Source organism: Engraulis encrasicolus, chromosome 3 (genome assembly GCF_034702125.1).
Source record: "Engraulis encrasicolus isolate BLACKSEA-1 chromosome 3, IST_EnEncr_1.0, whole genome shotgun sequence".
Taxonomy (NCBI): Eukaryota; Metazoa; Chordata; class Actinopteri; order Clupeiformes; family Engraulidae; genus Engraulis; species Engraulis encrasicolus.
The window spans coordinates 41,682,329-41,807,425 of NC_085859.1; the positions used below are offsets into that span (position 1 = coordinate 41,682,329).

General features: G+C 43.4%; 7 protein-coding genes and 1 long non-coding RNA gene across 9 annotated transcripts; 6 read left to right on the top strand and 2 right to left on the bottom strand.

The window, feature by feature from the left end:
- Positions 1–7,404: 7,404 nt before the first annotated feature.
- rchy1 (ring finger and CHY zinc finger domain containing 1) lies at positions 7,405–20,207 on the bottom strand. The gene is made up of 9 exons (XM_063194498.1): positions 20,111–20,207; positions 19,482–19,601; positions 19,208–19,323; positions 11,369–11,447; positions 11,220–11,264; positions 10,880–10,938; positions 10,751–10,780; positions 9,223–9,343; positions 7,405–8,330 (listed from the first exon to the last, which is right to left on the bottom strand). Exons 1-9 carry the CDS (start codon positions 20,162–20,164, stop codon positions 8,106–8,108), a joined length of 849 nt encoding a protein of 282 aa, XP_063050568.1. The 5' UTR covers positions 20,165–20,207; the 3' UTR covers positions 7,405–8,105.
- A 2,687-nt stretch (positions 20,208–22,894) lies between these two features.
- Positions 22,895–26,981, top strand: LOC134445415 (potassium voltage-gated channel subfamily V member 2-like). Its single transcript, XM_063194499.1, has 3 exons — positions 22,895–23,554; positions 24,240–25,092; positions 26,260–26,981. The coding sequence occupies exons 1-3, from the start codon at positions 23,112–23,114 to the stop codon at positions 26,533–26,535; spliced, it is 1,572 nt and encodes a 523-aa protein (XP_063050569.1). The 5' UTR covers positions 22,895–23,111; the 3' UTR covers positions 26,536–26,981.
- A 749-nt stretch (positions 26,982–27,730) lies between these two features.
- LOC134446148 (uncharacterized) lies at positions 27,731–35,176 on the top strand. Its single transcript, XR_010034383.1, has 4 exons — positions 27,731–27,883; positions 28,252–28,306; positions 28,925–29,023; positions 34,839–35,176. It is a non-coding gene; the product is annotated as an uncharacterized LOC134446148 (long non-coding RNA).
- A 347-nt stretch (positions 35,177–35,523) lies between these two features.
- Positions 35,524–42,521, bottom strand: idua (alpha-L-iduronidase). Its single transcript, XM_063195443.1, has 14 exons — positions 42,324–42,521; positions 41,744–41,884; positions 41,507–41,589; positions 40,919–41,026; positions 40,723–40,818; positions 39,937–40,139; positions 39,065–39,244; positions 38,287–38,503; positions 37,723–37,935; positions 37,362–37,483; positions 36,804–36,929; positions 36,320–36,396; positions 36,107–36,207; positions 35,524–35,813 (listed from the first exon to the last, which is right to left on the bottom strand). Exons 1-14 carry the CDS (start codon positions 42,473–42,475, stop codon positions 35,689–35,691), a joined length of 1,944 nt encoding a protein of 647 aa, XP_063051513.1. The 5' UTR covers positions 42,476–42,521; the 3' UTR covers positions 35,524–35,688.
- A 217-nt stretch (positions 42,522–42,738) lies between these two features.
- On the top strand, positions 42,739–52,172 carry chmp7 (charged multivesicular body protein 7). Its single transcript, XM_063194500.1, has 10 exons — positions 42,739–43,576; positions 43,881–44,052; positions 45,054–45,239; positions 45,799–45,932; positions 46,767–46,815; positions 47,762–47,881; positions 49,049–49,147; positions 50,261–50,318; positions 51,099–51,332; positions 51,865–52,172. The coding sequence occupies exons 1-10, from the start codon at positions 43,296–43,298 to the stop codon at positions 51,918–51,920; spliced, it is 1,389 nt and encodes a 462-aa protein (XP_063050570.1). The 5' UTR covers positions 42,739–43,295; the 3' UTR covers positions 51,921–52,172.
- A 719-nt stretch (positions 52,173–52,891) lies between these two features.
- On the top strand, positions 52,892–76,039 carry entpd4 (ectonucleoside triphosphate diphosphohydrolase 4). Of its 2 annotated transcripts, none has more exons than XM_063195445.1 (13): positions 52,892–53,007; positions 57,596–57,724; positions 58,080–58,277; positions 58,994–59,199; positions 60,510–60,660; positions 62,051–62,154; positions 62,336–62,395; positions 62,853–63,007; positions 64,882–65,048; positions 68,265–68,589; positions 68,855–68,940; positions 71,957–72,118; positions 72,588–76,039. In XM_063195445.1, the coding sequence occupies exons 2-13, from the start codon at positions 57,717–57,719 to the stop codon at positions 72,829–72,831; spliced, it is 1,866 nt and encodes a 621-aa protein (XP_063051515.1). In that variant the 5' UTR covers positions 52,892–53,007; positions 57,596–57,716; the 3' UTR covers positions 72,832–76,039. The 2 variants fall into 2 exon arrangements, with proteins under 2 accessions (XP_063051515.1, XP_063051516.1); XM_063195446.1 differs by having other exon boundaries at positions 62,853–62,983.
- Positions 76,040–91,152: 15,113 nt separating this feature from the next.
- slc25a37 (solute carrier family 25 member 37) lies at positions 91,153–114,355 on the top strand. The gene is made up of 5 exons (XM_063195447.1): positions 91,153–91,432; positions 107,987–108,215; positions 109,779–109,835; positions 111,022–111,161; positions 112,824–114,355. The coding sequence occupies exons 1-5, from the start codon at positions 91,241–91,243 to the stop codon at positions 113,280–113,282; spliced, it is 1,077 nt and encodes a 358-aa protein (XP_063051517.1). The 5' UTR covers positions 91,153–91,240; the 3' UTR covers positions 113,283–114,355.
- LOC134445417 (zinc finger BED domain-containing protein 4-like) lies at positions 97,952–100,937 on the top strand. Its single transcript, XM_063194501.1, has 2 exons — positions 97,952–99,648; positions 99,782–100,937. Exons 1-2 carry the CDS (start codon positions 98,059–98,061, stop codon positions 100,052–100,054), a joined length of 1,863 nt encoding a protein of 620 aa, XP_063050571.1. The 5' UTR covers positions 97,952–98,058; the 3' UTR covers positions 100,055–100,937.
- Positions 114,356–125,097: the final 10,742 nt, after the last annotated feature.

Genomic DNA, 125,097 nt, shown 5'->3' on the forward strand with positions numbered 1-125,097 from the left:
ACAATGTGACTAAAACTATGAGAATTATGTGTCTCAAGTTTTAAAGCATGATGGAAGTGTTGCTACACGGATTTCATACATGTATACCACAAAGTCTTTGGAGGTCTTATCAAAGGTGCTAATGCAATGAAATAAACCTCTGTTTCAAATGTGATGATGGGTCTTTTGTTTTGATTTCATAAGTACAAAGCGGATCCCAAAAAAAATATGTCGAGGACAAAAAAATTAGTTCTTGTCAATAAAACAATGCCATCGGTCAAAGTGATTAACTGTTCGGTATCCACCTTTGTCTTGTCTTAAGTCTTACTTCAAAAACATTGGGGATTTGTTGCAAGGGTGAAATTTTAGATGAGCCCATATTTTCCTCATAACAATAATTCTGCTTGACTTTGACAACTGATAAATTGTCTTTGCACAATGCTCAATCTTATTAACAGATTGAAAGTTTTGAAAATGGCAGCATTTTCTTTTTATTCACAAAATACCAAGTGTCCCAACTTTTTTGGAATCCGCTTTGTAGATGGGAAGTAAACAAAACTATTTTCATTATATGTGACACAGAGTACTCTTCACAGTGTTTGTAACAAAAAAGGTAGTTGTAAATGTAGAAAATAAATGTTTGTTTTATGACCTCTGTATTGCCTCATCGTGTCACTACACACCTTAACCACAGGAGTCAACAACATCCTGGTAACAGCCCCATAAAAGACAGGCTGACAAATCTCAGTGGTTCCCATGATGTATGACAGAACACTGTACTGGTTAACATTCTCCAATGATGGACACAGGTGCGCACATTATTTTGTGCTTCGTTATATTATTTGTCCCAGCTCCGAATGCAGAACCTCTTCGATATGTGAGTAAAGAGTGAATTTCCCATTTAATGTCAAGAAAATACTGGATCAGACTGGAACTTTACAAAAAAAATATATATATATATATATATAGGGTAATATATAAACTGTCTACCAAATACATTTGGTTGAGACCAAAAGATGAGTATGAGATAATGGTTCAGAATTTCAGCTTTTATTTTCTAATATCTAAATCTAGATGTGTGAAATACTTTTGCATATATCACACCTCAGCATTTTGAAATGAGGGAAATTATTGGAACAGAATATCTTTGTGATGCTATTGGGTCTAAGACGTCTTTGTCATTCAATGTTACGGACACCTTCTGCCGACTGTAACTGCAAAAAAACATGATTTTTAAATTGTTTCAAGTGAAAAGATGACAGCCGAGGCTTTCATGAATTCCCTGTAACAATACATTTATAAAAAGAGTCATGTTTTTTACTGTTACAGTCAGCACAAGGCATCCATTACACTGAATGACAATGCCATGTTGCATGTCTTTGACCCTATTGTAGGCTTTTACTGTAGATTATTTCAGTTCTTGTTTGTTTCAGTGGGGTTTCTCCCTTAGTTCTCTTCTTCAGGAGGAGACATGCATACTCTAGGTTAAAGTCAAGTGATTGATTTGGCCAGTTAAAACTTCAGCATCTCCACCCTGATTACATTTTTCCTACATTTTGTTGGCAGCGTGTTCTGCCCCATTGTCCTGCGTCAGGATAAAAATCCTCCCAATTAGTTTATATGCATTTGTCCATAAATCAGTAAGCAAAATTGGTCTGTACACTTCAGTCAGCCATCATCAATATTCATAAGCAGTTATTTTGCTTTTTCCCCCTTACGTTAGCCTTTGTCATACGTAATTTAAGCAAGAAATCAAAGCTTACATTCAAAAAAGCTGACAACAAAAACAAGAAAAATTGCCTCAGTTCCAAGACTTTTGGAGGGGACTGTATATCAAATATATATAAATTATCATTATTTTTAAATTATAATTGTTTTATAAATAATTGTTGTACCTACTTTCAGCACGTTTTACACCGCTTGCCCCTCTAACCCTAGTTTTGAGGGAAAAAAAGGGATGGGTTGAATATTAATGAGCTACTGTACAACATGATTTTTGTGTGATAATGTGATCCTGAATGGCCATGGCACATGGTTTGTTTGCTTATTCTGTGTGTTATTCCACAGCAAGATATATTTTTTTGCCATCCACTTCCATCTCTTTCATGCTCATAAAAACACTGTAATTTTTATGATTTAATTGTTTAACAGAGCCTGTTTCACAAATTAAAATGTAATAGGGAGTTTTCCTAAATCTCATGTTAAATGTTTCCATGATTTAAAAAAAGCATGAATTTTAATTCTGGCATATAGTGCAGCTACATATGTGTTTGTGAGTTTCCACTTTCCAGACAAATTCGCAAACGTTTCAGAAACTTGCTATAAGCAATTAAAATGTGGGATGTTCATTTGTTCTTCTCAAACATATTATTTACAATTTTAAAAAAATGTCTGACTCTTCCCTCAGGACCCACGTCCCACATCCACCAAAACCTCTACCTGTTTGAACAGGAGAAAAATTCCACATCTGCCATTCACAATGTGTATGGATGGAGCCAACCCAGATGAGAATCTACAAGTCATATCTGTTCCTCAGCAATCACTCATTTCCACATTGCTCAAGGTCAAGTTGGATATACAACGCTCAACTTTTAACAACAAACCATTTCCTCCATCTTCAAAAAATAAAATTGGTGGTGTTGGTCCCACATCTTCCCTGAGGAGAATCAAACTGATGGTAATACCCATTACATCTGTAGACCAAGTGATGAGGCTGTTGAAAAGAAAACGAACCGACACCTCTATTGTGATGACTTTGACTGCTTCACCAACTGAAGAAGCAACTTCCACAAGATCAGTTTATACCACACAAGGTTATCCAACTGACAATCCCCAGGGAACTATTTCCACAACTCCAAGCAGTGATGAACTTGGTTCTACAACTGATGAAGACTCTCTTTCGACAACCATTCAAGAGGTTACCTCCCAAACTCAGACCATTTCAGATTCTACCTCTCCAATCTCTCCTGACAAAGATCAAGCTTTCACTTCAACGACAATCTCATCCTCCGAGGGACCGGGTTTGACAACTGCAACTGATAAAACTATTTCTACAACTTCTTCTACACATGGCACTCAACAACCAACGTCTTCAATCATAACTGAACACACCCAAACCCCTACCCCTGCAACTGTAATTTCTACCACTACACCGAGTGAAGAATCTGTCACCAAAACTTCAACTGACACTACTGAAGAATCTACAACTGAAGATCCAACTGAGACCACACAGAGTCAGGAAACTGTCACTAGAACATCAACTGACACTACTGAGGAATCTCTATTAACAACTACATCCAAAAGCTCCACAGACCCCACTGAAGATCCTCTATCTCTATCTACAACTGAAAGCAGCAACACTGAAAAGCCCATCTCCACAGGTGCGCCAACTCCTGATGATAAAACAAACACGGCCGCAACTGAACCCAGTCCGGAATCTACAACTGACGGGACCACTTCACAATCTGCACCTGCTTCAGTTACTGATCCTAACAAGTCCATTTCTACAATCAAGACCGAGACTGCACCCAGTGAAGACACGGTCACTACTTCTTCAACTGACACCACTGAAGAATCTACATTTACAACTGTATCCAAAAGCTTGACAGAACCCACTGATCAAGGAAATATTTTGACAACTCAAAGCAGTCAAGCACCTGGTACAAATCCTACAACTGATGCAACGGATGCAGACTCTTTATCGACCACCAGACAAGAGGTTACCTCCGTAACTCAGACCATTCCAGATTCTACCTCTCCAATCTCCCTTGACGACAAAGATCAAGTTTTTATTTCTACGACAACCTCACCCTCCGATGCGCCTGCTTTGACAACTGCAATTGATAACACCATGTCTACAATTTCTCAACAACCAACATCTTCGATCTCAACTGAGCGCACCCAAACCCCGACCCCTGCAACTGTAACAAAGTCAATGGAGGATTCTACATCTGCAATTCAAACAACAAGAGCTGAAAACCCCACCTCTACAGTTAATGATGTCACATCAATTTCTACAACTGAGACCACACCTACTCAAGAATCTGTCACTAAAACTTCAACTGACACTACTGAAGAATCTACAGCTACATCCAAAAGCTCAACAGACCCCACTGTCAGTCCTCTATCTACATCTGAAAGCAGTAACTCTGAAAAGCCCATCTCCACAGGTGCGCCAATTCCTGATGATAAAACAAACACAGCAGCAACTGAACCCAGCCCGGAATCAACAACTGAAGATGGGAACGCTTTACAATCTGCACCTGCTTCAGTTACTGATCCTAACAAGTCCATTTCTACAACCAAGACCGAGACTGCACCCAGTGAAGACGCAGTCACTACTTCTCCAACTGACACCACTGAGCAATCTACATTTACAACTGTATCCAAAAGCTTGACAGACCCCACCGATCAAACGGGAAGCACTGATGAGGAAACACATGCAACAGCAACTGAAATCAATAAACAGTCAACAACCCAAAATGGGGGAATTTCACCATCTGCTGCTACAACTTCACCTACAAGTCAAACCAATAGTAACACTAAAGAACCTGCAGTCTCCGTCTCACCCGGAACTACTGAAAATGCCACTTCTGAAACGGTAACTTCTACACCCACTCCAATCGCAGAGGGGACTGGCCAGTCTATCACCACAAGACCAGATGAAACCACCCTGTCTTCCAAGATCTCAGTGACACTGACTGTTAAGAAAGAGAGAGGGGATGTCCCTCCCTAGCAGTGGCCTAATAGACAGTCACAGCAAAGAGAGCAGAGTAAGATGATTCAAGCCTGCGCATTTCCTGAATCCATGTGATGTCGCATGAATGCCCCCTGAATATGGTAGTGTCCCAAGACGAAATATTGGTGATGCAGGCTTAATTCTTGAGCAGCGTCCTTTGTGTTTAAAGGTAGGCATCCATTTTATGCTGATATGAATTTTTGGGGCTACGATAGACATTGTGTTAGTATCAGTGGCGGCTGGTAGTCTGTCAAACAGGGGAGGCTGTTCAATTACAATATGTCCAGAACGCAAAAAAAAAAGGGGGGGGGGGACAATTTTGACACACATCTTATATTGGTCCTGAGCCACATATGGCCTCACACACTAAAGGACTCTTGTTGAAACAAATTTGTTAATCATTAATCATTATCCCCCTTGTAGCCTATTCATAGGGAAATGTTTTTTTTTATTATTATTATTATTATTATTATTATTATTATTATTATTAGGCCTACCTCCGCCACATAATTGATGTGATTGATTTTGCCTATGTCTTTGTTCATTACTGGGTGCACGACTTAAGAGGTCGCAAAATCTTTAATTATTTACCAGACATTGCCAACACAGTAGGAAACAAGGACTCGCCTATCACGGGACAGTTAACCAGTTGATCAGACACCACGAAAGCTCAAAAGAAACGGTTGTTCTTCCCTACCTTTTTCACCAAGTCAATATTAGGCAGTGCTCTGCTCTGCTCCTTGATATTCATTTTCTCCTCATAAGGACGACTGGAATTCGCCAGAATTTAATCCACAATGCTTGGCATTTTGCATAGCTCTCTTAGCTTTCTTGCAAGCTAGCCCTAACAAAAAGTAGGCAAGTTAACCTCAACTTTTGAATTGGGAGATTGAAAAGGATAAGGACTAATAATGCCACTATTAAGACTTTATTCGCAACACTAGGTTTACAAGAATATGTACACAAAACTGGAGTACACCGCAATGAATAGCTTCCCCGCTGGTTACACGACGAAACTTCTCAGTCAAATTAATAACATATCCGCATTTCGAAATGAAATCAACTACTGTAGCCTACTGACACGGGGTTCACCCAATCACAAGCCGGAGCTTCAGTCTCCGGTACCTCCCCCCTCCTCTCTCTTCTCCATTCACTCCCAGTGAGGCTCAGTCTCAAAATCAAAAAAATTTCACGGCAATAGCCAATGACCGTTTAGCATTTTGCCATTGGAAAAGCGTACAATTCCACATGCCATTGAAGTCCATTGAGACTCGACTCGCTTGCGTTGTCATGAGCGAAAAAAAACTCGTGCGAGTCTCGGGATCCTATTACAGATTGGTTTCATCTCTAAGTTGAGCACATGCATTTTCTATGAAGCTGGGTCTGAAATAGCAATGTTATTAAGTCGTGTAAAGCATTAGTTTACATACTATTCTCCGTGATTTTGGACAGGAGGCTGCGCCTCCCTTGTACTCAAAGAGGAATCGCCTCTGGTTAGTATGCAGTTAACAGTTCTGGCTTTTTAATTGAGACCATTTTACTTCACTTTCATTAACTGCATTTAAGTGTATATACTTTCCTTACTGTGTGACTCGTTGGCAGAAAAAAAAACCCGCACACAGTTCATTACATTACTTCATAAAATCTTTATTTTAAATCTTTTTTACATGTGTTATATCAACTACCTGTTAATAAAACTCAGTACAAGATGCAGTCGGAGCCTTCTTTTATAATGGTTTGATCATTTTGTGGTCTCAGGAAGACAAGTCATGTACCCATTTCCTATTAAACTGGTCCTCCTAATAAAGATGTTTTATTTTCCTCACTGACAATTACCGTTACCGTAAATTGAAACACTTGGTGCCCATTCTCCATACTATGGACAGTTAAGAACTGTCCAGTGTCCACAAGAAGACGTTTGTTATTATGCGATATTACATGCCTTGTTTCTAGATTCTGCAACTGGAACACACCACACTTCACTGTGATTAGGGGTGTCACTGTGATTCCTTTTTGCATTGAAAACATGACCATCATCTCAACCCCCTTCACCATGAAATATAGACTACGTTGTTAATGCGTCTTTGATGGTTAATAATTTGTAGTGACAAGACAGTTTTAGGCGTTTCCTTCAGAGAAGAGAAGAGCCTTACCAGTGATAAAAAAAGAAAATCTTAGGATCTCGTGATTTCTAGCTGGTTTCACAACAGAATTAGTGTCAGCACTACTGCTTGTGACTGCATTAAATAAATCAGAGATCACTATGTCTAACTCACGCCGGTGAAAGCAAATAATTTGCCTGCTGCCTGTTGTGACATATGCTGTTTTCTAACATTATTGACAGTCACAATATAATATAATGTTACTTCTTTGTCAGATCTGTCAAAAAGCTGGGGTGTGGGTGCACATGCTTGAAGAAGTATCCTGAGATTGCGATAATGGCAATATCAATACACAGTCAGGGATGAGCAACCTAGATTCAGAAGTCATAATCCAGTTCCATATATTTCAAATCACCCGGTTTTAACTGTCTACAAGGGGCATTTTGAACAACAAAAACCAGGCTATTGAAAGCATGTGGCACTGTATTATAGCCTGGTCCTGACCACCCCATAATACTACCATGTAATTTTGTATTCATGGTCTGGACTCCAGACTCTGGAGGTTGTTTGATCTGATGTGATTGCAAGAAGCGGGAAGTTTGCACTCAGTTCTATTTTGAAATGATTGGACAACTCTCACCCAATCGCCGACAGTTACTCAACAACATAGCGCAGGCTTATTAGTCGTTTTCTGGGGAGGGTTGGCCAGCAAAATCTTACCGCTAAACACTGCTCCACAAAAAACAGGGGCCAGACAAGTAGTGGAGCCAATCCTTTGGCGGAAGTACGTAGGATGGCGCGTAAGGCTACTGTATTATAGCTTTTGAATCCAGGTTGTCCATCACTGCTTACCGTATGCCTGTATCGCCTTAAGCTTACAGATAATGGACAAAAAAAGTTTGGAAAGAAATAAGTTTGTATCCTAGTGGTCACAGTCTAGCATTGGAGGAACTGGATGTGGATGATGCAAAGGTGCAAAGGTTTTTTTTTTTTTGCAGGGTGGTTGGGGAAGATGGCTCTTCACTATTCATGAGGAAACTTGTCCGTGTTTGGTTCACCATGAGACATCACACACTTCTACATTATTTCAGTGGGGCATAAACAGCTTGAAGCTGCATTTCATTATGTTCAAGCATACTCATTACCAGGGCTATGGAGATCTGTGGAGAATATCAAAGAGTCTTCCCTAACCACCCTGCAGAAAAAAAAAAAATCTCCAGGGAGTGGTGCGGGGTGGTGAGCAACCTGGTTCAGGGGGGAGGGGTCGAGGTTCAAAGGTCAACTGGTCATGGGTCAGGGTCCTCTTCCTCTTCCTGTTCCTCCTCTTCCTCTTCCTGCTGGTTCTGGTCCTGCTGCTGTTGCTGCTGTGGAGGTTCCTGTGGTTCTGGTGGCTGTGGCGGCTGGATCAACCCGCCATCCTGCGCGGTGTTGTAGGACCCGCAGCCGCTGCACTTCAGGCCCAGCACGTGGAAGGGCACCGTGCAATGAGCTTGGCAGTCGTTACAAATGATCTAGACGGATGGGCAGAGAGGGGAGAGGAGGCAAAGAAGTTAAAGGAGAATTCCTGCCAACAACACGGTATTTGTTTGTTCAGCCTTTTCCAAGATCCTTGCCATTCTGATGGGGGCATGGGTACTTTTTTTCCCAACATACTCCAAATATCATCCCAAAAGTGAAGCAAAATCAGCAGACACCTCAAAACACTGCAAACACTTTTGGGGTGATATTTGGAGAATGTTAAGGTGTGTGTGTGTGTGTGTGTGTGTGTGTGTGTTTTCGTTAAGTAAAAAAAAACACATGCCACCAAGAATGCTCAGGATCTCCAAATTAAATGCCACAGCATCAGGTTCTGACATGCCAAGGACAGCATGACCAATACAACTGCATGTCTAAAGTGCATCCTTCATTTACCCATTGATGCAGGATGCTGCATACGCTGCATTGATCTAGGCGCCTGGAGCTGCAGAGACGCAGCATGCAGACTCATGAGATTTGAATTAAAACTGTAGGTAGGTTGAACTGAGTGAACACATTCTAATGCAAGTCTTTACTTTTAAATGCAATTCATTTCATGTTTTTGAGTGTTTCGGAGGCTGAGATATTTAGGTTTTTATTGAATAGGCTTAGAGCACCTTTTCGTAAAAAAGGCTTAGGTATTTAGCAGGCGTTTTTTTGCAGGTGACTTAGGCTAAAATGGTTAAGTCAGTCAGACTTGCCCCACCCTGTTTGAACCCGGCCTACTGCTTATCAAATGTGTGCTCGGATGGTGTGAAAGAGGACACTGTCACATGTGTAGTGAAACCCCTTTAACAGTGATGATCTGCAGTGTGTGTGTGTGCGTGTGCGTGTGTGTGTGTGGTCAATGCAAATAAACATCATAAAATGAAATGAAAAAAGAAATACCTTGACGGTAGCATCCTGATATTCAGTAGGCATTGGTGACTGCGCTATTTCCTTGTCCCTCTCTTCCCAGTAGGCCTGCATGTCGCAAGCGGAGTGCATGCAGAGTGGGCATCGGTAGGAGCTGCAGGTAAAGCAACAGCAATGTCACAACCAAACACTCTAGAACAGAGAGCACTGTAGAATCTCCGGTCAGAACCATAGCAGCCCGAAGTTTCCTCCGAAGACAGGAACATGTCTATGATACCGGCTAACACCCCACCAACTTCAATCAATCAAATATACACTCACCGGCCACTACATTAGGAACACCTGTTACAACTGTTCATTGAGGCAAATTTCTGATCAGCCAATCACATGGTGGCAACTCGATGCATTTGTGCATGTAGACATGGCCGAGATGATCTGATAGAGTTCAAACCGAGCATTATAATGTGGAAGAAAGGTTATTTACATGACTTTTAACATGGCATGGCTGTGGGTGCCGAAGGGCCTGATTTGAGAATGTCAGAAATGGCTGATCTACTGAGATATTCACGCACAACCATATCTAGGGTTTACAAAGAATGGTACGAAAAACAAAACAAAAATGCAGTGAGCAGCGATTCTGTGGGCAAAAATGGCTTGTTGATGGCAGAGGTCAGAGGAGAATAGCCATACTGGTTTGAGTTGATACAAAGGCAACATTAAGTAAAAAAAAACACTCATTACAACCGAGGTATGCATAAGAGAATCCCTGATTACACAGCACATCAAATCTTGAGGCAAATGGGCTATAGCTGCAGAAAACCACATTTGGTGCCACTCCTGTCAGCTAAGAACACGAAAATGAGGCAACAATTTACACAGGCTCACCATAAATGGCACTAGAAGATCGGAAAAATGTTGCCTGGTCTGATGAGTCTTGATATCTACTACAACACGCAGGTAGAATGGTCCGAATTTGGCGTCAAGAGCATGAAAACATGGGTCAACCCTGCTTTACATCAACATTTCAGGCTGGGGATATAATGGCATAAGGACATTTTCTTAGCACAATTTGGGCCAATTAGTACCAATTTATCTTTGTTGGAATGCCACAGCCTACCCGAGTTTTGTTGTAGGCAGTTCTGAAGGCAAAAGAGGGTACAACCCAGCATTAGAGAGGTGTTCCTAATGGAGTGGCCGGTGAGTGTATATAAATAGCACAATATCACAACTCTAAACTACTGACTCAAAGTGCTTTCAATTACACATTCCCACATCAGCTCTGGAGGCTGCCAAGAAGGCACCAACTGTGCAGGGTTCATGTGAGAAAATGCTCGCACAGGCATGCATACGCGCGCGCACACACGCACGCACACACACACACAAAATAATAACAGTCCCACATTAGATACTAGACCTAGTGCTGGAAGACTAAGTTGGTGCTATTTTGACTGACACATGTTCAGGAGGATAAACTGGTAGGTAACAGAAGAAATGATTGTCATTGACCATATACACAGATGTAAAAAGCCAGAATTCCATATATGTAAAATGTATACTTTACCCTGTTTTGCACATCTCCATGAAGCAAGTCCTGCAAAGGGAAAACAAACCAGATTATTCTTCAAAAGTACAGTTTATGAATATTTAAATGTCAACAAATAATGTTAAAGACAATTGAAGTGCAACATACTTATGTAATAAATGACCACAAGGAAGGACATCTGCCCCTATCCTAGATGTATGAATATCCTGAAAGACAAGTAATGTAGTACAAAACACAACTTTAACCCGAAGAATAATATAAATGTACATCATTTGTAGAAGAATACACAATTTGAATAAACTAAAATAACCACAGCAGGAAAAAAAGATAGAAATGAACAAAAACACGTCAAGACATGACGAAAACTTTGACATTGAGCATTTCACATATTTTGTCTAAATCAGAGCTAGTTGTCTGAAGTAAAACACCAAAAAAAATCCAAGACTAATAATGATATTCTGAAGGCCAAAAAAGGGTGTTGACATACCTCCATGCAAACTGGACAATTCTGTCTCGACACATTCTCCACACACTGAAATCAAAAGAGTGCATATATCACTTAACACAATTTGTCCATTGAAAAACAGTGTTAGATACAAAATCATCAAACGTCTTAATGAAGGCATAAAAAAGTACCTTATGATTCCCTTGAAGATTACACGCTAAACACAAATTGCACTTTTCACAGTGAAAGTATTTCTCCCTTGGACCGATCCTAAGAAAGAAAGAAAGAAAGAAAGAAACAAACAAACAAACAAGCAAATGTCATGAGAAAATGACATTTCAACACTCAAAACTTTGCTGTCTGACAGACAGCAAAAATGATGATGCTCACCGACTTCACATGTAGGCCACATAGGAGAATGTTCATTATTCTGGTCAAACTGACGGTTCAAGAACAAACCAGTAGCTGGTAGATTCACAAAATACATACTTAAAGGGTAATTTAAAGACACCGTGTTCAATGATAATCAATGATATGAATTGATGTTCGCCACATATGTAAATTGTAGCACTGCACAAAATCTTGTGTCATGCCGAGTCACACCCACACTCATACTTCCAGTCTGACATCAGAAAAAAATGGCCACAGCACTCTAGCGCAGATACACCAAAATCTTACAGTTGACAGCAAATAACCCCATTGTGTCCCCATTTACATTGTTAAATTACTTTTCTTGTAGGCCTATTCCAGAAGCCACACATCATACTGGAGTGTCATCAACACGGCATGGCAGGTGTTTTGTATTCCCTGACAGGGGGGGCAAAGGGGACAGGGATTGAGGGGGCCAAGAATTGGGTCCTCATTACATTGTATCTATTGGCCTGGGGGCTCTTTCAGATTACTTTGTCCTGGGCCCAGTGAAAGCTGTCAGCGGCCCTAACCCCAGGTGATGGGTTAATGAGTCCCTCGTATGTCAGAGAAGCAACTGCTGCAACTTCTGCCATTGTGTTGTTCACTTTAGATACATTGTTGATGGCACAATGCATTGTGGACAGTTGTTTGAGGTTTACCACTGACCTACCTAGATATACCGGTAGTGAGGTTTACTCCAGATAGGCTACATTGCTGCTAGTGGCTGCTACATTTTATACGTGCGGTCAGGGTAGGCAGGGTAGGCAGTGCCTACCCTGGGATAAATGTCTTAAAAATAAAAACTAACACGTGTTTAAAAAAATATTCTTCAGAGTTCACATAGGCCTACACAACAATAACATTGATTCAGCATAAATTATGAGCTGTTTAAAGTACAGTATACACAGGACAACGATCAAAAACCTAAGTAATCGCACGAAGCAAAGCGCTCAGGCTTGGGCAGGTTGCCGTGGCAACGCGCAGTCCCGGCTGGTAGCAGAGACAGGCTGAAAGCAGAGCTTTCGAATGCCAGCCAGGCAGCCCGGTAAGGCTCGCTTTTCCTCTGCCTACCCTGCCTTCAATGCTGTCAATGTAAAAGTTTGCGCATGCGTATTAAGTTGTCACATAGCTTGTCAATGGGACTAAAAGCAGAGCCTTTACTCTGTGGCGGGAGTATGTGAGCCAATCACAGCGCCCAAAATGAAAAATTGTTACAATTCAGGTAGTAGCCAATTTCTGCCCTACAGGCAGCTATGATAGCAACAACTAGCAAGGCAAGGCTTGTTCAAATCTCTAGCCGTATCGGAAAGAAAACATGGCAGTCTTTGGCTTTTTGTCTTTATTATTTTAAAAAATGCCGAGAAGTAGCAAGAAAGACGGTTCAAGTGACAGACAGCTGAGCCGTTTGCAATCGCTGCATTGTGGAAATATTCAACATCAGATGGGTAGCAGCTTCAAGTAGTTTGCACTGGGACAAAATGTCTTCATCATGTCAACCACCCCGGGCTTTTAATGGAACTAGCTTGCATGAAAAACACAGCCTACTTGTGATTCTGCTTTAAGGTAAGATTCATCTAATTATTATGCTGCGGGTAGCCTTTTAACATGAACATGCTCAAGTTTTTTCGTGGTGCCTTTTGTTGTCACCGTTTGTCAGGGTGTTGACATTGAAGATTGGTTGTGCGGTGGTGGACATGAATAGACCGTGTGTGTGTTATTATGGACGCGAGATTGTTTTTTGAGCGTACGACATGACTCCATTTCCCTAATTTATTATGATGATGACTACGCAATGCGTGAGTTGTGTGGAGCCTGTTAGCAAGTGCAGCTGCGTTCTTTTGAAGTGCGCGGTGTGCGAGTCGAGATCAACGTGGAACAGGACGATTGACTGGGGATGGTTTCTCGGAGTGCTTCCGCACTCACAAATTGACTTTATTTGAAACACCTTGCACAACCGTAGCTGAAGTGTTTGAGAATACTATCACGCACAAGAATGAGTCTCAGAAGTGGTTTCGTTGGTTTACTCGATACTGTCTGAATGCACGGGTCATGTTTGCAAGCAACCCGCCCCCTTGCCTACTTTCCTTCTTGTCTGTGAGTGTTTGATTATCAGCACAAAACGCGGCAGTGAGGCAGGAGCTGTTACCTAGGTTGGTTTATTGCTAAATGTAAATCGTTTCCCCCTCACATGCTATGGTGTGATTCACAGTTGGTGAACTAGACATTTTATCTTCAAAAGTAGGCTACACTGTGCCACCCTCCATCCATGTGAAACGCCCTGGCATTTGCAACAGAATAAACAGAAGAGCAACAAAATCAACTGCTAAAGCCAAAACTTAAAGCTTTCCCCCCAAAATGTTGTAGCTTTCTAAATTATTATTGTAAAATGTAGGCCTACAGGTCCTTAAAGGTGTACAAAGTATGGGTCCTGGAGCTAATTTGGCAATTTGGCAAAACAAATAAGTGTAGCTGGCCTTTTCAAGAAATTGAAATTATTTTTTCACTTATTGTTTCAGATTTAGGTCTACTGACAATGTCCAAATGTCTAAATAGTGTAGCCTATTTACTTATTTAGTTATTAGAGCTGTGGTGGTTAAGCACTGATGGCATCTTATAGCCTACTTTATATTTACAGTATTTAGAGAAACATAGGCCTACTAATTTGTTGCACATTAACCCTTTCGCGACGATGATAAAGATTCTATTTTGTGGTGCTGCATGAAGACCTTCCATAAAATTCAGTGTTTCTAAGTTGTGTTACATACACCAAATGTGTTCTATATACCATTGTAATCAGGAGAACCAGAGCTACAAAATGATATAAATTTCAGCATATAGTTTTCATTCATTAATGAAATATCTTGACAAAGATCAGTAGGTACTTGTACAAAAATCCGTTAAAAAAAGGAAAATTCCAGACATAAATCCTTTTTTGACATATTTCTGTACTAGATAGACAAAAATATAGAGTGTATCAAATGTTCAGAATTTTGTGTGCTACATAAAGGTATAAAGTTTATGTGGCTAGGACATACTGTTAAAAAGATATGATACATTTAGTTATGGGTGCAAAAAAACAGTTATATCAATTTAGAATGCTGCGAGAATTCTTTTACTGACATTCACATTACCAGAAGAGAGAACTAGCTATGCACTAGAAGTGAATACAAAAATACAACAAAATCTGGTGCAATAAACCATTTCTTTATTGTTTCCTGTTTGTAAAAAATGTATTTGATAGAGTATTTGGATTGAAACAGGACAATGGATGTATTGAACAATTGGATGAATACAGATGACCCCCCCCACCACCACCCCCCACCCCCTTTTTTGTTGTTGTTGTTAATAACAATGGAAAAACAATGCATAGATTCCTTCATAGAAATATTTACATTTATAAATAGATGAATACATTCATAGATAAATAACACTGAAATAAATAAATAAAATAATAATAGTGACAATCTGCTCATCCCGAACAGAACACATTTTCAAGAAACACACTGTCTCACAATTCCTTGTGATAGTCTTGGCTGTGCCAAAGTGCAAAACAGTTTTTCTCTGCTGTACAGTGCAGATACACTTTACATTGAGGCGCATCACAGAAAGAATATACTTTGTATTCCTTCTTGGTCCTCGCATAGCACACTTTACAATTACGCTTGGTAGTGCTAAATTTTGGTAGGTGCACAGTGTGAAAAGCTCCTTGCTCCCTCTTTGGAGGCTTGAACACTGGAGGATCGGCATATTCCTCCAACCCTGCCAACTGTCTGACTAACTCCTCCCTGTACTCCCCCAGCGAATACTGCCTAGGCCGTTTTAACAAAACATTATCTGGCTGTTGTGACCTGTGCAACTGAAACAAAATGAAGCTGTTAACAACAGCCATGTCCACCATATGAAAAAAAAGAGTTTTCCACCATTTCATGCACTTCCTCAAGACATTGTTATTGGTCATGAGCTGGTCAGATCTGTCCACACCATTCATGAACTGATTGTATTGTTGTATTACCCTGGGTTGTTGCACCTGCAGTGTGCGCCACCTCTCACCATTTCTCTCTCTTCTCTGCACAATAACAAAATCATTGGCATTACTGATGGTGGAGAGCACAGTCACCGGCCTACTGTCCATCCACTGCAGGGCAAGACACACACCATCCCTTTCCCATCTCATGCCCCCCCGTTCTTGGCTTTTGGCCCATTCCTTTCCCTTTTTCATCGAGTCAGGGAAGTTCCTCCTGTTCTCACTTGCCGTCCCCGTGGCTGGTGTTAATGAGGTATATAAGTCCTTGATTAACTTGACTGACGAATAGAAATTATCAAAATAAAAGTGGTAACCCTGGTGTAGGAGTGGTGCGGCCAGCTCCATCACCGTGTCATAGGCCAAACCATTTTCAGACACTTTATGCCCAGCTCTTTTCCCAATATACACATTAAAATCAAATGAATACCCGTTGGCACTGTCTGCCAAAACCCACAATTTGATTCCCCACTTTACTGGTTTGTTTGGCATAAATTGTCGAATTCCAGAGCGATGCTTAGACTTTACCATACGTTCATCAACAGCAACCTGCTGAAATGGCTGATAAAGACTCATGCACCGGTCTTTGATGTGGGCCATGAAGGTGGAGATTTTGGACAGCTTCTCTGAGTCACTTTCAGCACTGGGGTCTACGATATGGAGCATAGCCATCAAGGCCTTGTATCGGTCGCGTGTCATAAAAGAACGTCCCCACAGACCATGATACAGGCTCTTTTTGCTCCAGTAACGACTGGTAGGGCTGACGTCTACTAGTCCCATGTACAATAAAAGTCCTGCCAGCTTGTAGAGCTCCTCTGCTGTGGTATCTACCCACTCGCCATGCTTGTTGGCATATGTTGGCTTATGCAGCACAGCACTCCAACCATATGCATTGGTATGCTGTGCAATCTGTGTCATGACCTCCACTGTGAAAAACAACTTAAAAAAATCAAGAGCACAGCTCATTGCACCCCTGAGGAGTGTTGCAGGCAGGTGTAAGCCTGGTGGTCTTAGTGGTGTGAATGGTGGTAGCTGGTTTGGTGTGTCTGGTGTGTTGTAAGAGTTGGTACCAAACACAGGCTGCAGTGACCCAACTCCTCCTCTGACCCTGGAAGCTGATGCCCGTGCTCTGCCTCCTCCTCCTCCTCCTCTGCCTCCTCCTCTGCCTCCTCGTCCTCCTCCTCCTCCTCTGCCTCCTCCTCTGCCTCCTCGTCCTCTGCCCCCTTCTGCTCTGCTTCTGCCTCCTCTGCCTTCCCCTCCTCCGCCTCCGCCTCCTCCTCCTCCTCCTCCTCTTCTGCCTCGGCCTCCTCCACTTGGTCCGCCAGCTCGTCCTCTACCCGTATCGCTCCTTGGCAGTTGACCTGAGTTCGGTGATGCAGGCTCTAGGTCATCTGCTGGTTCCGGATGAAAGCTAGAAGGGAAGCAGAGAACAACACTGGTGATCATACAATCATAAAATGTTGGCTCACTCAGACAGCACATAATACTTTTGAGCACATTGTGTTGGCTCCATATATGACATGCAATAAAACAGATTTTCAGTATAAAACTTGCACAATGATTCACATAGGACTACAGGCCTAAGTTACATAAACATTGTTAATTCATGGAGTGTGCATTTAGATGCTTCCAGTAAAATGGCCTTTTTTCCTCCTCATGAATTTAGATTGGTAGCCTATAGTCATGCATATGCAAAAAATATTGTCATAGCTTGGACCTCTTGAACAGAAGAGCACAAAATGTGCTGATACATCTTATGAGCTAAATAGGGGCTTCAGAGACACTACTTCCTTTATATATAAAATTCATGAAAATATATTTTTTCCTGAGGAAAGTAAGTGAGCGTGACGGGAGTATGCTACCGTCTCAAAATCTTGACGCGTCTGACAGACTGAGGTAATACCTACGGGGTGACAGATTGAATGAATGAATCGCTACAGTAGACCAGCTCATTATTTTCTCCTCTGATAGAAATTAAAGCTCGATCAAAACCTATGCCCTTTTCAAACACCATTTCATATTAGCAGAGGCAATGGGCCACAAACTGTAACAAACAACAACGAGATACCTTCAAACTTCACCGGCAAAAGTTGGCTATCTTATTTGTGGAAAACAAAATAGACTACAAAATAGGCTATCGTCATAGCTTGGACCTCTTGAACAGAAAAGCACAAAATGTGCTGATACATCTAATGAGCTAAATAGGGGCTTCAGAGATACTAACGCTACTTCCTTTACATATAAAACTCATGGAAAATATAAATTTTCCAGAGGAAAATAAGTGAGCGTCGGGAGGACCATCTCAGAATATTGACGCGTCTGACAGACTGAGGTAATACCTACGGGCTGACAGATTGAATGAATGAATCGCTACAGTAGAGTACAGTACAGCTCATTATTTTCTCCTCTGATAGAAATGAATACTCGATCAAAACCTATGCCCTTTTCAAACATCATTTCATATTAGCAGAGGCAATGGGCCACATACTGTAACAAACAACAACGAGATAGCTTCAAACTTCACCGGCAAAAGTTGGCTAGCTTACTAGCTAAAGTTGTCGTCACGTACCTTGTTTCTGAATCGCTTCCTCGCAACTCCTCGTCCAAGGCAAACTCCTCATCACTTGAAAGACCACCGGTTTCGCTGTCAATATCGCTCTCGTTGTTATTTTCTGTCATCATAGCCACCACTTCATCCCGGCTGTAGCGGACGCGCTTGCGAGGTGGAGCAGCCATCATAACAAGTGAACGTCAATATCCAGCTGTGAGCGTCAGCTGGATGTTCGAGTTGCCGCTCAGCTGTTGAAGGCGGTACCTTTAACATGACAGATAAACCTAGCTACCAATCACAACTAAGCATTTCCAAGTCTTTATTTTTTGATTGGTTGGGTTGTAGTAATGTCAGTACAACATTTTTTTTTTATCGGCAGATGTTTATTTTATTACCATAACAACCACAACGCCATCGTTCCCCAGTGCACGATATTTCTATGCGCCGTCTCCAAAGGGTTAAAGACCATATCAGCATGTTTATGTGAATAGGCCTATTTGCCTATTCAAACCATACCTTGTGGCATAAGGCCCCCCTCTCTCTCTCACACACACACACACACACACACACACACACACACACACACACACACACACACACACACACGTTACATTTCAGATCTGCATGAAAGGGGACTATTTGTTCAAAGTTTTTAGTCTTTTGTAAAAGTTTTTAGCTGATAGTTACTCTCCAGATTTGGTTAAAATGCAGGAAATTGCATCTAAGAAATACATTTTTTTCTGGGGGAGGACCGAACCCACCGTTAATATATATATATATATAAATAGATATATATTCTATATTTACTGCCTACCCTACCATACCCTTCACTGCACGTCACTGATTTATACTATCTTTTTTAGACAAAATGCGCTGGCAACAATGAAGCTGAAGTAAACCCCAACATATATCTTCCAGAGATGGTTATGAGCATTTACATTCACCAAAGATATTGGCATTGCTTTTACTGCAGGAATGCCATCCACATCCACACTTAAACACTGATCAACATCCCAGCAGCCATACCACAGGAAACTGCACGCTCACCTGCATATGCCACACGGTTGGCAATGGTACTGCTTTTTGTCCTTGTCAAACAAGTGACAAATGCCGCAGTAATATTCCCCAAATTCCACGTTACACTCCTTGCAAGCGTGCTGTGCCTGAAAACGAAATGGTAAGCAGCATTTAGGTCTCGCGGTAGTAATTTTGTCAACAAACTAGTTCTGCAAGCCACCTGTTGACACAATTCGCTATACACCGACATGTGCATAATAATGGTGTAATAACTGTGTTTAGATTAGGTAACAGCTAACGGTACCTCCTGCACCGCATTGCATGGGATGCACTGGACCTCCTTGACTTGGAACCTGTCCATTTCATGGTCTTCCTCTGCATCGTGGCACAACCTGCAGACGTAGAACTTCCCACAGCATGGTGCCTGTACAACATCAAGTGTTTATATTAAGCGATCACACAGTTATCGTAGACTTATATGTGAGGTAACACCAACTTATTCAGAATTCAGGGAAATAAACAAATGGGACAGTTAAAAGTTTGCTAGTTAGCACAACCAGCTAACGTTAGCTCGACGCACTGCCTGACAGATGTTAGGAACAAATCTCAATGACAGTTTAGGAGCACATTGATTTTGCCGTCTCTTGGCAAATGAGAATGCTGAGGCAAGCGTGTCAAACATGTCTTACTATTTTGGCGGGGCGTTACATTTAATTTAGAATGCAGGGAACCATTCTTTTCAGCTTTCAACTAACTGCTAGCTTGCCATATCACACAGCTACGATAGCCACATTTACGTTAGCTTTGTGGTTTGGTCAATATACATCATGTCAGCCAAACAGCAAGGAATAATATCAAGACATTACATGGAGGAGACGCACAATACTCTGGTGAAAACTAAACATCAGTATTTCAACGGAATTCAATGCTCACTTTCAGCCGGCAGTTGCGTACGTAGTGTTCACATCCCACTTCGGTGGCAGCCATGTTTTGTTTTGACCCGATTTGCCTCAACTTTACCGAGGTCAAAGTTGACAGGCACTGGGCAGACATCCCCAAAAAGTCAAAAACGTGGGCCAACTATGAAACCAAACCTACTGGGTCTTGTCATATACTTGAAATGTGTTTTATCGGATGTTATTCTTCATTCTTATCTTGTTGTATTTTAACATAATGTAATTTGTTTTTCATAGACCGCTATGCCAATGGCCATTCTGCAGGTAGGCTACATCCAATGATGCGCATGCCTACTCATTCTCAGGTAATTGTATGACCCATTCACAATCTGCTAGGAGGACTATAATTTTTTGATGGCATAGGGCTAGCTATCTGGTTCTGTAATAATGTTTTGGAGTTTGATGATTTTGTCTGTTTTTCACCACCACCACCACCCATGCAAAAAAATGTATTACATTACATTACATATTACAATGATACATACAATGTAGGCCTACATGTGAAAGTGAAAGCCCATTGGGAAACTCCAACTTCCATTGTCATTGTGACACAGCACTCCACAGCACACTGCACACTGCACACAACGAAATTGCATTTATGCCTCACCTGTGCAAGGGGGCAGCCCTCAGTGGCGGCCCATGGGGAGCAGTGCGGTGGGACGGTACCATGCTCTAACAGTATCTCACGCCTTTCGTAAAGTCTTCACGAAAAAAATAGAGTAATTTTCGTGGTGCTTTCACGTTATTGCCCGCCTTTCGTAAAGTCTTCACGAAAATAATAGATTAATTTTCACGCTGCCTATTCACTTGAATTGCCCGACTGTTGCCTAGCGACCCACTAGTTTGATGCCCTTTCGGTAGCCTACCGTCACATGGTAATCAAACATTTCAAACAAGCAATTTAGGGTTAGGTTTAGGGTCAAGGTTAGGGTTAAGGTTAGGGTTAGGGTTAGGTTTAGGGTTAAGTAGGGTTAAGGTTAGGGTTAGGTTTAGGTTTAGGTTTAGGGGACATAAGGCGTAAGTACCGAAAGGGCGTCGAATTAGTGAGTCCCGAGTGTATCAGCAGTGTTCTGTCAGCACCCCCTCCCCGCCCCTGCAGACGTTTGGATAACCATAGCAGCAGTGGGGCAATTCAAGTGAATAGGCAGCGTGAAAATTAATCTATTATTTTCGTGAAGACTTTACGAAAGGCGGGCAATAACGTGAATGCACCACGAAAATTACTCAATTTTTTTCGTGAAGACTTTACGAAAGGCGTGAGATAGGGCTCCATGCTCAGGGTACCTCAGTCATGGAGGAGGATGGGGGAGAGCACTGGTTGATTACTCCCCCCACCAACCTGGCGGGTCGGGAGTCGAGCCGGCAACCTCTGGGATGCAAGTCTGACGCCCTAACCGCTCACCCATGACTGCCCCTACACATACATTACAAATGTAATGCAAAATTTCTTTTAAACTGTTTAAAATAAATGTTTGTGCTAGAGTTTTATATTGACATGACCATCATGCAGGTTCATGTAAGGTTTTTGTTTACATGAACCAAAGGTTTTACATAATATCATGTTGCACACTGTAATTTCATTAGCTAAGTGGTTTGCATTTAAAACAGTCCCATGCTTAAAACCTGAGCAGGAATCGATGACAAGACCACGTCTAGGCCTTAAACCATATGCCCCGACATGACCCAGACCTCTGTCAACACAGTTCCTCAACAGAGGGACTGGGCATCTGCTACACACAGATTAGGAAGTTGCCCATTCTCCACTTGTTGTTGCCCTAAAATGATAACGATCTCTAATCTGATCCATTGAAGTAGCTAATCTGTTAAGAATGTCTAAGCTACTCACGCAACGATGCTGTACAGTCACAAAGAAGTGAAATGCTTTAAAAAGAAAAAAATACTGTTTATTCAGAGGTCTGCATCGCCTGTTAGAAACAACTTGAGCTCATCTTGTAATGTGTGCATGATATGCAATGGCATTTCCTTAAAGACAAAATTAGGAAGTTTGTGGACTTTGCATTCAAATCTGATGATATCCCACCCTGGCCTGCACACATACTGTAAAGCCTCCCAAAGACCTCAGGCAAGTTTTTACCAATGCCCATTAGAATGTGTAGATACATTATGCAATAGCAGTCCTCCAGATAGAAATACAATCTTGTCAATACTTTAACCCAATTCCGGTCTTATTATGTGAAAGGATTGAATAAAACATCATTCATTTTAGTTAACACCTTACTCTTGTGGTTAGTTGTGAAGTCATATGATCAGTGGCGCATTAAGAGCCAATTTTACGTGGGAGAGGCTTGCGTCTTTAATTGAATTACCCTCTTTAATTTCCCTACTTACCTCTTTATTTTAGGTCACCTAGTTGAGGTAAGGTAAGGTTTTGTTTAATATCAGAATGACCATGACATCTTATTCTTAAAAGGACTTTCAAAGATTTATTTGAAAGATGTATCAATAAAATGGTCATATTTGAACAGTTGTTGCTGAGCAAGTTTTGGTGTTCAGTCCAGCCACATACAACTGAAGCATGTGAAAAAGTACCTACCATACCAGGGATAGGTAGCAAACAAAGTCATGGTTTATCAAACCCAGAAACAAGCCCTGAAGCCCCATGCTCAATCAGTAACATCACCAATGTATCTTTGAACTTGTCTTGCACTAATGACAGTCTGACAGTTTGACTGACTGCAGCAAGTCATGGCTGGGTCGTCACAGCGACAGCATGGGCTTAAGGGAGGATAATGGTATTTAACATGCTCTCAACGTGCACACCACGCCGCTCAGACATGCCCTGCTGGACAGCACAGGCAGGCAGGCCTGCTTGCAGTCACATCGTCACCGCTTAAATCAGGGCGGCATTAAGAGAGGGAAGTTCAAGCCGCCTGATTTAGATGTACACCCACGACCAGGGGCAGGGGCAGTGACAGAGCTCATTCTGCCGGAAGCAAGCAAGCAAGCAGCAGGTCAGCATGTTGCCGAGGAGCAGAAGGCCCAGCCTGTTCCCGAACTACAAAGTAAGCGACTTGGGAAATACAGACGCAGCACCTCTGTATAGTCCGATTCCATTTGTGAAGGACACCTCGATCAAGCAGTGGGGGTCCCTGAACGACCTGCATTATGACATCTATGATCTTTATGCCGGTGAGAACGAGGAAGATGAGGTGTTCCTACCACCCCACATGTCTTCCTCGCCTGTCCGGAACTACATGCTCAACATCAACGTCGGTGGAAAGACCTTTCGAATCGCCCAGGGGGTCGTCGCCAAGTACCCCATGACCAGACTCGGCAAGCTGGCAACCTACACGGATCACGACAAGAAGCTGCGCCTGTGCGACGACTACGTGGTCAAAAGCAACGAGTTTTTCTTTGACCGCGACCCGGACGTGTTCAACTGCATCGCCAGCTTCTACAGGTATGTAGAGGAGTGTGTGTATAGAGGACAGGAGCGTTAAATATACCCCTGCAGCCCCCGCGAGGCAGAGGGGCCCATACAAGGCGGGGGGCCCACATGGGCCCTTGACTTGAAGAAACGGGCCCCCTCCACATGATATTAGGCCCTCTTTTTTCATTCGGGGGCCCATTCTTTGTAGTTTGCAGGGGGGCCTGAAGTACTTTCGTTACGCCAGTGGTAGAGGAGTGTATATTGGGAGTGTATATGAATAGATGTGAGTATATGTATTGTATGTGAATGTCTGAGGATGTTTGTGTATCTATGTGTGAAAATGGTGTCTATATGTTTAGCAAATGAGATGTGTAGGCCTACTACAAGATCTACAGTTCACACAAGGAAGAGGGCGACACTGCTTCTTCACTGTTCACCACTTTTTAATTTTTTTCTTTGATGCTACTACAAGATTTAACCTGATGGAACTGAACAGTCTGATCTGAAACCAAATATCCCTATGGGACTGTGATGGAGTGACCATCACTAGGGTTGTGGGTGTGTTCTGACTGTCACACTGACCGGCTCTTTGGTGCAGCGGTCAGAGCCCCGGTTTAGCACCCCAGAAGGTCCGGGTTCGAGTCCCGGCTGGGCAACTCTACTCCCCTTCGCTACAGGGACAATAAAGAATCTAATGTAATCTTATCTTCTACAGGACAGGGGTGCTCTGGATCAAGGACGAGCTGTGTCCGCGCAACTTCCTGGAGGAGATCAACTACTGGGGTGTGCGCGTCAAGAACTCCCACCGCTGCTGCCGCATCATGCTGGAGGAGAGGCAGGACGAGATCGACGAGCAGCTCAAGATCCAGAGCGAGCTGCTGGGCGAGCAGGAGGTGGAGGAGAACGAGGAGGTGTTCAAGGGGATGTGCTTGGGGTCCGTGCGGAGAAAGCTCTGGAACCTCATGGAGAACCCGTTCTCCTCGGTGCCTGCCAAGCTCATCTCGGTGACCTCCAGCATGTTTGTGATGCTGTCGCTGGTTGCCATGACGCTGAGTTCCGTGAAGGAGATGCAGTACCGGGCGCCGACGGGCGTGCTGAGCGGGATGACGCACTGGGAAATCGTGGAGGACGTCTGCCTCGCCGTCTTCACCGCGGAGTACCTCCTGCGTCTGGTGTCCACGCCGGACCTGGGACACTTCTCCAGAAATATGCTAAACACCGTGGACTTGATCGCCATTTTGCCGCACTATTTGCAAATGGTGCTGGAGTGCTTCGACAGCCAGCAGGACAACAAGGCTGTGAGTGACATGAGGACGGTGGGCAAGCTGGGCCAGGCGCTTCGCATCATGCGACTGATGCGCATCTTCAGGATACTCAAGCTGGCCCGGCACTCCACAGGGCTGCGGGCCTTCGGCTTCACCCTGAAGCAGTGCTACCAGCAGGTGGGCTGCCTGCTGCTCTTCATCGCCATGGGCATCTTCACCTTCTCGGCCATGGTGTACACGGTGGAGCGAGAGGTCCCGCGGACCAACTTCACCAGCATACCCCACGCGTGGTGGTGGGCTGCTGTAAGTATGAATGCACAGGCCAAAGGGCGCCAACTCCAAAAAAATTGTAGAACGTTGTTATGATGACTGAAGTGTGTGCACAGGTAGATTGAAGCACAAATCAACTTTTCACTGTTATTGTTTTTTTTTGCCCCTCCACCTCAATCTCTGGGGGGGTCTAAAAGGTCCATGCCCCCCCTACTTCATTTGGCGCCTATGTGGACAGCACATATTGCCTGAATCAGACATGTTCACTTGTCCATTACTGTGCTCTGTGTGGGGTACCTGAATCGAAAATGTTTGCTTGTCCACAAAGCAGTGGGCCTTCTTTAGTGCACTCTGTAATGAACAATTTAACTTGTCAGACATAACACTGGCCAGACACAAAAGCTGTCAGTATAGACCTTGGGTGCATTTCTTGACAGTGTCATTGCTAACTGGTTTGCAACCATGCTTTTGAGAAACGGGGTCCTGGTCATGTCATGGTGGGGTCCACATTCACTATGCAACTATGTTTGGATCTTAACAACAACAACCGTATTGTATTGCCACAGTCCAAAGGGTATTGGTCATTTAGGATTTTGATGGACAGGACAGGCTTCCCTTAGTTTCCCTGATCTAAAATAGGTCAAAATAGCAAATGATGCTTTCCCACTGATAAAAAAGTGCAGCCAAAAAAGATACAGAAGGTTGTGTGTAATTAAAAAGATAAAGTGCAACCAAAAAGACATAGAGGGTTTTCCGACAGTGTCTGTTAGTTATGTTACCCAACCAGGAAAATAATGCGCTGTGTGCCATCATCACAAGGTGTGATGCAAAAAGGAAATGTGATGTGCATTTGGAAAAGAGATTTGTTGTGATTGTGGTGTGTTGATGTGTAGTAGATAAAAAAATACATTTACATATATCTTAAACTCGTATTATTGCCAGGTGCCAAAATTCAAGTATTTGAGTCAAATCTCATCATGTAAGCGATCTGGATGATAACGCATTATAACTGGTGTGCCTCGCTGCAAATATGACAGTTGTTGAATCTAAAACCTCATCTGTAATGTGAACGCATCCCCTGTCCTGTCACCATGTGGTGGTACTGGTAGAACTTCCCCTCTGTGATTATCCCTTCTTGTAATTGGATCTAATGAATGTGTGCCAATGCCACCATTAACCAATTACGCGTCTGTGTTCCAGGTCAGCATTTCAACGGTGGGATATGGAGACGTGTACCCAGAGACCATATTTGGACGCATCTTTGCCTTTGGCTGCATTTCTTTGGGGATAATACTGAACGGCATGCCTATTTCTATGCTCTTCAACAAGTTTTCAGACTACTATTCGAAACTGAAGGCCCATGAATACACAGTTACCGTGAAGAATAGAGGCAAACTAAGGTTTGCCAAGAGGGCGAAAAGGAGATTGGCTCAAATCTGCAACAGGGACAACTATTACAACATAACCAACATGTAAGAGACGGCCTTAAAGAGAAGCATGAAATGACTTTGGTTATTCCCCACTTAACTGCCCTATAGTGAAAGCCCAACTGGGAAACTCCAACTCTGTGTACTCCACAGCACACAACAAAATTGCATTTATGCATCACCCGTGTAAGGGGCGCCCGAAAGGGAGCAGTGCGGCGGGACGGTACCATGCTCAGGGTACCTCAGTCATGGAGGAAAAATGGGGGAGTGCACTGGTTAATTACTCCCCCACCAACCTGGCAGGTCAGGAGTCGAACTGGCAACCTTTGGGCTACAAGTCTGACGCCCTAACCACTTACCCATGACTGCCCTATTATTTTCAGATACACTGTGAAGAAGGAATGGAACTCCACACCGACCTGTCTGTGTGATTTAATTAATAGGCCTACCAGCGGAAAGAACCTGATAATCTGCTTTGAGAAGTTACTCTGTACAAACAAGGGTCATTCCACGCCAAATCAACAATAGCCCCCGCACTTAGGTCTCAAAAAATTCTGAAAATATTACCAAGTGTACCCGTGGTACTTAAGAGAAACACTGTAAATGTATTTATTACTACTACTTTATTACTTTATTACTACTACGTTTATTCTGAAAATATTACCAAGTGGTAATTGAGCTACGGGCTTGTGAACTTTGACAAAAAAAAAGAGTGTGAACAAAATGGGCATCCCCCTCCCCCAGTAAAATTGGCTGTAACACGGAGAGAATACATCTCTCATTCAAATAAACTTACAGTGTTTCTCTTAAGTACCACGGGTACACTTGGTAATATTTTCAGAATTTTTTGAGACCTAAGTGCGCGGGCTCTTGTTGATTTGGCGTGGAATGACCCACAAGAGGTTGATGGTTTTATTTGCTATTTTGCTAAATGTTTGCATTTTGTATATGTATTTTCTTCCTCTTTCTTTTTTAAAATTACATTCTGCTCTTGAATTTGTTTATGTATTTGTGAATTTGTTAATTTATATGTAGGTACATATTGCCTTTTTTAAGTAATTTCAAAAACTTATACACACTCATCTTGCCTATGTCACAAATGTATAACTACATTCTGACTAATAAAAGATATTTAACTGTGAGGCTGTCCTCAACCAACATGTTTTATCACCTGCTCTGCCCTCAATCTGAGCCAGTGTACCTTCATCTTCAGTCAATTAGGTGGCGCTAGCCATTTCTATGTAACGGCTTCATGAGCACCACAAAAGAAGCTTGCTCTGATTGAATGCAAAGCGAGCCACCGCATTTTGCTTGGGCTGCCAGCTTGACCTCTATCCAGCGTTGTCTCGTTTCACGGCACAATGGTCCCTCCTGTGGCAGTTTCCCCGCTGATCAAGGTTTGTAAATTAGACATTATTGAGGATTATTTTTGTCTTTTGAAACTGGTGTCGTTTTAAGGCGGTGTGCTTGCTTGCTGCCTTAGTATTAGCCAGCCGTGTGGACAAGCTAGCTGCATGTAGTCCACCTTCCATGCAAGTGACATTCTCACAATCAATCTACAACTGTCCATAAATTTGACATGTCAGGCATTACAGTATTGTTCCGCATATGATAACTTATTACAAAAGTATTGTACGCTGGTTTCTTTCAAATGGTTTGGCAGCACGTATGTTGGCTTAAGCTATCAAAATAACTGTAGATAAGGGACTCTCTATTTGTTTTGATTATGTTATGCATTTCCTTATCATTGTGTTCTGCTTTACAGACAGCCCGTTGGTCTGCACTGATCGCAGGAATCGTCTATGGAAAGAAGCGATATGGTGAGTCCTTTTTGAAGCAGCACTGTTTGGAAGGGACGTTGTGTTCTGATCAGGCAGACGAGTTAGCACAGCTGACTAGCTGCTGCTAGCCTAGTGGTGGCAGTGACTTTTGAGACCTTGGCTCTAAAGGACTGTTTTATATAAGAGTTAATTCCCACGCCGTATATTTGAATATACCGACTTTGTGAAAGGGGATGTTGTAGAATGGAAAAACGTCAGCAGTTTATATAACCTACAAACTGTTGTCAGTGCTGTCAATAAAGACAATTTTATTATTTATGACAGTTATTTCTGCAGAAGGGGGTAAATTGTAAATGTTGGGCCCTTTTCAGCGTTTACAATTTAACCCCTTCTGCAGGAATAACTATCCTTGATGCCGGGACTCATTAATTGGAATTAAAAATGTGAACTGAAAGTTCTCAAAGTTCCCATAAGAGGGGCACATTTCTGATGTCAGTATACGCAAGTTAACATTTTGATTTGTGTTTACTGTTTTAACTTAAAGAGTGACTTGATTTTGATGAGAGAGAGAATGACCATTTTGATAATCTGACACTTATTGACTATATACTGTCTTAAGGACAATTTAAAGCCATTTGCTGTTGTGTGGTCTCACAGATCACCTAAAGCCAATCGCTGCAGAAGAGAGACGAATTGAAGAGGAGGAGAAGAAGATCAGAGAGGAGAAGGAGCGCATTGCCAAGGAGCTAGCAGAAGGTACAATACTCAAGTCTGGTCAACTCGATTAGAAATGCATTGTACAGGCCCTGCTGTGGTCAACCAGTTGGGCACTCGTCTGCCATGCGGCCGACGCGGGTTCGATTCCCAACCCGGGTCATTTGCCGACCCCTCCCCATCTCGCTCCCCATTCGTTTCCTGTTGACCTCTCAAGCTGTCCTGTCAAATAAAGACGTAAAAGACCCAAAAAAAATCTTGAAAAAAAAGAAAAGAAATGCATTGCAGTGTATTCTAAATGAATCTGCATGCTCTGCATCTGAAACTCTTCGACAGACTTGGTATGACAGCTGGGCTCTGATCAAATCATCCTTTTCTGCATTTTAATCCCTGGCTACGCTCATGAACCTGTACCAGAGTGAAACAGTAACTTCTCAATTCATTATTGCTGCCTTCCATCTGCTGAACAGTGCTAAGCTACATTACACTTCAGATTTTTAGGATGACTTAATGGGAGAACTACTTGGTATTTTGTTCAAATTCTGGATAGTGATAGAAAACCATTTGAAATGATTAAGTGTTAATTTATGACTTATTTATTTCTATTGGTTATATGTTTCACTCGACCCCTTACGTTTTACTTTTCTATTGACTAGGCTGGATACTGGCAAAAACATAGAGGTAGAACATTAGACTATAGTCCTGGACCAGCCCTGTAGACCCGTTCGCAATTTTGAGTTGAGGGCGTTTCTCACTGGATTTGAGTTAGTGGGTTCCTAGACATTAAAAATCACGGAGGTGCTCGTCCACCATAGTGCCAGATTTTTCACAATATGGCCGCCAAATATGGCCACAATTGCCAATGACAAATATCTGTCTTTTTTACTTTTAAACTGTTTATACACATGTCATACATCAGTTCTGACCATTTTTTGGAGAGGAATTCAATTCTGACAATTACATGAGGATGATGTGTGATTTTGACCTTAAAAGGTCATTGCCAAGGTCAAATTTGCTATTCTGAAGAACGTTAATAGACTTCCATTGTAAAAATGAGAGACAAATGATCAATTATGGCATGAGGAGTTATTTGCTGATAGTACTATGATTATTTGTATCAGTATAAAGTATCAATGTCTTTTTCCTATTCTGAAGAGCCATGTGCTTGTCCATTAGGTCATTATTAAGAATAAGGAACTGCCACTATAAATGTAAATCTAACATTTCTAACATTTAATATTTCTTAACACTTTAGGGACCATCATAGCATAAACAATTAATGAATAAATGTGATGATAAAGACCTAGGCTTAAATTAAGCCCAAAACACAATAAATTTACTAAGGTGGAACATTGTAACATTGTAGTGATTTAGTTATTTTAACTTGAAAAATCATGTTATCATTATGATCATCATATCTTATGATAATGGTTTCAGCCATTTTAATGGCAGGAGTATGCCAGGTGTGTGCTCCTGCCACCCATGTTGCTTAGGTTCATGCCTTATTTTGGGGTCCTTGGTTCTTGTAAGTATGTTGCAGACTCTATGAACTAGAAATGCCCCTCTCTGAACGTGCCCTCTTATAGCACTACTGATGGGAGGAGGAACATTGATTCCAGCACCACTGCTGTACATTTCTACTCTGTGATCATCAAATATTACAGCTGTTGTGGTTGATCTGGCCCCAGCCCAGACATGCACCAGTACTTCTCAGCCAATGTTGCATCTTGCTCGGTCAATATTTTGGCCTCTCCAAAGTTAGCCAAGTACTGGACTGGATCAGAAACCATGACTGCATGTTTAGTCCCAACCTCATGCAACCCCCCTACCCATGCATCTTCTCATGGTTCTTTGATCACAGTCAGTGATGCTCCAAGATGAGAGACTAATTGATGGAGGGGAAGCATTCTCCTCATCTAACCAGTGCCATACTGCTGGTAAATCTCCTGCATACCAAGTTCTTGGAAATATGGGCTGTAGTGGAGAAGCAATGCAAATGTATCTGTATCATTTGAGTCTATAACAACTTTTCTGCCCTGCGTCACACGAACAGCACACTCAACATGCACCAGCAACCTGTCCTAAGCCTCATCAACGCAGTTCAAGAGCTCTGGAATCTCTTCACCATCAGCTGACTTTGCTGGTAGCACCTCATCATCAACAGGGCTGACAATGACAGTAGTATTGCCTCTGGTTTGATAATAAATCATGTCTGGAACTAACAATTGGAGATTTCACTTGTTCTCCACAGAGGCCCAGAACTTATCAAGTTGGTGAGGAATGGGTGTTTGTCCGTTCATGCCAATGATGTCAACGGCTGTTGTTGAGTTGGTACGCCCCATGTGTTCTCCTTCCTTCAATGACATCTCAATGTAGGAGTCACAAGATGGATGAGCTCTGGATGTCAGCAGAGGGATATTGCTGAGTTGATGATGGCATTGATGACAGGGCCTAAATTCTGCCATAGGCATCTGACGGATCTTTGACATGAAGTCTACCCGAACATGAGGGAAATATGTAGACTCAGAGCTTCATTGGGTGAGATTAAGGTGAGGCTCAATTTCACTGACAAGCTTTGACTTGTTAACAACCAACGGAAGGTCACCATCTAACAGGGGTGATGCTGAAAGGACATCATGAGATCTGCTGAATACTCATGCCCTGTTCCTCAGTTATGTCCATTCTCCTATGTTCCTCAGCTATGTCTTTAGATGAGACCAACTTCTGCTCCTTTACGATAATTGCTGGTGTCTTCTATGGTTGATCTTTGTACTGCAGAAGATTCCTTTTTGAAACAGTTCCACTTATCTAATGTTCGTGAGAACTATCCTATCCTGCCTGTATAAGCTGAAGACAAGCTTGCAAGCAAGCTTTGGAGACGGTTGCGCAGGCTAGGTGCGACAACCTGGTTGCTGAGCAGATTATGCAGTGGAGCGGGCGCATTAACGGTCACTGAGTATGGATTCTGCGGAAGTCTAGCAACAATGACACATTTCAGTTGAATATAAGGTGCGGAGTGGTGCTCAGTGCATGTTGGAGGTGGCATTCTGTCCGCTTCAAAGTGGTGTTGTTGGTGAGAAAGTTGAGGACATCAGTGATCATTCTAATCTGATGGAAAGAGCTCAAACTTTGCTGCAACATTAACATTGCGTGTGTCCTCCATGACCCTTGCATACTCTCGGAATGCTGCTCAACCTTTATGTGACCTCCCACAGCACAGTACTAGCCATGGCGATATTGCACAAGTCACTGACCTACAGAAAAGCAACGGTACAGCTCAGAATGTGTTAATAGAACCTTGATTTGTTCAAGATACCATGATCCATAACATAGGTAATTAATGCAGTTACGTACTGCAAAGATTGCAGGACATTATGGTAGCCACATATTGATTTATTTTCCTTCTCTTTCAGAGACAACAGCATTTTTAATGATGGCCTCCAAATCCAGCCAAACTCCAAAGAATTGGTAGAGCTCTGACTTGTCTTGATTCAAGCTCTCCACTTGCTCAATCAAGGCCTCAAACTCATATTCTGGGCAACTGAAGCCAGTGAAGTGTGCAATGCCTGTACCTGTGCAAGCACTGGATAGTCTGCTTTGTCCTTGTGAGGCCGGAATACATCCCACTGGAGAGACATGCATCAATGCATCATCCAGGCCAGAACCTTGAGGCAATTTTCCCTGATATCTGAGAATAACACGCGTCCAATAGAAAGGGCCAATACAGTGGAAGAGATCCTTGAAGTGCTCTGTCTCATGCAGGTTTCATCACACCAAATTGCCATTGATGCCTGGTTCATCTGTCTGCGAACACTGGAAGTTGGATAGGCAGTGTCTGACAGTCGCACACTCAGAAATGGGTCTTGGTATTATAGGAAGGAAGCCAGCACGCATCATTGGCACAACAGCAGATGAGACAAGTGTGTGTACAGCAGCCTGCATCAAAAGGTCTCCTCCTGACACACCAGAGCGAATCAGGCTGATCAAGCATTCATGCTTTCCTGATAAACCTTTTGCAGTTGCAACATGCAGTAATGTTGCTTGCTTGTTTTCAGGATGCAGCAGCATCTCTGGTGGTAGGGCAGGTCGAACCACTGGCTTTGCATGATCAGGTACCTCTTGGCATGGTAAATTCCTCTGCAGTATATCACCAGCTTGGCTTAATTCTGTGCCCGACACTGGAGACTCTTGAAGGTGTCTGTTCACCGAAGCATCTTGAAACAGTAATAAGGCTGCATAGTGTGAACTCTTGGTACCAGAAAGTGATGATTTGTCAGCATAATCAGAGTTGGATACCTGCCAATGTGTAATCCTCCCTTGTAGAAGTGCTAGGTATGGTTTTCTGTCGGTTTTTCGAGCATTCCATAACATAGCTAGCAAGAAGGCTGGTCAGATCTGATTGTCTGGTAGCTTGAACATGAACCAATCCTGTGAAAAGTTGTGAGAAGATTCTTGATGTGAAGGCTTTTGCTGTGGGAAGGATCATATGCAATGGTGTTCGCCTTTTTCCGCTTTGAATGTTTGAAAGCGTTTCAAAGAGGCAGTGAAGTTGTGTACTCTTGGGATGTCTGATACACTTCTCCTCTTCTAGTGGGGGCTCCTCTCTGTGTTGACTGTTGCAGTGCATGTAATGTCCTGTCCTCTGACTGTGTGGAAATGTTAGATTTACATTTATAGTGGCTGTTCCTTATTCTTAATAATGACCTAATTGGCAAGCACAGGGCCGAGTTCTTCAGAATAGGGAAAAGACCTGGAACATGACCTTGACCTTGACCTTGACCTTGACCTTTTAAGAACTATACTGACTCTATCCTGACACAAAATAATCATAAATTAATGAAATCAATGAAAGTCTATTGACATTCTTCAGAATTGCAAATTTGACCTTGGCAATGACCTTTTAAGGTCACAATCACACATTCTCCTCATGTAATTGTCAGAAATGATTTCCTCTCCAAAAAATGGTCAGAATTGATGTATGGCATGTGTATAAACAGTTTAAAAGTAAAAAACACACGTTTTTGTCATAGGCGATGGCGGCCATTTTTGGCGTCCATATTGTGAAAAATCTGGCACTATGGTGGACGAGCACCTCCGTGATTTTTAATGTCTAGGAACCCACTAACTCAAATCCAGTGAGAAACGCCCTCAACTCAAAATTGCGAACGGGTCTACAGAGCTGGTCCTGGACTACTAGAGGTGACCCTGCCCCCCTTTTCACGGCAATCGGTGGCAGACATTTTTTGGAGGTAGACCTGAAAAATGGAAATGAATTGAGGAGGCTCAACTCGGTCAAAAACTGGCTTAATAATGTGAAAATGTCCATCAACACTCTATACAAGGACAATAGTTAAAGTCTAAAGCTGAAGCTGAAATCTACATAATTAATATAATTAGATTTTTAAATGTTTTTTATCGACTCATGATTTAAGTAGATATTTTGCCTGACATTTCAAATCTGGTCTTTGATTAATGTGTTACTTCATATTCACAGTTTTAGTCTATTTTTGACAGGGGTGGGCGCGTTCTCCATTGACTTGCATTGACTGAAGGTGTCTACACTACCTATAGAAGATGGGAAGTGCCATGTGCTGTTTCCCAGTGCTGTCGCAAATTGCTGTGTCACCTCTTGTTTAATGTTCTACCTCTATGGGCAAAAACCTGTAGCTAATGTGCATCACGATACAGGGATCCTGATGCAACGCATGCATCATGAACAGGCCCGATGCGTTATCTTGTGATTAGGTTTTTTTTTTTTGCGCACCCCTAGTTAATAGCATGGGTGAAGCTGATGCGTGGATGCTCCATTTGACTACCTAACCTGGTTATTAACACGCTCTTCTTTTGTCATTCACAGCGAGCGAGGACACCATTCTGAAATGAACAACCTGTGGCGAATTTCCTCACCTCACTTTCCTCCCTCCTCACATGCACATGTGGCAGTCTCTTCCGTACCAACGTATTCCAGAGTGATGGTGCTGTGTCTTTTTACTCCTGAGTCTCAATCGCTGTAGACTGGAGCAACCACACGCCTGTTTTTCCTGTTTCTTTGCAGTTTGTAAATATACTGTTTGGAACTCCGTACGTACATTGAAGGTCTTTGTATGAATTATTCAAGCAACACACAGACACCATGAAGGAAAATAATTTTTCAATTTATAAATGTAAATGACTATTAAAAATAATGAGACCTAATATCTCCTGGTATGTGTGGTAATCTTTAAGTTTTATATTGATTATATGATCAGTTATATGCAACGAATATTCTGATTTTAAATGTACTGCATGAGTAATGTAAACTCTTTATACATTATGAATGTGGTCATGTTCATGGAATATTCCGGTTGCAGAACGCTGTTCCACACATGTAAACGGAATATTCCGGAACTTGTTTAAAACCAAATGCTGATAATACTCTGTGCATGTAACCGCACTAATGCATTTTACAAAAGGCTGTGGTGGTGGCATTTGTTGCACGCTTTGATTTTGCACGGAAACATCTTGTTTACCAAAGACAGGTGTTTTACAGATAACCATAAACAAACAAGGCTCAGCCTTTTATTATTAAAATGCCATGGCTTAAAATCAAATTACAAAAAGTTGAAAACAATTCCCTTTTTAGAAAATGTGCAAATGCTCACAGAAGCTGGTGAAAAAGATTCGAGTCATAATTACAGTACTTTGTAGCAGATGGCAGCAATGATTCCCTAGTTGCAATTGGTGAGATTACATTCATTTTCCTCTGTGTATTTCTCAGCCAATGAAAATTCACCTGATCTATCCCAGTAGTCCACAGCCCGGACACGGTAGAAGCCAGACACCTGCATGTTTTCTGGAACCAAAAAGGGAAGGATAAATGGTTGTGAGAACATGTGACTATGAAGACACAAAAGTGTTTGCAAACATTTAATAATATATAGGCATTCATTACAAACAAGTATTTATCACAATACACGTTTGATCGAAAGATGGGGGAAATGCAAATATTTCTCTTTATGGTTTCACCACTATTTCTGGCTTGCTGATGTGTGCAGTGCGGGCCCTCACAAAAGTTATTGGGAAATACAAATACTTCGGTAATTCAAGAGATATTATGTACTCTACGCAGTAGTCTAGACTGTTCACCTGGAGAATGTGCATATGAAGTGAAGATGGTGTTGGAAAGATTTATTCTTTGGAATTTGCTTTGGTCCCTGGAGAACTCGATCTCGTAGCATTTGATGCATCTGAAAAAAGTACAACAAAGCATTTTATCATATGAAACGACTTATGTTGCTCAAACTGTCCAAAGGTTTCTGAGAGTGTACGATGTTCATGGCCATGAGTTCTGCAACTTACTTTGAATTGATGCAGTGATCTTTCCACACGATCAGTACTTGGCCTTTTGTGATGGGTATGAATCGCAAGCCATTTACCTGAGGCACAACAGCGCCAGATCAATGAGTATATTCAACATTTTTTAAAGCCTTAAGTCGAAATGTTTGTTCTCTACATTGTATCACAGGCTTCGATAACTTTGTAAGGGAATGGAAGAAAAATACATGTGTGAATTTGTTTTGGTCTCTTCCATGAGCTATAACAGCATTATTAAGTATGTTTGGAGATGCGGGCTCAATGAACAACCCTTGAGCCAAGCACACAAGGTCAGCTGAACTAATCAGGGGTGAGTTTCTCAAAAGAGAAGTTGTTAGCCTGTTAGCAACTTCGGTAGTTGCCAATGGGAAAATGCATTGAAAACAACAAAGTAGCTAATGTAGTAAGCAACTTTGGTTTTGAGAAATTCACCCCAGATGTGCCATAAGTACGTATAAGAGACACTGACCTGGCCTGGTGCAGCACTGGGTTTGGCACAAAGGTGGATGAGGAGGACCGAGGGGACAGGCAGGTTGGCCCTGAGAGTGAGGCCTCCCGCCCTGGGCAGAGGCAGAGGCCCTTCCCTTACTGGATCCTGTCAGTATACAAAGCAAAGCTAATCAGTACCTACCAACACACTATATAATACCCAACATCACCGCTTTAGATCAAGCTTCATAACAATGATATATTGAGCCAGGGTGAAATGGGGTAATGGGATGCATTCTACAATATGTTATAGCTTTTAAAATATATACAGTTTATTCTAGTAGCACCTTGAACTGTTAATGTTAAAATACAAGTATAAAGCAATATAAAACCCCATCTGCAGGAAAATAAGCAAGCACATCAAATTGCATTTTTGCCCGTAACAATTGATATACTAGATAATATACTAGGACTCCTGTAGTATGAAAAGTAAAGTACATTTGGCACATCTGTCCTTATAATATGATATTCATAACATGTTATTTGTTATGCGTCACCATGTATTTCCAGTGATGTGAAGTGAGTCAGGCTACTGTACCTCCAGTTTCCTCAGCTGCCTGAACTGCTCCACAGTGGGGAAGTCAGGGCTGCCCATCTGCAGCCACAGGGCATAGGGATTTGTGACGTTGTTGTCCAGGTAGTACGTCACATACATCAGCTCTGCAATTGTATATATTAAAAAAAAATGTTAGCTTCCTGTGTCTGTCTCCAACCCGTGTGTGTGTTTGCATGCATGAGAGAGAGATTTAAGTTACACTTTTACAGGTGGGGAAAATGTGTCATCTCCATCTTCAATTGACCTAATAAGGTGCCTTTAAAACATGGGGGGCATTTGTGCTATGCCACTGCACCCAAAATTATATCGATTTCTGTGTCTGAGTCTATGTGTGCGTCCAAACCTGGCTGAGTAGGAGGAATATTTTTGATCTGGACTTGGACATGATCCACACTGGAGGACGTGCTGTTGTCATTGCTGTTGTAGATAACTACAGTGCACTGCCAGCTATCGGAGCTCCCAGGCAGCGAGGGGGAATGGGCGCTCGCCAAGACTCCCACCGTGTTATTGTCAGAAGAATCCAGTACTTGATTCTGAGCTAGTACTTGCGCCTCTCCTAGAGGTAAAGAAAAGCATGGTTTAGTGTTCAAGTGTTTGATCTGATACAGTAAGGAAACTAAAATGTACTAATTCTAATTCTAAATCTAATAAATGTAGTAGTGCCTAGGATAATTATTTACAGTACAGTACATGTATTGTATTAGTATAATTATTTACATTGTAGGGATTATAGTTATTGACATGAAGATGGAGAACAATGTTAATCCACCAACATCAATGTCAGTCACACTGGCACGCACAGGTAGGTATACTGTAGCTTACATTTACACATGTATAGTGACAAAGATATTCTACGTATTCTATTCTCTACTCTACTTCTTGGCAATATCAGAAAGACTCTGAGTACCTAGTAAGGCCAGTAACCCCATTACAGTCAAAACAGGTTTCCTTAGTAACTGCACGTGAGGTGGACTGGTGTTGTTGACCTGGAAGCGTACGGTGAGCGTGCGCTGGGTGAAGGGGTAGGGATGGTAACTAAGGAAGGCGTTGTCGTTGCTCAGCAACGTGTAGTTGATGCTGTTGTCAGGGTCGGCTATGAGCAGGTCCTGGTGCTGGTGGATCACCTGTCATGACAAAGTAAACAGGTTCACTTCCCACAGTGCTTAATGGGAAACTTTCTTATCATATAACATTTACATTATATGAGTGTACTGAAACAAGTGTTTGTGCGTGCACATCCAAATGAACAGGTGCCGGACTATACAAGATCAAATAAAAAAGAAAGAAGATCCACACACAGTTGCTGCTCCCAGTTTATTGTACACGTTTCGACCAGTCTGTTCGTCACACCTACACCTCACGAAGACCAGATGGTCGAAACGTTGTGTACAATAAACTGGGAGCAGCAAGCAGCCAGTACCCATGTTTCAATTTCAAATCAATTCAAGATCAGAGATGCATTTGTGTGATTAGTGGTAAAAAATCTACAAGCAACACTAAGTAGCCTTAACCTAAAAATACTGGTAACAAATTCACATCAGTAGTTCATGAACTTGTAGAAGGATAAAAAAAAAAAAAGGAACATCTGATTTCCTACAGAGTAACCAATTCACAGAGTACAACGATTGGAATTGCAACCAAAACCAAAAAAAATACAACTTTGTGTTGCTGATGTATTCCTCTACCTTGACCACCATCGCAGCATAGGTGGCATCTGCCCTCCATGACTGTGGCTTGGACCAGCCCACGAGGGGATCAGCCTCGTCGTTGTATACGGGCTTGGACCGGAAGGCTGGGAAACGGCCCAGGAGCTCCTTCATAGAGTCAATCTCCTGCTGCAGTATGGGTAAAGAATGGCCACCTCCCTGTAGGAACATGAGGTTCAGTTTATTTACCAGTACATAGGCATGGCTGGGATTGGACAAATGAAGGCCAAAAACAGCAGGAAAATGTTATGTACATTATGTTATGTCATGCCATCACACAGTTTTCTATGGCGTAGTGGTTTTATGGGTCTATGTGCATACCAGAAAAATCATGTGTTTGAGCGACTGTCAAACTAAGTTTCATCCGCCGGAGCAGCTGACTGAGGGAAGTTTAAATGCTCGACGCGCTCAAAGCTATAAAGGAGTTCCAATGTCCATATGTCCGTTTCGCATCCTTTATTCAGCTTTCAGTATCAAAGGGTTAAAACAACAGGTTCATAGTCCATAATCCAGGTGAGGTTAAAATCCATAAAGTGCGAATTATGTGCAAAATAGCATGTGTCAGCAAAAGTTTGGCTTCCCCCATCACCCACTCACTGACAACAAACACCCCAAGTGAACAGGTGAAATACTAATTGACGATCACCACGTGATCCCATGTAGCGCCACTAGACTGTCATCACACTCAAAACAAGTCAACACATCAAATTCAGAAACCCAAACCGCTATCTGTCCACAACATCATGTATGCATTGGTAGAATAGAACTGGGTAAGTGAATAAAAGCAAGCCTACAGTGTAGGGCCTGACATGATTTCACAGGAAAGCAAAAACATTCTGATCAAATCTGACCTTTTTATGCAGGGCAATGTAGTCCAGGCGGACTCCAGTCTCTCCGGTGAAGTAGTTGGTCCCATTGTAGCAGTGCTGCAGCATGGCCCAGCAGAAGGGGGAGTGGGGAGGGGAGTGGCAGGAGTCCCCAGGACCCCCGAACCTCAACTTGGGGCTGGCCGCACGCAGGCCCTCGGAGCAGGCGTCATAATAATTCAGAAACCCTAGAGGAGTAGGTGGAGAGGAGCATAGAGTTTTTGTGATTAACTTTTGGTTAGTTTTTTGTTTAGTAAATACAAAATCAAAACAAATGAACAAATCAGTCATCCTCACCACACAAAGTCAAGATCGAGGAGGAGTAGAAAGGGGGGGGGGACAGTGGACAGTAACAAACATTTTTACTACCAAGGTGTAACATAACTCAAAGAGTCTCTAAGAAGCTCAGACAGTTCACAAAATTTCCCCAAACAGGAGAGAAGTATAGACTTAATAATATAAGAGAAGCATTGGTTATGATCACCGTACTGAACCATGGAAGTAACTTTCATGAATTTAATTTTGAGGGAGGGTATACCCCCGCCAAACTGTTTTGTTATTTGCATCCAAAACACTATTAAAAAGAACAAATGGAATAGCTTCTCATTTTGCATCGTCAAACATCTGAAATCAAAATGCCATCCATGCACTGAAATACTCAGAAATGCACAATCAAGACAACACATGACACTCTTATCCCAACATGCAATGTAGCGTTACATGGGCGGCTCAATGACCTGATCCAAGGTCAAGGAAAGGAAATGGGACTACCTTGAATGGAAACTGTGACGTTGTCAAAGTCATGATTGTTTGGTTCATTCCATGTCTCAAAATTCCACTGAGAGACATATCCCAGGCCATACTTCCCTGTAAAATCAGAAGATGAATTAAGTCATAGACAAGGTAATAAAAGACACTAAAAACATTACTTTTTCTAAGTGATGGACAAATGTGAATTATGACTCACCAATGTACCGCTTTGCTATGCGATGGACCAGGTTTCGCCACTCCACTACTTGTTTTTTGTCCTCAAAGTCATCAAAGAAGTTAGACACACTTCCCATCAACTCAAATCCTGGAATAAAGTAGATGAGTACATCACTTTATTACTTAGGAAGATGTCTATGGTGGAATAAAAAAATATACTCACAAACTGAACCTCATTATTTATGGTACCACCATGTTCACACACAGACAAGCTTCAGCCCTTAAGCCATCATCAGTGCATAGTGTGAACCAAGGAAAGGGTGTATCTTATCACTATAGAAGTTGAACAAGCCCATCACTAGCTGTACACCTGAAGATGTTGAAGGTAACATTAGGGCTCACAAATTTACACCAACCGGCCAAATGCTGGTGAAATGTCAGTTTGGCAGCACGTAGAAAAGCCAAAAGTAGACCAAGTTACTAGCCACTTTGACCCATGATGAGTGAGTGTGTGTTTGTTTGGCTAGTGTGATTAACATCTGCCAGCCATTTTGGCTGGTGGTGAAACAAGTTGACTGAGGGCCCTGTCTATAATCATTCATAGGGTACCTTTGAGGAACAGGCCTACCTGGTCTGAGCCCATTCCGCCACAGCTGGTCCACCATCTTGTCCAGACTGGTGAAATTGTATGATACCTTTCCATTGACTACCCTGTTGAACAACACAAGCAACACACAGAGGAGGATATCCAAGATATCACTGTTATTATAAAGTTATGCGTGCAATGAACCTAGACAAGTAAACATCGCAATATTTGTACATATTCCTATGGAGTAAAACAAATATAGAAAAGGATCATGCTTACTGTGCTGTGACGAGCTCGAGCAGCCAATGGATGCGCACCTGCTGAATCCCATGGTGAGGTACTGAGCCAATGTAGGCCAGATTTAACTCCTGGTCCCTACTCAGGTCATATTCATCTGCCTTGGTGTGAGGAAGAGGGGGGCTAGGAGTGGGGAAATTTAGAAGAATGTCAAGTGCAAACAACAGTGAACTACAGGTTTACAAGCAAAGTGACCAAAGGTCTTGGAACAATGTTACATACCAATGCCATAACTGTGTAATAAATGTTTATCATTATAACTGTGTAAGCAGTCAAGCACTTGCAATGACGTTCTGTGCACTGTGTGCAGAGGTGGTTATCTCGTAGGTTGCCTACTAGGCAGGCTATGCAATCAAAAGTGGCAATCCTATCACTTCTCTGTCATCTCCTTTCACGAAAGACTGTCTGGGGGTGAAGGTGACTTGAAGTTCTGTTTGATATTTGTTACAAAACCAAAATATGAGCTTAAGCTACAACCATTGCAAAATACAATCAAAGTTCCTCTCCTACCTAAACTGTCTCTGATACAATTTAAAATGTGATAACAAGCTTGGCGACTTACCAGAAACCAGTGCTCTCCCAGAAATGGTTTAAATTCCTCAAGGGTGTTTGGACGTCTACAACTATGTCAACATATTTACAAAGAACAGTTCGACAAATTACAACGAGAAGAAGAGATGTCCACCCAATAAACCGATGGAATGTGATTTCCATACTGGGGACATTGCAGCTCTGTAAGGAGGAATTCCACAGATGGTTTGTTTTGATAGTCGGAAACAACCTCTTCCGGTTCACATATGTCATTATATTTCATTATTAATGAAGGAGAAGATCATGTCGGTAGCAACTAACACAGTCGCTCTGTAAATAGTATGTGGATGTTTTCAGTTCATTTATTAGTGGTATCATATTTGTATGTTTGTTTTACAAAAATAAAGACAAACCATCATTAACATGTGTTTCCGGTTCAAGTTATGTTGTCACATCCGAAATTGCCAAAGAGTTGTTATGATGTTATTTTACCGTGTACAGTACAATTTACTGGGAACTAAACGCTTTATTTGGTGAAGTCGTATATATCTGGGACTTGCTATGCCGATCGGACTGTTTTGCTGGATTACTGACACCTAAATTAGGCCGACGACTACCCTTGCATGCTCAGCAGCTCAATCAGTGTGTGTTAGGTGAAGTTTGCCATGTCACATAGCACTTCGCCTCATGTTAAACGTGACGTTTAATTGTACAATTTATATCTTGGCTAAAACGAGGTTGGCATCGGGATTGTTTATACACCGTACGCGTTAAAGTACTGTGTAAGGAGTTGTCTGCACGCCTTTGAGCCAGAGAGACGGATTCTCAGGTCATACGTTTAGGCTAACTATGAAATGTTATAGCTGAGAACTACCAGCTATGTGCTGCCGTGTAAACTAGACTTTCATCGCCATGTCCCTGTAATTTCATGTCATCGGTGTACTGTAACCACTTGTTTTCGCCAGCTGCCAAAACACCACCCTTTCAGTTTCAGTTTTGAACAATGTCTGCTTTACCCCAGTCCAAAGAGGATGGCTCCTTCGAGTTTCCTCCAGACTGGAGGGACGATGCACGCATGACATTCCTGTTCTCGGCATTCAAAGAGAACAGAGATGTCGACGCGACAGACTGGGATGGTAAAATGGACTTCTGGATGCCACTCATAGTAAACCATTGCAGACGTCGTGGGGGAGTCTGCCTGAATTTGAACCAACTTAATGAAAGTTTTCGGAGGAAAGGCAGTTTACCTCTTGGTCTGGGAACAGTTCTTCAGTCCATGTACAGGTAAGCCTACTCAGTGTTCTACCTCTGATACTGTAACTATGTACTGCCTCCTCAGGAGATCAAACTGTTGGCTATAGGCTTATTCTAATGAAGGATGACCCTCTGTGTGACCCCTTTCGAAAGTGTTATTTAATTTCAACACCATAACCTGATGTTCAGAGAACTTCAGACATGCCATTCAGATGTTTGTGAATGTTATGTGTGTAGAGAATGAAACATTAAAGCACAACAAGGTTAGGAAACTCCACATTCTAGTTGGTGTCTGGTCTGGTTAGGTCTCTTTTTGCTTGTTGTTGACGTACAGGAATGGGAAAGTGCAGAAGGAGTCAGAGTTTGCCACGAATGTGGATTCCGGGTGGCTGTCGTGGGGAGTCGGTCTTCTGTTGGTAAAGCCACTGAAGTGGACACTGTCAACTCTGCTGGGCAGTGGACGGGTGCCATTGGAGGAATCATTCGTTGTGATCGAGTTGATTAAGGTGAGCATGCCAGTGCTGGCTATGTACACATAGGTACGTTGTCAGAGATACCCATCATGTTTATTGGTTAAAGTCCCTGGAACAATGTTCCTTGCTCAAGGGCACTTCAATCATGGATGATGTGAGGTTCAAATCTTCAACCTCTTGTGGTGACGTCACTGATGGCAGAGAATGAATTCAATATCTTGCAAAAGCACAATTTTAATGTAATTTTCTCTTTGGCAATCGGGATGGTGAATGAAGAAGAACAGTACTAGGGATGCACCGATACACATTTTTTCACTTCCGATCCGGTCCGGATATCTAAATTTGGATATCTGACGATACCGATACTACTCCGATCCAATAGTATATACCAAAATCACATATATGCATGGGTTTCAACTTGAGGTAGGCCCAAGCAGACTATTTGGTCAGAAAAGGGAGTCAGAAGAACAGGAAACCAATTAAGCTTAATAAGCAAAAAGTAACAAGTAAAAGGCGTAACAATCCCATCCTGAAAACTAATATGCAAGTGTTAAGATTTCAAATTAACATTGCACCTGACTCAATGTCTGTATCAGGTAAATTCCGATATTTTGGGAAAATTCAGATCCGATCCGATCTTTGAAATATGTTGATATCTGAACCCGATACCGATACACCGATACCGATATCCCATCCCTAAACAGTACCCCAAAAGTTGTGGCTAGGCTGACAGCAGGGAAACTTTATTGTTTTCTCCATGGAGGCGGGGTGTCAGCAAAATGCAAGGCCACAAGCACAAGTGGAGGACGGGAGTCCGCATATTGGAATACACACTATGTCTGTCTGTCTGTCTGTCTGTCTGTCTGTCTGCCTATGTTTGTCCACCTGCAATGTTTTTGGTTTCCTGTAGGTGACGCCAAAGACACATCATCACCATATCCGTTATATACGGCTCTGATCATCACATGCATCTACCATTGGCCAGGGAGCCAAGTTGCTATCTCTGATTGCTGTTGTATTTCTGTCGTCTTCAGGAGAAGGCTGTGAAGCTTCTGGAGACGTACCGGTCCTCACCGCTGTCAGACCGCAGCCTTCTGTCCTTCCAGGACGTCAGGATGCTGGCCTGTGACATCTGCCCAGACGAGACCTCCCTCTGCCTGGCTCTGCTACAGCTGCAGAGGGACAAGCAGGTCACCGTGTCTCTTCACGAGGGAGAAAAGGTCAGAGGGGTATACTAAGAACATGGTTAAGTGATGAACCAAGCTTAAAAATGTACAGGAAGTGGTAAACCTGCTAATAGATATACCTGTAGGCATCGTTTAGTTAAGAAAATGAGGAGTCAAGACTCTTTTATTAGATAATTTACCTCTACCACAGTTTACTATTGAACCAGCTTCTTAGGATACCTTCCTGAGGTTGTATTTTGTTTTTATTAGTGGTTGTTTTCATAGCCTGGCTGACACTGTACATCAGTCGGTTTCCAGTGGCCACTAGGTGGCACTAGTTTGGCTATGATTTGATGGATCACAGTTGATGATGTTAACTAGTTGGGTTGTTGCAGTTACTATCTATTGTTGAGAGTGACCATAACTTCATTGTCAGTGCCCCATCGTGGTTGTACTAGGTCAGTGAAACCGCAGTTACAAAGAAGAATCAAATTGTTAAGAACGATGTGGAATGGAGCTGTCCTCTGTATAGGATGCTGCCATGTATCCTCAAAATATTGTCAGTATACCCACAATGACAATGTGATTTTGTTTTGTTGTGTTCTTGTCTCAGCTGGTGAAGTTCTCCCAGCAGGGCCAGGGTCGTGTGGGCCCCGTCAGTGATGTCGATTTGGGCATCTACCAGCTGCAGCGCAGCGAGAAGCTCCTGGGAGAGAGAGTGGAAGCACTGGGCAAGGAGGCTGACAAGTAAGACTCAGAATCTTGTTTTTTAAAGGTGCACTGTGTAATATTTTTAGTACTTTATTTCCAGAATGTATCCTGTCCATTCACATCTATTAGCTGTTCAACAAATACTTACCCCCACCATCAAATTCTAAGTATTTATTATGACTGAGAAAATGGGCAAGGAGGCTGACAAGTAAGGGCCTCCAGGGCACACCGGTTCCCACAGCATTGTGGAGTACTATTGGTTCCGACAATTTCACTTATCCCCTCACACTTGCGCAGATGTGCTATACATAATGAGTGGCCCATTTCATTACAACACAGTATGGATAATCCATAGGTGGCTCCGACAAAAATAGAGCTCTCCCCTAATCAGCAGCCGACTTCTGCAGACATTGGTGTCGGTGTGTGGGTTCTCTTGAAAACAGTGGAATCAAACTCTGGCAGAGCAGTGCTCCGCTAGCCTGATTATCATCGACTTTCAAATCTCCTCGAGACTTGGTCTGACCAAGAGCATAACAATTAACATTTCCCAAACGGCATTTCCAAAACGGCCTCCCTTGGTTTGCTAATGATTGTTTTCTTCCCAACAAAGTGGGAGGAGTTCCCGATTTTGCGGGATCTCAGAAAGTACTTGCATTGCTCTTGACCTGACTGGTAGCAACGCTGAAGCTGTTGCGTCACTAGGAGGGCACAGCCTGGCTAGTGCTCCGCACTTTGTCGGAACCGGTGTGTGCGGAAGCCCTAAGACCCAGAATCTGTAACTTGTAAATGTTTCACTACAGTTATATCAGTTACTGAGAACTGTTAATGCAGTCGACTTGAGATAAAATCTTTACTTCTCCTGTTTTACAGATGCAAGGAGGAGGCTAGAGCTCTACTCAACGAGGGGAAAAAGTCGCAGGTAACTTTTGTTGCCCCACATTCTTGGAATTACAAAGGCCTGTACATTGGGTATTATGCTTTTACCCGGCCCAGGGAGTTTGAACAGGAACAGAGAATTAAACAACAATAATAACGATAAGAGGAATATTTTATACATATTAACTTGCAGATTGATTAAAATAGCTTGTTAAGTTAGGGACATGATTGCGAAATAGTCATTGAGAAGTCATATGTGTTCAAGAGTTTTTATCTTTGAAAATGCTCTTAGCCTGTAAGTAGCTCATATGAAACGGATTACAGTAGAAATGCAAAATGATTTCAAATGGATTATATGCTAAGCATGCCAGGGCCTTTATGCTGTTCAGGCCCTCATGATGCCTGATCACATGAAGAATTGTTATTTGAAAATATTACTTTGAAAAAGAATCTCATATGAAAAGGATTTACGAATGAATATGAATGTGAATGAATATAAACACAAATGTAACAAAAAAGGGGTGCACCTTGCATCAAGTGTATGCATCAAGTGTATATTATTCAAATAAACTACTCAATACACTTGATGCAATGTGCACCCCTTTTTTGTTCAATTTGAAGTCTTTAAAGTAATTAATTAAATCTGAGTTAAGCCTGCTCCCTGTTCCAATTGACTATAAATGCAAATGCAAAATCATCTTGTTATATTTTGTGTGTGGGGGGTTATACCTTTATTGACAGGACAGTCTGAGATGGTGACCGGAAGCAAGTCGGAGAGAGAGATGGGGTAGGATTGGGAATTGACCTCGGGCCGGAATTGAACCTCAACCTGGGTCCCCGACATGACAGTGCAGTTCCCTACCGTTTGAGCCACAGGCAGGGCCTAAATGTAAAATCTAGTTATCAATTCTATAAGGGCCCTATGCTAAATGTGTTGTATGTCCTATATGCCTATATGCCTATGTATCCTATATGTCCTTGTTGTGCAGGCCCTGAGGTGCCTGAAGGGCAGGAAGCGAGTGGAGAAGAGGGCAGACCGCCTGTACGCCCAGCTGGAGACTGTCAAGGGCATTCTGGACCGGATCGCCCACTCCCAAACAGACCGCCTGGTGAGACAAGCAGACTCTTTTGGATCATTGCCATTTTTTAGTAGCAGACATGAGGTGGTGCAGCGACAGCCACAGCAAAATGTCAATGAGCCTTTTCCGAGTGCTTCTCTTTATCAGAAAACATAACTCCTCTTCAAAATCCTTCCTTCACTAACCTTCTATGCCTGCATACTCTTCATATTCCTTCATATTCCACACATTTGTAATTGTTTAAGGGGAAACGGTACCTTGTGCCTGAAATAGCTATATCCCCTTCCAATACGGCTACATTTAACGCAAAGAAGTATTTCAGTAGATGTTGCAGGGGTTAATGTAATTGAATGTATAATGATGCAACAATGCTAAGTGAAGTTGAGTATTTGGTTTGACATTGCAGTGGGTGTGTCTTTACTGAAACCTGTCTTTATCCAAGTCGTCATCATGGTCTTGAAGTGATTTATGTAGTGAGTAGATGTTGTAGTGTGGGTATGTCTATGCTGAGGCCTGTCCTTATCCAGGTCATCATGGTCTTGAAGTGATGTGTGTAGTGAGTAGACGTCGATGGCGTTGTAGTGTGGGTGTGTCTTTGCTGAGCCCTGTCCGTGTTGACGTCATCATGAAGGAATGTGAAAGTGAAATGGTGTACATGTGTAGGTGTGTTGCGGAGGGTGTGTCTGTACTGGGCTGGGCTTTGTCATGTAAATCATGGTCTTTAAGTGAAATGAAGAATGTGTGTTGACGTAGTAGTGCAGTGGTTCCCAAACTGGGGGTCAGGACCAGTAGAGGGGGTAGCTGGGGTACTGAAGTGGGGTCGTGGACAAAAGGACATTGCATAAAAATGGGAGATCCACAGGCTAACAGATAAGAGCTAACAGATGTATTTGCTGTCCTGTGGATTTCTAGCAATATTAGCGGACAAGCTATTAATGGAAAATCTAGCAATATTAAAAGACAAAAAAATTGCCTAGTCGCGAAAATATTCTCCAATAGTCCAAAAAGGTGGTCCAAAAGGGGGTCCCCGCTAGCCTGGCTCCTACCAGACCTGTGTGTGTGCGTGTGTGCGTGTCTGTGTGCGCGTCACGGAACTACAGGTCAGGCACGAGCCAGGCAAGGTCCCTGCTGGAAAAGTTTGGGAACCACTGTAGTAGTGTGTGTGTGTGCTGAGCCCTGTGTGTGTTGTCTGTGCAGGTGATCCAGGCGTACCAGGCAGGTGTGGCCGCCCTGCGTCTCTCCCTGAAGGACGTCACAGTGGAGAAGGCAGAGAGCCTGGTGGACCAGATCCAGGAGGTCAGGCCTCTTTCTCACATAATTGTGTTTTACTGCTTTCTGTAGGGATTGTCTTTCATAGTACTTTACTTTAAAGGTGCACTGTGTAGGATGGGGGCCAGAGTAGGTATGGCAACTATGCTGCTCATTGAAACTGTGCTGCCTATTGCCAAATTTGATCATGAATATTTACTAAATAATGAACTAATATTACTAGTATGACCAAAGTACAGTTAAGTTTTGCAGCTAAAAATGTCAATCTTTCAAGTATGAAAAATGCAATTTTCAAAATCATAATGAATATTTAGAATTTGATGGTGGTAAGTTTTCATAAAAAGGTAGCGTTGTGAATGGGCAGCATGCATTTTTGAAATACTACTACAAATATTACACAGTGCACCTTTAAGGGTACACTATTACCATTAGAGATGTACAGGATCCAAGATCCGGTTCCGGATCCGGCAGGATAATAGGGTTTTTCACAGGATCCGGTTCCAGGATCCAGGATCCGGTAGCCGAGGCTTTTCAGTCCAAATACTTTGAGCCAACGTGATAAAAAGGGCCCACATGTGTGAGTAGGCTATGTGTTTCAACCCTTTCGTAGGATCCGGTATCCGGATCCGGATCCGGATCCGGCAGGATCTTAAGCTGTGGATCCGGTATCCGGCAGGATCCTAAAAATCAGGATACGGTGCATCTGTAATTACCATGCATTTACCTCATTAGGGAGGCACTGGAACTGTGTACCCATTGAGAGTAAATTAATGTGTGTACCCTAATGTAGACTGTGACCATTTATATTGTGCTTTCTATTATTCATGTCATACTATTTTAACAAAACAACCCCCCGAACTTGCTTGGCCTGTATACACGTCTGCATCTCTCCACCTATTGTATGCTGTTGTTTATGTCCTCATTTAGAAGCTACTTTGGATAAAACCATCTGCTAATGTAATGTAATGTAATGTGATGGTGTATTATTGCCTCACCCAGCGTCTCTTCCATTTGATTGATTCTCTGCATTAAGAGCAGAGTCAGCATGCAGATGTATTGTTGTTTATAGTGTCTCTGAATTGGGGTGGTCTTTCTGTCTTCTTGCAAAAATAAACAACCCTATCTCTTCTGTGTACTCAGCTGTGTGACACGCAGGATGAGGTCAACCAGACGCTTGCCGGAGGAGCGCTGGACACAAGTATGTACAGCAATATCAGTCATCCATATGTAACAACATTCATATCAACCACAAATGCAGGATGCAATCACACAGCATGCTTGTGAAGCTGCATAACACTAGAATTATATCATGGGCCGGATAAGAAGGCGTCAAGGGGCTTGAACAGTTTTAGGTTCCCCTCTCCTGCGTTTAAACTAACATGACCTGGGAATGAGAATATTAAGTAAATGCCAAATGTCCGCATTACTGTTAATGCTCCCAGTTGTTTAATGGCACAACGTTTCCGACCTCGGTTCTTTGGTTCTTTGTTGCACTTGAAGAAGGACTGAGGTCTGGAACGAAGTGCCATTAAACAACAGGGAGCATTAACAGTGTTGCAGACATTCATAATTTACTTAAGTTACTTTGCTTTGTCCTGCATCTGTACCACTAATGTGTGTGCAGTCTCTGATTTCTTAAATGAGAACATGCACAGTACAGTAGAAGGAGAGGATTGTGCACATCCCAGGGAAAGGTGCAGGATGAAGGCCAACTGTAGTTTTCAGAGTGAGAAGTCCGCACACCTAGCATCCTTTTTGTTGTGTTTTATTTTTTCATGGCAGGATAACGTTTTGACCTCAACAGTCTTCTTCAGTTCAATCTGAAGAAGACTGTTGAGGTTGAAACGTTGTCCTTGAAAAAATAAAACACAACAAAAAGGATTCTAAGTGTGTGGACTTCTCACTCTGAAAAACATGCACCGTACAGACATGTAACCGGGGGTGTGATGTGATGTGATGTTCTCTCCTCTCCCTGCAGCTGATGGGGACGAGCTGGAGGAGGAGCTGGAGGAACTTTTGAAAGAGTCCGCTTCAGAGGAACACCAGGACCTTCCGGAGGTGCCCACGGGCCCTATGCCATCCAGCAAGGGCACCACGGGCATCCTCACCGACGACTTCTTCAACTCGTTACCCACCGTGCCCGACTCCCGGTTAAACGTCACGGACGAAGAGCTGGACCGGGAGCTGTCTCGCCTCAGCATCCGCGGAGCAGGTTTGTTTGGGCACCAAAATAATGTGTACCACGTCTCTGTATCTGCAGTTGCCATTTTAGTCCATTATTTTCAAAATGTATGCATTCCCATTCACAAATGTGATCTTTTCATGCTTACAAACTAATCATAATAAAGTTATATTTACTGGTCTGGCCAAAGCACAGTAAGTTTTACAGCCAAAGATAACAGGCGGACATGCAGAAACTACCTATTCATATATGAAGTTTAGCTTTCCAAGTCATATAATGAATACTTAGAAATTGGTGGTGATGGGAAATACACATGGAAAAGAAGATAACATGTGGAAGTATTTCTCTTTTTTTTTACATTTCCACGCAGATGAAGAGTGCTCCAACCTCCATACCCATACAAACCATGTGGTTACAACATGGAATGTTCCACAAAACATCTGTAGATTTTTAGAGTGCAGTCAACTGTTTGTTTGTCATGGCATTTCCTTTCTTCCTGAGAAAACAAATCTGTTCTCGTGCTCTGTTGAAGTGTTGATTCATGGTGTGGTTTTTCCAACAGGTGGTGAACAGAGAGGAACACTCTCCCCACTTAAGAGGATGGAGCCAGCCCAGTAAAGTACTATGGACAGACATTTGTAATCAACGTGTTAAGCAATTAAAGCACAGTCTCCAAAATGCCCTTATTCGTGTTTGTAATGGCATGTTTGTGACCTTTTTTTGTGTTTTTAAACTTTAAAGTTTTAAAAGTGGCCTTTTAAATTCTGTGATGTGTGTCGGTAATAAAGAAATGCAATTATGATGCCAAACCACTGATTCTGTGTGACTGAATCATATCTGTACAATACAGAATAAATTGTAAGTAACAAACATTGTGTGTGGGGGTGAATGTTTTCTTGCTGTGCATTATAATGTAATAATTCATAAAGACAGTATCTGATTAATTTCAAGATGGGCCTTCCTTTTATGAGTTTGGAAACTCTATCTCTGGCAAGAGTCCCAGACCAAACTTGTGCCCTACCCAAGAAGGCTCATCATTACTGTGTTTTGAGCCATCCAACTAGGTGATATAATGTGACCATCCAACATTGGTGTCGGGCCCACCTCGTTAAACTGCAGAGGGCTATCTTTATGTCAGCGGGAACATTATATTAATTAACGATCAATGACTGGTTTATTACATTATTGTGTGTCAAATTCTTGAGTTCTGTTCCTTTCATGCTAAATGAACATTTTGAAATGATCATTAGGGGCCAAGCAGCGAAGCTGCCTGGTTTTGAAATGAGCCTGTGATAATTAAGGTTTATTTCAGGGAAAGTCTCCTCTTTGTGCTCCCTACATCATCAGTGTGCAACAGTGTGTGTAGGGTATTCGGGGGTTTTATTCATGTATCAAAAATAATTCTTAAAATGTTTCGTCATATGTAGTCTATTCAATTCAATTACAACGTATCCAACATACGTATCACTTGCAAAAGCGGTCATCTTCAAAATCACAACTCAACTGCTGATCAGAGGTGCGTTTTTTTTTTTTTATTCCAAGGGGACAACTTGTAGGCGAGCCCTAGATTGTGCGCATGCGCATTTTAAATGGAACAAGATTTTCTTGGTCCATGGCTGCTCTCTCCTCAGTTTGGATTTTGATTTCATGTCGTGGAGATACATGCGGCGCCAAGTGTTAGATGTACAAAGGTGGACATGCTTGGGTATGTAGATTGTCTTATTATTCATTTAGCCCTCTAGTTTGGATCATGTGTGAGAGAGAACAACGAGTCCCTGGTCACTAGCTAATGTGAGCTAGTGCCTGTGTCGGCGTTAGCATATTAGCGTGCTTCCTGGCTAAACTTTCTTGGCTAATGGCTACAATGGTGAGTCCAGTCACCAACAAGATATCACATGGTACCACTTAGCCGGCAGTGTTCGGTTAGTTGAGGTGTGTATCTTCTAACTCTGTTCATGTTGTTACTGAGTATGTCATGCATGCCTTCACTACAGCATTAATAAAAGAGACGCGCAATGTTGTAACGGCATTCAGACTGGGACTCCCAACGGAGTTCGCTCCCGGACGTGCGGTCCCCGGTGTTTCTATCACTCCCGGACTTGCGGTCCCCACCCGATTATATCTCACGTATTATCATATATATACACACTGCCACCTGATTATATCACACGTATTCACCATATTATGTATTGACACACGTATTTTTTCTTAACACCACTTTGTAAAAGTTAGCAATATTGTTAACGCTTGTTGTTCGCTCTCTTCTACATGCAGTTATAGAAAGTTATAGGACTTATAGAAATGAAGCTCTGCGGTAAAAAGCAGTGTGAACCTAGCAAAAATAGAACGTTCAAACCGGACATGGAAAGGTGCTATCGAAAACGGCTAAATGTTAGCATTTTCTTCAAAACAAAAGCGCCGAGACGGACGCAGACCAACAGCGGTTTCTACGAACAGTTATAAATATTAATATCACGACAGCGTGCGGAACGTCAAACTCGTAATATTTATGCATAATACATATATCTGAACGTCAAACTCGTAACTCTTCTGCACACTAAGCATATATCTCTCGATAATGGCAAATGTGTGTCTCACCTTACATTTTATTGGGGTGCCAGTCAGTAAGAAACATAGTCGATAAAGCTTAGGCTACCACGGCAGTATCGAAGTAAAAACAGAATGCTACTTGCCTGACTGTCAAATAGATATAATGGCAAAAGCCCCAAGTGTCTTTTTCTTGTTTTTGGCAGCACAGTCACAATAATTTAGGGGTAGGCCTATTTTTTTTTTTAACAAAGGGCCCAACCATAGGCCTACTTTATTGAATATTTTAATTACAGCCTTAATAATTACAGAATTTAATACATATTACCAAAGCTGAATTTCTTGTAGATATAGACCCTATAAAACTGGGCCTAATTTAGTCCTTACTGAGGACTTAATAGACAATAATAACAACATGCAACATGTTGTCATGTAGGCATGGAATACATTTTGATTGTGAAAACACTGGTTTTAATATGATTTATGATTTAGAAACCATAGGTGCCCATATGTGACTTGGTCCATAGCTTTAAAAGTGAGCATGTTTAGATGAAAACTATGCAGGCCCTTCACCTTACGCTTAAAATGAGAGCAAATAAGATGTTTAAATAGCTAAAATAAGAAAATGAGTTCTTGTACATCCTTATCAAAGCATGCATTGTACTCCTCACACCATAAGCTTTCAAATGATGTATGATTTACACAACTTTCTTCGCCTTTGGGGCAATGGGGGCCGGATCTGTGCAAACCGGCCCATTCCCCATACGCTTAAAATGAGAGCACGTGTGATGTTTAAATAGTCAAAATAAGAAAATGACTTCTTGTACATCCTTATCAAAGCATGCATTGTAGTCCTCACACCATAGGCTTTCAAATAATGTATGATTTAGACAACTTTCTTCGCCTTTGGGGTCATGGGGGCCTGATCTGTGCAAACCGGGTTATTCGGCATGCGCTGAAAATGACAGCACGTGTGATGTTTAAATAGTCAAAATAAGAAAATGACTTCTTGTACATCCTTATCAATGCATGCATTGTAATCCTCACACCATAAGCTTTCAAATGATGTATGATTTAGACAACTTTCTTCGCCTTTGGGGTCATGGGGGCCTGATCTGTGCAAACCGGGTTATTCGGCATGCGGTGAAAATGACAGCACGTGTGATGTTTAAATAGTCAAAATAAGTTATTAATTAATAACTACTATTTACTTAATTACTACTACTACATCGTACCACCAAACCAGAGGCATGGCGAACTCTGGAGTATTAGTGATGGGAAATTTGAAGCGAGGCTTCGAAGCGTGCTTCGAGCAAAAGTGGGCGCAAAATCTGAAGCCTCGCTTCGAGGCGTTTGACGTCAAGAAATACCACGTGACAATGCCAGATGAGGCTTCACATTTTGCGAAGCGCGTGGACGTGTCATTGCGCGCCGCTACCCAAACAAGCTTTCTGCGCCTCGGAGCACTTGTCAAGTTTTCAGATTGCGTTTGTTGTGTGAATGTTGAGACTGGATATGTAGTGACTTTGATTTGGTTCCACTATACAATAAATTCAGCTCATGCCGTAGATTGACCCAAATGTCCAAATATGATATGCAATTCCCTTTTGATGTAGATTTTCAAAGTGAGACGCTCCCGAAGACGTGGTGGAAAATTGTTTTAGTTCTAGGCCTACCTTGAGCTAAGCTACCATAAACGAGACAGCAGTTCTGTCAGCAATTATTAGTAGTCCTACTCAACTTTATAGCTAAATAAAAGTGCAGACATATTTTATTCAGCCTATTTTAATGGTTTTTGTGCGGGTTTTAATGGGCTTTACAAGTTGTGTCATCTTGACCAGAAGAAGGAAACTCAGCTCTGCCATGTAAGAAGTCACATGGCTGGCGCAGTGGTTAAACTGTCCGACCTGAAATCTCATGATCATTGGTTCAAATCCTTGTAGTAGCAGTGTGATGATAAATTAAAATTTTAATTTCGCAGGGTAGCCTTCTGTGAAATCTGACCAAATAAATAATGAAATTATCTGTGAGCCTGGCCTGGTGAAGGCGGCAGAATGCTACCTTTATCATTGTGGGTTCAAATAGGCCTAGTGGATAACTGACATTTGTTAGAATCTCTTGAATTAGGCCTACAATTCTTCATAGGCATAATGTATCTCTATTTAATATATTTCCTTCCGGATTAATTGGCTGCTGTTGCGTTAATGGCCCACTCCCGGTCGCGCGCAAACTTCCACAAAATGATGCTCTCTCTCACTTCCACGATAACACATGGGTCAGCGTTAAACTTGATTTGAGTGTTCCACAATCACGAGTCATTAATTCCATACACACACCCCATCACATTTATTGAAACGGAACGAATACAAATAAGACACAAGAATTTTTTTTTATGAAATCAATGCCTGCCGTGTCATTTCATTGCACACCAGATGGCGCCAGTGAGAAATGAGGCTTCGAAAAATGCTTCGAATGCTTCGAACCTTTTTGCCTGAAAGCCTCATTGGTTCAGGAAGCCTCATTTGCCCATCACTATGGAGTATCTGCAGAGACAGTTCAGATACCTTCCTATCAAAATCTCTGGTATCTGTGGTGTGACGTTTACTGACCGGAAACGGAAAGAGGATGTATCCACCACTTACATTTGAAACGTAACGACAAAGTCAATTCATAGCCTAATGATCATATTGTAGGTGTATTTGAAACAATCTGGCGCTAATTATATGTGAAATACACTTGTACGTAACAAAAAACTAACATCAACAAGATAACTGGCTCCGTAATATGGCGGTGGTACCGCTAGTCTGGCTAGTGGGAGCGAGATGAAATGGGAGTGTAATGAGATGGGAGCCCCAGTCTGGGAATCGTTGTAACTTGAGTAGCCTACCTGACTGTGTGCTAATCAGGCCACAATTGAACATCACTTGGTGGGTGGGTAGGAGATTACATATGATAAAACCAACTGAGACGTCTTGGTAGGTGTTAACTGTCCGTGATTATATTTGCTGAAGTGCAGCTAGGCTGTTGGTCCTAGACGGTAGAGCTGTGTTGTTATATAACTTGAGGTTTTAAATTCAGCATGGTGTTGTTGCTGACGTCGATGGTAAAACACCGGCCTTCTTGCCGCCTTGGACAGGTAGCTAGAGCTATGATGTGTCAACAATTTCCCTTATTTGGATAAGCAAACGAATCTATGGCATTTTGACTAATTGGCAGGTTATACTACACCGATTGGCGTGTCACTTTTGGTTGGTGTGAATGTTATGCTGCGCAGCTCTGGACTGCTAACAAGTGAAGTTAGCTATGCAACACCGGCGACTCTGGTTACCAGCTGGTACATTTCACGAAGACGTTCTAGGAAGTCTGTCATCCAACCAACCAGAGTGTCAACGTAGCCAAGGCTGAGTTCATCCACCACTTTGAACATAATTCCGTCTTATTTCTGCTGGAAAGATGCTTGGCAGAATGTAGTAACTAGAAAATAGACGAGCTTCCTTGCCATTGAAACCGGTTGTTTTTGTCATGTAAGGTAATTCAATCTGAGCTGTCAAGCAGAGATTATTTTGCCACGTCAGTAAACAATTCTGTCGCGTGTGTGTTGCTATAGTGGATGGTAATAACTAAGTAGGCTAATCAGATGGTGAGAATGTTGCGGATACATCTTTGTGTGTAATTTGAGATATAGAACTGTGAAACTCTGTGTTCAGTTAATAATGTAAGTGTACGTATTGTTCATGCAATGACAGGCTGGTGATGTCGCAAGCAAAGAATGGCTATCTATGTCTACCAACGAGGATACCGGTAATGTTACTGGACTTCAATGTCAACACTCCAGCTAGGAGGGACTGAATCAGCAGATACTTCATTATGGGAAAGTAAGTTCTTCAGCAAATGAAAATAAATACAAAACATTGTGGTTAGGGCCCCCCCCCCCCCAATATTGCCTACGTGTCTCCCCTGGTTTATACAATCTAAAGCAATTGCAGAACAACATGATCCACAACATTCACACATCTTCAGAATTTATTTGTAAGAAACTGGACATTTTGTAGCTTGAGGGGTATTTCATTCCTCATCCAAAGAACAGTTATGGTTGACTGTGGCCATTAGTAACTGTACTAAATGGTTCTGTATCGCACAGAACTTAGGACGTTCCTTGGGGTGAGAAATGAAACGTCACACCCCATTCAGCTCTCTCTTTCCTCTGACCCCCACCCCACCTCCCCCCAGGTTCAGCATCTCCTGCCTGTTCCCTGCCTCCTGGCACTTCAGCGTGTCCCCCTCGGTCCTCCCCCGCCTCCTGCTCCCCTCCTTCAGGCAGCTGATCTTCCTCTGCCTGCTGGCCGGCCTCCTGGGCCTCCTCTACCTGCTGCTGGCCACGGAAAAGGGCCAGTACAGCTGGATCAGGGAGGATAAGCGCATTCACAGGTGAAACTCTTGTTGGTTTTGTTGTTACTAGCCTACAGTGGCCTTTGCTCGCTCGCGTGCCACTGGTCTTATTGAAATGATTGGTTCTTATTAATAATTTTGTTATTGGCCTGCATTGGGCTTAACTCACTCGCTTGCTTGCCTTCCTTGATGTACCTATATGTGGACTGGAGTGCAGGAATGTTTTTATTGCTGGTTCTTAACCAGTTAGGTCTCAGCCTACATTGGCCCTCGCTCACGCACTCCTTTGCCTTCCTTCAGCTTTACATATTTGTAGTGTACAAGGATGTTATTGACCTTATTAACTATATTGTGTGACAACCCAATCTACACTATACTAAGACGCCATTCTACCCTCTTTACACTTCTGGGGGTATTCTAAAAACCTGGCTCAGTAGTAAGCCAGGTTAAGTTAAACTTGATGCAGTGGTAAATCGGCTAACCAAAGAGCCTGGAGTCCTCATTCTCTTAACTACTGTAAATGACACTACATTGGACTGTACATAGTCCTGTAGTGGACTATCTATTAGCAGGTTTACTACTTCCTGTGAGTTAATTTAGTCTGATTTTTAACTTGACCATGTTCTTGGAATACCCCACTTGGAATGTGGGGCAGCTCATGTTATTAATATTTCACTGCAGGCTCATCATGGTGAACATCAATGTTCTGGATTAATTAACCAATCCTTTTTACCACCTTTTCTCAACCCCTGTAGACATTTGGCCAGAGTGACGGATCTGGAGGTGACGGATACGAGTAACCCCAACCTGAACTACGGTCTGGTGGTGGACTGTGGCAGCAGCGGCTCCCGGGTCTTCGTGTACTGCTGGCCACGCCACAACGGCAACCCGCATGACCTGCTGGACATCCGGCAGATGAGGGACCAGCACCGCAAGCCTGTGGTCATGAAGATCAAACCAGGTGAGCTTCCAGGGGAGTAGAGCAGGATGGGGGGACTTTTTTCGTTTCAACAGCCACTTCAAATTGCTCCAAGGGCTGTAAAAGTCCTCCAACGGCCACATTATGAACACAAACCGTGATTCTCCCCTGCACTTTAGGCCTATATGGAAGGCGGCCACCTTTGCAACAGACACCTCCTTCTCTAGGTCCCCTGAAATATGGCTTAATTTTAAGCCATAAAGCCTTAAAGCTTTAAAGATTTTTTATCAAAATTTGTCATATTTCACGTTAAGCTATATAGCATTAAAATTATATCGGGGGACGGATAAAGCGGTCCATAAACGGCCCTCGAAGCATAGGTTCCCCACCCCTGGGTTAGAGGAGAGATATGTGTTAGCCTAGCCATGCGCCCTCCTCAAATTTAAGTTAAACCATTGATGTTGCATGCTGTGTAGCACAACATTGACCCTATCGCTAGGAGCTGCAGGATGCTCATGAGACTTGAAACTTGAGATATTTTAAATGAGAAATTTTGGTACACTAGAGCTGCATGAGCATGTACTAATGCCAGATGCTGGTCTTGGCTTTAAGGTACAATTTATTTCAGGTTTTTAGGTGTTTCAGAGGATGAGATATTCAGGTTTTAAAGGCATTTAGCATGCGTTTTCGGCATCAATACGCCAGCCTGGCCATCGCGGCTACAAAGCTCAGATGAGCTTGCTCTGCCCATGGCATCCTGACTTCAGAGGTCAGAGGGTGGGCTTAATCCGTCTCTGTCTATTTCCTCTGTACACTACTGGTCAAATCTACTATCAGACCACAGGAAGTATAGGTGGTTTCAGGCTAGAGATATACCTTTTCTCCTCAATGACATTAAGGGTTAATGATCAAACCAGGTGAGCTTTTGTCCTCCTGAGGTCATTGGTTGAGTCCATGTGCTTTGAATTGATGGCAAACCAAAGGGAATGTTTAGTTCCAGTTTGGAGAGCTTCGCCATGCCATTACATAAGTCAATTACAAGTTATTCATGTAAGGGGGGGGGGGGTAGAGTTGCCTCTGTGGGTAGGTTTTAAGAAACTTCAGGGGCTCATCGGTGTCCAGGAATACATGTAGAGAGCTAATTGGTCCTGAAGAAGGTCGTTCACGACCGAATCGCGTCTGCTTGATATCCCACTTCGAAAAATAAAGGACATTTGACTTCACTTCAGAGAGCCTTGGACTCTGTCTGCTCTCTACAAGTTATTCATGTTGAAATTATGTTACTCCTCTCCTTTCCACATTGTTGTTGTCTGCTTATAATTAACCCTGTGGTGCATTTCTAACGTGCACAGGTATCTCCGAGCTAGCCACCACTCCAGAGAAGGCCAGCGACTACATCCACCCCTTGCTGAGCTTCGCAGCGGAGCACATCCCTAAGGCCAAGCACCAGGAAACCCCCCTGTACATCCTCTGCACCGCAGGCATGAGGGTGCTGCCCGAGAGGTAAGCCACGGAGCAGCATGGTTAAGATGTTGGTCGGTGGTTTGAATCCCATACCATCTATGGCTGAAGGGCCCTTGAGCACAAGGAACTTCACCTCAAATTGCCCCATGGACTGTAACAAGACCCTTAACCTAAACTCGGTTGGATTAGAGTGTCAGCAAAGGGTATTGTAACTCCATGCACAGCTCCTAGTATATTAATTGCAGTGTAGTGTACATTAACTGTGGCCCTGCTTGCTTACGCTCTGATCCTGAGCAACTTGCATTGGATTAGGCTTGTTCCCCAGGAACACTGTAGGTTCATTATTTAAGCACAGTAGTTGTACCATAATAATAGTAGTAGTAGTGAATTAATTTATGTTAACTCGGAGACCGGGAGTGGAATTATTGCCTGGGGGGCAACTCTGTGCACAGCCCATATCAGTAATATTTCACTTCAGTGCATTTGCTGTTGAGAACAACGCATATTGCAGGAGCTGGATGTATTCGCAAGACCATTATAGGAGCTAAGAATGCATACATGGATCATTTTCTGAGAACCCGTAGAATATTAGGTGGCATTATTGGTTCCTTAAAATTGAGCTAAGCAGTACTTAAACTTCTCAAAAGAGACCAGAGAGTCCAGTGCTGAGCTCAGTGGTGCAGATAAGTTCTCACACACAGGAAATCTTAACAAATGTTACTTGTGGCCTTACTGCAAACTCTGGTTTTGTTGATTATTATGAGAAAATGTATGCAGTTGCATTTTGTTGAAATTTGATGAAAGCTTTAAGTACTTGGCAGGACACTGATATGATGTCTCAAAACCTTTTTTGCTAAATTTGTTTTGACGAGCTTTCCAAGTCTTTTTTTTCCAAGTCTAATTTGTCTTCTCTGGTGTGATAGTTTTTGTTGTTGTTGGCGATGGGAATAGGTGGGCCCACATAAAAGCATACAACATTTGCTAGCAGTAGTACAAATGTTAGCCTACACCTTCAATTCCCCCACCCCTCATCCATGGCTGAAGTGGCCTTGAGCAAGACATCCAAGTTAACCCCTCATGGCGCCACAGCTGGTGAATGAATAATAATGCCCTATAGCAGAAGTGGAAGTTGTTAATTGTGGCCCTGCTTTGGCCAACCGGTAAGGCACTCGCCTGCCATGCGGCTGACCCGGCTTCGATTCCCGGCCCGGGTCCTTTGCCAATCCCTCCCCGTCTCTCTCCCGATTCGCTTCCTGTCCACCTCTCACACTGTCCTTTTTTTTTGGTCTTTTTTTTTCGACTGTTATTTTTGATAGAAGTTGTTAATTTTAGATATAACTATATTGCTAAAAACATTTAAATGTAATACAAGGTAAACCACCATGCAGTATGAAATACTAATATGACATGATCGTATTTTCATATCCAGCCAGCAGGAGGCCCTGTTGGAGGATCTGCGTACTGATATCCCTGTGCATTTCAACTTCCTTTTCTCCGACTCCCATGTTGAAGTCATCTCTGGGAAGCAGGAGGGTGAGTTTGCTCTACTACTTGATTACCGTGGATTAAATTAAAATAGACCGATTCAACTTCTTGATTGGCTTTTTTTTGTAAACTGATGGTTCAGATGACAAGCGTTTCTAATGACTCTTTGTGTGAGCAGTGAATTATTGAAAGATTCATCTAAATTCCTTTCTGCTAATGTGTTATGCAGGTGTGTATGCATGGATTGGAATCAACTTTGTCCTGGGAAAATTCAATCATGGAGGGGATGGTAAGTTTCAGATTTCCTGAAACTTTTGTTCTGTCGGTAACTTTGGGAATATCAAGCTGTAACACCTTTACTCGTCCACTATTTATTTTGGATTTGATTAGTTCTTTTTGACATAACACACATGAAGATTGTTCTTGTGATGGCCCTGATTTAATATTACTTGCATGTCACATCTGTAGATGTAAAGGATAAATAATGCATTTAATAAGGGCCTGTACACCTTTTTGGCGTCCAATAATACGCATTCGGTAAGGATAAATAATGCATTTAATAAGGGCCTGTACACCTTTTTGGCGTCCTTTAAAAAAAAAAAGCATTCGGTCTGATATCAAAATATCAGTTACACAGGGTGGATTATACGCAGAAATCAATGTTTGGTGTGTGGTGGTCGCAGCCTTATTTAGCAATGCTTGAGATGTTTAATACTAAACTATAACTGCTTGTCCCCCTGTTGTAGATGGCGAGGCGGTGGTGGAGGTGCAGGTACCGGGTAGTGACCAGCAGGAGGCAGTAGTACGCAAGCGGACAGCCGGGGTGCTGGACATGGGCGGCGTCTCCACCCAGATCGCGTTCGAAGTGCCCAAAAGTGTAAGCTTTGCTTCTCCACAGCAGGTTATTATCCCTAAACAAGTTTCCCTATATATTTACCAAGTTCCGTGACTTTGTGTGACTGACCCAATTTCTTCCCCCTCCTTGGTTCCGTTGACCCATCGTCAACCACCTACCAACCTTTGTGCGGTGCCCAGCTCCTGCTTTAATGGAGTTGATGTGGGAGGGTGTCCTTCCTCCTTCCTCCAGAGCTAAGATGCATGTACACAGGGCAGCCCTGTCCAGTCCTGCTCTGCCCAGCCAGGACGGCACATGGGCAACCACTAGCTTAGCAACACTAACTAACCAATGAGCTACTGAAGGCAAAGTGTGTGCCAGGAGATCTGCTGTCTGTCCTGCAGGTGTTTTCATGGTTTTGGTGCTGCAGCTTCAGAAAGTAAAAGGCCTGGAGCCTATACTAAGAAGCTGGTTCAGGAGTAAATCAGGTTAAGTTAAGAGGTACCGTAAATCATCTAATAGAAGTTAAGGAAATGATGGACTCCAGGCTCTTCTTTTAGATAATTTACTGCTTAACCTGGTTTACTCCTGAACCAGCTTCTTAGTATAGGCCCTTGGTGTTAGTTTTGTCTGAGATCACCTTGATGAATGAGAATCTTCAGAGACATAAAAACAGTGGCCAGCACAGCAGATCTCTATATGTGGTGATTGTTTGTGCGCAAATTGATTACGTGGTCACATCTATGAGTCCTTCCTAGCAGCGTTTTATGTTTTCACTGAACTAGAGTGATCAAAAGCAAGTTGTAAAATCTTTTCTATTAAGGGTGCATTCCAATATGAAGACTTCCGTCCTCCACTTGTGCTTGTGGCCTCGCGTTTGGCTGACGCCCCGACTCTGTGGATAAAACAATAAAGTTTCCCGCCGTCAGCCTAGCCACAACATTTTTGGGGGGGACTGTTCTTCATTCACCATTCTGATTGCAAATGAGTCAATTACATTTAGAATTGTGCTTTTGCAAGATATTGCATTAATTTTCTGTCGTCAGTGACGTCATCAAGAGGTCACAAGCAGGCAAGTGAGCAAGGGAGGACGGAAGTCCGCATATTGGAATTCGCCCTAGGTGGGTGCGTGTGTGCTTGAATAAAAACAGCAGCAGGGATAGTGGTGATTGGGAGTATGTGCCAACTGCTTGGTTTTAACCAACATTAGATGGCCTTTAGATTAAGCTTTTGAATGTTGTGTGTGGCTTGGGTGTACTGCATGCAGGCTTGAACCACTAGGTTACCAATGCGCTGACTAACCTTTATGTGTAAGAGTTTTTTGGGGGTGATGTGTCCTGTGAATGAAACCATTCTTGTTCTTGCAATTTCCTTCAGCAGTAGTACATTTAGATAACCCAGATATTAACCAACATGTATGTGCAAATGTTTTTTTTTTGGTATGATAAGAAAAGGGTATTGTAAACATCATACTTGCCACCGCAAAAGATAAGAAGACTATGTTGTTGACTAACACTAGTTGTTAAGAGGTATTTTGGGTTGGTGAAAAACAATCAGAGCATTTCCAATATGATTTCCTGGCTTCTGCCTTCCCCTTTTAGCCACTATATTAGACCACCTGTTACGTGTACCTTTCTGGATACTAACATATATGTGCAAAGAGGGGATCTAGGGTGATTCATTTAAATGATATAGATGCATAAATAAATATATAATGACAGGTGACTTCTTGGCCTACAGATACCCGTTTTATTCACTAGATTGGACTACCTGTTGTTGACAACATTGTATTAAGAGCTTATTTTAAATTGATTATGTATAGTGTATAATTGAGATGTAACGTTTGTTATATAATTTAGATATTAATTATTATTTAGATATTATCCTACATGTCATGATGTCATTTCCTGTGTCATAGCCTAGTCTTGCGCCCCCTGCAGGAAGAGATGGCTAAGAACCTGCTGGCGGAGTTCAACCTGGGCTGTGACGCGCACCGCACCGAGCACGTCTACCGCGTCTACGTCTCCACCTTCCTGGGCTACGGCGGCAACGCGGCCCGTCAGCGATACGAGGAGAACCTGGTCAGCAAGACCCTGCTCAAGAACAAGTGAGTCAGCGCCTTGATCGAATTGGAAGGGATGTGTGTTTGTGATTTTTTTGGGGTTGCCTCTGGGTGTTTTTGTTGTGTGTGTAATAACAAAAAGTTCAATATAGTCTCCTCCCAAATTCATTTCTAAAATAACTGTGTGTGGTTGTACAAGAGACTACTGATACGTTGATACCGTTGATACGGTAAGTTAGTGAGATATTCGGTTTGTTTTCCCCCATAAAGGGGCGTAATGCACATTTACGAGCAAAGTACCCAAATGGCCGTTCATGAATATAAGGTAGAAATGGTTCAGATTCTTTCAGAATTGTCAGAAGTGTTTGTGTTTTTGTGACTTGGGTCATGGAGTTCTAAGTTGCAATTCTATGGCAAACATGCCCCTTTAGGTTACTTACTGTACATGTACACCAGAAATGACCAAGGCTAATTAGTCATTGAATTTACTATATTCGTTCTGGACATTCGCATGATATTGACAGATTTGATATAGCTGATCACATGGCTGCTTTAGCTTGACAGCCTGGGACATTTTAAGATATGAACATTACACATGGTTTTCTCAAAAGCTCGTCATAGCTCATTACCATAATATTAACTGACTTTTATTCATTGAAATTCACTTTGGTCTCCTAATTTGTTTTGCCCCTGGCAGATTTGCTTTGGCCACTCAATTCGCCGACCCTCCATACAGAAATAGAGTAATAATGACTTCTGTCGCTTTGGTCACTTTTGATGTGTCCGTACAGAGACTAAAGGCGGATTCATAGTTAACGTTACTGGTGCTATCCTCATTCATACCTCCCTCGCGACGATAGCGTGCGCTCAAAATGACGTCTCACGCCCCTCCGCAAGCTGCTGCGGCGCGGGTCGTGCACCCCACATTTTTTGTAACTTGCTGTGCGCCACCAGCGATCATGCAGGTAGGCAGACAAAGCAGGAGTTGCGAAGAGATAGGCTACAGCTACTGTAGGCTACTACAGCATGGAGCCTGCATCATTTTGAGGATAATAAAATGTCTTAGAGAGTTATTTTATCTTCTCCCTTAAATGTTGTTCAGTGAAACAATTGTTTACTTTGTTCAGTAGGCTATAAGCACGTTGTGTTTGGCGATCTATTTATAAATTCTGCAGCTAACAATGCTCTCGCATGGTCTTGGAATGATCTGGCAATGTAGGCTACAGCAAAAATCTATGTTTTATTGTGATAAGTCATAAGTCAGATGTTCAGTAGCCCTACAGCAGACATGTTTGGCTTTCTATTTTAGATCTCTACAACCGCTACAATCGCAACCTCTACAACAATTCTGCCGCCGATTTCTGCAGTTTCTCTCATGAACAGCAGAGGGCATACTTCCGAAAATGCAAGCAAATGCCTGTAAATGGCGCTCTTGACTATGAATGGTCTGCCACATTTTAATGGTTCTCGCGCCAAATGCGCCAAATCACGCACGTTAAGTATGCGGAGCCCTTAAGAGAATGAATGGAGTTCAGTGTGAAAGTCACTCCCTTTTATGAGACGGGAGAAGATGATCTCACTTAGGACTGGGTGGTTAATCGAGTTTTACGGTTTCTCGAGAAGTTTTATGAAATCGATTAGTATTTTGACATATCTAATATCTCGAGTATAGACTGTAAATGCGTAAGATTTTCGCCACTCTGATTTCCCTTCTGTGCTGTGGAGCGGTCCGCCCCGCCTCCTCCTTGCGTGTGTTTTCCCCCAACAGAGCTGGCTCTCCCCTCCCCCTGCTCCTCCTCCTCCTCCCCCTCCCCTTGCGTGTAGCGGCGTGTGTTTGTGTTGATAAACTCTTTCAACATGGCGGCGCCCACAGAAGAAGCCGAAACAGCAGAATTTGTTCCAAAGAAAAGGACGAACGGCTCAATAATATGGCGTTATTTCGGATTTAGAGCCTCTGATGAGGAGCATCTCGAGCTTTGTGCGTTGGTCCGTCCGTCCGTGACGCTTTTTGTCGCTTTTTGGGGTAAACCGGCTGTGCTAATACAGCCGTGATGCGTTTCCCAATCATTGGAAACCGCTTCGAAATGATAATAAACAACTAAAATATGATTTAAGTGTTTCTAGAAAGTTACAGCTGTTTTTATAAGTGCATATAGTGACAAGTGAAAGCCCATCTGGGAAACTCAAACTCCCATTGTCATTGTGACGCAGCACTCCACAGCACACAAGTGAACACTGCAAACTGCACACAACGAAATTGCATTCATGCTTCTCCCGTGCAAGGGGGCAGCCCTCAGTGGCGCCCCATGGGGAGCAGTGCGGTGGGACGGTACCATGCTCAGGGTACCTCAGTCATGGAGGAGGATTGGGGAGAGCACTGGTTGAGTACTCCCCCCACCAACCTGGCGGGTCGGGAGTCAAACCGGCAACCTCTGGGATGCAAGTCTGACGCCCTAACCGCTCACCCATGACTGCCATAAGCGTTCATTACTGCCGTTTTCTCTGTTTATCACCGCTGCATACTGACGGCACCCCTCGCTTCACAAATAGTGCCGTCTAGGAACAAAGACCGGTTTATTTTCGTTTCGCCTGGAAGCGGTCCGGAGCAACTGGCCTGACTCCTGTCTGACTCTAGCCTGGGAACTCTCATACTGCCTTTAGTTCTACACAATCGTTTGTGATTAGGTCTGGTGTTAACCAGCCAAGTCTGACTCTAGTCTAGCCTTTGATCTCACATGGTTTAAGCATTTTGATGCTTTGTTATATTTTTTATTTTTGTACATATTATCTTCCTTAAAATAACAAACAGAACAAAAAATGACATTGTAATTTCAACATTGAACATCTTTTGGCTAGATAGCCACCAAGCTTTTTTTTAAAAAAAGTTTTTTTTTTCCCTTGCATAGATATCGAGATATATATCGTATATCGAGATATAGCAAACACTAATCGAGATAATTGTTTTTCTCAATATCGCCCAGCCCTAATCTCACTTTAGTGTATTGCTGATGCATGCTACGCTTTATCTTGGTCTACCACATTGGCTACGTTTACATGATGTTTTTAATTCCGAATGAATAATTCCGAATTAAGTAGTTCCGTCGAGATAACTTTGATCTTTCATTTAATTCCGAATTGTGAAGTGTTAACCTGACGTTTTCAAAGTGGAATTAAGCTTTATTCAGAATTAAAGTGAGTCAATTCTGAATTAAATGTCTCATGTAAACGTAGCCATTGACCATCTTTGGTTGTACTTTGCAGGCTGCTGGACCAGCATCTGGGCGAGTCGGCCGACACCCCGGTCCTGGACCCGTGTCTGCCCAGCGACCTCCCTGACGAGGTGGGGCCGGCCAGCCAGCGGGTCCACATCCGCGGCACGGGCGACTTCGACTCGTGCCGCCTGCTGCTGCAGCCCTTCCTCAACCGCACCAACGAGACGCACACCTCGCTCAACGGTGTCTACCAGCCGCCCATCGACTACCACAACAGCCAGTTCTACGGCTTCTCCGAGTTCTACTACTGCACCGAGGACGTGCTGCGCATGGGCGGAGACTACAACTCCACCAAGTACACCAACGCTGCAAAGGTAACTAACTGCACGTGTGCCATACCATCCTGTGTAGGGGCTGTACTGCCTTAAGTAAGGATTATGTTGGGTAACCAGTTGGCAGCTTACTAGGGAAATTGTATTGCAAACAATTAAGTTGCAGTCTTAGTTAGCAACGATGTTGTCGAGAAACGCATCCCAGAATTGCTTTACACATTGCTCGAGAAGCTGCAAGATGTGACCTGGATAAATGAATGACAATCTTCCCAGCCATCCTGATCTCCCCATGTGTGTTTTTACCCAGAACTATTGCGCCACCCAGTGGAGGATCCTGAAAGAGAGGTTTGATCGGGGCCTCTACGCCTCTCACGCTGACCTGCACAGACTCAAGTAAGTGGGAAGGACAATCATTTAAATATTGTACAATATCACTTGTGTCTGTGCTCATTTTTTTTCTTACAGGGACACTGTGTGAGATTTTTTGTTGTTATTTCCAGAATTCATGCTGCCCATTCACTAATGTTACCTTTTTCATGAATACTTACCAACACCATCACATTCTAAGTACCGGTATTCATTATGACTGGAAAAAATGGCCGGCTCGTGCAGCGCTGAAGCCAGTTTCAATAATATGACTAGCGCGGGTTACTTCTTTTTAGTAGGTTTTGTACGGATGATAAAGAATTTTGTGGTGGTTACAGAAAGGTTATGTGTCAGTGAATGCTAGTGGGCTAATAATAACAGTAACAGCGACGTTAAAGGGCAACTCCTGCCAATTTCAATGTGCTGTTGTATTGCTCACGCTACCCTTGACTTGTCAGTACCCGGTGACGCCACATTTTTTGGCTCAGCCCTTTCCGAGATATGAGCTATTCTAATGGGGGGCAACTTTTGAAAGGGCTGGGCCAAAAACTGCGACGTCACCAGGTACTGACAAGTCAAGGGTAGCGTGAGCAATAAAACAGCACATTGAAATTGGCAGGAGTTCCCCTTAAACATGTTATTATTAGCCCACTAGCATTCACCGACACAGAACCTTGTGGTGGAGGAGCGAATAAGACCAGGACAGATGTGGAGAGCTGTACCTGTCAGTTTGAGTGTAGCTGTCAGTCAGAAGTCGACATTTTCTTAGTCCTGGCCCAATTGCATGTAGTTGCTGATTTGGAAAGCCCACGCCATCAGAAAAGGCAGACCTTGCATGGACGTGCGAGAAGCCTACGTGAAAAAAACTATAACAAAAAAAAAAATACAGACGCTATGGAAGTAACAAAGAAAGCGAACATTTCCGTGATATGGCGTAATCGCTACTTGTCATTTTGTTGCACGTGGTAGCTGAGCTCCTGGAGGAAATTACCGTATTAGCCCGAATATAAGACGATCCTGATTATAAGACGACCCCCCCATTTTCAGGCTCATGTTTTGGGGAAAAAAGTTTTTTGAAGACTTAATTTTGTTTCACATTTGAAACTTTTCTCAAAATGCAGTTTTTAATTTGTTGGAAAATCTGAGGCTTTTTACAAAGAACAAATTTCACAATATAATTTTCATGGAATTTCCATGATATAAGACCACAGATGGCTACTCATATCCTTTTCCTTTCTTTACTCACTTCACCTGTCAAGCGCCAATAGGCACCGTAACAGGCTACAGCCGTCTGGGCCCGCCTGTTTAAAGTGCGACGCAACATAGTCTACATTCAGAGTCTGCGCCAGCCAGGCAGGCAACCAGTCCAGTAGAGATAGGCAATCTATTGTGCAATGCACAGATTTTGCGAAATGCTTCGTTGACAGCAATATCTAACCAGCAGCCGTCTCGCCAAATCGCCGTTCATTTTATTCATCCAAAGTTTTCCGTTGGACTGTAGAAACCGAACGTGGCCAAAGGCAGATTGACGCATTGCACTTGAAACCCATGCGCTGCCTATCAGGACCACGTTGACATTAAAAGTCCGATTGATATTCATTTCGTATCAAGGGTAAAACTCCTTGTGATTTTATATGAACACGACAATCTCTTGCCCTAACATTCTGTGTTGTTGCATCGTTGCGAGGCATATCGTCGCTTTGTCGCGCACACACAGATGACCATTGATTGGCTTATGACAGCATCCAAAACTTAGCCTACAGGTTGTTCGTCAAATCACCGTTCATTTCTTTAGTTCTAGTGGCGTTATCGGCTGCCCAGAGAGAACGACCAAAGCTTTCCTGATGAGACTGTAAAACCAAACACAAATAAAAGCAGAGCAACAAGCCGCGATTGACTTGTGTTTTTCCCCTTGCACTGTCGTCCGCATCGCGTTGACATTGACAGTTGATAGACGTGCGGTGCAACTGTCATAACGAAACAAGCATCTGCAAATTTGATATGGACAAAACAATCTCTTAACCCATCCATTATTGAGTTTTGTGGCATTGTTGTGAAGCATAGGCTAATGGCCGAATTCAGGTTAAGTTAAAAAAAAATAAAAAATATATATATATATATTTTTACTTTTTTCTCTAGCGCGCGGAAATAAGACGACCCCCCTTTTTAGAGTACTATTTTTAGAACAAAAAACACGTCTTATATTCGGGCCAATACGGTAAGTTGTCTAGCAGCAGTCTACTACTGTAGCCTACATAAACACATAAGACATCATACACTTTATTGCACAACGTGTGTGTGTGCGCGCGCCTGTGTGTTCGTGTTCTCTCCTTTCCTCTCTTCTCCTCTGCTCCCCTCTCTTCTCCTCTGCTCCCCTCTCTTCTGTGCATGGTCCATGGTATTTGGCTGTGTGTTGACGGCTGTTGGTGTGAGTGAGGGCGTGTGGGGATGTGAGGGTTTGTGGTGATGGCTGTAGCCTATGTGTTTGGTTAGTGATATGTTAAAGGTCTGCCATGTGATGTGATTCACTGTTTTCAGTGGAAATGAAAGAAAAACTAATGCAATGGATTGAGTAATAAAAATTAAACAGAAGTAAAAAAAATATATATTTTTGTAACGTTTATATAGTATGCATAATATAGTATGTATATTCTTTATGTGTGTTGTGGAAATAGTTGAATAAAATAATGAAAACATAATGCATAGTTTATTTTGGCGAGATAAAAGAAATGGCTAGTTGAACTTCTGTTTGGCTGGTAAGAAAAAATATCTACCAGCCAAATTGGCTGGTGGTGAAAAAAGTTAGTTTAGAGCCCTGAGTTGTAGTAGTAGTAACAGTAGTAGTAAAGTATAGTATCATATATACATGCAGTATCTATAGCATACCTGGATTTAATTGTGTTGCTCTAACTCATATTTATTTCCTCTGAGGATACATTTTCAACAGTTCAGTTTATGTTAAACAGTCGTGGCATGCATGTCAAGTCAAGTTCTGCATGTGGTGGAGTATGCCTTTACCAAGCTCCATGTCTGCTGTTTGCAGGTACCAGTGTTTCAAGTCAGCGTGGATGTATGAGGTGTTCCACTCGGGCTTTGCGTTCCCGCCTCAGTATGAGAGCCTGAAGACGGCCCTGTTGGTCTACGACAAGGAGGTGCAGTGGACCCTGGGGGCCATCCTCTACAGGACACGCTTCCTACCCCTCAGGTAACATCCTCTAGAACACGCTAAGCTTCCTACCCCTCAGGTAACCACAGGGGCATACTGCAGTAACAGTGTCACTTGAATCATTATAGGACAAATGCGCACACACTGAGCATGAGCATGAGTATGGCAGCGCAAATTTTACCTCCATGCTAGCAGTTAACATTGAGTCCTATGAGACCGACTGGCGGCTAACTGGTCTCATAGGACTCAATGCTAACTGCTAGCTTGGAGGTAAAATTTGCACTGCCATAACCAGAAAACGGTTGAAAGTACAGGAGAACGGTAAAACCCTATTATTATTTAACTCAAGGGGAGGTGTAATATGAGCTTATTTCCAAAAATGGGACCGTATCACTTTAAAGGAACAGTCCACCCTTTTTTGATTAGCAATACCTTCTGAAATCATGTCCACCTTGAAATCATGTCCCAACTTTTCTGTATTTTTTACCCCCTTTTTCTGCCACTACAGAGACATCCAGCAGGAGATCCTGAGGGGGGCGCACTCCCACTGGCGCCACAGCTTCCCCTACATCAACACCCACTTCCTGTTCCTGGCCTGCTTCCTGGTGGTGCTGCTGTCCATCCTGCTCTACCTGCTCCGCCTGCGCCGCATCCACCGCCGCGCCGCCGCACTCCACCGCGGAGCCTCCTCCTCCTCAGTCGCGTGGCTGGAGGATGGACTGGACTCCTCCGCCATTGCTGTCACCCTATAGGCCGACAGGCCTGCCTGTCTAGGGGCCAGGCCCGCCCACCTCCTGCTCTTCTGCGCTGTGGTTGGAGGAAGGATTGGGCTCATCTGACGCTGCCGCTACGCTATAGGCCGACAGACATGCCAGTCTAGGAGCAAGTCCCGCCTCCTCCTGATCTGTGCAGTGGTTCTGCGCAGACGGACTGGGTTGTTCTGACGTTGCGGTTACCCTATAGGCTGACAAGCCAACCTGTTGCCAGGACCAGTCCCGCCTCCTTCACTGCAGACACTCCTCTTCTGTGCAGTGGTTGGAGGACGGACAGGGCTGTTCTAACATTGCTGTTACCCTATAGGCTGACGCGCCTGCCTGTCGCTAGCTCCCGCCCCCTTCACTGCAGACACTCCTCCTGTTCTATGCAGTCATTGGAGGAAGAACTGGGGTTCCTTTGATGTCAATCACGCTATAGGCTGATGAGCCCGCAGAGCCCGCCTAGCTTCAGAGCCAGTCCTATCGCCACCTGACTCTTAAACCCTCACCCTCCACCACAAACCATCCTCTGTTCAGTGGTTGGAGGAAGGCCTAGGCTTTTCTGATGTTGCCGTCACTCTCCATAGGCCAAAAAGCCAGTCCGTCAATGGGCTAGTGCCCACCCCTACTCCCATCCCTACCTGAGTCTCCACTACCTACCCGAGTCCCGCCAGTGCTCCTCTGGAGTGCATTTCTCGAAGCCGTGGTTGCTAACTATGTTAGCTACTTTGTTCTTTGCAATGCAATTTCTCATTGGCAACTACCCACGTTGGCTAGCTGGCTGGCTAGCAACTAAGCTTTCGAGAAGCACAACCCTGGCCAGTAATCCACATGAAGGTCTCCTTGGTCAGACTGCTGTAAAGCTGGCAATAATCATGCTGACCACACCAGAGATGAGACTGTTGGTTTGTGTGTCTGTCTGCTTGTCTGTTCCCTTTGGCCTGAGAGTTTACCCCCAGGTGGATGTGACTGTGAGAGCTGTTGCAGTCCATAGTGCAAAGACTGTTAAAACTTCAGTGAACTATCGTCTGAGAGGACTTTTTTTCTGTTCTACGAGAACAGCTTCAGTCTAACTTGTCTTGAAACGATCATGATCATGTGTCTCCCTTGTTAATTTATTTATTTTTTAATTTTCATTTTACAATTTGTCTTGTTTCATTTCTTTTAACGACCATAAGCAATGTGAACGGTCTTGAAAGTGCACATACATTACTGTGGCCTACAGAGATTTGTTTCCGCACTCCACACAATGTTACCCTTATGATTTACATAGAGATTGGCCCCTGTGTGTCTGTTTTTGACCGTAGATAATGTTATATCTATGGTTTTAGGGTCAGAGATAACGTATATCCATGGTTTTGACTGTGCCAAACAGGAAGTTGTGTCTCTCTCTCTCTCGCTCTATCTCGCTCTCTCTTCTTTTCTCTCTTCTCTCATTCTCTCTCTCTCGCTCTATCTCGCTCTCTCTTCTTTTCTCTCTTCTCTCATTCTCTCTCTCTCTCTCCCTCTCTCTCTCCCCCGCCACCCCTCCTCCTCTGGTCTCTTCATTCAGGTTGTCTCGGTCACTCATGAATGAATGCAGCTTTTGTCTCCAGGACCACATTCCGATTGAAAGGTTCTCTTAGTCACCGGACCTCTTGATGTCATTTCGTTTCCGCTTTGTGCCATGTTGAGGATGAGAGACCTGATTTTGTTTTTGTCTCTGTTTCTTTCTTTCTTTTTTTCGTCATAATTACAAGCAAAAAAAAGGTTCATGCTTGTTGGTATGGAGAGATCATGAAGAGAGGCATTTAACTGTTCAAGTCCTGATGGTTTATAATGCTAAAACTGCACCTTCAGCTGCACCCTTCAGCTTGATCGTGGGAATAGGACCTGTGGTTATATCCCTCAGAGAGGGTGGTAGTCATTTTGGCAATGCCAATCACTGACAGCCGGGTATATATTTCAGACTTTTTGTTTGTAAGGATGTCTGTCTTGTCCAGGGTATCCCCCATGACTGCACACAACTGTAAATGAAATCCAGTGTATGTATGTTTTGATGTTTGGATCCAAAACATGGAACAGTGACCAAGTGTGTGAGTGTGAGGGGAAGAGTGTTTGATAAGCCGTGTTTGTTTTACCACAGTTACCATTTGGGAGAAGTGACTCTGAGCCCGGCATATGAGATTAGTGTTTGTGTTGTCTGATGCTTTACAGTCAGTGCTGAGACACTCCACAGTTCTGTTGAAATGACAATGGCAACGGATATTTTCTTTACTTTTTTTTCCCTTAGTTTTTTTCCCCCCCAAAATCTGAACCTTATCAATGCTTATTGGAAGTGCTTGCACCATCGGTACTGAGTAGTATATGGGCACTGCATGCTAAGCTGTGAGTGCACTAACAAGGCTGTAACCAGCAGAGGGCCAGACAGAGTTATGTAGGCTGTGCATCAACCATTGATTATGCAAGTAGTCACTGGCACCAACACATTATATTGCCCTCCTGTGGTTTGCTGAAATTGTTCGGTAACACTTTACTTGACACCAACGTCATGCATATGACATAACGGTGTCATAACACTGTCATAATGCAGTCATGAATGTGTCACAAACATTGTCAATGTCTTAAACATTGTATGACTGTCTTTAAGTGAATTTGGTTATGACAAAAGATGGGCATAACAATGTCAACTTTTCATGGCCATAAAACGTTTATGACATTATCATTATGTTTATGAATTGTTCATGACACTATTATGACACTGTTATGTCATACGTAAGACGCCGGCGTCTAGTTAAGTGTTACCAATTGTTCTAGTGGTGTATGCAGAGGCTTTGCAGGTAGGCTACATCTTTAAAAAAAAAACATAACTGTGCAATATAAAATGTTTTTTCCCCTTTGTCTGTAATGTCTTACCACATGTTGGGAGTGAAAGAGCTCCCATCGTCTGCTGAATATACAATAAGTGCATAGGCCTTTGGATCTGTGTGGGTTTGTCAGCCTGAGACCCTGTGTGTGTCTGCAAATGTGTGTTTGTATGAATGGGTTTTTAACTTTGGGCTTCTTTTTTCTGAAGCTGTCGTCACTGCTGTACGAAAAAAATGAACTGTTTGTGAAAGCACAGACACTGTATTTATAAAAATGATGTTCAGGAAAGAAATCTGTTTGCACGGAAATGTTCAACAATCTTGCCTGATATTAAAAGAGATCAGTGCTCATCGATTTACACGTGTCCTCTTTCCTTTCTGTTTGGACTTTTCTAGCCTGCTCTTGGTCTGTTAAACACAGGGCAACTTTTTGAACAATGTTGCCAGGCAACGACATGATTGGCTCCTAATTTTACTAAGTACTGAGAAAATTGTACTGCTGGTACAACTTCTCCAGATAAAAGTGGTTCAGTGATAAACCATCCCAAAAAAACCCTTACATCTTTGCTTGAAAGCAATGCTCAGGAAATTGCCTAGTGTCTCATCACCTTTTACAGTGTAAGTGGAGAGTGTGACCAAAACATTGTCTATTAGAGTCAGATAAGTCAAACTTCGCCCATTTGATGCTAAGGCGTGTGCTCAAGTTTGGTCTCCTAGAAGGGAGTGTTGTCCCATCATTCTTCCTCTCTTTCTGTGGTATTGGTGGTAGTGGCTTGCATAAATTACCCTAAAAGACGATTCTTTGCTACGACTGTACGAGAGTCGTTTGAATAGCTGGTTGATGCATTGCCAAACGGTGCTCTGGGAAAGTGCCTTCCCTGCAGCCGGTGACGTCAGGTCAAACAAACAAACCTGTGTACAGCAGGGGGTGACTGTGGCCAACACTGTCAGGGGTAACCACCACCTACCCACCTTCCCCAGCGGCAGAGGAGGGGATGGCCAGGGCCCCTGACAGCTTTGGCTGGGCCCGGGACAAAGTCATCTGAAAGGGCCCCAAATCCGACGCAAACGATGCATTGATGACCCAGTTCTGGGCCCCCTGTCTCCCTGGGCCCAGGACAAGTAACCCCCTTGTCCCCCTCGTCAGCTTTCCTGTGGGTTGCAATAGCCGTAGCCCTCACCACCCCCACCAACCACCATTCCCCCGGGAGACGGAAGAAGAGACTGGGGTAGCAGTCACATGCATGCCACCCCCTGGGGAGGCCAGAAGAGGAGGCAACAGTAGTCATGGCTTACATGACCTCTTGGATGTGGTGGGCAAAGGAGGAGGCAGGAGAACACAGGCATAGGTTATACATATGCAGACATTTTTAAAAACAGATTTTTATCCATTTACATTTTGATCCAGTTTACATGGCAGTTTACACACCGTTGTGAAGTACATCTTTTTACTGTTTTAGAAGATCTTGAACTGTTTATGTCCGTACAAAAGATTTAAAGTTGTTTACAAAAAATAGCCATATAGGTGTAAAGGGGGTCTAAGACCGACAGCCTCCCAGTGACATAGCGAAAGAGGAGGTAGGGGTAATTGGCCATGGCCACTGACCCTAGAGGAGTAGGCTGAAACTCCCCAAGGGGAACATACTACATCCATCCGTCCATCACGCCCAGTCTGTCGTAGCCAAAGACAGCCACTAATGGTCAGGTCACCTGGGCAGACAGACTGCAACATTCGTCTCCCGTCTCCTGACCCTCTCACTGACTGCGTCGGCTGTGTTTTCCTAGCCGGATTGTCTCACCACCGACTGCCGACTGACTCACCGCGTCTGGACGGCTTGTTGTCTGAAAGCGCCCCCACGGAGGGTTTGTTTTCCAGGGCTACTGACCCATCTGTGCTTGGTGGGGTCGGGTTTCCCTGCTCACTCACCAGTCACCATGCTGGGGAGCCAGAGGATAACTGTACTGGTGAGGCAGCCATTGTACTCTGCAATCTGGACAATTTGGCAAAAAAAAAGTGTTTGTGTGTGTGTGCAGGGGTGTCTTTCAAGGGGATAAAGTGTGATTGAGTCACTAGGGCCCCATGTACTAGTTGTTGAAGTTTACCGTCTTGGTCTCACTTCTTGCATGTTCAAAATCCGAGTCAAAGGAATCAAAAACTCCAAAAGCCAAATTAATCTATTTATTTTCTAAAATTACCAAATAACAAAATGACCACCACTGGTAATATCCAGAATACCAGCAATGGCCCATACACAGTAAACACTACAGCTTTCCAGAACTGCAGAGTCTACTACATAAAAATGACAGTGACAATGAAAGCATTACGGAACGTTCCGGAGATCCTAACCTTCTCTCGCCCTGACCGATAACAAAAATTAGGACCTGCTGAATATCCCCTATCTGTTGGTATTTATGGTTTGTGGGTGTATGGGTGTGGTTATGTGTAAGCAATTACGTGATTTGTTAGTTAACCCAGAATATGCCTAATCTGTGTCGATTGTACGCTGCTGTCATCATCTCCAGGTGGGCCTTGATTTCATCACTCTAGGTCTTCATGACCTCATCTGTGGACTTCCTGAGTTCTGTGACTTTGATTAAACAATACACATACAACAGCACATTCTTTTGACATATTTGAGGGTCCTTGGTTCTGAAAAGATTGAAATCCAATGTTAGTCGTTTCACATTGTCACCTACTCCTGGCCTCCTAAAAAGGATTAAGTCAAATAGTTTCGCTTCTGAGTGACAACACTGTATCCTGTGTCCTAGAAAGAATGATACTTCAAGGAGTTAGTATGGACTTCAGACTTATTCAGAAAATAAGCAATCAGTTAATCAAACATCACATGACAGGCTTTCAGCTTGTCTCACAACAATGTTTGATGACATCTGTAGGCTCTCCTAACAAGAATGGGCAATTCCTCATTTCATGATTGTCACATGGGGCCATCACTCAATGGTTTGAGAGTGCCCACCAACAGAGGAACAAGATACATTCATTTTAATGTTTTTAATCATAACCAAATATTGTAGAATTTCCTGCAAACACAAATGAATACCTGAACAACTTGTTGTAAGCCAATGCATTAAATTTCAGGACCTCAGAATCTAGCCTATTTTCCAACAGGACATATATAGGGGGCCCACACACAATCCAATTTATGAAGATACTGTATATGGCTGGGAGCGGTTTATTGGTATGTGTGGGTGTTTTTGTGTGTGTGTGTTTGTGTGTGCGTGTGTGTTTGTGCGCGCGTGCGTGTGTGTGTGTGCGTGGCAGCCATTTGAACAGTTTGGCTGTGCGTGTGTGTGTGTGTGTGTGTGTGTGTGTGTGTGTGTGTGTGTGTGTGTGCGTACATGTGTGTGTGTGTGTATGTGTTGCGTTTCAGATCCAGAACCAGAACCAAAACCAAACCCAAATGCCCCTTCATCCCACCCGCTTTGCAAATCACACTCTGCTTACTCCAGCACTGGCTGTCCCACACACATTTTGTCAGCAAATATTATAGTGGTTTCTAGAGAAAATGTTCTAATCTAAGCCTTTAAACCAAGTTATTGGCAGTTTGTCCTTTGAGTCACATGTGGTAATCTCAATAACAAAAGCAAACTGTTTAATGTTCTCCCCCAGTTCATACTGTTCTTAAGTTGTGTGTGCAGAACAATACATCTGAGACAGAACCTTTCTCACTTGGAATACTGTATAGTGTGTGTTCCACAGCGTTACATTCCTTTGCCCCTATCCCTATACTGCTAGCAATTCGACACTATGCCTCCATTGCATCACATACTCTATTCATGGTCATCAACCATTGTTTAATCAGGAGGAAACTGATTACGATGCTCTTTGGTGCTGAGTGTACGAATCAAGAGCTTATTAAACAAGATTAGCCCGCCTAACGGCAGAACTTGTTAAGCAAGTTGGTCCAGCACCACACCATAGGATATAATCCAGGGATATTAAGGGGAGGGCCTACGCAAGGATACAAAATCTGTCCTGCATTGACAATGCTCCATCTATGTCTTCTATGAAGACACGTCAGTGTTGGCCTATTTGGTGCGGTTAAATACATTGAATGGATTTGAAAGCCAATCATTGGTCCTTCACTAATGATACTGAGACAGACTACGCTTTTCATATTATAGTCTGACTTTAGGATAGCTTCTTAACTTTTGTAACGCACTGTATACACACACACACTTTCTCTGCCTCAACAAAATGATCCAACCAGAGTTCCCATTTCTGCGTGTGGACTGAAACAAACAAGCCACTGTACTGTTCAGACAGACAGTCCTGTCTCTGTCCACGGGGATGTAGCCAGTGGCACTGTCCAACCCATATACGCTTTCAGCCTATCAGGACAATTCGATGGGTGCATGAAAGGGATGGGGTGTCCCTTGATTGGCTGAGGAATCTTAATGCACAAAGTGCAAAGTGGTTCAATGAACTGCACCTTGGAAATATTTTATGAAATGACTGTAGCCTAAATTGTAGGCCATTATGTATCCATGCAAATCAACCTCAAATGAGACATCTGGATGCAGCACTTCTGCAAACACGTAAACAAGCCATAACAAACAACAGTGGATGCTGGACACATTGGGCAGCAGGCATCTTTCTGTGGTGTTAAATGCTCTCAGCCCTTAAATTAGAGCCGGGTATGTTACTATCAGTCATCAGAAACCTCTATTGGACAGGTGTTTTCTTTACAATCCCTTCTAAAGTGCCCTCTCTGGGCCCAGCTCCATGGGTTTCGGCTGTTTTAGGGAAGCCGGCAGGGGGACAAAGGGGTCAGTTATCCCGGGCCCAGGGAGAGAGGGGGCCCTGATTGGGTCCTAATTGCATTATATATATTGGGAGGGGGCCCTTTTAGTTGATTTTGTCCTGGCCTGGCCAATGCTGTCAGTGGGCCTAGCCGTGTCTGTGCTGCACTCTCTCTCTCTCTCTCTCTCTCTCTGTCTCTCTCTCTCCCTTTCTCTCTCTCTCTCTCTCTCTCTCTCTCTCTCTCTCTCTCTCTCTCTCTCTCTCTCTCTCTCTCTCTCTCTCTCTCTCCAATGAGGTGCCTCTCAGGTGCCCTGCCTGGCTCTTGGCTTTCTGCTGTGTCATTGCGGATCCACGGGAGGTTTGGTTGTATTATGGCACAACACTGCTATGTGTATTCACCAGAGGCCGTGTTGGACTGTACACAGCACACATTACCATGGTAGTCCAACAGAGGCCTGGTTGTAAGAGAGCACACACTGCTAGTCATGGGTAAGCGGTTAGGGCATCAGACTTGTAGCCCAAAGGTTGCCGGTTTGACTCTCAACCCGCCAGATTGGTTGGGGTTAGGGCCGGATTAATGCACAGGCTACATATGGCCGCAGTCTAGGGGCCCCCACTTGCCAGGGGACCCCTGATTGGCCAAAAATAAAAAAATGTGACAGATGCAATATTGAAAAAATCACTTGTCATGTTGGGTACAGTTGTTAGACATGTTATCCTCAATTCCTAACTTGTTATTGACACTGCTTATGTAAATCTGTCAGGAAATTTGCCTTCCGGGGGCCCCAGCAACCTGTATAGGGGCCCCAGACCATCTTAATCCGGCCCTGGTGGGGGGAGTAATTAAGTAGTGCTTTCCCCCATTCTGCTCAATGACTGAGGTACCTTGAGCATGGTACCGTCAGATGCCATTGGGGACTGCCCCATAAATGCAATTTCGTTGTATGCAGTGGGCACTTTGTGGGAGTTGGATATCCCCGGCATTTGCTTTCATTTCGCTAAATGGATGCACTCAGAGCCTGGTTGTATAGCGCAGGGGTTCCCAAACTTTACCATGACAAGGCCTGCCCCCTTCCTCTCATAGGCGCAGCCATGACCGCGCCATACTATTGGGCCACGCCATGCTATTTTTTTTACCCTGTGCACCCCCTTTCACAACTTGAGTTGGTTTTTGATATCTGCTGCTAGAAAGATTGTTACAAGACATTGGCTGCAGCGGATGTGCTGTGACGGAGTGGACTGATAGCCTACAGTCGAGGACATTTATTTGATGGAGAGGATCACTTTTGCACGTAGATTGTGAATGGGGAGGTTTTGGGGAGCTGAGGGTGGAGTGGGAGGGTCGAGGATGATGAGGGGCGATTTGAGTTGTGTGGTATCTTCTTGTTTTTTTTTATTCATTTATGTATTTTTATTTTTCTGTTTTTCCTTTGTGTTTGTGTTNTTAGAAAATGGTAACACCATCACAGTCATCACCACTAGCACATTTTAGGTTTACTTAAGTCATTCAACTTATTCAATTATTTGTTTTGTTTGCTATACATTGCCTGACAACCTGCCGCAGCTCTGCCGCAAATCTGTTATGGGATATTTCACGTTTGAGCTTGCTTGTGAGTTTTCACATGTGGCAGTGGCTGTATAACGTAGAGCTAATAACAAAAACTAGATTGCATTCTCACAGAAAATGCTGGAAGCGGGCTTGCCTTTTGGGGCAGAGATGAGCAGTTTTATTTTTGATATCTCTATACCTAAATTAAAAACAAACTACTATTGAGAAAACAAAGCTAAAAGAAATGTTGGAAAAATCCATCCACCCAGTCAGAAGTTATGGTCCAAACAATTCAGCCATCTTGGATTCAGCCATCTTGAAAGTGTTGTAGCTCCGCGTTTTGGGGATATACTAAATGACATACATGGTATTTTAAGTTGGCTAAGGAACACTGCATATGATATAATTTTGAAAATCAACATGGGTCCGAGTGGAATTCGAACTCACAACCTCCATATCTCTAATCCAGCACCTTTGCCATTGATACTAAATGACATACATGGTATTTTAAGTTGGCTAAGGAACACTGCATATGATATAATTTTGAAAATCAACATGGGTCCGAGTGGGATTCGAACTCACAACCTCCACATCTGTAGTCCAGCGCCTTTGCCATTGCTACTAAATGACATACATGGTATTTTAAGTTGGCTAAGGAACACTGCATATGATATAATTTTGAAAATCAACATGGGTCCGAGTTAGCCTGGTCCTGACCATCCCATAATACTACCATTTCATTTCGTATTTATGGTCTGGCATTTGTTTGCTCTGAAGCGATTGTAGGAAGCAGGAAGTTTGCACTCAGTTATGGTTTGAAATTATTGGACACCTCTCACCCAATCGCTGGCAGTTACTCAACAACAACATAGCGCAGACCAATGGCTCTGGCGCAGATGTGTACGTCATTGTCAAGAGCGTCATCCCCCTTTCATCCCCACGTGGGGGGCCTATTCGATTATTGGCTGTTTTCTGGGGGGGCGTTGCGATCAAAATTCTACTGCTCCAGGCACTCCACAGAGAAGCACGGCCAGACTACAGTAGTGGAGCCAATCCTTTGGCGGAAGTACGTAGGATGGCTCGCGAGGCTAGGTCCGAGTGGGATTCGGACTCACAACCTCCACATCTGTAGTCCATCACCTTTGCCATTGATACTAAATGACATTGGTATTTTAAGTTGGCTATGGAACACTGCATATGATATAATTTTGAAAATCAACATGGTCCGAGTTGGATTCGAACTCGCAACCTACACATCTCTAATCCAGCACCTTTGTCATTGATACTAAATGACATGGTATTTAAAGTTGGCTAAGGAACACTGCATATGATATAACTTTGAAAATCAACATGAGTCTGGGTGGGTTTAGAACTCCCAACCTCCATATTTGCTAATCCAGCACCATTACCGCTGAGCCAAGCATTCTAGCAAGACAATATCACATTGCATTGAAGAGCTGAACAATAGACTTCTAGAACGGTAGTGCAGCTGCTCGTTAAGAATAGAATGTTGAGAGAAAGTGACAGTTGAGATGGAACCCTGTATTGGCAGCACCTGTTCTGATTGACTGTATGGCAGTTGTGCTCTAAGGCAGAGGGCAGAATCCAAACAGTTTCTATTTTTTAGATCGCTGTTGTTTGGCACATGTCCTGCTCACAGATTGGAGTCATATGTGTGATCTTTCTAACAGTCCTTGAATGAAGTTTATAGGTTAAACGGTTCAGTCACAAATGGACCTCTTGTGGAAGATGTGCTGACCTCTTCAGAAAGGCACTTCAAGAGTCAATGGGAAAAACCATTGGGCCAGCCCAGCACTTTTTACACACCTGCCATTTAAAAAGTAATGGGAGTTTGGGCATGATACTTTCACTCTTTAGAGACATCTCACAGAGCTCGCTAAAAACGCGTCAACTAAACTTCTAGGTGAAAGTGTTGACGTTTTATGAACGAAAAAGCCTCCTACACTCTGATCTGTAGAGTGGGACGGAACTCTGTCTCTTAAGGTTCCACTATTGTTTTCAATGGGGACCCAAACTTGTACAAAATCGCCAAAAACGGAAAAACGACAAGCACGGACACGCTATATCAGTACAAATGATCTCCAAGCCGAGCCGGTCGTTTTAGTGTTTGAATGGTGTCTCTATCTCGAAAGGCCTAGGAGGAGATCCATTTTCTATTTTTACTGCCCTGCACAAGAGAAGCAAGCAAGCAACAAAGCAAGTATAAACTGTACTTAGAGATTACTAGAAGCGGGCTTTATAAAACAATAATCATTCTGTTATATTTATCAATTAACATAGAATGTCTGTCTATGCTTTGTCATTTTATTATCTGACTCATTTGCAATCATTTGCCATTTTCAAATCTTCATATTTGAAGTATGGCACGTTTCATATGTTTGAGCTGGCTTGTGAGTTTCTGTTTAATGTTGCCTTCATAGGGCTACAGCTACTTTGGGGACTAAGTCAGGTGGTGTTCAGGCTTATGTGCTTAGCTTGCTCTGCTCTCTGCTGCTGGCGTAGTGGCTGGCTGGTAGTGTAGTGTAGTCACGATTCACGAAACACGCAGGCACGCATGCATGCATCCCCCCCCCCCACACACACACACACACACAGACACACACACACACACACACACACACACACACACACACACACACACACACACACACACACACACACACACACACACACACACACACACACACACACACACACCTTCAGTTGACATAACAAATTGTTGCTTACACTTAGATTGTGCCTTTTCTCAACACTTAAGCACTTCATTACAGAGCTGCACAAGCCACCACCCACAAGCACACGCACTGTAGGACCAGAGATTCTTTAAGTATAGAGATATGCCAACATAATAGGTTTCTATGGCACCTAACGCGACCAGGTTCCGGTCTGCCTAAAGGGCCGTGTCATAATGCTCCTACAATGAATAGAACAGTCCTTAGGTCTGCCTAGGTCTGCCTAAGGGGGGGACTCACTAGTTCGACGCCCTTTCGGTACTTACCGCTTACGTCATACTACCCTAAACCTAACCCGAACCCTAACCTTAACCCTAAACCTAACCCTAACCTTAACCCTAACCCTAACCTTAACCCTAAACCTAACCCTAACCCTAACTCGCTTGTTTGAAATGTTTGATTACCATGTGAAGTCACGAGAGGGCGTCAAACTAGTGGGACCCGCCTAAGGGGGGGCATAATAGAACCAGGAAACAATGGGCCAATGGAACCTCTCTCTCTCTACTCTCTCTGGTAGGACCCTTCCTTTATGACACTGACTAGTATTATTTGAACTACAAAACCAAAAGTGACCAATGACTGTGTACAGGCAGGTGTCTAAGCAGGGCTGTCAAAGAAAAGAACAATGCGAAGACTGAATATTGGCCAAAGCATGACGTACTGTATATGTTTCACATTTTTTAGGAGCTTTTCTGTGTCTTTGTTGTTGAAATGACAGTTGAGAGTATGACAGGGAGAGTGGGAGAGCAAGATAGAGCCGGAGTGAGAAATGACCCAGGCCGGACTCGAACCCTTGGACATGTGTAATTTAGGCCGACTTCGAGACCCAAGAGGGCGGTAACAACTCAGTTACACTGGTGCCTAAACCTGTTATGGGAGTGAGGTTTAGGGGGTGAGTGTAACGGAGGCCAACTAGCAGAGTGAGGCGTGGAAAGTTAGTAAACCTCCCTCCCAAAGCCTCATACAGTGTCAGTAGTGCTAAGCCACGGGTCAGGAACCTATGGCTCTAGAGCCACATGTGGCTCTTTTGGAAACTGTATATGGTTCTTATTTATCTGGGGTTGCCACCCATCCCTTGAATGCGGAATGGTCCTATATTTATAAATAAAAGTACAGGTTCCATATTGAATTGAAACGGGACATGGGACGTTAAAATGTGTTAAAATGCAGGAAATTACATCTTAGAAATATAAACTTTTCGGGGGTAGGACTCCCAGACCCTCACCATAATGATGTTGACAGTTGGCAACCCTCTACTTACATGTTATCAATTAAATTAATAACTTGACAGTACACTCTAAGATTGTTGGGCTTAATTGAAATACATGCTTTTAATTGTATTCAGTGTTTTTAAAATGGTATGGCTCTCATAAAATGTTCCTTTTCAGAAATTGGCAGTCATGGCTCTCTCCACCAAAAAGGTTCCTGACCCCGGTGCTAAGCTATCGGACTGGGCCATTAGCATAGTGGTATCTTGCTGTGCCTCCCATGCCCTAACCAACGCGTTGAGGAGGTCGTGAGTTCAAGACCTGAGGGGGCGGACTGTGCAGGAACACCTCAGTTACACATGCAAGACCATTACATTACATTACACTTAGCTGACGCTTTCATTTATTCAAAGCAACGTATAGGGTATTGGTTACAGACCCTGGAGCAATGTGGGGTTAAGTGCCTTGCCCAAGGGCACTTCAGCCATGGATGGAGGAGAGGTCAGGGGGGATTCGAACCTGCAACTCCTAGATTGAAAGACCAATTCTCTAACCACTAGGTCACGGCTGTCCCTATGTGGGGGGTACAGCGTGTGCTCCCTATGTTTTAAAAGATATTGACAAGGTCTTTGCGTCATATTCCATCCAATACATTACTGACCGAGGACGTTGAGACCTATTCTTTGTACTCTGTGTGCTACACATTTACTATTTGGTAGTAGATAGAGTAATCCCACAGGTAATTAGTCAACTATTATGTATAATCTGTAGGGGGAGAATTTTAAAGGATGGACAGTCATCTGAGGTTAGATGACTGGAGTGAGTTAGTTCATTTCTGAGGCCGAAATGTGTTTAGGAGAAAAAAACACATATCACAACATGACAATTGATTGTTGTTGTTTGTTGATGTTGCTACTTCTGTGAACTGACATTGTTTGAAGTTCATGATCCTTACATTGATTCACTGGACCTATTCATTGTTTATGGGCATATAAGCAAACATACAGAAATGATCAACAATAGAAAAACACTAACAGACAATAGGCCCTGCTGTGGCGTAACAGTAGGGCACTGGGTTACTACACCGGCAACCCGGGTTTGATTCCGGCCTGGGTCATTTGCCGATCCTCCCCCATCTTTCTCTCCCACTCGCTTCCTGTCACCATCTCCAACTGTCCTATCAAATAAGGGCAAAAAAGCCCTTAAAAAATAAAGAAAAACAGACAATAAAGTAAAAAAAGACCTTTCCTCCTACTGCATCATTGCATCACATCCAGAGGAGGGTTGCTCTGTTTTCATGACAACAACCCGTTAAGACATTGTGTTACACATTTGCTGTTACCAGAATGGCAATGACCAAGTCGTAGTGCATTACTAAAGCCCCTTTTTCATAGTATCAGGGCCTCTGACAGCTTTTGCTGGGCCCAGAACAAAGTCATTTTAAAGGGCCCCCTTCCAACACATAATGTAAAGAAAACCCAATTCTGGGCCCCCTATCTCCCTGGGCCCAGGACAACTGACCCCTTTGTCCCTCTTGTCAGCTTTCCTGCATAGTATTCTAGTATGGTAGTTAACTTTTCAGTCTATTACAGTGTGCCACTGGAGGAAAGCCTATGGCGTGCATTAAGGGGCTACGTGACCTGCTTAGGCCTGTGCCTTCAATTGACACTGAAATGGAATTGAACAGGAATTGCTCATACTACTGTATAGTTCTCATTGTATTACACTAAGACTACAAATGATAATTTCACATACATTCTAACTGCAATTGCATCTGATCTGATGTAATTGAATATCCAATCTTGTATTGAAACTTTTGGTCTGCAATAAGACCCAGGAAATGCCAGGATGCCTCCGTGTGAATAATTAACACCACTCTTTGTAATAGAAGTGTAACAACAATTGTGTGCAAGTATTTGTTGCACATTAAGCCTACTGCATCCGGTCATTATGGCATGGCTTTTTCCATAGTGTTCAAAATTCTTCAAAGACAAAACTTACAAAAAACGTACAGCCCGCTGTTTATCTGTAGGCCTAATGTGTTATTCAACTATAAATTGCTAACACACTCTGCTGAGTCCTAACGGTAAGTAAATAACTTGAAAATGCTGCATAGGGGTCCTTTAAAGTGTCAGTGTGTGTGTAAGTTGATTTTTTCTGTTTTTCTCGTAAAGACTTCACTAATGGCCCGACTTACGGTTGGAGCGTGTGTGTGTGTGTGTGTGTGTGTGTGTGTGTGTGTGTGTGTGTGTGTGGGGGGCGGGGGGGGGGGGGGGGGGGGGTGTTAGTCATTGCTTGTATTTTAGTGTAAGTAATTTCAATGAATCCTTGTGTTAAAATGGAATAGTCCTGTTAGATTTATTTCCCTCTCCTTACACTTCAGGCAAAATCATGTGATGATTGCTTTGATGATCAAGGCATGGGGATGATTGAACACCAGCAGCAGATAGTCTGAGTGACTGAAATTTTCAAGCTTTAATACAACAACTGTGGGCAAATCCAGAGTGTCCAGTGTATGCAGATTAAACCCATTGTAGAGATGTATGGATCCATTATGCTTAAAGGATAGTTCCGGCGTAAAATGAAAGTTTCACCATCGCTTTCCCATGCCACATAATGTATATAATGATGAGCCATTCTGGGCAATGCCGCGCCGTAATGGAGTTAGCTAATTTTAAGCTTTTTGGCGAAAAACGCAGCCAATGCATCACGGCGGGGCCAAAATAGTCCTATTATTTTCTGATGTTTCCCCGCTATAAACAACTTCAAAAACGATACACACTTCATCACAAAGGTCTCGTCAATCAAACCGAGGCACAGAGACGATCATCGGACCTGTGTTTTCAGAGGTGTCTCACTGTTGCAACTCTCCGACCCGGATGCAGGCTACTCAGTCAGGTGGCTAGGTAGCCTAGGCTAAACATGGTCCGCGGTTCTTACACAGGCTGCGACCGTAAAATGAAAAGCTGGAACCCCGACCGTTTTCACCGACTGCCACTGTCTAAACCAGCCATATTACGGGAATGGCTAATAGCATTAGAAGTGGACATAAAACACTTTGGGATCGCTACTACCGTGTATGGAGGGAGCATTTCGAGGATGATGACTACAAGAAGAGTAAGGGAGATGGAACACCTAAATGAAACCGTCTAAAGATGAATGCTGTACCAAAAAGGCGCATGGCTATGGAGGTATGTTTGAAGAGAGAGAAACATGTGTAAATGGGTCTGGCTCATGAATCTTGAGTGTCTGTGAATCGGTGCAACACCGTGCGTCTTTGCCAGCAAGCACTCAGCTGTTTTGGGAAGGCATACAGGTGCAGTAAATGTAGTCCACTACAGGAGATAAATAAACTGTCAAAACAAACTAGCGCGGGATGGCAAGTGAAATTGTGCGACCTGAGGCATTCGATGTGGTTGATGTCAAGCATGCTAGAGTAGAATTAGTTTGTGAAGCAGACACTAATTGACCAGGGCGCGCGAGGTCAGATTGACCATTACGCAACGGAGGAGGGCTGGAGGAATTTTATAAAGTCGTACTAGAAGTGCTCTTACAGATGTAAGTACACCACCAGTGGTGTGTTATTACAAAGTTGAATCCATGTTATATTATACCATGTTGCAATTACTTTGTAAGAGTAGTCTGCCAACCTGATCAAACGTCTGGGAGTGATAAAACCACCTGGGGCTACACGTCCGTGTCCATCTGCCACCGGTACTCTCCATACAACTCTTCAAATCTGCTGCCTGCACACACGGTAGTCGCGATCCCTCCCTCCGGGTTTTATGTCAGTTTTGTCCACTTCTGATGCTATTGGCCATTCCCGTAATATGGCTGGTTTAGACAGTGGCAGTCGGTGAAAACGGTCGGGGTTCCAGCTTTTCATTTTACGGTCGCAGCCTGTGTAAGAACCGCGGACCATGTTTAGCCTAGGCTACCTAGCCACCTGACTGAGTAGCCTGCATCCGGGTCGGAGAGTTGCAACAGTGAGACACCTCTGAAAACACTGGCCAGTGAAAGACTGTGTGGTCCGATGATCGTCTCTGTGCCTCGGTTTGATTGACGAGACCTTTGTGATGAAGTGTGTATCGTTTTTGAAGTTGTTTATAGCGGGGAAACATCAGAAAATAATAGGACTATTTTGGCCCCGCCGTGATGCATTGGCTGCGTTTTTCGCCAAAAAGCTTAAAATTAGCTAACTCCATTACGGCGCGGTATTGCCCAGAATGGCTCATCATTATATACATTATGTGGCATGGGAAAGCGATGGTGAAACTTTCATTTTACGCCGGAACTATCCTTTAAACCCTGTGCTTTAAGCACGCTATATTCACAGGAAGCGAGGAGGATAATTAACTATTTAATGGTTGACGTCACATCCTCAACACGTTTTTCCACCACAGCTATGAAGCTATGCATTTGTATTCAGATAGAACTAGCAGCTGAATGCCCCAAAAAACTGGCCACACCCGCGTTGAGATCCTAACTGTATTTTGAGTATGTTATCTACCAACCCACATTTTTACTGATAAATGACAAAGTTACACCGTCATGCCTATATGATATGCTGCTGGGCTTTTTTCTTCATTGAAAGGCCATTATATGGGCATGGTGCCTCAACACAGCGTGTGACTGCAGAGTTTCATTAATAACATCAATTAATTGTTACTTTTGTTATGCCTCATTCGATACATTGTGGCGGCATTTTGCTACTTTATCTCATGCTTGGTGGGCGAAGTTCATCGAGTTCATCTTCAGTGTTCTAAAGGGCCACGCTTTCCCCTCAATAGTCGGTATCCCTCTCGAGCAAGGATTATGATTCACCATTTATTTTACTGTAGGCCTAATTCACAGGCATGTGACAAGAAGTTGACAACCACCAACCATAATCCACTCTTGCACCATAGTGTAGTCAAGTTCTAACATACATCACTGATCACACGCAATATACCAACGAAATGAAATGTTTCCCATTTCTTGTTTGAGTCATTGACATGGCATGGTATATGTTTTTTTCAAGTCTACTAGTAAGTTCACTCAGCAGAGTAGCTTTGTAAAACTCTTCTGATTGGATACATGCACTTGGAGCACCCCCCATTCGTTGCTTGAGCCCGCCTTATTAGTGTTTTCCGTTTATTGATTGGATGCCAGGGACAACCCGTCGCGTACCGTCTGCACGTCACAGCTACGGAGGTGCGCAGTGATGATGGTGTGGCTCTCCTTGCCGCCGATTCAGATAGGTTGTTGGCTGAGTGTTAAAAAAGCAAATTTAGTCCAGTTTCTCCCGCATGGAGTTACGCACTGAGGCAGTAGTGGCTACATTGGAGATGTCGGAGTTAAATGGCCGAGAAGATGACCCTTCAGAGGACAGCGACTACGAGAGTTTGCCACCCCATGCCTCCTTGACGACCCACATGACAGCAGGAGCGGTGGCAGGAATATTGGAGCACACGGTGATGTACCCAGTAGACTCTGTTAAGGTAAGACATGCAAGACCATTTTTCAACAGTTGACACAGTCTCATTGGTTTCAAAACCAGCATTGCGACAGTATCTATGGTAATAGTACCTCTTGAAATCAGTAACCACCTTTAAATTAAGCCGAAAGTCTCTGCTAGCTGGCTAGTCTGTGTAGCGAGCTTGCTAGCATGATGTGTCCAACAACGTCAGCTAACGTTACTCAAAACTGCTCATTGCTAAACTTTGGGGTAGGTTATGGAAGTGGATCGCATATCTAAGGAGAATCTTTCAGATTTCAGCGCCCACTAATAACGTGTAGCAATCGTTCAAATGAATCGTCATGCTTTATTTCGTGGTCACCACTTTCCTGTGCTTCACTACACTGACTTAAAGTGAGTTTCTGAATGGTGGCAGAAGTTTTTAACTTCTGGGTTTGGCAGTACAGCTGTTTTACTTGATTTTGAACCAACAAGTAAATCGAGGCTGTTAGACCTGTTTATGTTCGCAGTTGACCACATTTGCCCCCGCGTTATCACGACTTCTGTTGAAACGTCAGCTGCCCAGCCACCACATCAGAATTACAGACCTCTTTTCCACCCGGTCACTGTGAAGGTTATACTATCCTTGCTTGTAGATGTCAAAGCCAAAAAAATAGCTGCCCAGTGTGATATTGAAACAGCGGTTCTAACTGAGCACTATCGCGAGTTAGTTGCTGTCCTGACATTTGGAGTTCATTGATAGCAGCCTTTCGCAAACCCATATGAGGGTGTCTAGGGATGATAATGAAGTGGTGTCCGAGCGCACTGTACTGTACTACCGAGCCCGAGAAGGGTCATGTCATGTTGGAAAATATTTTTAGACCCAGCTTTTACGTTCTCTGGAAATGCATCATGCGTTTCCACGTCATACGGGGGTCCATATTTATAACGTTGGAACCTCCTAAACGTTTGGCATCCCAAGCTTTTCTTTTCCACCCACCCCCATGGACACTCTCCCCAGGCGACTCTCTCTGATCGTGTGTGTGTGTGTGTGTGTGTGTGTGTGTGTGTGTGTGTGTGTGTGTGTGTGTGTGTGTGTGTGTGTGTGTGTGTACAGTAGAAGGAATGTGAGAGTGCATGCGTGTGATGGTGTGCATGAATGAATGAATGCGAGTGTGCGAGCGTGTGTTTCTCCACACTCCAGTAGCCTAATTCACAAGCCTGCATGGCACCTCTTTACCTCGCTTGCACTTGGCTTGTCAGTTCACAGCAGGTGGATTTGCTTTTTGGCCTGACACATTAATAAGGCAAGCCAGCCAGCAGCAGCAGCGGCGGCAGCAGGTTGTTCACCTGGCCCACAGCCAGACTCCAGCAGCCCTCCACTCAACTGCCAGAATGACGTGGCCCTGACCTGCCTGACATCAGGGCCGCTGCTAGGCATGAGCTGAATATGCAGAGCGCTTGGGCTGAGATGATAATCAGGGAACTGTTTTGCTAAAATAAGCACCACCCTACATTCTCTGAAACAGAATTGGGGGGGGGGGGCTCCAAAATCGTAGCAGCGGCCCTGCTTGACACCGTGCCAGAGTAGATCCCGTGGGGGTGGTGGGTTTGTGTCAGCCGATCAACCAACCAGCCAGCCAGCTAGGTCTCCAGGGGCCCTTGTCACCATTGCGCTGCCTTCCAGGGCTACCTCTCTCTCTCAGGGTGACCCCTGGCTTGCCCGTGCTCTGCTTGCCCAAAACGGGAGAATGGGTGAAGGCCAGGCCTTGGGTTGCCTGGACAGCCCAGCGCTATGTGTCGAGACGGCACATCATGCCCGTAGACACTGATAATGCCTCTTTGACCAGGATAATGATGCGCCCCAGCCCCAGTAGTGGAGGGTTATGGTATGGGGACCTAGTAGTAAAAATTCTGCCGTCTGCTTTTGATATTTGCTATTTCCAACACAAGCTGATAATTGTCTCATGGACTTTTGATTTCAACTTCACGTAATAATAAGATTATGTTGAAAAATCGAAAATTGACATTGAAATAAAGCCAGCCAGGCATTTGTTCTGTATATCATCAAGGTCTTCCGAAGCCAGCCAGGCATTTGTTGTTTATGTCTGCCGTGCAAAGCAGAGGCCAGATATTTGTGAGCAACAGACGACAAAGTGGGCAGAGAAGAGTAGATTGAGCTCGTCTTGGCATCGGCGTTATCAGCTGTTTTTGTCAGCTTGTGACTCTGCCACTTGTGGATATGAAGTCTGTTTGAAACTAACAGCTCCGGTTGGAGCGAGTAGCTCCCATTGTGTCCTGATGTAAAGTCTATGTAAACTAACAATCCTTAGACTTGGAGCAAGCCCCATGTGCGTATCATAAGCCTGCTTGACAGAAAGTCACAAGACTGATACTGGCATTTCGGGGTGGTGTGTTTTCCCCCCCTGTGTGTGTGTGTGTGTGTGTGTGTGTGTGTGTGTGTGTGTGTGTGTGTGTGTGTGTGTGTGTGTGTGTGTGTGTGTGTGTGTGTGTGTGTGTGTGTGTGTGTGTGTGTGTGTGTGTGCGCCTGCTGTGCATGCGTGAGTGTGTGTTGGGAAAGTCAGAACTTCTCAATGAGGTGTTTTTTTGTGGTTGACAAAAATATGTCCTAGCCGTGGTCTCTTTAAGGAAGTTGTTACGCACATATTCAGTGGATTTGAATGGTTTTGTTCTAAGCTTAATGTGCAACATCCTCTTTCGCACTAACAGAGGATGTCCAAGTTTACTGAAGTGCTAAAAAGTAATTTGACGTTTTCACCGGCCATGCCAGTCGAAATCAGAGTCCGTTTTCATTGACCAAGTTATTGGCTGTGTCATGTACCCTTTTATGTCTGTGGTATAAAATTGTTATTGCAACTACTATTTTTTTTTATTATTCACTTCAAGTAAGTACAGCGTTGGGGTCATCTATTAAGTAAAATCTTCCATGTGTTGCAACTGGGCAGTGTTTTCAAACAGGGCTTCCCACTCGGCCACACCTGAGTCACAGGGGCTTTCAGTCATGACGCAAGCTCACTCTCCCTTCTGGGCTGCAGGCCTTGTTTTTTTCCTGATTAGTCAAGAATGTCTGTCTGATTTCACAGCGTGATGATAATGCATTCACAAAATTATTGTATAGAAAACATGAAGGCAGTGTCTTTCTTTTTCTGTACACTTCAGCTGGCAGGTGTGTTGGAGTGAGATGACCTTATGATCTGTGTGTGGGAGTTTTTTGTTTTTTTCCTGACCATAGAAGCATACCATGTGTGATAGCATTATGTGGCAACAACACGCTGTGTGCTTTAGCCTATGTTATTGCTCTGCTGTTTTAGCCTGACCAATAATAAAAGCCTGCCTGTGCCCTCTGTGCAGCATTTTTTGTTGTTTGACACCTAGTTTGTGTTTGCCTTCATAATAAAAGCCCTGCTTGCGCTGTATGGGAAACTTTAACCCAATATCCTTGACTGCCCTTTGCCCTCCTTAACCTCACTCACCTCCTCCGCTAACTAAGGATTAACGTCTCTGCTTGGACACTCATTCATTCATTTGTTCAACTCTTTGTCCCTCATTCCCTAGTGTATCTGTCCATTCATTTGCCCATTTAGCTGTGGTGGGGTAATGTGAGTTTACTTCTGCAATGTCCTTCAAGGAGTGCTCCTGATTTCTAAGTTGATTTTATTAATTATGCCTCTGTCTGGACATGCTCATTCGTTTATTGATTCATCTGTCCCTCTCTTCCCTCGTCTGTGTCTCTGCGTCCATTCGTTTGCCCGCTTGCTCAAGGGCACGGGGAAGGTGAAAAAAAGGGGGCTTGGCTTGTGTCCGCACGTTTTATTGGCTCACGCACACCTTGTCTGGCGAGCCTGTTTCAGGTTTCCGTGAGGATGTAAAAGGTGACACGAGAGGGTGCAGCCAACCCGCCAGCCAGCCAGCCAGCTAGTCAGTCAGCATGACTTGCACTGTGCACACGTCGCTTCAGGCCAACTCGTCTCATGGTCTGGAATGCTCATTACTTGGCATTGTGTCTTGACGAAGGCATCGTCTTTTCTTTTTTTTGCTGTAAGTCAAAAGATTTGACAGTACAACATTGCAAAACTCCACAGAAGGAAGTTGATATCTACTCCCAGCTAATTGGGATCCAATAAAAAGAAAAGATAAGGTGTGTGTGTGTGTGTGTGTGTGTGTGTGTGTGTGTGTGTGTGTGTGTGTGTGTGTGTGTGTGTGTGTGTGTGTGTGTGTGTGTGTGTGTGTGTGTGTGTGTGTGTGTGTGTGTGTGTGTGTGACTGGACAGCTTATTTTCATCTTCATTGTCTTTGGATGGATCTCCTTGCACTAAAACAATCATAACTAACCGAACGCATATGAGGAAATTTAAGTAGTAATGCATGTGATGTGTACAGAGAGAGACGGGCCTTTTTCTATTTACTTTCACTGACTTCCTCATTTCTTATAAGGATGCCCCTGCAGGGAAGTGAGCGAGTCTACCCTAGACTACAGTAACTGTACACATCATGCCTTGCCATTCCCTCAGCCTTTGAGCTGCCTGGCCTGCCTGCCCTGAGCCCTCGTGGGTGATTCATTAGCCCGGCTGGTGGCTGATTCACAGCCATTACCCAATTATGGAAGGGCCAGGACGAGGGAAAGATGGACAGAGACTGAGAGAGACAGACAGAGAGGGCAATAAGGTTGTTTCTGTAACACAGACCGCTTCGGCTACATGGTGCAACACCAGACAAGGCACCCGGTGCCCGGCCGCCAGCTTTGCTCACAGGAGAACTTGCTCGTGGGGCGTGTGTGTGCATACATTATGTTGGTGTGTGTGCGGCTGTTTTTGCACGCTTGTGTGTGTGTGTGTGTGTGTGTGTGTGTGTGTGTGTGTGTGTGTGTGTTGTTTGGTGTCAGTAAGCAACCTTTAGCCCAGCAGGCAAGGGTCTCATGAGGGGGCGGAGTGGGGGGTGACCTTGCAAGGAGCCCTGTGACAAGGGCAGGGCCACTTTATCAGTCCGATCCAGGCTCACAACATGGGTGTGTGGGTTTGTGTGTACGCGAGCGCGTACAATGTGTTGGAGATGTGTGTGTATTTGTATTTGTGTGTGTGTGTTTGTATTTGTGTGTGTGTGTTTGTATTTGTGTGTGTGTGTGTGTTGGGATGTGCAAGTGTGCGTATTTATTCCTGGGTGTGTTTGGGTGTTCCACTACATGTGATAAATCGACAGCATGCAGGCACGGGGTGGGTTTGATGATACCCCACCACCCTCCTTTTAACTGATTAGCCAACCGTCACACACGCCCCTAGAGCCCCTGCTAACTAACGCTCTATCCAGGGCTTGAAGTTAACTTACTTGCTCACCAGTCATTGTGGCTAGTGGTCATTGCTATTCATGTAGCCTTTCTGCTGACCAGAGTTTTGTTGTCTGTTTTTTTCTCCTCACAGTATTCTTGCAATCAAATACAAACATTTGATGCAATACTGCGACTTGTCAGGCCAAATAATTAGTTGCCTGTCAAAGTGGCTAGTGAGTCTTAAATTGACAATAGCCTCAGCCAATTTTTACCAGCATTTGGCCGGTTGGCAGGTGCCAATGTCAAGCCATGACTCTATCACAACAAACAAACAAGGAACTAAATACGCAACACAAACAAACAAACAAATAATTCAACACAATGCAGCCAAATCGTTTGCACAATCACACACTATTCTCCTGCACACTTGTGCAGGCTCAGTGCACACATTTGCGTGCATTGGGGTAGAATGAAACCATCCCTCCCTTTTTCGTTGTGTGTGTGTGTGTGTGTGTGTGTGTGTGTGTGTGTGTGTGTGTGTGTGTGTGTGTGTGTGTGTGTGTGTGTGTGTGTGTGTGTGTGTGTGTGTGTGTGCACCACATACAAACTTGGCATTTTGGGAGTGTGCAATTATGTACAGGCCACGCGTGCCAAAACGCAAGACGAGCACCCGTCTGCCACATTCCTGCGTTACTGACTGAGGAATGTGTATGTTTTTGGCCCCCGTGCGATTGGGTGACCCCCTTTTAACCCTTTCCGTCTCTCCTGGCTACAGGAACGGAGTCAATACGGCGTAGCAACAGCGGCACAGGAGAGAGACCCTGTCTTGGCGTCACGATCTTGTTCTTGGCCGGTTGGTTGGGTGCTTGGAAATTTGTCGGCGTGCTCAGAAAACATAAGGAGCACCTGTGCCCTGTGTTTTGGCATGCGTTCAGTGACTCCATGTGGGGGTGGGGAGACGTGGGGGCACGAGTGCGGTGTGTTGCTGGGCAGGGCTCTAAATTAACACTAACCATCCGGCTAAATGCTGGTGAAATTTCACTTTGACTGGTAGAAAATACCTAGCCATTTTGGCCCAATAGTCTGTGTGTGTGTTTGGCTAGTAAGATCAATGACTGCTAGTAGGGATGACCGATAATATCGGAAGGCCGATAGTATCGGCCCGATATTAGCATAAAATGTAATATCTGTTAATATCGGTATCGGATTTTTTTGCCCTTAGAAGAACCGATAAAATAACCCTGCCGTTACACCCCGCGCTCCTGAAGCGTTTACCGTCGCACAGGTGATGAGTCTTGATGACCTCATCAAGCTGCATCTTGAAACTCACAAACAAACACGCGTGGATGGCTGCCCTAACAAAGTTGCTCGCTCTGTTTCAACGCTATGTCTGCGGTTTGGAATTATTTTAAAGTGTGTACTTCGGATGTTAAATTCGCAATTTGCAATGACTGCAAAGCGGCAGTTCCGAGAGGCGGAACCAAACCGTCTTCATTCAATACTTCCAATTTAATCAACCACCTCAAGCTGAATCATCCAGAGATTTACGCGGCATTTGTCAACCAAAGCAATGAGAAGAAGCAACAGGGCCAGGCAGCGGTGGCAGTGAAAAAGACTCAGTTGACGCTCAAAGATTGCACCGAGAAAAAACAGAAATACGCCAAGGACCATCCCAGGGCAAAAGCCATAAATCGGAAAATCATTGAGTGTGTTGCACTGGATAACCAGCCCTTTTCGATCGTACAAGACGCAGGGTTCACCAAACTTGTGGAGTTCCTCGAGCCACGCTTTACCATGCCCAACCGCAGGTATTTAACAGACGTGTGTTTACCGGAATTGTACAGCGTTGTTTACAACCACGTCGAAAAGCTAATTGTTGATGCTGTATACATTAGCTTCACGACCGACATCTGGTCATCAAGCGTTAGTCAGGTGAGCATGTTGAGCTTGACTGCTCAGTGGCTAGATAAAGACTTTGCGCTGAAAAAGGCTGTGCTTCATTCCCAAGAGTGCCGCGGGTCTCATACAGCAGAAGCAATCGCATCTGCGTTTGAAGGGATGTTCGAGAGGTGGGGAATCCCCAAGGAGAATGTGCACGTAGTGGTCAGAGATAATGCACGGAACATGGCTAAAGCTGCGTCGGAGTTTGGTGTCCCAAGTCTGCCCTGCATGGCACATACTCTACAGCTCGCAGTGAATGGAGGTGCCCTCACTCAGCGCAGTATTGCAGATGCCCTGGCGGTGGGGAGGCGAGTGGTAGGACACTTTAAGCACTCACCACTTGCTTGCAGTCGTTTTGAAGACATACAAAAAGAACTCAATATGTCCGTTAAAAAGTTGCAACAAGACGTCTCCACCAGGTGGAATTCCACCTATTATATGATGCAGAGCCTGGTGGAACAAAAGAGGGCTTTAAGTGCATATGCTGCTGATTATGAACTCCCCACAACATTGACAGCAAGTCAGTGGGGGATAATGGAGAAGATGATCACCCTCCTGGAACCCTTTGAGCAGCTAACCAGGGACATCAGCTGTGCAGAGGCCACTGCTGCTGATGTTATCCCTGGTGTCGTGTCCCTCACGCGGCTGCTTGCCAAGACGGATGAATCTGACAAAGGTGTGCAAACTGCCAAACATGCGCTGTTGGAAGCGGTCAGCAAACGCTTTGATGGTGTTCAAACTGAGCCGCTTTATGCAATTGCAACCATGGTTGATGCTCGCTACAAAGACCGTTATTTTGACCCGGATAAGAAGGAGGAAGCACGGAATATGCTGCTGAAAGTTGTGGATGAAATGGCCAGTGTGGGCAATGGTCAACGAGAAGACGCTGCTGGTGCCAGTGCAGATGATCCAGGCCAGGAGGACCAGGACCCCCCACCTAAGAAGGCAAAAGGAAGCCTGCAGGACATGTACCAAGAAATCCTCACAGAGAATGATGTCGCCACACAAGCAACTACAGGCGAAACAGCATCACAGGTGAGTAAACTTTACCAGCAGATTTGTTGAATGCTTCATATGAAAATTAATTAAATAACATATGCCTGTAGTGCTTTGAAGTAAGTAGACTTTTCTGTTTTTGTTTTGTTTTTTTGTTTTACTTTTCATTTAGGTTCATGCATACCTGGGAGAAGTCACCATCCTCAAGACAGCCTGCCCTTTCAAGTACTGGAGCTCCACCCAGATGCGCTTCCCTGCACTTGCCCGAGTTGCACGCAAGTACCTCACTGCGCCCTGTACCAGTGTAGACAGCGAGCGGCTCTTCAGTGCCGTCTCCCATGTCATAGACGAAAAGAGAAATCGCATACACTGCAACAATGCAGAGATGCTCATTTTCATTCAGAAAAATCTACCCCTCACAGATATGGACAAGGGAAAAAATTAGACCAGTCATATAGGCAAATCAGCATCAGTTTTTTTTACCCTCATTTGTTGCACTTTATGTTTACTGGTATGGACTGAAGCTGTTTTTATTACTTGTGCCTTTTTTGTTTTAATATTCGTTCATGTTGTTACTCTTTGAAAGAGCCGGGTAGATTGAGCCCAGTGTGAATGTTTATATTGTCAATGATTGTGAGGCCTGTTATGAAGGCCAGTCAGTCTTTTAGCCCTGTTCATTGGACTAATACTAAAGGAGGACTTTGTTTACTACTCTGGAAGGTCTGGACTGAAACTTTGTGCCTTCCCTGTTCTTATGGCACACTACCACATCTTTGTTGTTGCTCATGTAGAGCGGTGCTGATTGAGCCCAGTTTATAATTTCAATGATTGCTTTAGCCCGAGCAATGGGCTAGGGACTCAGGCTGCTTAGATTTGTACACCTTTAAAATGTTTCATTTTGTACCCCACCTCAAACCTGCTTTTTTGTAGCTCAAACAAAAGCGCAGTTTTCAAAATTGTGCAGTATAGTTGCCACATTGCAATTGTGTGGATTCATTCAATTAAAGTGATAAGTTTTAGTTAAGAAACACAGAAAAATAGTAGCCTGTCATATACACCATCATACACCATGCATGGTGTCACCATGCCTGTTATTTTAGTTGGTTACATGCTGCTATGTTGCACATAGTTTTCAGTTACTTACAATGTTTTATCATCTGTGAATGACAGGGAGAGTGTAATTCAAACTGTTGTTTCAAACAATTAAAAAAATAAACATGGCACTTTTTCCCTACATTAAGTTGAAGTATTTTTCTTATTTTGCATAGACAAAATTTGGACAGCCTTGTTGCATTCAAGAATACATCCAGTGGGGCATCACAATAACATTAAGGATGTTGTGTTAATTCTACAATAGGAGATGTGATGTTAGTTACCTAAATGAGTTTTGAGGGGGGGGGGGAAAACATATATCGGTATCGGCTGATATCGGAATCGGAAATTGAGAGTTGGGCAATATCGGCATATCGGATATCGGCAAAAAAGCCAATATCGGACATCTCTACCTGCTAGCCATTTTGGCTGGTGATGAAAAAAGTTAATTCAGAGCCCTGTTGCTGAGAGTTAAGAGCACAGACCTCCAGCCCAGCTTTTGCAGACAGCCCAGCCCCTGCCCATGCCGCGGTGGTGGTGGTGTTGGCTGAGCGAGTGTGTGTTTCATTTTATTCGTTCGTTCAGAGCTGGCAGGGGGATTTTTCTTCCACTTCAGTGCTAAAGGGGCTTCCAGTCTCCTCCTCCTCCCCAAATGTCCGACAACAAGACCCGGAATTCACCCCTGCACCCAGCCTCTCCATCAACCACCCAACCCCTGCCCCCCGCCGGAAAGCGAGAAAGAAAGAATAGATTATTTTGTCTTCATTAAGTTGGCTGTTATCTTGGCATCTTTTAATGGTCTACAGAAGATGGGTTTCTGTATTCCTTGCATGGTTTGGTGACAAATCAAATCAACAGGTTAAGCATAGTAAGTTTAATAGCAAAGAACAATAAGGAATAATAATATTAACCCTTTTAATAGAGGTGTTGCACCGCTTTTTTGTTCAGATCCAATCAGCCAGGGGACTGTGCTATTAGAAGGTTTACTAGTACTACTGATATAGCCTCCAATGTGTTTGTGACTGAACCATGTTGTTGGAAGCCATGTTGTTGGAATATTGCCTGATCCTTCTTTGTTTGTTTGTTGAATGCAGCCACACACTACATTGAGAAGGCCACAGGTGGTAGAAAGGTCTCACTTTAGAAAGTTATTTTCCTTTTTTTCCTTTTTCAGCCTATTCTTCATTCATCATTCTCTTGTAATCTTGTTTTGTAAGCTTAACTCTTGTTATAACATTGCATTTATGACCATGTGTTAATCACTACCTAAATTGTTGGTGTCCCAAAATCCAAGGGGCCTCATCAAGTCCAGTATACAAGTTTTTCTTTAAGAAAGTGCAGATTGCATTGTCAGGTAAAGTACAGGCCATAGACGTTGTGGGCTTATCTTTTTGTAAAGGTAAAAGCGTGCTGCATGATTGCTCACTGACAATCGTCCATGAATCAAGATCGCCGTCAAGTTGTTGTCGTCAGAGCTGAGCTGTCATCATTGTCTGTCTCACTGCATGGCAGAATGTGTAGTGTTCTCTTCGTTTCCTTCTCATAATAGTTATTGTCATCAGTGTAGTGTTGCTGCATTACAGAATGAGTTTGTTCTTCTTCCTCCTTCCCTCTTCTCTCCTGCTCTGAGGCAGGGCCAAGATATGGCAATAGCATATTAGCATAATTACTTAGTCATATTTTTTATATATAGAGACGGTAATATTCAAAGCGACCTGCAACAGAGGACCTAATCAACATCAACATACTATGTGTGGCGGGGAGAGTACAGCACACACGCATTACAATGTCTGTACAGATGAGTTGGGTCACATGCACCCTCAAAAGCGAGTGTGTTGGGGGCAAAAACGAGTGGTGATGGGACGGGGCCGTGGTGTGTTATGAAGGGAAACTTTCTCAGATGACGAGAGTTCTGCACACACACGCTTCTAGCAATCCTTTAGCCGTTCTTCTAGAGATCAGTGGGCTAAGCCCTGTCAAAGAATGCATTTCCTGGAGGGAGAGAGGCGGAAACGTACATGAAACAAATGCGATTGTTGTTGGTTTGTGAATTGTGAATGTAACGTGGCTAGAGTTTCTGCATTGACGGAGAAGTCTATTGTATAACGTACGTAACTCCCCCATTCTTCTGCTCGTAATAATACTCATCTGTCATCAAGTGGAGACTCCATGTCATCATGTTGCGTCTCACGCTCCAGGAAGGCAATCGATAGAGGAAGTTCCCAGCTGAAACAGGTCTTGGCGTACCTGGCTGCTGTCAAACAAGGGTGTCATATTAGGTTTATGGAGATGCAAGCACTCTCTTTATTTAGTAAGCCAGGGGTGGGAAACGTCTGTCATTCGAGGGGCCTCTTCAAATTTTATAAAGTCCTCCAAGGGCCATACCATGAACACAAACCAGCCTTTATTGAAGACGGCCACCTTTACTACAGACCCCACCTTCAGTAGGTCCCTTGAAAATGTAACTTAATTGTATTGCAAATGTAATTTCTAACATTTCTTCACAAAACATGGCATATTTCTTGTGAAAGGGGCTGGATTTGACGGCCTCAAGGGCCGTAAACTACTCAAGGCCCTCGAGACATTGGCTTCTTCCCACCCCTGGTGTAGCATTTGCACACCCACAGCCCATTTGCTGTGTCGTCCAAGCCAATTAGGCGCTCAACACATCAACAGCTTGTGTTACAACCCGGGCCGGGAAGACCTCCGAATCACCCGTCTTGAGACTCCCCGTCACCAGGCAGGCAGAGAGGGGGTTGTGGTGGCGTAATTGGTGATTGTTGACACTTAGGGAGGAGAAGTGTTCCATAGGCCAACAGATGAGAAACGCTGTGCGTACTGGAGGAGACCTAAGGTGCATGTCATTTCTCCAAGCTTGCATCCTTTCCTCTGTCCTCTATCCTCTGTTCAGTAGAGAGTAGGTAATATTTCTGTTGTGATGGAAGCTGTCTCCCAGATGCTAAAATGCTTAATAAAATCAATTGACTTATGAATACTACACGACAAGTAAGCTGTATTTTTACACGTTTACTGAAGTAAATCTCTCAATAGTACATGATTTGCAATACATCGTGATAGTATCGCATCGTGGCATGTGTATCGTGATGCACATTGGATTGTGAACCCTTTGCCAATACAAATCCCAAGTGGCAGATAGTCTAGCAGCATTGGCTGGTCGTGAGAGAGGCTCAGCTGCACCCTTAATTACTGTGATGGGCCCAGTGGAACAGTGCCGGATGTTGGCACCTGGACAGGTTCGCAGGTAGATCGGTACACAGGTAGGCAGATAGATGCAGAGCCAAATGCTGTTGGGGCACCTTGTCTTTCACCTGTTTGGTGTCTGGCTGAGATCGCAGTTGGGTTGTTTCATGATTTTAGTATCTGCTAAGGTTCTCATTTATCCAAGTGTTAGTCGAAGGAACTCCTCTGCAAGCAAAGGACTATTTTTTTGTTTCCCCTGACGAGCTCAGTTGCTTAAATCTTTGGGCTTTTTTGCCTTTTATATCTGAGGAGAGGAGAGACGGGGATGGAGTGGGGAGAGAGAGACTGGGAAGGATCACCAAGTGACCCGAGCCGGAATCGAACCTGACCGGGTCGCCAGCGTAGTAACCCAGTACCCTACTGTTAGGCCCTGGCAGGACCCAGTGGCTTAGATCTCACCGCAGCTCCTTTGGTCACTCTGCAATATGATCCTTGCTGCGGAGAGAACATTCTTTGCACAGTTAAAATCTTACTCAGCTGCACCTAAGTAAACAAAATGTACGAGGTAGGGTGAGGTTGGTCCATCCATTTATTTGGTTTAAAATAAATGTCTCCTGTTGCTGCATCCCCTTTCCAAGCGATACCAGGCGTACGCTTGCCTGCTAGTATATTTTCCCCAGCACTTAAAGCTTGGCAGCATAAACTGTATTTAAAGGAGATGTGTATGAACACTTAGCTTCTTGCCTACCATGCTTACCTGTAGCATGATGATTACAGTGCAGTGATGATTAGGAGGCTCGGTGGCTCACGTTTGAGATGTTGTGGTATTACCAAGACAATTAGCCATGTTTGGTGGGGGTATTAGAGGACATAAGAGGATGCTTCTCTCCTGAGCTCCCTTAGCAGACTTGTGTGTGTGTTTGAACAGAGCAAGGCAAAGCAGCTATTTATTCGTGTGTGTGTGTGTGTGTGTGTGTGTGTGTGTGTGTGTGTGTGTGTGTGTGTGTGTGTGTGTGTGTGTGTGTGTGTGTGTGTGTGTGTGTGTGTGTGTGTGTGTGTGTGTGTGTGTGTGTGTGTTAAGCTTATGGGGTATAAAGCCTCAAAGTAGGGGGATAGGGAAACGGAGGGAAGGCTAATACAGGGCCTTGTTGCATACTGTACATCCTGTGAACAATGTTCTGGCTTTCCCAGATATTCTATTAGTATAATATCTTATCCAGTCTCTCTCTCCAGACTCTATTTTGTCTCCACACGCACATCTTTTGGAAAACTACTGCGTTCTGCTGACAAGTTACACAAATATATAAATAAGCTTATATATTATATTATATTAAATAATATTATATTATATATTCTATTCTATTCTATTCTATTATAATATATTATATTATATTATAGTATGGGCTGTGTTTATTACACATCTTCAGTCAGGTTTCCCCTTTTTTATTCATGTTCTCGTTCATTCATTGTCAAGTTTTCATTCATTCATTCATTCACTCACCCACTCACTCACCCCCTCACCCAGCTCCTGTTGATTGGTCCTAGTGTTGTTGTCTTGATGGTAATGCTGCTGAACTCTGGTGAGGACAGGAAGAGGCAGTGCAGCAGGAAGAGAGCTCTGCTCCGCTCTGCAGCTCTGCTCTGCAGCACACTGAATGAACTCCCTGAGAATGGCCTTCTAGACCAGGAATCCAGACCAGGCTTCGTCTGTTATGTCACCATAAATAAATAAGGCTGCTTCACTGAAACTGAAGTGAGTTTCGTTATCTGAACCAGACGACCTTGTTTCTCATGGATCATCCAGCCAGTGGAAAAAGATGTTTTTAGTTTTAGGTTTTTTTTTTTATTGGTTGTAAGCAACTGGACTTTTTTTATTTGGATATTGAAAGGAAGATGTTTGACCTTTCATCCAAAATTGAATAAGTCCAGGAGATGTTGCTCACAATTCGAGAGAAGGGGTGTCAAATATGTTTTGGTCAAGGGGCCACATACAATCAAATTGATCTTGCGTTGGCTGAATGTAATTGCAAAATATCACGAATTTCTGTAATTGGAATCACATTAGTCAATCAGCTCGATTTGGATGGCAGTGGATTCATCAGGAGCATTGACTGCAAATGACAAGCAAAGAAAAAAAAAATGCTGTCAAGTATTTTTTTCGTCAAGTCTGGGGCCGGATTGAACCATCTGGCGAGGCGCATCCGGCCCTTGAGACACTCCTGATCTAGAGAAGAATACCAATAATCTTTGAAGACCTCATTATTTTACTCATTTTGTGAGGCTGTAGTGCTACCATAGCTGAACTAACAGTGACATTAAAATGACATGACTTTTCAGGCCTTTATTTCTGATGGGACAGTGAAGACTGACAGGAAGTCAGTGTTGACAGAGATGAGGAAGGGTTGGGAAATGACCAAGGGTGGATTTGAACCTGGGTGCCCCTGGGCATGCTAGCCCAAACTGTTTGTGGGGGTCTTAGCACCCTGCGCCACAGAGCAACCAAAATGACATTGCTTGAAGTTACATTATTTCTGGCATACCATCTCCCTACCTCTGAAATCACTCACAGAGTTTTGGAGTGTGTTCGCATTTGTGCTGGGCTGAGTGCTGACCCCCTTTTTTGCCAAAAGGACTCAGCCTTGGGATTTTTTTGTTGCACAAGTACTTTTGTTGTAGTGTCCCATGCCAAAGCATTCAGTCAGCACAAAGCTTGTTTTTATTCCTCAGACAAAACGTAGGGAAGCCCCAGAAAGATGCCCTGGCCCTGTCTCTATCTCCCGTCGCATACAGCCCTCCGCTTCCTTCCCCTTTCTCAACAATCAAAACGATCATTTCATTTTCTCTGACTATGGTGTTCACAGATTCAGATATCCAGACAGAAAGACTGATGCAACAGCCTGCCTGTAACACTCCCAGTCCAGCCTTTCTTTTGTATCAAACAATTGCCTGACGCATTCTCGCACGGAAAGGAAATTTCATGAAAATAAATTGATTTTGAGAAAGAAAGTTTCAAAAAAATTGGAAGGCAAGACAATGTGTGACTGCTTGTGAGGTCTGTGGTAACCTCGTTCTTTTGTAAAATTCATTTGGTGCAAGTTAAAAACAACGTTTAATCTCCTCATCTCCCTCTGTTGCCCAATTCTTTGGCCCCTTAACGGCCTCTATTACGCCTCAGAGCAGGGAAGTTAACCCTTAGTTTCCCGCGGTAGGTCTTACTGTCCCTGTATTTGGTTTGGTGTAAAGGATGTGTATAATATACTGTATAATGGAATGCCTTGAAGAAACTTTTCTCCAGTTTATGAAGATTCACTCTGTCTTTCAGTTTTCTGCCCTTCTCTTTAACCACAGTGTGATGGAGTGACCATCACTAGGGTTGTGGGTGTGTTCTGACTGTCACGCCAACGAGCCTGGCTCTTTGGTGTAGCGGTCAGAGCCCCGGTTTACTACCCCAGAAGGTCTGGGTTCGAGTCCCAGCTGGACAACTCTACTCCCCTTCGCTACAAATGGTGTCAGAAGTGGGATGGTACCGTGAGGCCATCGGAAGCGTACCCATTGTGTGTGAGCCGTAATTCCATGTGAGGGACTCCCAGAATTGGTGACCCCCATGTGAGGGACCCCAGTGATGGGTGAAGCATTGATGATGGGGCACACTGGATGGGAGAAGCATGATGGGCAGTTGCGTGAGGGACACCATGAGTGTGTGAAGCGCACGGGTGCGCTTCCCGAAGGGGAAGGCAGTGTGATGGAGTGACCATCACTAGGGTTGTGGGTGTGTTCTGACTGTCACGCCAACGAGCCTGGCTCTTTGGTGTAGCGGTCAGAGCCCCGGTTTACTACCCCAGAAGGTCTGGGTTCGAGTCCCAGCTGGACAACTCTACTCCCCTTCGCTACACACAGTTCCTGTCCTGTGGTGTGTGCGTGCATGTGTGCGTCCTCTCTATGTGTGTCTGCCTCATTTCCCGTGTGTTTTTGTGTATGTCCTGTGTGTGTGTGTGTGTGTGTGTGTGTATTTCTCTGTGTCTCTTTCTTGTGTGCACGTGTCCCATTAATCCATATCTGTGTCTGCTTGTGTCTTCTCCCACAGACACGTATGCAGAGCCTGCAGCCGGACCCCAAGGCCCAGTACCGGAGCGTGTTCGAGGCCCTGCAGCGCATCGTGCGGACGGAGGGCCTCATGCGACCCCTCAGGGGCCTCAACATCACCGTGCTGGGGGCCGGACCCGCCCACGCCCTCTACTTCGCCTGCTACGAGCGCTGCAAGCGCTCCCTCAGCGAAGTCATCCAGAACGGAGGCAACAGCCACATAGCCAACGGTACAGTCAGCCGCCTGTCGATTATTTATTTATTTATTTATTATTATTATTATTATTTTACACATGCTGGGACGATTCTAGAACAGCCACATAGCCAACGGTACAGTCAGTCGCCTGTCGATCATTTATATGTACACATTAGAACCATGCAGAACAGCCACATAGCCAACGGTACAGTCAGTCGCCTGTTGATTATTTATTTATTGTTATTTTACACATGCTGGGACGATTCTAGAACAGCCACATGGCCAACGGTACAGTCAGTTGTCCTATCGATTATTTATATTTTACACATTAGAACCATGCAGAACAGCTACATAGCCAACGGTACAGTCAGTCGCATATCGAACGATTTATATTTTACACATATGAACCATGCAGGGACGATTCTAGAACAGCCACATACTAGGCAATGGTCTAGTTGCCTATTGGTGATTATTGCACATTAGAAGCCAAGTATGATTCTAGAAAAGTCACATATCCAACGGTGCAGTCAGTCGCCTATTGATTGTTTATTACACATTAGACTCATGCAAGGACGACTGTAGAACAGCCACATAGGCAACGGTATAGTATTAGTAACCTATTGGTGATTATTATACATTAGAAGCCAAGAAAAGCCATACAGCCAACGTTACAGTCAGTCGCCCATCGATTATTAATATTTACACATTAGGGATGCAAACGATTAATCGATTAATTGACTTTAATCGATCAATGCGTTAATCGATAAAAAAACATTAATCGCAATTAATCGACAATTCAACTGACAAGAGACCCAGGTGAAATGGACATGTGAAGAGTGTGTGTGAAGAGGGCTGTGAATAGTGGGAATATTTAAATCACCTTTGGATAATTTATTTAAAATAGAATTAATTTAAATGTGGTATTTTATCTAAATTTTTTATTACAATTTTTAGATTTAGTAGTTTTTTTTCGAGAAACATTGAGATTTCGGTGAGAAAATGCCGCTTATCAATTAATCGTAAGTCGATCGATAAGGCTATCAACTAATGATTAATGAATTCATCGATAATTTGCATCCCTATATTACACATGCAGGGATGATTGTAGAACAGCTACATAGGCAATGGTGTAGCAGCTTGTTGATAATTACACATTAGAAGCCAAGTGTAATTAATAGAACAGCCACATACACTTCGGTCTAGTAGCCTATTGAGCATTACACATAAGAATCATGCAGGGACTTTAGAAGCCAGGTACGATTCTAGACTAGCCAACGGTTTAGTACAGTAGCCTGTGGAGAACCTTGTGATCCACTGCTTTGTCTAAAAATAGTCTTTCATCACAGTGTTGAACTATGAAATCATTCTGTCCCCCCTCTTCCAAACCAACCACATGCATGAAGTGGATTTTGCAACAGTCTTGTGATGTTCTATTTCCAACACTGTGTGTTCATTCCACCAGTCGGAATGATTTCCTTAATGGCCAGACGAGAGAAGAGATTACATTGGGCCCTAACATTTTGTGTCTGTGTGTGTGTGTGTGTGTCTGTCTGTCTGTCTGTCTGTCTGTCTGTCTGTGTGTGCGCCTCTTTTTCAGGTGTGGCTGGTAGTCTAGCCACTGTGCTTCACGATGCTGTGATGAATCCAGCTGAAGGTATCAGCCTATCAAATCCATTATTTGTTCATGATTACATACTCAGTGGACTGTGTCAGGGTTTTTATTAAGATGGCAGCTGATGTTTTGATTGATTGATTGAACACACATACTAATATATGGCTGAACACACATATATGGCTGTCCAACATGAATCATTTTGGGCAGTGGCTATGCACAGTATCTTTCTTACGGTATCACATTATCATTTTTTTGTGTGGAATTTCCCACCCAAGGTTTGGGATTGTAGAATGAGCCCTGAGGAAGGTCTGCCGATGGTCTGCCATTTATCACAGAATGACAAGGAAACTTTGTGAGATCTTAAGCAATAGACATGGGGTTGCCACACTATGAGTTTTCTAAACAGGAGTGTACAGTATTAAGCACACCTCAGTTCATTGAGGTCAGAAATGGGGAGAGCCTAAACAAAACCATGCAGCCACAAGTGATACTGGAAACAAGAACTGAAAGTACAGTGATAGCCTGTTTCAGTGAGGTGAAACTTTTACAAAAAGTGACGTACAAAAGAGAAGGTAAACAGGACTTTACAAAGGTATCATTCAACATTTGTCACTGGAGTATCCATGGCAGTTTTTGGAGTCTCGTGTGAGAGAAAGATCTGTACACTGGGCATAAAGTCCAAAAAATATACTTCAACTTAAAAAAAAAGTCTACATAATATAAGTTGATGCATGTAGTTACACTAAAAGACCCTGTAAAATTACGTTTCTTTTTTTTTCACCTCAGTCTGTGTTGCTGCTTTCCAGATTTGTTTATATTGACCATTTTTCCAACTCTTTGTTTTCCTCTGGCTTTCCCCTCATTGATTTCCTCTTTCAAATTCTTCTGGTCTTTCTTTCTTCCACTCCTTTGCTTCTTGTGCAACCTCTTTTTCCTTCTCTTCGTTTCTTTCTTCTGTCTTTCCTTCTTCGAAACTCACTCTGTTTCTCTCTGTTTACACTCTTTTTTTTCTCCTTCTTTCCATCCAGTCTCCATCTCCTTTTTTCCTCCATTTCTCTCTATCCCTCTCTCTCCCTCTTTGTTTCCTTCCACACTTCTCATGCACCCACCTCCTCCACCTTCCTCCCACCTCCTTTTTTGATAAAGCACGTTGAGTTTCACCTTTTTGTATGAAACGCGCTGTAAAAAATAATAAATAAAAACTTGCCTTGCCTTCCGTCCCCAGTGATAAAGCAGCGTATGCAGATGTTCAACTCCCCGTATCGTGGGCTGTGGGACTGCATAGTGCGGGTGACGCGTGGCGAGGGCCCGGCCGCCTTCTACCGCAGCTACAGCACACAGCTCACCATGAACATCCCCTTCCAGGTCAGGAACATCACACCAACAATGCACATTGGGTAGTTGTAATGGTAGTAGTAATGGTAGTAGTAGTAATGGTAGTAGTAATAGTGGTAGTAGTAATGGTAGTAGTAATGGTGGTAGTAGTAATGGTGGTAGTAGTAATGGTAGTAGTAGTAATGGCAGTAGTAGTAATGGTAGTAGTAGTAATGGTAGTGGTAGTAGTAGTAGTAATGGTAGTGGTAGTAGTAGTAGTAATGGTGGTAGTAGTAGTAGTAATGGTAGTAGTAGTAGTAGTAGTAATGGTAGTAGTAATAGTGGTAGTAGTAATGGTAGTAGTAATGGTGGTAGTAGTAATGGTGGTAGTAGTAATGGTAGTAGTAATGGTAGTTGTAATGGTAGTAGTAGTAGTAGTAGTAATGGTAGTAGTAGTAATGGTAGTAGTAATAGTGGTAGTAGTAATGGTAGTAGTAATGGTGGTAGTAGTAATGGTAGTAGTAATGGTAGTAGTAATGGTAGTAGTAATGGTGGTAGTAGTAATGGTGGTAGTAGTAATGGTGGTAGTAGTAATGGTAGTAGTAGTCATGGTGGTAGTAGTAATGGTAGTAGTAATGGTGGTAGTAGTAATGGTGGTAGTAGTAATGGTAGTAGTAATGGTAGTTGTAATGGTAGTAGTAGTAGTAGTAGTAGAAGGAGTAGTAGTAGAAGTAGTAGTAGCACTAATCCAGGTCAGGACCATCACACCAGCAATGGCCACTGGCCCAAGCCTTTTTATTTCCATTGTCTTATTGAGTTAAAATCACACTTGAAACAACTCAATTTTATCAGGGGACAAACCCCTGAACCCCCAACAACTTAGGGTCTCAAACATTTGGCAAGAACTACTGAATCTTTTAGTAGTAGTAGTAATAGTGGTAGTAAATGTGGTAGTATCTGAAGAGTCTCCTTCATCCAGGTCATGTTAGCCAGAGAGGACTTCTTGGAGCTTGAAACGTCCTCATTCCAAAGTGGCTTTCAAAAATGTCTTTCCCAGAAGAAGTCCAGTTAGTTAGTACTAGGGCTGTAGTCAAGTCCACCTTTGTAGAGTCCAAGACAAGTCCAAGACCAGTACTAGTCAAGTCCGAGACAAGTCCGAGTCCAAAGAGGTTCGAGTCCAAGACAAGACCGAGTCCAAAAAGATTCGAGTCCAAGTCAAGTCCGAGTCACATGTCGGTCAGTGTTTGACAATGAAAAGGATGAATGTCAATAGTGTGAACCTTAGAAGATAACCTATATGGCATGGATGTGAAGACAAACTTGTTTGTTATTGGATTTCAAGCTCCACTTTACAATCTATGATGGCCAGTGTTCTAAACAAAACTTAATGACAGACCCGGCGAGTCCAAAAGCCTAATTTGGCAAGACCATTGTCCGAGTTCAAGACAAGTCCGAGTCCAAACAATACAGAGTCCGAGACAAGTCCAAGTCCATAAAAAAAAGGACTTGAGACCGGACTCGGGCCGAGTCCGGACTCGAGTACTACAGCCCTGCTAAAATCTAAACTCTTTGGCTGATGCCACTGCCATAGTAATGACAACTGGACAGAACAGAACAGAATAGTTGCATTGCAACTGAATGGAATTTGTATATTTTGTGAAAAATGAATAATAAAAAAAACAAAGGTAATAAAAATCCCACTCTTGTTCCCAGGCGGTGCACTTCATCACGTACGAGTTCACGCAGGAGCGCCTGAACCCCCAGCGCCGCTACCGGCCCACCAGCCACATCATTTCGGGGGCGGCGGCGGGAGCCGTCTCAGCCGCAGTCACCACGCCGCTGGACGTGTGCAAGACGCTGCTCAACACGCAGGAGCACGGCGCCCTACGCTCCAGCGGGCAGGTGAGCGGCCACCTCTCGGGCATGGCCAACGCCCTGCGGACGGTCTACAGGCTGGGCGGCGCGCCCGCCTTCTTCAAGGGCGTGCAGGCCCGGGTCATCTATCAGATGCCCTCCACGGCCATCGCCTGGTCCGTCTACGAGTTCTTCAAGTACTTTCTGACGCGGCAGGAGCAAGAGCAGGAGCAGAGACTGTGGCAGCAGCGGCAGCAGCAGCAAAGGGCTTTGGCGCATCAGGACTCTAAGCAGGAAGTGGACTCCAGCACTACATGAAGGGGGGCCAAGGAGATTGCATAACCGAGGGTCGTCCAGGTCTTGCCAGCTTTCTTTGGGGAGAGGGAGAGAGAGTAGCTGACTTCAAAAATTGGTTGATGTGATGGGGGCAGTCACACACACACTCACACACGCACAGAAATGGCAGACACACAGACATGCGTACACTGTGAGCTGGCTTTAGGAAGAGAGAGGGCACTTTTGGACATTTACATGTAGAGCCTTTGTGTTCATTCTGAGTCATTTTTTTCATATTATCATTTAATAACTTCTCAAACAACTTTCCATCAATCAACATTCTGTGACATTTGTCGCACCTGACCATGTGTCCATCATCAACTTTGGAGAAAAAAGAGACTGCACGGATGAAGGATCTACGGCTATCTAAGAGAACAGAGGGAAGGGGCATTTTTGAAAGTGTGGTTATTGCACCATCCCTAAACCACCCCTCTTCTCTTCATCTTCCACAATGCCCCCATCCTTCCATCTTTCCCACTACCCCTCCTCTCTCTCCCCTCTGTGCTGATCTCTCGCTCACTGCACAAACTTCCCCTGTCCGGTCACTTCTGTGCCACACTGTCCGTGTGATGACTCCTCTTTCTCTCTCGCTCCCTTGTTCTCTCGCTCCCTTGTTCTCTCTCGCGCTCTCTCTCTCTCTCTCTCTCTCTCTCTCTCTCTCTCTCTCTCTCTCTCTCTCTCTCTCTCTCTCTCTCTCTCTCTCTCTCTCTCTCGACACAGTGTGTGCTGCCTGGGCTCCATCCGTTTGTTTATGAATTTCATGTAGGAATTTCTTTTTTTATTTTATTTATTTTATTGGCTGAGCGGAGTTCGTGTTTCAAGGATTTCGGAAGTGCCGCAGGGTGTGTGCCTGTGTGTGTGCTTGTGTATGCGTGCGTGTGTGCTAGCGCCTGTGTGTGTGCACGTGCGACTGTGGGCGTGTGTGTGCTCATGATTTCTGTGTGTATTTTATAAAAGGGCTGTTTAATTGAGAGCATTCCTCATTTCTTCATGCTATCACACTTAAAAAAAAATAGAGAAAAAGAAACGAAAAAACAAAAATACTCCCACAGGCCTGTCCACTTGTGTTTTTTTTGATCATGCGATCAGATCAGTTTTATTTCACAAAGAGCTCCCTCAAAAAAAAGCTACCTGAGTGAACTCCAACTCAGAACCGATTTCTCTGGCCTCTCACCATCCTACCGAAATGCGTTTCCGAAAAAGGGTGTTGGGAAGTGCAGTCCAGAGGCCTAGAAGGGTATACTAAGAACATGGTTAAGTGATAAACCGGGCTTAGTTAACGCACAGGAAGTGGTAAAGCTTTAGTCGAAAATGAGGACTCCAGGTTCTTCTATTAGATGATTTACCTCTTCCACAAAGTTAACTTAACCTGGTTTACTACTGAACCAGCTTATTTGTGGTTGCCCTAAAGCTCCCTCTCCTTCACTGTGTATAGTGCTAGAGTTCTACCAGACTCAACAGCAGTACTGTACACAAAAAAATAGGACTTCGATGTCTACAAGGGCCAGATATGTTCTCCGACATGAGAACATGAAGTTAAGTGAAAGTCCAGGAAATGTATGTTTGTATATATTATATACATGTGACCAGTTACATGAAAACGGGCCACAAATGGTCCCTGGGGCATACTGAGTCAATTGCAGACTCTAAACTTAACAACGATACCATATGGAAAACTGGTAGTAGGCCTATCTAAAGAATATGTGGAAAAATAGAATAAAACTGTTTCCCCCTCAGAGACATGCAACCTGATGTCATGTAACTGGTCACAGATGCTGCCTGATTCCTATGTTTTTTGGCGTTCGACGTTATGCGGAAGTGAATCTCATATGTGAGATGGCTACTAGGGCTAGAGGAAGACTGCTCTTCCATGAAGAGGCATAAATGAGGACTATGCTTTTCCTGTTCACGTGTCATGATATGGATCAGAATTGGACTCAGAAGTTGAGTGAGAGGTATACTGATGCATATTCTTATTCCAATGTGAATGTTCAGTAGCATGTCAATGCCTTCTCTCTTTGCCAGGCTCATTGTCATACACACAACCTTATACAGATGGGGTTTTATTTTGCATTGTCTGTATTTCCACTGCCTTCCTCACTCCATATTGAGCGTATGAATGAGTTTGTGACTGATTGTTTTTATAGTAAATGACCACCTCATACAGTAAGTTCATTGTTGAACTTTTGAAACCAAGTTCCTCTGTCTGTTATCCTCACACCCCCCAAATAACACAAAACGCACCATGTTCACTCAGCTACCAGAAGTCATTCAGTCAGCTTGCTTGACTGACACTCATTCCACATTCACTCCGTAGCATTCTCACAGTCAAAGTGGAAAGTATGTAAATAACACACGCACACGCAAACACACACACACACACACACACACACACACACACACACACACACACACACACACACACACGCACACGCAAACACACACACACACACACACACAATATACAGGAACACTGACAGAACGTTCATGTGGCCCACCTTTCTTTTTTTCGCTCCTAAAAATGTTCTGTTTCTGCCTGGGCCATTCCTGTAGATGTGTACGTATTTGGAGCACTTAACTCAAAAACTGCAACTACTATATTGTGAACTTAGCAGAAGTTCATGTATGGGTGCCTGGAGGACCCAGAAAGGTTTGCCTTCTTTTTTTTCAGGCAGAGCAGCACTGGCTTGCTCTGAAGTCAATCACGCACAAGTCTGTGGACTGATAATGGCAAATGTACAAAATATTGTAAAGAAAAGAAATTGTCAGCTTAAGCGACATGTTTTTTTTTTTTATTCTTTAAAAAAATATAGTGTATATATGTTTGAGAGTGTGTGTTTGTGCGTGTGTGTGTGTACACGAGTGATTTTTTTTTCTCCTGCTTTCTTGTTTTTGTTTGTTTTTTAGCTCTTGTACACTTAACTGACTATACAGTCACAGATTGTTAGAATGAAACAGAGACACCAAAAGTGAGGAAAGATTGGTTGACCTCTCAACACTCCCGAATAATCTGTGATTTCTTCTCTCTTTTTTGGATTTGGTTTTCTATATACTCCTGTATTGTTAATTTAAATCTAATATAATGTAATAATGCTTGTAAGTATTAGCCATTTTCTACACAACAGCAATGCAAGTATGAACTGACAGTGGGACTCGACTGCAGGGTAATTAAAAGCAGAAAGGCTTAATTGAGGGCAAGAGCATGTGATAGCTGCCCGCCTAAAATGATGTTTGGGATGCTGAATGCTGCTGATTTGAAGGTGTGTGGTTGGTAGACTACTGGTGAGGCGTTGGTTTCGGACTGTAATGATTGGCAAAAAGATGGACCATTGATGGTGCGTGTGTGTGTGTGCGGAATATGTTGGCGGACCATTGGTGGTGGTGGCAGCAACTTGGGCATGAGAGGGAATAGGTGTAGTAGGGTGGCAAATGGGTGGTCAGGAAGGGCCAAAGGATTTTCTAGTAGAGGAAGATACTTCAAGACTTCAGAGGTGAGGTGGGACGTGAGGGAGATTGTTGGGGCTGAAGCGGTGGGTTGGTGGGTGGGTCTTGCGCCAGACTAGTCTGGTTGGAGGACAGGGGGAGCTTCCTGTGTCCCTGACCCTCCTGCGTCAATCACCTCCTGTCCCTGCCCCCCCCCCAACTCCAGCATCACCCAGTCATGTAACAGCCCCCCTCCCCCCCTTCTCCAAAATATATTAATCCCTGTCCCTCAAAACAAAACACCGCACCCCCTTCCCCACACTACTAAACAGACATTTCCGAAGACGACCACGTTGCTTACACTGCCTGTGTTTTTGTTTGTTTGCGTTTCATTAAGTGCTTATTGGTTTAATTTTTCTCTCACAGTTGCTGCTTGTTTACCCGCAAACTAAGCATCAGGGTTGCTTTCAGGACAGCGTTATGCAAAAGTATGACTTGTCACAGACCAATGCACGGTCGCTCTCTCTCACCCCTTCTCTTCTCTGTCCGTCTCTCTTGTCTCTTTCACACTTTCTCTCTCTCTCTCTCCCCCTCTCCCAGACCTATGAAGAGTCCAAAGAAATAGACACTATTTGTTGGAATCCAATTAAATAACAGCTTTATAAAAATGCCTTGCTTTAATGGATGGTAGTGTTGACCAAGTTGATTGCAGTATGCAGTATTTTTTGTGGTTGCCTTGGATTTAGCGACATAATGCAGTTCTCTCTCCCCCCCCCCTCTGCCCGTAAAGGACGAGTAATAGAAGCATGTTGCTTTTTTTGTTAGATTACATTTTAAAGTTAGTAATGGCCACCACTGCATGCATAAACAGAGGGGTATACTGACAAGCTGGTCCTGGAGTAAACCAGGTTAAGTTAAGAGGTAAATCATCTAATAGAAGAGCCTTGTGTCCTCACTTTATTAAGAAAATGAGGTCTCCGTGCGCTTATGTTAGATGATTTACTTCTTAACTTAACCTGGTTTACTCCTGAACCAGCTTCTTAGTATAGGCCCTGTGCTCCCTCGCTTGTCAAGATGGGTCTGAAAGGCAGTTGAGTGAGATCAGACTCCAGCAGTGTGGCCTAAGGTAGTATAAGTTGTCTAGTTCATAGGCACTCAACTAGTGTGGCCTAGGATATATAAAAAAAGAAAAGTTGTCTAGTCAATAGGCAGCCATTGCAATTCCATGCCTGTGATGTAAACATTGGTGGCTGTCATCATACAGGTATGAAGCTCATATAAAGTCCAATTCAGTTGTGTAACAAATGATCGATTTGGACCAAAGTACTTGTTTAGTGTGCAGTGAGACACTTGAGGGAGGTTTTTTATCATGACTTGATGTACCAAGGTGAAGTAAAGACGGCAAACCACCTATTCAACCCTGCAGCCCATATGCATGTCATTCCATTACGCATCTCCAAGTGCATTTTACATGTACTTACCTTCTACCACCTTTACTTAACTGTATTGTCCTTCATAGGAACATTACAATGTATGTCTGTGCTGTGTAGGCCTAGAACTCATCACCGCCCTCACGACAGGGGGAACACTTTCACTCTTCAGAGAGAAAGATGGCAGACACTATCGTTTTTTTCCAGGTCATAGCTTTGTAAAATTAAGTTTGTGTGCGTGTGTGAGTGGTTTTGTTTTGCGTGCATGTTTCTCAAGGAAGTGGACCAGTGATGCTTTTGTCATGCAGGTGCTGCGTGTGAAATGGTCTGCGCAATGACTTTATGGACCTATCTATTTTTGGAGACAGTCGGTCTGTCCGTCTATAATATTTATGCAAGTGCTTGGTATGCACAGGAGATGTGGTCTGTCCCTGGCATGTTACTGCTCCAGAAGCTTCTCAGATTCAGAACCCCAACCAGAACACAGATCAGTGCAGGTTAGGTTACCCAGCAACCAGCTCTATGAGCAACACAACAATTACAACCAAAAGAAAAAGAAAAAAAAAACTTTGAAACTTGGCAGCAAAGCCTTAAGGTGTCTTTTTGTTTTTCATTTTTCAATTAACGTGCACGCCATGTTGCCCCATAATATACAAATATATATGCCTATAAATAGGTCTGTTGAGGGGTTATAGAATTTGTGTTAAGGGACACTTGGTAGTGTGTGTGCACATGACTTGCTGCCTTTACGCACAATGGAATGGCAGGGAGGGGCAATGAGGGATATATATTTTTTAAACACAATAGTGCCATCTTGAGGTCGCCGCTATTATCGCTGGATAAATGAACGATGCAGATGATTGTGTGTTGAGTGTTTGAGTGTGTGTGTATGTATGGAAGAACTGCTGCTACAGTTCATTAACACTGGAGCTGAAATAAAATGCAATTACTCAATTATAAATAAACATATGTGTGGCCTGTTCTTTATTGTGTTCTTGTTCTTCAATAAATAATAAGTGAACTGGGACCAAAATAAGGCCCAGACAGGCCCTACCACCGTGGCTCTAACGGTAGGGCACTGGGCTGCCACGCCTGTGACCCGGGTTCGATTCCGACCCGTCTCCTTTGCTGAACCTTTCCCATCTCTCTCTCCCCACTCATTTCCTGTCAAAGTCTCTCACTGCCCAATCATGAATCATTTTTATCATTATTATTATTATTTTAAACAAAACAAAAAAGGCCCTGGTAGGGCTTCTTTTAGACTGCCCCTCTAAATTCTGGGCCAGTCTCTAAGAAAAGTTTAAGGTAAACTGTGATGTTATTTACAAAAAGTGCTCCCAACGCCTGTACCTACTGCGTAAGTTAAACAGCTTTGGGGTAAGCAGGGCGATACTTGAAATGGCATACAAGAGTTCAGTGGAAAGTGTTTTGTCTTTCAATATGATTATGTGGTATGGCAAACATTCAGGGGAGGACTAAACTAAACAGAGTAATTCAGATGGCCACAAAATCATAGGGAAACTACAGAGGAGCCTGGACTCTATGTACCAAGAGAATATGACAAGGAAAGCACTGGGGATCATTAGTGATCCTTCCCACCCCCTGCACTGTGAATTTGAGCCCTTACCCTCTGGGAGGCGCTTTAGAGTACCTAATGCCACTAGAAACTTATACAAGAAATCATTTGTCCCAAATGCAGGTCACATAATAAACAAGAGGGATTTATATCTTGAGTCATTACGACAAGTATTTTATGTAAACATCTATTTATTTGAGGGGGGCGCTGTGGCGCAGCGTGCTAAGCCCCCCACATTTGGGCTTGCATGCCCACGGGGACCCCGGTTCGAGTCCGGCTGGGGTCATTTCCCGATCCCACCCCGTCTCTCTGTCCCACTCGATTCCTGTCACCATCTCAGACTGTCCTATCAAATAAAGGCGTAAAAGCCCCTAAGAAATATATTAATTTAAAAAAAAACCATCTATTTATTGGAGTGGTATGGTTACCTATTTATTTACTAGCTATTCCTTGTTTTATTTTAATTAATCTTATTTTATTTTCTTACATTGTTAGATCTCACCTATTTATTCATCCATTTACTGGAGTGGTTTCCCGGATTGTTCTTGTGTGGAATGGGGTGTCTGTCTTAAATGTGTAATGTCTTTGAATGTGTAATGTGCATCTGTATGTCTTTTGCAATGGTGAAACTGAAGACAAGTGTCCACACCTGTGGACAATAAAGAATCAAATCAAATCAAATCAAATCATTAAAAAAACAAAGAACAACAGCATTGGCCCCTGAGGACTGTTGGCCCATGGGAAATGTTTTGCATGCCATATCCCCAGTGCAGGCCTGATTGGGCTTTGATAAGCACTTACAGGCTTTTTCTGGTGTAACACTACAACTACACTTCAACGATTTCCTCTGGCTTTGTCTCTCAGTGTGTCACCCATCCTTAAGTGAAGGAAAAAGAAAAAATAATCCAGCATGACATCCAGGCCTGTGTCTATGGCATGCCTTTCTCCTCTGTTCTTATCCTGCACCTTTCTGAGAGGGGGCACAGGGCCGGAGAGATATGATGCATACACAGACCTGTGTGGATTTCCAGCAGAGCCACCACCTCACACCCTCCCATATGTGAACAAAAGCAGAAAGGCAAATGTGCAAGTGCTAATGACGTAAAGAAGTAACTTCTGTATCTCAACAATTGGGAATGAACATAGGGTGAATGTCAAACACTGGATAATATTATAAGAATTAAAATATTTTAAGGACATTCATCAAACCAAGCTGTCAACAACTACTCCATTTTCCCACATGCATGAAGTTATTCAACTTCTGTTTCAGAGACACTCAATTTCCCCCAGCAGAGGGCGCCAATACTGCCATTCAGCTTTTCTCTCAGGCCATATGTATGCAACAAGTCCAGGCTGCCTGCTAACTCCAGGTTATCAAGGGCCTCAGGCATTGTCCTTAGATTCTAGCCAACAGGTGTGATTAGCCTATGTCTTACTGAATGGACTCATGAAATGAATAACCAACTTCTCAACGCAACACAACGGGCAAAAACTCTTCACTACCTCTGAAAAATGCACGTCTTGTCTCAAAACAATGTACTCTCTTCTAAAAAGGTAATTTTGTTCATTTACAGTTTTTCTCGATTGCCTACACACAATTTTCGGAATCGGTCTTCGAATTCTCAAAACTCTACACACAAATCCCCAAACCTCACGCACAACGGGCCAAACTCTTCACACACAGACAGTCACTACAATACACATTTGCAGACCCATTAAAACACTGTTGGGCACAGGGTAAAACTAATTTCTCCCAGTAACTTGGGCTTTTTTGTTCTGGATTGCATGGATACTGTGACATAAGTTGGAAAAACTTCATTCCCACAACACACAAACAGAAACAGAAAGATTTTTATGTCTTTTTCACAAAAACAACACAAAGATAAACCCCACTACCTGTTTGGCAGTACAAAAAACCCATTACATTACTGTATAGCCTATTGCTATGAAAAAAAAACCTCTATACTCAACTTGAAACACAGTAGAAACTTATTTTTTTCAGTGTTCTACTTACTAAAGAGGGTATTTTTCTGTAGTAAAATACTGAAATATTATTTTTAGACTCGGAGTACACAGACGTGTATATATTTTACATATTTTAAAAAATATTTAAAACTTGCACTAATGTATTGTAAAATATTGGGTAACCACATGAAAGTTATGTCTTGTATTACATATTTTTGAGTTCAAAAACTAAACAAATGGGTTTTCTCCTTGCATCCACTCATTTTTCATCAATATGACATGCAATGTGTGTCCTTATGGGGTGATGATTTCAGATTGTAAACCGAGTTTGCCCATGTGATGAGGAAGTGAACATAGTATGGCAGTGGATTGTAGTGTTGTGAATGACAGTGTGTTCCATGCGAAACCCAGTGTTTTTCTTTATGAAAATTGAGTGTAATCCAGAGAATTGTGTGTAATGGTGTGAAAAGAGTGTGTTTTAAAACTGGAATTTGAGTGTTAAGTAGGAATTGTGTTTAGTGTTCAGTGACATTGGTTAGGGGAGTTGGGAAATGGGTGAGATGTTCCAAGAATTGTGTGTGAAGTACCAGAACTTGTGTGGAGGCAATCGAGAAAAACTGTAATACACAGTCATTTTAATACACTCTTATGTGAACCATTGAACAGTAATATGCACAAGGTCAAACTCTACACTCAACTTGACACACAGTAGAAACTTATTTTCTTCAGTGTTCTACTTACTAAATAGGGTATTTTTCTGTAGTAAAATGCTGAAATATTATTTTTAGACTTGGAGCACACAGATGTGTGTATATTTTACATATTTTTCTGACATTTGAAAAATTGCACTAATTTGTTGTAAAATATTGGGTAACCACATGAAAGTGATCTCCTGTATAACATATTTTGGAATTCAAAAACTAAACAAATGCATTTTTGTAAACCGGTATGAAGAGAGTCTGCCCACGTGGTGAGGAAGTGAACATAGTATGGCGGTTGATTTTAGTATTTTGAATGACAGTGTGTTCAATGCGACAACCAGGGATTTCCTTCATGAAAATTGTGTGTAATCCAGATAATTTTGTGTAGTGGTTTGAAAAGAGTGTGTTTTAAAACTGAAATATGAGTGTAAAGAAGGAATTCTGTTTAGTGTTCAGTGACATTGGTTAGGGGAGTTGGGAAATGGGTGAGATGTTCCGAGAATTGTGTGTGAAGTACCAGAAATTGTGTGGAAACAATCGAAAAAAAACTGTATTTTACCCACTGAAACACACCTGAGAGTGCGACTTTTCTACAAAATATGAACGTTGCTGTTCGCTCGCACCCGAAAACCATACACACATAAAAAAGAGAAACTGTGTTTGATGGTCATCTCTGTAAGGAGGATGAGAGCAGTCCTTTTTTCCCATGGGAAGCATTGAGCAGCATGTCTCAGGACACGTACACAGCTTTGGGAGAATGCGGTGCCTTTTGTTTGTTGTGTTTTGTGCCCCCCTGTCTTGTCTGTTTGGAGATGGTTGTTTATCTGCAGGGTATAAAGGGGAGCTGTATACCTTTAGGATGGGATGATGAGGCCCTTGTCATATTGTCCCCGTCCCCTCCAAATCTCTGTCCAACATCTGCTCTAAACTAAACTATCCCCTCTCCGAAGAAGATTACCACCACCACCGGATTCTCTCTCTCTCTCTCTCTCTCTCTCTCTCTCTCTCTCTCTCTCTCTCTCTCTCTCTCTCTCTCTCTGTCTCTCTCTCTCACACACACACACACACACACACACACGCACACGCACGCACACACGCGCACGCACACACACACACACACACACACACACAAACACACACACACACACACACACACACACACACACACACACACACACACACACACACACACACACACACACACACACACACACACACACACACACACACACACAAAAAGAACTATGAAATCTTCATCTGAATATAGCCACTATATACGTGAACTTAGGCTCATCCATGCCCACACACACACTCACTCACTCACTCACTCACTAAATGCTCTGACAGACGGATGGCTTGCCTACTGTGTACAGCCAGGGAAGCTGACAGGGGTTGACAAAGGGGTCAGTTGTCTCGGGCCCAGGGAGCGAGGGGGCCCAGAATTGGGTGCACAATACATTGCATGTATTGAGTAGGGGGGCCTTTTGAGTTGACTTTGTCCCGGGCCCAGCCAAAGCTGTCACCCGCCCTGGGTACAGCACAGTAGCAGTGTACAGTGGCTGCTTTATCTGCGTCTCCTATCTGATGATGCTGGATGCGAGGGGGAGCTCTATCTTATCTGGCGCGGCCGGCGTGGGAGAAGAATGGGATCCATGCCGGTGCGGCTACATGGGGCATCCAGTTTCAGCAATCATGACACGGCCCAGAGAGAAGTTTATGAAGATGGCCCTAACGCGATAACTCCCTCCCTCCCTTCCTTCAACCAACCTTAAAGGGAATGTTCTGACAATTGCCTTGTTTACATCACACAGTTAATTCAGAATTAACTCAATTTAATTCTGAATAAAACTCAGTTCCACTTTCCCTCCCGCCCTTCCTCCCTTCCTCCCTTCCTCCAACCAACCTTAAGGGGAATGTTCTGACAATGACCTTGTTTACATCACACAGTTAATTCAGAATTAACTCAATTTAATTCTGACCCCCCCCCCCCCCATCATCAAGTAAACACTTGTATTACACACATTTAGAAATTAAATGAAAGTGCAATGTAAACTGAACAGAACTAATGCATTCAGAATTATTCATTTGGAATTAAAAACATCACCATGTGAACGGGGCCATTGAAAGTTCTAAAGAATTTTGAGCTTCTAGAGTTTTAAGCTTCTCTAGAATACATTCTTCTTTTTCTTTCAGTAAAATCACTCCTGTTACAGGTTCATTCCTACACACACATGAAGTTCAATGTTCTATCCGTGGCCTGTCTCATTTCCCAATGCTAGCCCATCGCTGCCTCCCTCTTTTTCTCTCCTTCTTTTCAATGACCTGCCATGATAAAGGTAAAGTTTAAAGGTCCAGTGTTTTAGTTGTTTATTGTGATAGCACATGCTGCTCTTTTTTGATGAATATTTAAGAAGTAATAAACCATAAAGTATGAGTTTCCCAACCAGAGATGTCCAAAACCTGTAAATCAAAATGGTGGACCTGGAGAGGATCAACCTATCTATCCATGGATGAAAAGTATAAATACACGTGTAAGTCATAATGAGCACTAATAAATTGATGGTGCACGTAATATACATGAAAGAAGATAATACAGTATTTGTGAATGGACAGAACAAGTTCTTGGAAATTATACAGTAAAATGACGTACTCTACTTTAAAGAAAGTCATCCCCGTACCCTACCCTCCCTCCTGCTCACTCT

What these genes read in the sequence shown, in the direction of transcription:
- rchy1 (XM_063194498.1), bottom strand. Translation starts at nt 20,164, where the DNA reads ATGGCTGCCACCGAAGTGGGATGTGAACACTACGTACGCAACTGCCGG. An exon ending in ATCTTCAAGGGAATCATAAG is followed by an intron (nt 11,265 to 11,368) that starts GTACTTTTTTAT and finishes TTTTGATTTCAG; the next exon opens with TGTGTGGAGAATGTGTCGAG. An exon ending in ATCAGGATGCTACCGTCAAG is followed by an intron (nt 8,331 to 9,222) that starts GTATTTCTTTTT and finishes CCATCCGTCTAG; the next exon opens with ATCATTTGTAACGACTGCCA.
- LOC134445415 (XM_063194499.1), top strand. Translation starts at nt 23,112, where the DNA reads ATGTTGCCGAGGAGCAGAAGGCCCAGCCTGTTCCCGAACTACAAAGTA. An exon ending in TGCATCGCCAGCTTCTACAG is followed by an intron (nt 23,555 to 24,239) that starts GTATGTAGAGGA and finishes TATCTTCTACAG; the next exon opens with GACAGGGGTGCTCTGGATCA. An exon ending in ACGCGTGGTGGTGGGCTGCT is followed by an intron (nt 25,093 to 26,259) that starts GTAAGTATGAAT and finishes TCTGTGTTCCAG; the next exon opens with GTCAGCATTTCAACGGTGGG.
- idua (XM_063195443.1), bottom strand. Translation starts at nt 42,475, where the DNA reads ATGGAAATCACATTCCATCGGTTTATTGGGTGGACATCTCTTCTTCTC. An exon ending in TGGGAGAGCACTGGTTTCTG is followed by an intron (nt 41,885 to 42,323) that starts GTAAGTCGCCAA and finishes CCCCACTCCTAG; the next exon opens with CCCCCCTCTTCCTCACACCA. An exon ending in CTCGAGCTCGTCACAGCACA is followed by an intron (nt 41,590 to 41,743) that starts GTAAGCATGATC and finishes GTTGTTCAACAG; the next exon opens with GGTAGTCAATGGAAAGGTAT.
- chmp7 (XM_063194500.1), top strand. Translation starts at nt 43,296, where the DNA reads ATGTCTGCTTTACCCCAGTCCAAAGAGGATGGCTCCTTCGAGTTTCCT. An exon ending in GTTCTTCAGTCCATGTACAG is followed by an intron (nt 43,577 to 43,880) that starts GTAAGCCTACTC and finishes GTTGACGTACAG; the next exon opens with GAATGGGAAAGTGCAGAAGG. An exon ending in CCTCAGCATCCGCGGAGCAG is followed by an intron (nt 51,333 to 51,864) that starts GTTTGTTTGGGC and finishes TTTTTCCAACAG; the next exon opens with GTGGTGAACAGAGAGGAACA.
- entpd4 (XM_063195445.1), top strand. An exon ending in AAGACCCTGCTCAAGAACAA is followed by an intron (nt 65,049 to 68,264) that starts GTGAGTCAGCGC and finishes TGTACTTTGCAG; the next exon opens with GCTGCTGGACCAGCATCTGG. An exon ending in GCTGACCTGCACAGACTCAA is followed by an intron (nt 68,941 to 71,956) that starts GTAAGTGGGAAG and finishes TGCTGTTTGCAG; the next exon opens with GTACCAGTGTTTCAAGTCAG.
- slc25a37 (XM_063195447.1), top strand. Translation starts at nt 91,241, where the DNA reads ATGGAGTTACGCACTGAGGCAGTAGTGGCTACATTGGAGATGTCGGAG. An exon ending in CAACAGCCACATAGCCAACG is followed by an intron (nt 108,216 to 109,778) that starts GTACAGTCAGCC and finishes CCTCTTTTTCAG; the next exon opens with GTGTGGCTGGTAGTCTAGCC. An exon ending in CCATGAACATCCCCTTCCAG is followed by an intron (nt 111,162 to 112,823) that starts GTCAGGAACATC and finishes TCTTGTTCCCAG; the next exon opens with GCGGTGCACTTCATCACGTA.
- LOC134445417 (XM_063194501.1), top strand. Translation starts at nt 98,059, where the DNA reads ATGTCTGCGGTTTGGAATTATTTTAAAGTGTGTACTTCGGATGTTAAA. An exon ending in CAGGCGAAACAGCATCACAG is followed by an intron (nt 99,649 to 99,781) that starts GTGAGTAAACTT and finishes CTTTTCATTTAG; the next exon opens with GTTCATGCATACCTGGGAGA.